The 144,179-nt window shown below is 32.3% G+C and overlaps 4 protein-coding genes and 1 pseudogene across 4 annotated transcripts in view; 2 read left to right on the top strand and 3 right to left on the bottom strand.

The window, feature by feature from the left end:
• The window catches only part of LOC106794569 (uncharacterized), a 3,487-nt gene extending 2,480 nt beyond the window's left edge, over nt 1-1,007 (top strand). The window contains exons 4-5 of the mRNA XM_014762084.3: nt 1-328; nt 397-1,007. The exon at nt 1-328 is cut by the window's left edge and continues 264 nt beyond it. Coding sequence (XP_014617570.2) covers nt 1-328; nt 397-1,007 — 939 coding nt within the window. The remainder of the gene's footprint in view (nt 329-396) is intronic.
• A 15,717-nt stretch (nt 1,008-16,724) lies between these two features.
• LOC100776113 (homeobox-leucine zipper protein HOX11) lies at nt 16,725-19,056 on the top strand. Its single transcript, XM_003533864.5, has 4 exons — nt 16,725-17,245; nt 17,645-17,949; nt 18,204-18,283; nt 18,511-19,056. Exons 1-4 carry the CDS (start codon nt 16,984-16,986, stop codon nt 18,845-18,847), a joined length of 984 nt encoding a protein of 327 aa, XP_003533912.1. The 5' UTR covers nt 16,725-16,983; the 3' UTR covers nt 18,848-19,056.
• Nucleotides 19,057-35,086: 16,030 nt separating this feature from the next.
• On the bottom strand, nt 35,087-38,657 carry LOC100782012 (protein trichome birefringence). The gene is made up of 5 exons (XM_003535067.5): nt 37,613-38,657; nt 36,960-37,152; nt 36,680-36,873; nt 36,382-36,540; nt 35,087-35,917 (listed from the first exon to the last, which is right to left on the bottom strand). The coding sequence occupies exons 1-5, from the start codon at nt 38,476-38,478 to the stop codon at nt 35,563-35,565; spliced, it is 1,767 nt and encodes a 588-aa protein (XP_003535115.1). The 5' UTR covers nt 38,479-38,657; the 3' UTR covers nt 35,087-35,562.
• Nucleotides 38,658-53,928: 15,271 nt separating this feature from the next.
• LOC100781462 (beta-amyrin synthase-like) lies at nt 53,929-97,312 on the bottom strand (annotated as a pseudogene).
• Nucleotides 97,313-134,521: 37,209 nt separating this feature from the next.
• LOC102659521 (endoplasmin homolog) lies at nt 134,522-136,269 on the bottom strand. The gene is made up of 5 exons (XM_041004842.1): nt 135,870-136,269; nt 135,665-135,745; nt 135,418-135,529; nt 135,203-135,315; nt 134,522-134,629 (listed from the first exon to the last, which is right to left on the bottom strand). Exons 1-4 carry the CDS (start codon nt 135,942-135,944, stop codon nt 135,224-135,226), a joined length of 360 nt encoding a protein of 119 aa, XP_040860776.1. The 5' UTR covers nt 135,945-136,269; the 3' UTR covers nt 134,522-134,629; nt 135,203-135,223.
• Nucleotides 136,270-144,179: the final 7,910 nt, after the last annotated feature.

Raw genomic sequence — 144,179 nt, 5'->3', positions numbered from 1 at the left:
GACAATATATGCAACAACACTTGTGAGGTATTCAATTCCAGAATTCTGCAGTATAGATGCAAGGCTATTATCACAATGCTTGAAGAAATTAGAAGTTATATCATGAGAACCATGGCTGCCCGCAAGGTTAAACTTTCTGGAAAACCTGGACCATTATGTCCAGTGCAGTATAAAAGACTAGAAAAAGAATTCCATTTTGCTAATCAATGGACTCCCATTTGGTGTGGTGATAACATGGGCCTGAGATATGAGGTCCACATGTGGGGGAATAAGGTTGAGGTCAATTTAGGTGAATGGACATGCACTTGTGGAGTATGGCAACTAACAGGTTGTGTTTTTTATAGTTTTTTTTCATTCCTAACCTACATGTGTGCTGATTTTACAACTTTGATGTAGGGATGCCATGCCGACATGCCATTGCAACAATAACTCACAAAGGAGGGAAGCCTGAGGACATGTGTCATGAGTGGCTGTCAATAGAAGCTTATAATAAGACATACCAGCATTTTATTGAACCAGTCCAAGGACCACAATATTGGGCCCAGACACAGTATACACACCCTGTTCCACCACATAAAAAGGTCCAAAGAGGAAGGCCAAAGAAAAATAGAAGGAGATCTGTAGATGAGGACAATGTCACAGGACATAAGCTAAAGAGGAAATTGGCTGAGTTTACATGTGGAAGGTGTGGCCAAACCAATCATAACATTAGAAGCTGTAAAAATATTGGAGTTCCTGTTAGGCCAAAGAAATATGTTGCACCATCAACTTCCAATGAGGATGACCACCTATTATCTCAAGATGAACAAGCTTTGAATGAGGCTGAAGAAGCTGCTGCTCATGTTCAACAAGATCCGGTGGAGATTAATTTATCTCAGCCTCATTTGTCACAAGATAGTGACATGGAGGTCCCTGCAACTATTGTTCCACCAATAGCAAGGAATAAGCTAGCCATAACAAGAGCCAAAAAAAGGAAGGTTGCTGATAAAGATGATGCAGAAAACTGAAGAACCATTTTTTGTTGCATTTTGAAGGTTGCTGAAGACCCATTTTTTGTTGCTGATGAAGAAAACTGAAGAAGCATTTTTTGTTGCATTTTGATATTAGGATGTGTAGTTGTATATTTTGAAAGCTTCACTGGCATGTGAAATGATGTCAAATATTAGGATGTGTAGTTGTATAGTTTGAAGGCCTACTGAACAATTGCTTCTAACTACCATGCTTTGGGATGTCAAATATTATGTGAAATTGATCTAAAGTCATGTTTCTTCTCTTTCTTTTATAAATTATACACTGTGTTGGATTTGGAGTTGGAGTAGTACAATCCATCCCAACATACATTATGAGTTGCTTCTTATTACCTAATTCTCTTTCTTTTATTAAATTATATTTAATAAACTGCAAATTTCAGCAACAAATTTCACCAACAAATTATATTTAATTGAAATGGATAATTGACAGTAGCAACAAAAGCTGCTATTACACTACAAAAGCTACTTCCTATTACAAATTCTTCAGCAAAACAACAATTGACAGTAGCAACAAAAGCTGCTATTACACTACAAAAGCTACTTCCTACTACAAATTCTTCAGCAAAACAACAATTACAATATCAAAAGCTGCTATTACACATTTTACCTAAAGTACATTCCCCCTAAAACTAACATTACAATTAAAAATGAAAAACCTAACAACACAATGTTTGTTAAATTTCTCATTTTCTTCTGCAAAGCTTCAATTTGTAGCCTCAAATCAGCCACTACCATTGTTTCTCTTGAGACAGAAGACGAATTAGAAAGTTGGTTTTCTTCTTCAACCCATTGAAAAAATTGACAGTTATCTGGATCTGTTTGGGGTAATGCACAAGTATAGAATAACCTTCCTGGGTTTCTCCTTGTTCTTGCAGTTCGAATAGCTGCACGTCTTCCATGGTGGCATTGCCGAATGAAACTACCAGAAAATGCACAACAACTGCCACTTGCAGACATGGACAAATCAAGTGAACAAGCAGCAAGGACTGAGCCTCAGAGTAGAAGAAGAAGAAGCAACTCAGCGTGGGAAGAAGAAGAAGAAGAAGAAGCAACCAGCAGCTTCGTAAACCCTAATTTTTTTGGGGAAGAAGAAGCAACCTTCCATGTGAGAGAGAATTTATAGATGCAGACCTCAGTGCCACGTTGGACAATCTACGTGGCACTGAATTGCCACCTATACACCTCACTAACGCCGTCACCTGAGAAATTAACGACAGGGACTATTTTGCAAAACTTATGTAAAGTTAGGGACTATTATGAATTAAAATTTAAGTCAGGGACTAATATGCAAAGTGGTTACAATCTCAGGGACTAAATTGCCTATTCACTCGATTTTAGTTTAAATTATCTAACTCTATTACAAAGATATTGATGTGATGACAAATGATAATGTCATCAAAATATGGCATTATCATGTGCTATGTCACTAAAGAGTTTCACTTCATCAATAATGTCACACCATTATTTTATTTTTAATTATTTTCTTGAATTTTAAATATTAAAGTAAGATAAAGCAATACAAAGATTATGAAAATTTTGTTGTTGCAAAAACTAAAAACAAAAAGAAAATACTCTATAAAGACTAAAAGAAAAAAATACACACCCAAGACCAATATTGCCTTGCCATGAGAATCACAAGGGAATGCAATGAGGGGCTGTTTGGAAATGAAAAAAAAATACAGATTTATTGGGTACTTTTACTGTATTTTGCCTCACTTTTTAGGTAAAATTGTAGTTAGTAGTCCCATATAATTTTTAAAACCATCAACTGTAATTCAACTCAACCAATCAACATGTAGTAATACTTTTATATGTTTTCAACCCTTTTTCACTCTAATCAGTCATCTTTCACCTAAAATGAACACAACATAAATCTTTAAATGATTAAAAAATATTACAAAAATTAAAAATACCTTAAAATAGGAATCAAAATGTTATTTATTTTATATAATAAAACACAATTTTTAAACTAAAAATACGTAAAAAAAACCAAACATTAGAATGTATTATAATTAGTTCTCAATGGAGTGTTAATTTTGGCAGCAGTAATAAGATAGATATATCGGGAATGCTTAACTAAATAACATTAGAATTGAAGTGATTTAAAAAAAACACGGGATGGCATAGCACAGTAGACCTAACGTACAACAAGTTACAAGTTACAGAGGATTGAATGAATTTAAATCAATCAAGTTCCAATAATTGTCCAATTCGGACAAAGCGCTGGATTGGGACCCTCTACTAGAAGTACCATTTCCATTTTTTCTTTTACTTTTTATTTTTTTATTTTAGGTAAATGGTTATTTTGATTTTTAAATATATAAATTAGTGACGATTTAATATAGGCAAAAATTTATTTTTTTCCTATAAATATTTGTAATTCGTTCCTGTCAAATTTTGATTATATTTTTCATCCTCACAAAATATAAATGTGTGATATTTTTATTCAAAATTAGATTTAAAAAATAAATGATCTTATGTGTTATTGTCATATTGATATACTGACATTGACATTTAAGATTATATTTTCTAAATTCAACTTTTAACCAAAATATTATACATTTATATTTTATAAGAATACAAAATATATTTGAAATTTTAGAGGAATAAATTTTAAATATTTTGATATTTATAAGAATTGACAAAATATTTTAATCTTTAATATATAAAATAACAAAAATTTTGATTTAATTTTTAGATGTATAAAAACTGTGACAATCATGGATTGTTGTTAAGTTTTGTGGAATTATTTTATAAAAATATAAGTTAATAATAAAATATTTTCACAAAACTTATGATAAAATATAATTATCATATTTTTTACATATTTAAAGAGTAAATTAAAATTTTCATTCTTTTAAATATTTACTAATTTAGTACATATTTGATTCTTTATTTAAAATTACGTTTGAAGTAAAAATTATTTTATCAACGAATCAAAATCATGAGTTTTACATTCATCTTACTTTTATCTTTAAAATTTACATTAAAACATATAAGATAATATTTTCAACTACAAAATAAACATGCACTTCCAAATTCAAAAAGCAGAATCATCATTTACTTTTTTTCATTTCATTCCTATATAAAATTGTCCGTTAACTAATTAAACAAATATGTTATGATTTATACTGTGTGTCTCAATATCATCACACCATTCATGATCACATGCACAGGCAGAGAAGAGAACCAAACATTGCAGGTAGAATAGAGTCATAGATTAGGGGAAGCCCATATAAGATCCGACGTACAAATGATTGCTGCTGCGTAGATTGTCTCCTTGAGACGTTGCACCACGTCCCCATCACACTATTCAGTGGACCCTTTTTCCACATCCCCTAATTCCAATTCAAGCTCGACTCAATTATGCCCTAATATTTTATGCATCAATCATAGCTTCAAAATTCAATCCATGATCTCACTCTCATCGCATGGCATCTGATTCTCTTCCCACTCTTTATCCTCATTCTTTCTTCAGTTTTTCCAATCCCCAATTTGCATAAAATTTTGCTTTAATTTTATAGCTTGTTTGGTCGTGTAATTTCAAATTATTTTGTTGCAACCTTCATAACATCTTTACTATATGACAAAATATATGAAAAGAATAAAAAGATATAGAAAATTAATACATTTGAATGAAAGTATTTATTTTTTTACTGTAGAAGTTTATTATTTGTTTGTTTAAATCACTTTTAGATAAAAAAAATATATTTAACATGACTTATTTTATTTTTAACTCACATTCGACTATACAAAAAAAAACTCACATTTGGTCAAATTAATTTTATAAAATCAAAGTTTAAAAACAATTACCTGGATACGTATGTATTATCTTTTATATCATTTTTTTGTACGAGGGTACGGATGTGTCTTTTGCCAAAAAAAAATTCAGTTTAAGTAAGATTAATATTTGTAATATTTTTTCTTTTGATATTTAACGTAATTATGTGTTTAGAACTCAAATTTAAAGCAACTTATTAGATTAAAATATATTATTTTAGTGCAATCGGAAGGTATCTAAAATTTCTATTTAACGCTTAATTATTTTTCTTTCTATTAGATTGATTCATTTTGAAGTAAATACCTTTTGTCATAATGAGCTCAAGTAAAAAATTAAACTTTAGATCCTGATTAAAGAATCTTATGATCCATTTGAAAGATATGAAAGTAGAAGAAAAGAAAATAAAGAGGAAAAAAAAATATCAACTATGATATACTTTTTGTTTTGATCGGAGAGAGTAAAAGAAAAATATGAATAATGGCTGACTTCTAAAAACAAAAAAAATTCCTTCGATTTAATTTAAATTTTAAACTTTTTTCTCATTCATCCCTTTCTTTTTCCTCTATCAAACATAGGGTTAGTGTTTTGTATAAATGAATTTTGATAGATTAAAATTATTAATGTTGTACCAGTTGAACAACTCCTGTCCCTAAATATATAAATTGATTATAATATAGTTATTAAAAATATAAAATTTTAATTTAATTTATGAATGTATAAATAATATGATAGTTATATTTTAAATATAATTTAATGATAAAATGATGTTTAAACTTTATAATTTAAAATTAAATTGATCATAAAAAATATAATTTAATATTAAATTAATTTTTCACCATTATAAATTAATAATAAAATAATATTATAATTTCATTTATACGATAAAATTATCTTATTTTTTATGCATTTAAAAATTAAATCATAATGTATAAAAAAAGCTAAATCAAAACTTTTATTTTTCAAATACTAGCTTATTAAGCCGTTTACATAGTTAAGAATGTAAATGATGATATTACATCACTAAAAAATATTTCCAATTAAATAGCACATATTTTATTTATATATTTTTTCTTACAGTCTTGATCCAAAGTTCTAAGCGTAAAACCAGTCAAAGGTGACATAAAAATGAAGGAGGAGATTAATTAGCTGCAGAAGAGAGAACAGTGGGTGAGAGAGAGAGAATAGAGTACAGGCTCGGCCGTAACCAGAAGCATGCAGTACCCTACGGGTGAAGAAACAGAACCATTATTGTTATTGTATTTCTTTCTATGACTTGTCCCTCCTCAATCACGTCATTCCTCTGATATTCTGACACCAAACCTCATCATTACTCACTCACCTCTTTCTCACGTGACCCATCACTACTTCCTCACCTCACACAATATAATATTCTTCTATTTTTATATATAAATTTCAATTATTTAATTCATTAAAATTAAAGAAAATTATTAATTTAATTAATTCTAATAAATTCATCTTAAATTTATAATTTTTTATAAAATTAATTTTAATTTAAAAATTATTAATATAAAAAATATTATAAATTAAATTTTATAAAAAAATATTATAGATTAAATTTTATAAAAAAATATTATTTTAAATTTAAATCTTATAAATAAAAAAGTCTCCTTTTCACGTGCCTCTCTTTATTTTTGACACCTATCCACAAAATCTTTTTACTCCTTCACACAATTTTATATTTATATATATATATATATATATATATATATATATATATATATATATATATATATATATATATATAATGGGTATTAGGTGTACCAAGAGCAATTACAAGATTTAATATCTATTTATTATTTTTCTTTTTTTCCAATAATTTAACACGATAATTATTTTAGGATCGATAAAATATAAAATTTAATTTTTTAAGTTTTAAATACTTTTTTCATCCCTACATTTTAGTGTTTTTTTTTGTAATTTTTTTATTTCTTATAAAATATGTTTGTTTTATTTTTTTATTTTAAAGTGCTTTCAATTTCAATATCACTTTTTTCTCATTTAAAATATTTTTTACCGTTTGAAATATTATCTAAAGTAGTTAAGGTATCATTCAATTGCATATTGGGAAAAATTGAATAGAATTGATTTTGTAAATTTTGAAAAAAATTACATTAAAACGTCTATTTTTATTAAAAAATATGAAAATTTTCTAACGTGAAAATAAAATGAACCTTCAATGCCCATATTAGAGTATGTTTGGAAAAAAGCTCTACGACTAACGAATCAAGTCCTTGAGATGAAAAACCTAAACACTAGCTAGAACTAATACCGATCAATGTGATGTAAATAATCACGTTTCTGATCTGTTTCTAATACGCGTTTAATGGTTTGGAGTACCGAGTTTTAAGGATGTGTTTGGTTTGATGTTTAATATATTAGACGTCCAAACTGAAGTTCACTTCTAATAAATGAAAAGTTGCACCTCCTTATTTGACAAATAGTTTTTTCGGTGGTGGTTGAGTTGAAGGTGATTTTCATCCAAACTGAATTATACTCCAAAGCGATTCTTCTCTTATTTTCCTGTTAAATGTAGAGAGTTCCAAATATAAACCAAATTACATTATTAAACTTACTTTTAATTAAACTTATATTTACAAAATTAAGTTCAATCAAACTTTATTTTCTTATCTATAATCCAAACACACCCTAAATATATAATAGAGGTACACTGATAAACATTACTGCCAGTCTACTACATACAACCATTTTTTTCCTGGATGATTGTGATTGTTTATATGGATAAACAATTAACGAACAAAAAATAGATCGAACTCTTGTTGAGGAAAAATAAGTAAATTAGGATAAAGTTTAGATGCAAGTATAGAGTGCATTATGGTCATTTTTAATTAAAATTGATTTTATTATATAATAATTGGTCATTTTAATGTTGACCTGCTTTTGAAGCATAATATATTGTCCAAACTTGGTGTTAGAGAAAAAGGCATTGCGAATGGTCGTTACCCTCTAGCATTGGACGGAATAAAAAGTCAACATTTAAGTTTGTTAAGGATAGGTAGTGGAACAAGCTGAATACTTGGAAGTGTAGAGTTTTCTCGGGTGCTGAATTTCTTTTGGTGGGGAGCAAAAAGAAGGGATCATAAAGGAATACATTAGAGGTCTTGGGACAAATTGTGCCTTCAAAAAGAACTTGGTGGTTCTAGGAGCATCAAATTAGTGGAGTCATTTTTGAAACATGGATAACAAACTAGTTGTAGATAAGATCTTTAGTCTGGCCAAGATTTTTCAGAGCTTGATGCTATTTGAACTAGTTTATCAAGAGACAAACAAAAGTTCTCTCATTCCCTTGCAGTGGTTGCAACTGACTATGCTAGCTTCACTAGTTTTGAAAGTATAGATCAATTATCTTTTTGTATTCAACAGTTGATTATGAATGAAAGCTGTTCAGTGTGCTTTTGTAAAAAAAAATGTTGTCATTTTAGTTATTAAGATAAAAAAATATTAATTACTAAAATGAAAAGTAATTTGGATTGAAAAATAAAATAAAAAAATGTATGTTAATCAGTTTCCTTGATTATTTAATATGCATTTGAGGTAGGTGTCCGTGATGTTCCATCCAATTTAAGAGAAGACGAGGTAATTTCTATACCGTCAGTATGAACATTAAATATTGGCCAAATAAAAAAAGCATGAACATTAAATATCCAAGACTTTTACGGAGTAAGAAGAATGACAAATGGTGTTCACACGTGAAGAATGGTGGTCGTCACATCAATTTTCTTTATCCCTCTTGCTGCCATTATATAAACATGTGAATGCCCATATGGCTTTAAATATCTCAGATATCCTTTTATGTCTTTCCTTTCTTTTTCACTTAGAATAATCTACTTAATTTTGTGTTGCTTCTAGTTTCGGTTATAATATTTTTGCGAGCTTCAATATATTAGACCATTGACATATTTGTACTGCGTTATACGGAATTATAAATTAATCCAGTAAAAGTCATGTGATATATTCACATTTAATTTATATTGTACGTAAGATGCAGATGATTATATATATTCACGAAATTAACAACCCACTTGAAGACCTAAGGATTGACTGGTATTATAAAAAATAATATACAAATTGGTCTTATACGACAGCATTTGTATATGCTGCAGCGTTATTTTGAATTATCTAGTGTCATTTCAAAGTCAATAAAGAAGAATACGGCCTATAAAATTAAATTTGGATTTTTTTTAAAAAATAAACACCGTAATTCAGTTCATAGTGGCTTCTATTTATTAATGTTGTGCTGGCATATTCACTTATCCTGTGACAACAAATAGCTTAATTTTATTTCATTTTATATATACCTAATAAAAGAACTTGGATTCAGTTAATTAACTCTATTATACTCATTCAACGTTTGTATATGATTAATATTAATATAGGTGTGTATGTTGAGAATTGGATAATCAAGCCACAAATCTCGATCCCCTCCATGCAGCGTGGTTTTGAAGTCAAAGGAAGAATAGTTTACCCCAAGATTGATTTGTTAGTATCTTGTAGCTAGCAATAAACTTGGCAATTTGAATTCTTGGGTGGTAGTAGTTGTTGTTGTTTCATTGTTTGACCAAGTCACTGCCAGTCACACTAAATAATTTTTTCATGAAATAATGATGATATTTTTGAAGTGAAGAATCTTATGCATGATTGAGAAATTAAGAACAGTGATCCTGGAATACGGACACCAGCGGAAGATGCTTTTTACAGGAAGATTAAAATTCTAAATAAAATGTTAGTGATACATTTCCATATATGTGTTGGAGATCCACAATGATTAATGATATAGTGAAAAGTGTTTGCAATGATTTTTTTTAACATATTTTATTATTAATTAAAATTTATTAAATGTACAAAATTAAAAAATTCATTTAATGAAACGTGAGATTTATTATAAATTATTTTTAATAAATTTGAATCAATAATAAAAATATATTTAAAAGAATATGATGAAACATAAGTGAAAACAAATCTGGCATGAAATAATTTTTATGATGGAATTTGTTAAAAAATAAAAATTATATTAATATTATATTAAAATTTATCCCAATGATTACTTATAGACTATTTTTAGTCTGTATCAAGTGGTGCAAATTTTGTTTTGAAATGTCTAGTGTACAATGTAAAAGGTGTGGGTTCATTAACTAAAAGGTTTCAAATTTGACTCTGAGTATAGTATGTAGTTGCATTCAATATTTGGAAGAATAGTAATTTTTAGAATATTGATTCGAATAAAAAATACTTGTTATCTAAAAAAAATAAGTGTGGGTTCTTCATATTAATTAGTAATATAATTAAAATTATGTATAAATGAAAAATAAATTTCACAATATGAGCTAGTAATTTTTAGAATGCTAAAATATGTTTTTTATCGTTATAAATATGGAAATATTCGTCCTTATAAATTCTTCATTATGTTTTTTGTCCTTGACGTAGGTTTTTGTTCTCATAAATATGTAAGGATAAATAGTCACTTTTGTTCCTGAATGTGTAATTTGTCGATAAATGTTTCACTGAAAGATGAAAATACAAAATTTAATCCTGAAATTTTAAAAAGTACAACAAATATATCCAATAGTTAACTTTCGTCTATTATCATTAATAAAATAGTGTACATTACACTGAGGGACAAATTTGTTATTGAAATGATCGTCAACGTGACCATCTCTAATTGGCAGCATAGAAACATATTTGTCATATAATATTTTTTTAACTTTTCGTCTTCCCGCTTCGCTGACAAATGCGTCTCTGAAAGATAAAAATATAAAATTTAGTCATCGAAAGTGTAAAAAGTACAAAAAATATATCTGGACGTTAATAATAGATTGTAACTAATTATTATAATTTGAAAAAATTTATAATGATTGTGACAAAATTTTGGGAGAACTATAGTAAAACATTATAGTTAAATTAGATCCATGAATAATTTTTAGGGAAAATTACAATTGTAATGACACTTTTAATTTGTAAAAAACACTCACCTCCTTTGAAATGATTTTTTTTATGATTATGATTTTTTAAAAGACCATTCAATAAAAAATAATTGTATATGATTTTAAAAAAATAATTTAAAAATTAACAAACTTTTATTATAATTTTAATTTTTAATTTGATGTTATTGCATATATTAATAGACATTCATATTTTATTATAAAAAATTTATTAAAAAATAATTAAATAAATAACGTTTTATTAGACAGCAACAACGATTTTTTTATCATTTTATAGCAATTTTTGTGTTGATAGCTTAAAAATTATACAATAAAACACAAACACGTACTAGTGTGATATAGCTCTCCTAAAATTTTGTCGCAATCATTATGAGTTTTTCCAGATTATAATAATTAGTCATAATCTACTATTAACGTTTGGATATATTTATTGTATTTTTTACACTTTCAGGGACTAAATTTTATATTTTCATCTTTCAGGGACGTATTTGTCAACGGAATAGGAAGACGAAAAGTCAAAAAAATATTATATGACAAATATGTCCTTATACTAACAATTAGAGATAACCATGTTGACAATTATTTCAGTGATAAATTTGTCCCTCTGTGTCATGTATGCTTTTTTATTAATGTTGACAGACAGAAGTTAAGTGCCAAATATATTTGTCGCACTTTTTATACTTTTGGGGATTAAATTTTGTATTTTTATCTTTCAAAAACGTATTTGTTAGATAATTACACATTCAGGGACAAAAGTGACTATTTATCAAATATGTAAATCTAAACTTACAATGATTACTTTTTACATCGATTATATATATAACTAAGACAAATATAACATTTTTTAACATCACTTATGCATATAATTAATATAAAATGTGACATTTTTTGCATTAATTATGCATATAACTAATGTAAAAAGTCATACAAGTAGGATTTGATATCCACATCTTACTCAAAGCAAAATATATATATATATATATATATATATATATATATATATATATTAATTTTGTGAGAATGAAAAATATATTGAAAATTAAAAAAAAAATTAAATATTTTGATAATTAAGAGGAAAAAACATATTTTTCCGTTTTTAAAACTATGATCTAAAATCCATTTCTAATAACATGCATACGTATATAAAAATAAAATTATATATATAATACTAATACTATATTTATTAAATAATAGAAGTGTGATTTCAATATTTGATAGACAGGTTCACGGTTGGCGGGGTGGGGTAGTGTGGCTTTTTTCACATTCCATTTCCATCTACAATAATTACATGAGGGTCACTTTATGGCATGGTTCGTTTTCTGAGATGAGGGGACCCACCCAATAATTCACGCATCTTTCTCTGCAGCTTATCATTAAAGCCTGCATGACTTCAATTATTGCAATGATCCCAAAAGCATGACATATCTGACCCCTCCTCATTTCCTCTGTGTGCCCTATTTTTAATTACGACTTCTTTCTAAAGCTATCCCACGCGCGCGGGACCACCACCCCTTTCTTCTTCTAACTTCTCTTCTTCTACGCTTCAACCACTCATCTTTCTATTTCACCAACAAAAGAATTCAATTCAACAAAGGCCAGAAAAGGAACAAAATATTAGGTTCATCATTCAACTTTTTTTGTTTCACATAGGGTATCTTTTATCCGATATTGCTATTATCGAATCAAATAAAATTATCATATAATTATTTATATAAATTTTAATTTGAGATTATTGAGTATGATGAAATAATTTACATAATAAAGAATTCAACAAAAGTCAAAAAAGAAAACAAAACATTAGGTCGATCATTCAACTTTTTTTTTTTTTAAGAAAAAGAACCCAAATATTTTTTTTACTAAAGACAATTGTGTTCCAGTAATAAAAATAATTTTATTTGAGTTAGATATATTATTATTAGTGACGACTTTTTGAATATTTAACCGATCTAGTATTTGAACTCAAAATTATAAGATTGAATGAAATAATAACATTTGTCAGATAATTCATGCACTCAATAGTGTTGGTGCATATTTAGATTAAAATTTACAAGTTAAATTTAAGTTTAAAATTGAGTTTAAAAATACTCCAAATCTTACTTCCCTAAAATTAAAATTTTAGATAACATTTTACTTCCAAACATAAAATAATATGATTCTGACATTCTTTTAGCCTATAGAAATCCAAACACACTCTTGATAATTCAACTTGATTGTAGACGCTCCACCCAACCCTCATTTTATGGACTCTTTGTCATTGGATACCAATCTTTAATTTATTTTTCTCTTTTTAACTTTTAAGTTTTAACCATCCATTTTTCCATGTCGATTTTGGAGATACTAATGCTTGAAAAGATACAAAAGAACCTTAGCTTCCCCTTTTCATGAACCATAAACTCATTTGCTTACTTAAACCAACGCAAAGCAAGATTGAAAGCAGCATACTTTTCTGGGAATAGTAAAATCCGGTCGGTTTGTCCCTCTAATGAATGCGTTATAATAATCAGACTAAGGTCAAATTGAAATCTCGTGCTAATCATCTCATCGACCTTTTTTTCCCAATGTTTTTATTCGCACACATCACGCTTATTTCTAAAAAGAAATGTGTTTTCATATAAAAATAATAATAATCTTTTTTATTTAATCAAACATGCTTTAGCGGCCAACTAGCTGGTGTTACGTACAGACAGCTTAAAGAACAAACAAGACCAAGATATTTACAAGATATAAGAGTTTTTCTTAAAGTGAAAAGTTTGCAAAATTAAAAAGCTAAAGTGACCCATCTTTATAATTTATTTTTTTTAATTTAATAATGAAGGGCTTACTCTTTTGGTATTACATAATATTCCAATATCATATTATTTAGAGTAATACTGTATTTTTTTCCCCAAAAATATCCTTATTATAAATTAATAAAATAAATTTACATGTTAATTGAGTGATTTATAATGTCTTTTATTACAATAATTAAATTATTTTAAACAACAATAATGATGATGCAAATTAACAAAATTTCATTATAGTTTTTCAGACTCTGCTAAGAATTTCATAAGATTTTTGTTATTATAAATAAAAAATAAAATGCATTGAAAATATTGTTAAAAAATATTCTAATTATATTTTATAATAAAAGTTTCCAGCATTTGCTCATTTTTATTGAAAAATAAAATAACTAAAAAAAGCATATTACGTTCTTATTAAAAAAAAAAAAATACAAATCAAGCCCTTCCTTTAAATATTTTATAAATCCTGATTCCTACAAACAATAGGATATATATTGTTTCGCAGCTGGAAGCTAGCTACCAGGGTCATTTCATTTCAATGGATCAGGCCACATGAATAATCTATATTCTATTCAATATTTTAGGTTTAACTCGGAAACTGCACAATTTTTTATTTGTTTGATTAATTAATTTCAAAGAGCAAGCAAAAAAAAAAAACCCTGAAACAGTACAGTTGTAGTAGTAACTGTTTATGCCTTAATAGACATAGCCCACATGATTCTGTATAGGGTACCAAAGACAAATAATCATTCTTATCATATTGTCATGCATAATTATGAGAATGAGAATAAGCATGATGGCGACGATAGATGAGAGACCAACATATATACTGGCTAATCAATAAGACAACAGGAGCAGGTTTATAATCCCAGACATGTCTCTCAGATGATATATCACTTTCTCCTTGTCATCATGACGCTATTTTTTGGAACCCCATGTTTGGTTTAATTTGTTTGGTGCACCCGTCTTCAATTTTTTGTGTCACCATTTTAATTTAATATTTGGGTGAGAGTGAAAAGAAGATAACGCAAACGCATTCAATTAGAGGCTAACCTGAGTTGAAAATTGACTACACTATTTTTTATACCTACCACTTTTCCTGCTTCAGTCACAATGTACGTACCACAACATTACACTAGAATAGAATGAATTTCTATCTCTCTCTTTTTCTTTATTATAGCACTTTTTGCTTAAGCGTTTTATATTATGTTATGGTATGTGTTACTAAATCTATAAGATTATAACTATTAACATAGATAATTATTATTTTTTGTTAATATATTTTTTATTTATAAATTATTTTTTAATATATATAAATATTTTTTTATTTTTTTCATAAACCTTTTGATATAATTGATGTCACTATTTTCTTCAATTACATAATTTTTTTAAAAAAAATACTGATGAACACACGAAGTACCTCTCTTTCAATTAGTTTAAGATAACAATAATTATTAAGTATGTAGATCACTATATTATTAAATTTTTTAAATTAATTATTTAACTGTGTTAAATATTTAAAGAAAAAATTTGTTATTTATAGTAATCTTTTAAAGCTCCAGATCATATAGAATAATGACAAGGGTATAATTCCTTTTTGTTTTGAATGTAGAAGATAGAAAGAAAAAATAAATAAATAAATAAAAAGTGGTGTAATAAAAAATAATAAAAATATAATAAAGACATATAATGGCCATTTTCTTAAAATTATTATACAAGTAAGGTTTACCAACCCATGAAATAAAAAAACTTAAAAATAGGGCTAATCGGATTGAATCCAAAACGGTATAAACTGGAAGATAACTAATAATAGAATCCCAGGCGGCTTTTCTGACCACTGATTATTTTTCTTCTTGTTCGAAAAAAAAAATAGTTTTCTTCATTCATTCTAGATTCTCCTAAGTTTATATTATCGATCATTTCTGAATTCCAAAGACAGCAAAATTAATAATGCTAAAATACAACATTATATAAACCATATGTTATAATAAAGCATAATTTTCAATCAGAAAATTGCATTTTCTTAATTATAAAACATTTTCTTTCTTCGGGTGTATGTTAGGTTAAAAATGTAATGGATATGGGCATACGGTAAACCTAATTTATTGAAATAATTGCAAAATTGGCACAATTGTTTATACCAAAAATAACAAAAAATGTTTGTAATGCCTTGTGACTTATTTAGTTTTAACTTTCTTTTTTTTCATCTTTACAATAATGATTAATTGTTAAATAATTTAACTTTTATGGAATAATTCATATTAAAAATAACATTACTGGATGTTAAATAAATATATATGGAGGAATTTTAGTAACATACTTTTTAATAAATTTTTTTATCATTGATTAATTTTTTTTTTAAAATATAAAATTATGCATCAGATTTATTAAATAAGAGTAAAATCTACCAAATTTTGTGATTTCAATAAATTAATTAATTATAAAGAATATGATCGAAGGAACATGTTAAAAAATGTGATATTAATAATTCTTAATACATAAATAATTTTAGTTTTTATTTTCATATTGTATCTACGGTCACCTCTATAACTAATAATAGGAAAAAAAGGGTGAGCTCCTCAATACTAAATGACACTTAGAGAAAAATAAAAAAAAAAGTAGAAAAAATATGTCAAAAACATATTAGTGTAGTTTTGTCATTCGAAATTGTCGGTATGAACTTTGTTTTTTCTCTCTATGTATTTTGGTGGTGTATACACTCTTGAGGAGTGTACACAAACATATATACAAACAGAAAAAAAATATCTTGGAATCCCATTATCTAATCAAATGAAAAATTCAATTTTAATTGTAAATGTATAAAAAATATAATAAATTAATCTCTAAATTTTACAATTTAATATTAAATTAATTAATAAAAATATAATTTATTATTAAATTAATCTTTAAATATTATAATTTAATAATAAAATATAATTAATTTATCTTATATTTTATATATCAAAAAACAATTTTATATTTTTTCAGTTTTTTCAAAAACTAAATTAGTCACACTTGAGAAACCAATTTCATTAATTAAAAAAAAAAAAGAATTGTGAGGGTATTGTGGAGGAATTTTTTATCCGAGTATGGTGGTGGGAGAAGGAAGGGAGGGCATGAAAACGGTTGAATATTTAAATGGATTCACGTGCCTTTGTCAACCTGCGTTTGTCGGTCAATCTTTATATTCCCACAAAGGAAAAAGAAGAAGAAGAAGAAGAAGCGAGAAGAGCCCAAATAAAAACCCCAGTGTCGTTCCTCTTCTAAGCACAAGAAGAAGAAAGAAGAGGGTATTTTTTTCTGCAGCAACAACAAGCGAGTGTGCTTTCTCCTTTCTCCTTTGAACAACAACAAGAACCACTCTCTCTTGTCGCCACATATTTAACGACAATTACTAAAACTGTTTTTCCGTGATGGAGCTGGCTTTGAGTTTAGGAGACACGTCCAAGTCCTTTACATTTCTCGACAAGGCGGTGACTTTACCCCCCAACAAGGACCCACCTGGGTTCTGCTTGGCGCCGAGTTTCGCCGAGAAAAGAAGCGATTCTGAGAGAGGAACCGCTTCTGGTTCTTCAGATCCACCGGTTCAGCTCGACCTTCTTCCTTTCTCTCCGGTTCTCAGACCCCAACAACATCCTCCCTCTCACCTTCGGATCCCTTGGCTCACCCAAGCATGTAAATAATCTCCTCTCTCCCTTTTTCACCCTTCTTCACACTTTCAAAATGGTTCACTCAATATTACTGCACGTTTAGTATTTAACTTTTTATTAAAAAAACATTTATTTGTAAAAGGTGTTTACTTGAATCCAAGGCCAACGTTCAAACTGCAGCATGCTTGTTTTGATGTTTTTGTTTTGAAAAATGTAATTTTTGGGTTTAATATCGTGGATACAATCCTTATCCAAACACACTCTTACTCTTAGTATCTGACAACGACAACGTAGTTTGAGTAAAATTATTTTTTTTATGAAGATAAATGGAGATGGGAAAGAATATTTGATTTTTTTTTATGAAAAGATTGTTATAAAAAAATGTGTTGTTAAATACTTTGTATTTTTTTGTTGGTTATGATAGGTGGTGGAGCGGCGAGGGTTCTGGACGTGAACCTATTTCCCGCGGCCACCGCGGAGGATGGCGACGACGGCACGTCGCTGTCGTCGTCGCCGAACAGCGCGGTGTCGCCGTTTCAGATGGATTTCTGCACCAGGAACGGTAATGCGGCGGAGTTCGGAAGCAGAAACAAGAGAGAGCAGCAAGAGGCTGAGGGTAGAGCGAGTGATGACGATGAAAATGGCTCCACGAGGAAGAAACTTAGACTCTCCAAAGAACAATCAGCTTTTCTCGAAGAAAGTTTCAAAGAACACACCACTCTCAATCCCGTAAGTCCACACAACATATACAATCTTGTGTGTTTTTTTTTCCTGTTTGGATAAATTTGATAAATAATTAAGATTAAATAAACTATATGCCCTTCAGCTTCTAGATAAGTTAGATAAGAGGATTTTTATTAGTTAAAATGTATGTTGATTTGAAATTCGACCCTTTTATTTTTCTATTACTGGGTCTTACATACTGTTTCTTTATTATTAATTAGTATTAATTTACTAATATTTAATTTTAATCTTACTTACAGAAGCAAAAACTTGCTTTGGCTAAACAGTTGAATCTCCGTCCTCGTCAAGTGGAGGTTTGGTTTCAGAACAGAAGGGCCAGGTAAGAACATTAATAACTACCTTAATTTACTTTTTTTTTTAGGAAAGCCATTAATATGGTTATGGACTTATGGTTAGAGAATATGTTCAAAGTAGTATATTAAAAAAATGTGTTCTTAATATTTTTCATTATTATTAAAGAAAATGTTAAATAAAATGTGTTAATTAAGAAATGTATTTTAAACATTTTTCTTGTTATTGTGTTTGATTTGGGAATGCGATTTTCAGGACAAAGTTGAAGCAAACAGAAGTGGATTGTGAGTATTTGAAGAGATGCTGTGAGACCCTAACAGAAGAGAATAGGAGGTTGCAAAAGGAACTTCAAGAACTCAGAGCCCTAAAATCTTCTCAACCTTTCTACATGCAGCTTCCAGCCACCACTCTCACCATGTGCCCCTCTTGTGAAAGGGTAGCCACAAATTCCACCACAACCAACCAAACTTCTATAGTTAACAACAATGCTTCTTCTCAAATCCCAGTGGAATTGTCTCTAAGCAAGCCCAGAATATTGCCCTTCCCTAATGGCCAGGTCCAAGCCCAAGCCCATCAAATAGCCTCTTCATGATTTGGCATCAGAAGACATTTTTTTTGGCGGGTTTTTTAATTACATATCATATATATAACATGATATTATGATATATCATAGAGGATAAAGACAAAGGATTCAGTTTCCCCTATTTATATATCGTTTGTATATAATTTAGGCTTTTCTTTTATCTTTCATTCAATCTGTTTTGTTTTCTTACTTTGGGTTGAAAGAATTATCATGAATGATCCTTTTTGTCGATCGGTTAGAATGCACCAAACTTCTTGGTGGTGAAATTGTGAAATGAAAGGCTTTTTCAGTCTTTTTTTTTTTTTTTTTTGTCTTCGTTTGTTTTATTTTCCTTTGCCATCATGACGAATAGCGAACTTTTTAATTAATGTTCGCTCGCAGAATTGAAATGACCTTCCTACCCTTGACGTACCCTACTCTTTCCTCTAATGAACTTGTAATTTTGCAGTAGGCCACGGGTTATTTGTACTGGTCCTTGGAGTTTTGCAAAAAGTACTTTCAGAGAATGAAAATTGAACTATCTAATATAAGGCCCTGTGTTCTATTTTGTGAAAGGGTTAAAATTCTTGCAAGACGTGTACTTTAAAAGCACAATAGCATTCAATCATAATTATGTGTGTTGGAGAAGGCAACGGTTGAAAGGGCTCACTTAATTAAATTAAATGTGGAGAATCACATAGGTGGCTATATCTAAGATATATACCTTCTCCATTGGCTAACTGGTTGGTAGGAGAAATTATAATACGGTTCGGGATCACTACCTTTTTATGATTATAGTTAATTTTCAAGTGATACCTAATCCCGATTATTTTTTATTTATGAAAGTTAAAAAATTTAGTTGCGTGTTACCAAAAGATTGATTAAAACTAGTATAAATGTTGCAATCTTGAATGATGTAATAATTTTTCGCTCAGCAGAATTGATTCATTAGATATACACACGATGCTAGAGTTATGAAGGGGAATAATTTCTAAAACTCTCGTGACATGTTTAGGTGGTTGATACTTTCAAGTTTTAAAACCTTTGAATATTAAAACAAGGTATGAAATTTCAATAGTTTCAAAAACCTCGTGATTTTTAGTTTTTAAATTTTAATTCTTACATTTGAAATTCAAACTCAAACCACACATTATTTCTTTATTCAAGTTCACTTGGTGAAAAAAGGGTGCATGGTACAGTGAAAATGTGGTAGTAAGAGCCATGGGTGCGTGTGACAATGGTTTTAGTATGTGTTGGCAGCAATGATGGTGGTATTATATTGATATAGTAGTAATAATAATAATGATGAGAGTACTAACAATTAATTACTAATGGAGGTTAACTAGTGTATCGCAGTAGCAATGGGGAGAGTAATTGCTTGGTGGTGGTAGTAATGACTGATGGGTAGTGTTGGTAATGATATTGATAGGTTTAGACAAATCTAGCCAAGTTTCTGTAGGATGAGAATTTTTTTAAAAAAGCACTCAAGTCATAAATGGTATGCTATGAAACCATTAAACAAATTTTGATAAGTACAAAAGGAATTCAGTTGGTTGAGCCGGATCCATGAATATTATAAATTTTTTTGATGTTGTTTTTTATTTTTACCGATTAAAAAAATAAATTTTGGCGACTACGTTATTCCACTGACTCAGGCTTGATTCTCGTTAATTCTCTCTCTCTCTCTCTCTCTCTCTCTCTCTCTCTCTCTCTCTATATATATATATATATATATATATATATATATATTCCGCATCGACTTCGTGATTATTCTTACAAAAGGTTTTGCACCATTGAGCAATGCTAGCTCATAATGTAGATATTGTTAATCAAAGTTGAAACCTAGGTGATCGTGGGGTGTCATAGTGAAGAAAAAAAACATAGCTAGCACAAACATAATCATCATGCCGTTAGATTTAAACTAGAACATAAAATAATAAGATATAAATGTAATTTTGATCATTGTAGTAGTGAGGTTGGTGCATACAATAATTTGTCATGATGGAAGGATTACATAAGTACCCGGCAGCAAAACTCATGGGGCAAGGGTTCAATTTGCAAGCCAATCAATACTCATGCTTCTTTGTCTCAATAGTTAAAGATGCGATTCCAACCTTCATGTTCATGCATTGAAGCAAGTTGGTATTGAATAACCAACCAATTAGCAAGATCATAAAGATCGCTTAAAAGCTCGAGTTTTGGATTGGCTTAAAATTAAATAGCAATAACTAATTCTTAATAAAATAATATGCTATTTTTTGTACTACACCAATAATAATAATAATAATAATAATAATAATAATAATAATAATAATAATAATAATAATAATATTTGACCTTAATATATTTTTATTATTGAATAAAAATTTTAATGTTTGTTTCGCTAATAAATAATATTATATATCACCGTCCCAAAATAATTTTCATTCTATATTGTATTACACAAATTAATAAAAAATAATAAATAGATAAAAAAATAATAGTTTTATAAAATTAATAATCTTTTTGCATCATCATTAATTCATTTATAGGTTTTAAAGTTCATTGTTAATATATAAGAGATATAAGTAAAAAAGTAAATAATGTTACATTAAAAAAACTAATATGACATTTAGGACATTTTTTCTTTCACAATAATTATAATGGAGCAGAAGCAATATATAATTCAATGGTTATGCATTATCAGTATAAAATATTTTTATTTATTTAATTATAAATTAAAGTTAGTATAATTTTTAAGATAATTATTTTAAAAGTCAATAAATTTATTATACATATATAGTAATTTGTGATTTAATAATGATTTATAAACTAAGAAGCATAGTTTTAGTTTGAATGACAATCTTATATTTAGGAAAAGAGGAAGAAATATAACTCAATTATTTAGTGGGGTCATTATAAATTTTATCGCATAATAATAATAAAAACATTAAAAAAAAGTTTAAGATCAGTGCATCATCATTGAGACATCCTTCTAAACCAATATATAAGAGAATAAGACGATGACTGTTCTAGTACATAGATACATTATCTTCTTCAGTAAGAATATCACCACAATTATTGGTATTAGCTGGACTTTCTTTGGAGAGGATCCATGAGTTCAATTTGACCAATGATAGTCCTTATTATATAATCTTCCACCATTCACCCATTTGCTTTCCTAACAGCTGCAGCGAAGAGTACAAGAAACGAAAATGATATATCAGAATAGCATGTAATTAATGAACCAACAAATTCAAATGCCACGCGTTAATCAATGAGGACTCTTGCTTCCATGATTATAGGATATCCATGACTCATTGGTTGTTGATAGTTCTTTTTTTTCAATTTTAAAGAATTTAAGTTTACTCCGAATCAAAATCAATTAGTACTTTGATTTCTTAGACACAAGACATGAATGGCCCTTGGAGATTGAGATTAATATGTTATGCAACACACGCATCTTCTATTGAGGAGTTATAAATTGAAGTTGGTTGTTGAAAAAAAGAAAAAGAAAAGAAAGATAATATAAGTTTAAATTTCTTTCAATAACAAAAATTAGTAATTATTATTGACCGATAAAAATAAAATTTATTCTACTAAAGATAATTCTCCTCAAATATGATAGAACAACATCAAGGACAAAGTTTTGATTTTCAATATTTATCACAATCTCATATTTAATACTCAAAATCAACATATTAATCATATACTTTACCTTTCTATTATAATTAATGTAAAAAAAATATCTCAATATATTATCATCTAAAATTTTTAAATATAATATGAATCATATTTCTTATATATTAATGATAAATTATAAAATTTAAAATGATCTAGTGATGATATAAGATTAATTTTATAAAATAATAATTATTTATTTATTATTATTTTTTATATAAATAAATTAAATGACTATTATTATAAGATGAAAAAAGTATAATTTTATCCCACTGAAAAGAATAGCTTTAAAATATTTCTATAATTGGTACCATATTTTAGTAATTTAAAACTGAGTAACATATTTACCATTACTAACATTAAATGATTGTTTTCTAGATTAGGACTGAAGAGCCTCAAATTCCAAAGACAAGTTTACTTTTGTGCATCTCTATCTACCATTAGTTGCGTGAGGTGAGAACTACTACTTTTTCTGTAAATCATAATAATGATTGAATTGACAAAGCAGCATTAAAGCCATTTTAGCTGTTGTATTTGCGAGTTTGAGGTCCAATCAAGGGATTACTTTGTTTAGAAACCAAATATTTAGGGGAGCAGATGACAATACTTACAAGATAATATTAATAGCCATAAATAAGTAGTACAGCAGATCCATTTTTATATTTATTTAACTTAAACCAATAAATAAAATAATACTAGTATTAAAAAATAAGAATCTTAAATATTCTCAAAATTATTTAAAATTTTGTAAAATTTGTGTTAGTTGCCAAGTAGCATGATTTTGATATCATTTTTGTCATGAATAGCGATGAACATGTATTATAAACTTTAGTACTGTATTAAACTTCAAGGTGAACTCAAATTACGTGTTTCTATTTCTTTTTATCTTATTTTTCACATCTTTAATTAAAATAATGTTTCAATTAAAACAAATCAATGGTTACAGGTAATTTCAATTCCATGAGCAAATGTTACATGCAGGCTAAATTGGGATGATGAAATATACTAATGAATTGATATTAATTTAGCTGATATAGTCTTTAATAACTAATAAAATTTAAATAATTAGTAAAACACTATTGGTACATGAAATGATAATATAACAGTATATTATAATAATTTTTTATGCATAGAGATATGATACACATACAATAAATTGTACAATAATTATATGACATCATATTTTTTATATATCTCTTTTCATTTCTATTATTTATTATAATTTTAATTTATTTATTTTTCTTTTATCTCTTAATTATATATTTTGTTTACAAATTATTGTACAAATCATTTCTCATTATTTAATTACTTTCTATCTCATTAATTATGCAAGTCCCATTATTATTTAGATGGTATAAAATTCTATTTCGATATTTTTTTTTCTTTTTTACTATTAATTCTCTTGAGATCCAAAAAGAAAAACTAGGGATCAGAAAACACAGGTACCTTTTTTCGCTTTGCATGTGAAATTGTGAATAGACTACAACTAAAAAATGGATATGCAGCTGTATATAAGTTAAACACAGCATCTCAAGTGGATCTTTCCGCAGGCCTATAACCACAAGGATCTCAGCTAAGATTCACCCTCTTCTATGCTGCACAACCTGCACTAGACGACGTTAATATACACAGCTATATATACTTTGCCTCAGTAGCTGTTCTTTTTAACTAGTATAAGTCAAACAATGTTTTTTTTTTTTCTTTTTCCTGATCAATCATCAAACTCTTAAAAGCTAGTTTTCATGATTGTCTAGATCTAATTAGAATTCTGTTCCTTTTATTTGAGAAAATTTATTAAAAAAAATTCATTTTTTTTTAATATTTTTTGGTTACTCTTTTAACTTGGCATGGAATAACATGCACCAGAACGCGATTTCAACCAAATGGGGTATTTCTATTTGAAATATACCAAATGAGGATATTTTTTAATTAATCCTCAAATAAGAGTAAGTGGTAGGAAGTTTTATGACATGTGGATATAAAATCGTAAAAAAAATTCATGATTTCGATTTTTTTTTATAGAGAAATTGTAAAAAAATTTAACTATTTTAATTATTTATATAAAATCAAAATTTTCATGACTTGATTATTTTTTTTAAATTGATTTGAATGACTTTAATTATAAATAAGGATTAAGAATAAAAAATAAAAGTTGTTAGATTATAAAAGAATTAGTCGTTTTAATTATAATTATTGTTTAAAAAACTTTAAGTCGTAAATTATAAAAAAATATTAATTATAATTATTTTTAATTTTAAAAGAATTAAATAATAAAATATAAATTATAATTAAAATGACTTTAAAGTCATTCAAAATTAAATTTTTTAAAAAATTAATCACGACAACTTTAAAGTTGTGAAAAATTGACAATTTTATATAAATAATTTTTTAAAAAAACTAAAGTCGTTAGATTTCTTAAGAGTTCATTATTAAAAAAAAAATAAAAATCAAAGGCATGAATTTTTTTACTACTTCATACCTAAAAGTCATAAAAAATCTTACTACTCCCTAGTTTAGGGATTAATTCAAAAAATATTTTGATTTCATAAATTTCAAATGGAATTACCTTTGGTGGAAACCTCCACGAGAATGTTTCTTCTACTGGATAGGTGCTGGCTTGATGAATGCATATTTGATTTAATTTATTTTAAAGAAAAATTTGCAAAAATTTATCGATTCAAAGAGCTTTAAAAAATCAAGCTATTATTTTTGTAAAAATAATTTGTTTCTAACATACATCAAGCCTTATTAATACTACCATGCCTTAAGAAAATTACTTTCACTATTATAATAATTATTATTATTATTATTATTGAAAGACAATAGGATTTGTTAGAACTTAAAATAAAGTAGAAAAGAATTTGAATTTGAAGATAATAACATACTTATAATAATAATTAATATATATTAAATTACTAATCATTGATATAACATAAAATACAATTTAATTGATATTTAAATTTGAATATAATCACATACTCGCAATAACAAAAAAAAAAAAAACCGGAAGAAAAATAAATCTGATACTTGTGTCATGTTATGTCTGAAGATCGATGTGTAACGAGAAGAGAATGAATACAAAAAGTGAGTTAATTGTGGCAAAGAGAGGGAGATCGGTGAGACTCTCCAAAATAAGTAATCAAATGTATAATATAGGAGTAAATTTGTCAACTATGAAAATAAATATTGAAAAAATTATTAATAAAATATTATTATTATTACTTTTTTCATAAAAAAATCAGCAATGATATTATATATAAATATGCACAATGTGTGCTATTATTTACAGAAGAAGTTCCTAATCCATGCAGGAAGCAAAACGAAAATATAACCAAGTATGTCTTCCCAGATACCCCTTGCCAACATCAAAAGACACTACCCAAATAGATATCGAATCTGGCGTTATACAATATTCCCTGCATAAAGAAAGATACGAAATCTATATCCCAGCTTAAAAAATGCGTTAACTACACAAACAAAATCAACCGCTACAGACTTATTTGAACCTAGCACAATATCATGGAGATGACAAGGATAAAGCTGGATTCACTTGCCATTGCATAAACGAGTATTGGAAATCTTTATGGTACTCCTTCATCCAAGACCAAACCGTGAATATGATTTTTTGCCATTGTTTGCTCTATCTCAAAATTCTTTCCTTCAAAGAGCACTACATTTCTTTGTTGCCAAATAACTCAAACAATTGCACTCCATCCTGTTTGCCAACAGCTGCCTTGTAAGCCATGAGAACATTGCCAAAAATGGAAGAGTTGAGCTAATACCAAAAAGATTAAACCACTTTTTCCATATTAGATGGGTAGTGCTGCACGTGAATAGCAAATGCGCTTCATTCTCCACCATCTCAAGACAAAAAATACATAACGGGTCTCCTCCATCAACAAGAACACCTCTTCTAACAAGATTAGATTTAGTGGGAATTGAATCCTATCATAAAAAAACCCTCCAAAGAAGGAAGGCTACTTTATTTGGGATTTTGAGATGCCACAAACCTTTAGAAATGTCAATCTCACTAGAATCAACTCTCAAATCATGCAAAGTCACATATGCAAACTTAACCGAATACATAATAGATGAATCCTCCAACCGAAGCCAAAAATCCTCCACATGATTAGCAATATTTACATTTGTCAACACATTAAGAAAATCTTCCACCACACTCATCTCCCAAACAAACCACTCCTCCAACTAAATTCCCACCGCCACCCATTAGGACTCCAACTACCCATATTTCTCACTAGTTTCCCTTTTTGTTTCGAATTAAGAAACAATCTTGGGAATTTAGTTTGAAAGCACTCACCTCTCACCCAACAATCTTGCCAAAATCGAGTATGTCCTTCATTCCTTATTTTCCATTCCAACATGTTGTCAAATCACCCATCACTACTTCCTCCACACACTAATTTTAAATCCCTCCACCAAATCATCACTCCCCAACTCAACCCAACACACCCCTTGTAGAAACAAATAACACAAGAAGGGGGATTGAATTGTAAAATTTTAACTTTTTTTAAGATTGTAAAACATGTTTATCGTCAAATGAATATAAAAAGATCAGACAACGAGAAAAGCAATTTTCTTTAGAAAGAAGATGTAAGATCTAAAAACAAATTCAAAATCCTTTGTTAATTAAATAAGAAAACACACAAAGAATTTATACTAGTTCGTCTCAGTCTCAAGACTACATCTAGTTCTTGGCAACCATCAAGTTTCCACTAACTTATCAAAGTTACAAGTATTGTTCATTGTCACTTCTGATTCTTACACTTGCATGTTCTACCCCAAACTTGACTTAAAACCAATATTTTTTGTCCTATCAAGCCACTGTTAGTTCTAAACAAATCAACAAGATTTGTTGGAAGATTGCTCACTAATTAAAGTAGGATCGTGTAACAAACAGATATATTACTTAACACTTTTAATTTTTTCTCTCAAGGTATATGAGGTGTTTTGAGAGCTTTGTATCTTTACAAGATTTTACAGAAAGCTTTACAAGAAAAAAAATGAAAGAATGATTTGCGTAGATGATTCGTATCTTGTTTCTTCAAAGCTTCTTCTATATATAGCATTCATCTCCAAGTATCTGTTGTCACTCAACGATTGAATTCTTCTTTCGGTTCTTTGTATAATGTTTTGAGTCTGTTTGAGTATTTAATGCTTGCATTAAATGCACGTCCCTTCTTCATGCAAGTTGCATGCTAATAGGATATTGTGTCTTGTACTTTAGCAGGAAAATCATTTCTTTCATCATAGCAGGTCTATAACAACAGAGCGCGCCTTTTGATGAGGATCAACGTCTTTCAAATTATGGGCTTCTTTTATTCCTCATAGGACTCTGACAGATCCTAGGATAATTTTTTCAGCAAAAAAGAATTTCAGACATAGAGTATTAAATGAATGTTTTAAATATACTACTTAAATGCTATATCAGATCCTCTTATGAGTGCATCATCTGAAAACTTCATATGTACAAAGATAGATCATGATCTGATAGCATATCAGACACAACTTTTATCATTTGTATTTATTTTCACCTAATCAAAATAATTAGGAGTCTTGATTCGTCTTTAAGACATAAATATCTTTTGACTTAAAACCTCTCATATTTGGATTCTAATATTCTCACAGATAAAGACTAGATCATGAAATAAATTTTACTTCCATTTTGTGAGAAGTGTCTCATTGAACATAGCAATATCTTTCACCCCCAAACCACCATGATTCTTTGGTATGCAAATTCTTTTCCACCTCACCCATGAAATGTTCTCTCTCCCATCCTCACACACCCACAAGAATTTTCTATGGAACCTACTCAAAATCCTAATAGGCATGTCAAATTGAGCCCAAACCAGGTGAGCCAACCCAACTCACCAAGGGTTCGAGTCGGGCCGAGCTAAAAAAAACAAGAGTTTCATAATAATGTTGAAAACTCAACCCATCTCACTTAACCCGTGGGTTAGATGGATTCGAGCCTGGTTAGCCCACCTAACCCATATAACCCACTAAAAATATAATATTATTATTTTCCTTTTTGTAGTATTATTATTATTTACTTAAGGATTAAGATAACTACAATTCCATTTTGGTATTTTGGAATTTGAATGATGGAATTTAGAATTAAATGTTCTACTTCTTTAGTAATTTGTAATTTCAATTATGTATGTTGGCCTGACAATTTGATATCTTTTAATTTTAAGACTTTAATGTTGTTGAACTATGACTAATCTTTGGATGATTGAATTTTATTTTAAGACTATGGTTTTTAAGACTTTTGAATGATATTTATGTATTTGAGACATTTGCATGACTACTTTAATGATAATATTATATATAGATGCTTGAATGATTATTTTATTTGAGACATTTTTCATTTTGCCTATTAGTTGTATTGTATAATTGTGTTTCAATCATTTGAATGTTTTTTATGAAAAAATTCCATTTATTTTTTTAAAAAAGAAGAATTTTTTTTTAAAGTTTTTTTTGCTACTTTATTTTTAACAATTTAGTGACACAACCCACCTAACCCACCAACCCAAGGTGGGTTGGCATTTTTGTGACTCACTTGAAGGTGAGCCGAATTGGCTCGACCCGTTTATCTGTCAACCCTGAGGGTTGGGCTGACCCGTTTTGACAAACCTAAATCCTCGTCACACCTAACAGAACCTTAAAGAAAGATAAGTAGAACAAAGGTAAGGAAGTAACTATCGAGTTGATTAAGCAAATACTCCCGGCAAAAGATAGGTGCTTGTGCTTCCATGATGCAAGCCTCTTTTTGAACTTTGCAATGATTGGATCCCACATTTCCTTCTTTCTTGGATTATCCCCAATAGGGGTACCCAAGTAAACAAACAGGAATGACAAAATTCTACAATTCAAATATGTGGCATATCTCTCCAACACCTTCCTCATCAACCCCAAACTTCCAAACCTACTCTTGTGGAAATCACAAAAAGTAAGAGAGAACTCACATAGTAAGATTTTATGGTATTTAGAATTATTATTGTTTTTGTTGTTGTTAAGTATTGTGATTAGTGCTCTGGTGTTAGGAATTAGTAGGAATAAGATGATAAACTTGTAAAAAAAAATAATTTAGGCCTAACATAGGACTAAATGCACCCAAACTAATCACCCACCTAAGTCTTAAGAGAAAGGAAGGGAAAGATAATGGTTATAGGTTTTAGCCGTCATAAGAAAGAGATGAGAAAAGGAATAAACAAAAGAGGAATAGCGAGAAAAGCGCAGAATCATCGTTGCTACTATACCTTGCTTAATAAAACATATCTTTCAAGGGAATGTGAGTGAGTTCTCTCTTAATTTTTGTGATTTCTTTTGATGAGTAATGGATTTGTTCTAAAACCTTTAGATGTTACATTTAATTCTGGGAAGAGTTGTGAATACCCCCAAAACATGGAGTGTTTTCTATCATTGAATGGATAATTATATGTTTAATTAGTTAAATTGTATGACATGATTAATTCACTGAGCTACTACACACTTTTTATGTTTCCCCCTTTTTTTAGTGATGAATAAGGGTTTTCTATGATTAGAACTGTACAATTGATGTTGGATTAATTATTTTGAAGTATTTGGGTGTTCAAAATAAACTAGGAACCATATAGAGGTGAACTTTAGAAACCTAGGAACTCATTTTGAGAGGTTGTGGATGTTTAGGGGTTGTTGGAGACCCTAAACTTGTGAAATCACACAACTACACAATTTTGTTGTGCCAGTGCCATGACCATGTAGCTTTTTGGCATGGTCAAGCAATCCCTCTTGGAACCCTAGCTCCTCTATTAAAAAGTGACATAAGTGTGTAACTCATTAAGGACCTCAAAATGCGTTTTTTGAGATCCTGATGTATTGTGGTTCCTTTTGGATTGATCCTTGAGTGTCCTGACTTGGCATATCTAGCATTTCTGTTAAGTAAAAAAACATTTGTATCTTAAGATGAATCATGAAGCTTAATTATTTTGATTAGAAGAAAATAAATACAAAGGTTAAAAGTTGTTTCTTATTCGATACCAAACTATGCTTCATGATCCTACGTCCGAATTTTCAGATGAAATGAGGCTTAAGTCATGATCTGATACAAATATTAAAGATAACATTTAAGACTTCATTTAATACTCTGTGTCTGAGATTCATTTTGTAAGGACATTGTTACAAGATATCTCGTTGGATCTGTCGTATCCCATGATGATTAAATGAAGTTCAAGTTCTATGAGTTACCAAACAACCTCAAAAGACACACTTTGTTGTGACAAGCCTGCTCTGACTCAAAGAAGGTGGTTTTCTAATGTAGTACTAAACATGAAAGCTAACTAGAGTGGTTTTCCAACATGAAAAAGAAGGAGCTCCAACTGCCACAAACTTCAGACGAGCTCAAGTGAAGACATCTTTTTGTTTAGAGACAATATACACTTGAAGATGAATGCCTATAAATACCAAAAGCTTTGAAGAAATAGGACACAAACCTATGCTTTATGTATATTTTCTTGTAAAGTTTATAGCTCTCAAAATACCTTGAATATCTTGAGAGAAATGACTAAGTTCTTAGCTTATATATTTGTCTGTTAGACGGTTAAGAACTAGTCAGTGAGCAAACCAACAACAAATATTTTGATTTGTATTAGAGCCAACAGTGACTTAGAAGGACAAATAATATTGGGTTGTTGAAGCTTGGTGATAAGCTTTGTTATAGAGCCAGAAGTGGTAGTCATTAATACTTGGAACTTTGTGAAGTTAGTAGAACTTGATAGTTAACCAAGAATTAGAAGTAATTTCAGTGGTAGAGATAGATCGATATAAACTTTGTGTCTTATATTTATTTTGTATACCTTGTACTTTAAATTCACCTAGGGTTTGAATTTGATTTTTTTTAAAACAAAAACTATTTTGAAAAATCTATTACCATCATTTGAACTTGTTATTTCAAAAATATGTTATTTGTTTTACAAAGTTATTTTTTCAGACGATAACTTTTTTTCACGAAAAAGGTTTAGAAAATTTATAAAATCACAATTCAATTCTTCTTCTTGTGATACTTTACAATTTCTTTAATCTAAATGACGTATGTGATCTACCCTTAGCATATCTCTTATGCGATTAATTCTAACTGTGAATGTAAAATTATAGTGCCATGTGATTGCATCGTGAATGAGGGAATGTGTTTATGATTAATATTGTGATTGAATGCATGATGCCTATGAATATATGTTAATCCAATATGTCATGGTATGCATGTGTGTTGCAAAATGGTAGGAGAAACCTATTCCCCATGGGATAGGAATCTCTAATATTGTCTGTGAACCATGCACATACTATTGTGCATATATGTTTTGAAGTATGTTTATGAACCCAACTACGAAAGTCATGAATAAGTTGACATATGACTCTGACCGTGGGGTGTAATGATTTGGAATCTCTTTTAAGCTCATGCTAATCCCATGAGCTGGTGTATTATTATGATGCCATAATAGCCTGATGTGTCACTGATGATGTTATCTTGGTGAGAGTGATACTGTTAGATTGCACATGATGTGACAATTCATCGACTATATGAACTCTCAAGCTACTTCACAAAGTATTTATGAAAATAGTATCACATGGATACGAGTCTATAAATTTAATGTGCATGTGTGCAAAATGTTTGAAGTAGATGTAGCGTGTTTATGTGACATAAATTGTTTATAAATATATGTTATCTCTTTATGTTTTCTTAATATTTTAAATGTATTGTGAAATGTATCTCACTCCTCATTCGTTTGTCCTTGGGTTGAATTTACCATTTTAGGTGAGTTTCTATAGGATCATAATGATGATGCTGGAGGAGAGACTTAGGCCTCAATTTATTAATAGCTTTATGATTATGTATGCTCTGAGACTGTGTAAAATTGGGGGATGGGTTTTTAATCCTTAGTCTATGTTTCAGTTTATAATTATTTTCTTTATGCTTGATTTAACATGATTTTTTATGGCCTTTGAAGTGGCAATAGTAGTTTATTTTTGGATGATGTTATATATTGATTTGTTTAACTTTAATGTTTATGAGATCCGACATGGGATATTCTTTTACTGCAAGAAAAACATTTAAAAATTATATATCCTTTTATTTAATTTTGTAACGAACGTATTTTAAGTATATCATAAATATTTGTGTCTCAAAGTAGAAGGGTGTTACAAAAGCTAGAGGAGGTTGCTCGAGAATAAGGGGTTGGAGTTGACATATAAGACGACAATGGTGAGTGGGTTGTGCATGGAAGTAGCAACAACTCCACAACATTGTAATAACAGAAAGCATAGTAATCCAATCTCTTCTTCGATTACACACATGTTGACAATGAAAAGGAACATTAGGGCACAATGGTGGTGTTGGCAATAAAGTGGTGCTCAACAATGGTGCATCACAGGAAAGGAGTTGTTGGAGATTGAGGTGTAGTGTGGGGTGATTCACTCGAAGAAGAGGTAAATCCTGATCTCAATAACAAAGTCAATCATGCAAAAGGGGTTAAGGACGAAGCTACACATGCAACATAGAGGTGTGTGGGGGAGGATTGACATCGAAGGAAAATGCCTTACTAGAGTGTAGAGGACAAACTCTGAGACAACAATGTATGTATAAGGAGTTTTGCTTCATGTCTCTCTTCATATACAACCCTTATTTTTGTTCTCTCTTCATATACAACCCTTATTTTTGTTTTCATAAAGTAAATTCTATAAAGCGTTGGCACTTCCAAAAAATAGTTTCTAGAAAGTGTTATTAACACTTCCGAAAAATAGATTAAAATTTAACACTTTCCAGAATTTAGTTCCTGGAAAAAGATAATTTTGAGTGTAAAAAAACTAAAAATATAGCAAAGATGTACATTTAGCAATTGCCCCGCATTTTTTTATCATAACCTAAGTCCAGCCCAAGTCACGTAATATTTGGTTCGTCAAATTTTGGATCCACCCAACTTTCAGTTGGTTATTTCAACTTTATCTTTGCTGCAAGTGGAACAGGTCTTCCGGTGTTTATTCATTAATTTATAAAGTGTTTTTGGATTTTCATTCATACAACTCAAATGTGAATTTTAAAAATAATTTTTAGTTACTTTTGATATATTTTAACGTAAAAATTTAATTAAATGTGGATCATAAATACTAATCCAAACATACAAATTATTATCGACAGTCTCTCCAAATCAACCTTGTTCAGTGAAAAAATTTCTTAATCCTAAAGGTGATTGATTTGATTCCATTTAAATTAATTATCATCACCGAAATAAATTCAATTGCATTACACACTTAAACACCAAATCAGCACCAAATATAGTACTAAACCCGGAATCATAAGACGGCATTGACCTAGTTCTTAATAAACTGTCATTTTAATTAATAAAAGAATGAGTTCACATTTTGTCACAAAAGACAGACGGCATCATTTTAGTTTCTTAAATAAAAAGATAAATCTACTCAAAGAGAAAAAAAAGTACAAAATAAGATATGTAACGAAGATATAGGCAAAAAAATATTGTAAAAAAGTATTATATATATATATATATATATATATATATATATATATATCATTACTCTTTAGAAAAATATATCAAACTAATTTCTCTATAATACCAATTTAATATTAATTTAAATCCTTAATAATAAATTATATTTAAATATATTTTTAAGTAGTAAACTAAAAAGAATATATTATATGAAAAAATATTTAAACTATAAAAATAACATTAACTAAATGCATGCAAATATAATCTTAAAGAACTCATTAATTTTTTATTATTCATAATATATAAAGTAATATAATCAAGAGATTTTCTAATTACTTTATGGCTTATACGTATTGGATTGGTTTAATGAAATTTTTGTCTTCTTTTGTACAATCTTAGAGAGTTTTTTTTCTTCTTTATAAAATCTTAAGAGTATGCCCTCTTACTAACCATTAGCATCTAGAAAATTTAATTGTCATGTTCAGATATATGGAATTGGAGAGAAAGAAAATAACTATACTTTTTTTACTGCCGTGCAAAAAAAAAAAAGTATACTTTTTTACTATTAGTAAGTATTTCTTCCATTTTAAAAAAAAAACGAATAAAATGAAGTAATAATATAACATTCCTCTCAATTTTTATTTATGAACATTTTATAATTATCACAATTTAACAATAAAAATTGACCAAACTATTCACTCTTGTTTTAAACTCCTCCATCCAAATAGTTTTAGGTGTTAACCCAAAATTTGATTCCAAATAATTAAATATAAAAATCATGGATCCAATCCCTTCGGCAGTCCAATATAATATAACAATATGTTATGAAAAAAAAAGTCCAAGCAAAGCACCGACAGAAACAGCACTGAATACATACATGACTTACAATAGTCAAAGGTTTCACGTGACAATGAAGAAGAAATTTCACATCCATTTGAATTATTTATAGACAAAGAAAAATCAAAGAATCATTTTTGGCCAAAACAAATCCTGACAAAACCAAGCTATTGTTTTCAATACAAAAACAATTACCACTGAACCAAAAAAAAAAAAAAAATACTCTAAAGAGAGAGGAGGAACATTACACTAGAACCAAACAAACATATAATTCCAAAGAATATAAACTAATAATTTTTCCTCTCCCCAAACTTTTAAATTGTACATACATGTCCCTGTATTTTTCAAATCCTATACACATTTCTATGACAAACTAGTTCATCTGAAGGAATTCGTTACATAATACGAAAATTCCAAAAGAACTCAGCCTTTAGAAACAAAATTTAGGGGGTGGTTACAAATTACAATAACAAACTAAACCACCCATTATTTTCTATCTTCTCCAAGTCCTATCTAGCTTGTATAATTCATATGAAAAAAATTATTGAGTAGTTTCAACTTCCAAGCAACTTATATCTTTTATTTCACTAAACATAAACTTTTGAACCTTTACATAACTAGAAAAAATTGCTCTGTATGGTTTGTTCCTTTCCCTCTCCTTTTGTGGAAGGAACAAATATAGTGTATATTGCATCTAGTTCTGCTTTCAGCTAAAAACTCATTCAATATAAGTGATTTGTGGTTTACCTATGTTTGCTTCTGTTGATGCTGATTCTGATACTCTTTCAACAGAAGCTCAGCATATAGAATCTCATTCCATGCATCAGGAACACCAGGGAGGCACCAGTGGCTGCAATCTTGGTACCTCAATGGTGATTTTCTCTCTTCTGGTGATAGGTTTTGCTTCCTATATATGGAGGGATGACCATCTTTTCTGAAATCTGTCATTTTAGTGACATTTAGGTAGGTGACATGGGTTTTCATGTTCTTCAAAACCTTTTCCAATACCCTCATCTTAGGGGGGTATTCTCTCAAGTACTTCTCATTCTTGATAGGCACAGTTTCACTGTCACATTGTCCACCAGAATTCCATTGCCCCCCACTGCAGTATGATACAATTAGAAACAAATGTTTATGTGTCAGTCTTCTAGTTCTATGGTAATAATGTGCTTAAGGGAAATTCAATGTCAAAATGAAGGGTACTGAAAATGAATCCTAAAGTAATGCTGAGACAAAGATTAGCACAATAGTCACCAATCCATTTATAGAGTGTTAGATCATCCAAAATCATGTTGAGATATCAGTTAACGTGATTTTAAGTAAATGATCATATGTTCCGTCCCACGTTAACTAGTTGATTCTCAGTCTAAAATTTTGATTTTTTGAACTGAAGCAAACTTATGTAGCTTTTGCACTAGATAGAAAATTTTACTGAGTTTTACTACTATCTTGCTTTTAGGATAAAAACATTCAAATATAAATTACTTTACTTCAAAATCAATTTTAAATAATCAATCTCATTTAAAATCAATTTTGTAAATGTTCACCCAAACACGTTTACTGCACCTGAAATGTGAAGCAGAATAGCCTCTGAAGAAGACCATAGACTTAGATGGATTTATGTTGGCATCGATCCATCTACTCCAAGTTGTTATAGCCCTTCGAAATGCCTCCAAAACATTCAGCTCATCATAGACATGGCTACCCTCTTGGTAATAGTCCTTCCTAGAATTTTACTTGGACTAGTTAGTTAACAAGGTCTTGACTTGTAATCATAGAAAACAAAATATAAATAAGAAGGTTGAGAATGAAAAGCCAGAACTACAATCACATCTAAGAATTTCTAATGCATTTTTCCATTTACCCTTTAGAAGTCTTATCATGAGTCCACCAGTGACCGGTGTTGAAGATGATTATATCTGCATTTTTATATTGAACTGAAGATTTACCAACTAAATCAAGACGAAGTGTTTCTTTCTTTGTTCCATTCTTGATTTGAACTTCCCATTCCTGAACTAAGAATGGAGATACGAAAAGCTCCACTGAGAAGTTATAATCCTAGCAAGTAATTAATACTATTATTAAGCAAACACCATGAAAACAAAAAAATTGAACACTACAACATAAAAGAACTTGATATTTACTTTGAATACGAATGAATAAGAGGCTTCCCCTCTGAAATGGACTCTTCCATTTGCTTCATAGACTTTGCTTTTGTCTTTCACAGCGTTTCTCAGGATGCAAATTAGAGATTCCCACATATTCCTATTGATGGAATCACCAACAAAAATTAGCCTCTTGCCTCTCAACATATCCAGCATTATATGTCCATCCAACCTGTTAGCAATTACACGAACAAATATTATAGCAAATCAACAAACTAGGATCCAAAAAACAAGAGAATGCAACAGCAATTAAAGCAAGGTACTAAAGAAACATTCCCAAAGCAACTTTGAACATCATCAAAGTAAAACACCAACATGAATCTTAAGGTGTTTTTTGTATTGTTATCTAATCGTAGTTGAACTTGGACACTAATATTGACCTTAAATGCCTAACTTCATTAAGCGTATAATTGAGGTGAAACTTTTCATTCAACCAAATTAAAATTGGACAAAACTTAATTAGTTGCAGTTTCTCAATCAAGATTAGAGTTTCACCTCAGTAATCTGCATCATAAAGATTTGCATTAAATGTCAACATAGATTCCTGTAATAAAACGCTATTCTAATTACAAAACAATACCAAAAGCACGAAACAAGTTCTAGAACAACAGAAATTCACCAAATTCTCATACCTAGGGAGGTTGCATCCCTTTGGCTTCCACTTATATTTCTGGAAGTCTTTATCAGGTCTTCCATTTTGGATACAATGGAACTGTTCATCGACAATATTGCAAGAACCAGGTTCATAGAGGGGATAGGAATCATCCTTAACCCATTCCCCATCAAAAAAATCACACTTGATCAAAGACTCCATCATCTCATCCTTCACTCTCGAAGCCGTGTAATTACTATGCACAACATCCTTCTCTGTGCCCCCTCCATTCACCAAAGAACTCAAATTCTTATTTGAACCTACCCCTGAAACCTTGGGTGCAGCAGCAGGAACAACACCATTAGAAGACTGATTTGTCTTCTTTACAGCTTTAGCCTCATCAGAAACTCGGGTATGATTGTTGTTAGCACTTGATGGTTCCTTAGTCACAACATGATCACTTGGTATCTTTCTTGTAAGTGGTGGAGGAGTAGTTCGAGTTTGGTTTTCAAAAGGGGTGATTTTGAATGTCTTTTTACTTGTTTGAGGGGATTGAGAAGTGCTATTGCTAGATCTAGTGGTGTTGGTGTTAAAGGTAGAACTTGAGGAATTTGAAGATGGAGTGGTGGAGTTGTGGAAGAAGAAAGAGAAAATGGAAGAGAGTTGGGACTTGTATGAACTAGCAGAGGAAGTGGTGGTGGCAGTGGAGGAGAATATGTTGGTGAAGAAGGGAGAGGAGGTGTTTGGAGAGGGGCAAAAGGCAAGGAAAACAGTGAAAGCAACAAAGGTGAAGGAAAAAGCATATGCAAAAGTCAGTGTTTTTCTGGTTTTGAAAATGGGGAAGAGGGTCTTGAGGTTTGATTTGAGGGTGCCACCTATGGGAATGTACTTAGTGGAATCAGCCATGACATGAGGGTGAAACTGAAAGGGTAGGTTCTGTTGAGTTTTTTGAGTCCTTATTTTGGAGAAGGGTTGAAGGAATGGGGAAGAGAGAGAGAGAGAGAGAGAGAGTCAGAGACAGAGAAAGAACATATAGACTTATACGATGTTGGAAACATGGGTGTTTCAACTTACAAAGTGTGAAATGAAGAATGAGGTAGTGGTGTTGTAACTGTTTGGGTTTGGCCAGTTGTGACTCGAAAAGACAACAGAGGAAATAAAGATATTTTGGTGGTTCCTGAAATAGTGGATGCCGACGAATTTGGCTGCCATCATGATTATATGATCTAGTCAATGTATCAACAAGTCAACAAGGTTACGAATGGAACTATGGTGGAAGTGTTTCATAGATATATATGATTGAGAGTAAAATTAGTTTAAGGCTTTATGTTTGGTTATTTTTATGATTGAGATTTGAGAGTAAAATTAGTTTAAGGCTTTATGTTTGGTTATTTTTATGATTGAGATTTTAGTTTTTTTTCTTTTCAAAATAATATGATTTTGGACATTTTTTTTAAATTTAAATATAAATATGCATTCATTTTAGTATTGGATATGGATTTAAAAAAATTGATATAAAAAGTTTTGTAATTTTTAAAAATATGAAGGTTTAAATATGTTTCTAGTGTTTGTAATATATTACTTTTTTTTCCTTATAAAATTAGTTTTTCAAAATAATCCTTGTATTCTTTTTTTATTATTTTGGTCTATGTTGTTTTTGGTTGTCTTTGTAATATTTTTTTTTATCATTAATTAGTTCATTCACTTTTAACTTTTTCCTTTATAAATTTAAAAAATTTAAAATGATACCATGGATTTTAACAAACATTAAAAGTTATATGATTTTTTAGTGTGCGTGGATACGGTATTTAAAAAACTGAACCAATTCAAACGAAACCAATTTAACCAGTTGGGATTTTAATCCAGATAGACCATCAACTCTACCAAACCGATTCCAAACTCAATTGGTTATACAATCTGGTTTTGCATCGTTTTTTTTAAATTAAAATAGTTTTAATCTAGTTTAATTGTCGAATTGGTTTTGAAGTAATTTTAAAATCTAAACAGGTTTGATAAACCATTTTTTAAACCGATTATAAAACCAATTTTAAAAAATTGAAAACTAAGTTATATTTTTACTTAAATATATATTTTTAAGTTTTTTATTTAATTATTTAACTATTAAGTTAATTGATTTATATTTAAAAAATTATAACAATAAAATCTTTAATAATATATAAATATATTTTGTGACAAAAAATTATAAAAAAATATAATGGTGGCAATGCATATAATTTGATACACATTTCCATCTCATTCATACTAATTAAAAAGTTCAAATAATACATTACATGTAATCATATATCATATTTGATCAAAGCCAGTATTTTTCGCTAAAGTCAGAAACTATTCTGAGCGATACTTCCTAGAAAAGATTATTTGCCAGGCCTAAATATTAGAGTCAAAATCATAATATTTCTCGTTATATATCAATAAAGGTGTTAATAGATCAACAATTGCATAGTATTAAGATTATAGGGAAAGAAAGCATGCTACGCACTCTTCATTAGCAACATAATGTCAACACCCAATTTAGGGTTTAGCATTTTAATTTTATATCATTTTTATTAAATTTACTTTAACTTTTGTTTACAGATAATGAAACTGAAAAAAAAAGGATTGCGATACAAAAAAACGGAAAAAAAGAAAAAGGAGCAAACAAGAGAAAAGCAAAACCATAGAAGGACAAACAAATAGAGTAAAATAAAAATCATGGAGAAATTTTACCATGTATGTATTGCATATTTATATTTTCATTCCATATCAAAATCATTAACGAGTATCTTATAAAATATGTATACTAATCTATGATTTTCACCCATCTCACAAAATCATAGATTTTGTTTTTACTAGGTATCCTGAAGTGCATATTACCCTTGTATATGAAGTATTAATTTGGTAAAACTTTTTCCATAATGTACACAAAAATGTTTTCATAAAAATGGTTTGAAAAGGAACGGAAATGGCAATAAAAATGAAAAATGGTGACTTAATCAATGCAACTGTGTTTAAAAAAAGACACTACATTCAGGAGAAGAAGAAAAACACAATAAGGAAAATATTCTTACGCTAGAATCAATTTACAATACAATTCTTGTAAAGTAGATCAATATTATCGTTAAGTGTTTTGATCAGTCCAGAAAAAATGTTAAGTATTCAAAAGTTTTTATATGTTTTTGGATGATGTCTAAGATGGACTAGTATCTTAAGTGGTCCAACATATATCATTTTTAAAATTTAGACTAATTTAAAACTCACATTCTTATCATACATCTTTCATATCATAATTTTACTCTGTGTATTTATTTTGCCTTCCTCTTCGACGACTCTTCCATTGTTACTAACAACCAATGATCTTCCACCACCATCATTCCCCTCCAATCACCACCACCATCGCCACAAATGTCATTGTCACCCACCAAACCGCCTCCACTCCCTCCCTTCTCCATTTTAGTAAATAAGAAATTTGAACATAACAAGAAATCCAAATTTGTATTAATACACAACAAATTAAAAACTCAGATCTAAAACACAAGCTCAATACAACAAAAATTCAAATAATGAAATCAATTATGAAAGAAATGACGCACAACATAACAAAAACCCATATATTGAATTAATGCACAACAAACAAACACCCATTGAACCATAAACACTTCAAATGTTTAGATCTAAATCACACACTTCTTAAAAATTGAAATACTCTAGGTGAGGGGGGTAGGCAAAGTGGATTTACAGTCGTGAGCAAGTTGAAGCGTGGTTACAACAACCTTGTAGGTGACATGCGTGGTGTCATCGACTTTGGTTGCAGATCTCACAAATCGCCATGCACTTGTGTGATCTTGTTGACATGTAGCTGCTGCATTCCTCCTTTAGGGAAGTGGATGCGTACACCAATGAGTGGTGTCCACAGTGGGTGCTTCGATTGTGTGGCAAAGGCTTCGAGATTCCAAAACTCAAATTCTAGAGGAGGAAAGTGGATTTAGGGAAGAAGAGAGAGAGGGGAGTGGAGGAGGATTAGTGTGTGACAACGACATTTGTGATGGTGATGGGTGGTGACTGACGGCTGATGATAGTGGAGGAGACACCAGAGAGGGAGGGATACTTTTTTTTTATGGATAGAAAAGGAGACTAAAGAGAATAAAGTTATGGTGTAAAATGTGTATGATAAGAATGTGCACCTTATATTAATCTAAGGGCTCTTAAAAATGATGCATGTTGGACCACTTAAGATATTGGTTCACCCTAGATTCCGTTTATGTTTTTGATATTTTTTTGGGTGATACACCCAAGGAATTCATGTAAATAAGTTGATTAAAGAAAAAAAAAGAAAAGGTTTTTTTTACCTTATTGTGAATAATGTAAGGAGAATTGGAAGACACATAGGACCAAATATCTTACCAACATGTTAATTGCTTTATAAAAAGAGAAAAAAGATTATGTGTGATAGGTGAATGTAAGTAGAATTGAAACACACATATGACCAATATCTTACCAACATCTTAACAACATCATAAAATTTATTTATATTATTAAAAGTTTTCTTAGAATTTTTAAATTTCAATCCAATACCCCCTTAGAGTTGTGATATTTATGTTAGACAAGTGGTTTCAATAACTTAAGAGGGGGAGTGAATTAAGTTTCAAAATTCTCACTAACAAACTTTTAACCCCCTTCTAAATGATAGGCTCAGAATGCAGAAGAAGAAGCAACAATCAATTTAATAATGTTCTTTAAACATGCAAGACAAAATTGATTGCAATAACATAAATGAGATAAGGGAAGAGAGAAATGCAAACTCGATTTATACTAGTTCGACCACTTCCTGTGCCTACGTCCAGTCCTCAAGTAACTCACTTGAGATTTTCACTAACTTTGTAAAAACCCTTTTTACAACTTTTGAACACTCGAGGGATCCCTTTCCCTTGTGTTCAAGAAACTCACAATTCAAGAGACAATCAGTCTCTTGATTACAACTGACTTTCTGAGATGAACAAAAAGATTTCTCTCATTTAGAGTGGATGATACAAATTGAAGTTCCTAGAGGAATTTCTCTCTTTTAGATATGATGATACAATTTGAAGTTCCTAGATAAATTCTCAATAGATTTGCAAGTGTTTGCCCAAGAATTGTTGAGAGAACATTTGGCAATGAAGTTCTCTTAGAATATTTCTCTCTTACTTTTCGAAGTCAGACACACATATATATAGGTCCTTCGTGCCTTTTCAAAACGGTTTGAAGAGATGTGTCTTTTCAAAAAGCTTTTTCTTAAATTCTTCATTGGTAATCGATTACAGGTTTCTGGTAATCGATTACACAGTTATATTTTGAAGGGTCATGACTTTTCAAATTGAATTTGAAGAGTTCCGTTGCTGGTAATCGATTACACATCAATGGTAATCGATTATAGCTTTTAAATTCAAATTTCAAAACCATTCTAAAAGGTGATTTTTCAAAATTGTCTTCTGGTAATCGATTACATTGTCTGGTAATTGATTACTAGAGCCTTGATCTCTTGGAAACATTTTGTTTTGAGGCAAAAACTTGATCTTGAATTAATCTGTCTTCTGGTGATCGATTACACTGCCTGATAATCGATTATCAGAGCCTTGATATCTTGGAAACACTTTGTTTTGAGGCAAAATTTTGATCTTGAAGCAATGCTTGTTTGTTGAATCAACCTTGTATTAATCTTGAAGCAATTCTTAACCTTTGAATGTTTGTTGAAGTAATCTTGAAAGCAACCTTGTTTGATTATTGTTTGGCAGCATCAAAATCATGTATTCATACATTGATATTCTCCCCCTTTTTGATGATGACAATCATTATCAAGTGAATTCTTTTCGGCATCATCAAAACTTGCATGATTAACAATCTCTCCCTTTTTGATGATGACAACCATTTGTATGTTAGGAGTAAAAATAAAAAATAATATCTATTTGTATAGTTTTCTCCCCCTTGATTTTGCAATGATTGCTTATATGAAACAGTTGAAGATTGATTGCATAGATTTCATATATAAAAAGTTATCTCATAAACCCTTACTATCTTATCTTTTATCTATCTCTCCCCCTTTGTCAACATAAAAAAAAATCATGAGCAGAGAGGAGAAAAACATTTAGCAATTTATAATGAATTAAAAGAGTAGAGAATGTGTTCAAGTATCATTTCATGGCCTAAAAGAAAATGTTACCACTTGTTGGAATATATGAGAATGAAATGATATCAAAAGGCCTTTATCACATGATTTGATGAATACTTAATAAACTATGCTTAAGATCATCAATAAGTAAATCATTTTCTATGGAGGTAGAGGGATTTGTACCTATTTTTCCAACTCCAACAATTTTACCTTTGTTTGTTGTCTCCATAGATCACATATTCACTATCTTTGGGAGAAATATGAATAAACTTTGATGCATCTCCTACCATGTGTTTGGAGCAGCCGCTATCAATGTATCAACTTTGCTTCAAGGAGTCTATCATTTATATAATTATATTTTGATTTTGGTACCCAAATTTTCTTGGGTCCTCGTATGGTAGTTTTGACTAAGGATCCTTTTGGAACCCATACCATTTTTCCAATGGTACTACCATTCTTTCTAATATAACATGTTGATGCATTATGATCATTCTTACCACAGTAAAAACATGTTAACGAGGGAGAACTAGCCTTTTGAGTGGAGACAAAGAAATTTTTATGCATCTTTTGTTGATTTTTAGGATTATATCCTAATTCAGCTTCATCAAAAACACATCTTTGTTTGCCAAATATAATATCTAAATTATTTTTACCAAGAGCAAATTTGGCAAGAACAATTTTTAAATCTTCAATTTCTTCTTTGAATTTATCACAACATTCACATGAATGTGATGCTTTATTGTTTTCTTGTATTAAGCATTTTGTAGAAAATTGATTTTTATCTACTGATTTTAAAATTTTAACTTCAGATTTAAGATTTTCTAACTCTAAATTTAATTTCAAATTTTCCTTTTCTAAACTTGAAATAGTTTTCTTAAAATATAAAACTAATTTAGCAAGTTTGAAAGATTCTTTATGCAAATCATTGAATACATCTTGAAGTTCATAAAAAAATAGATAAGTCATAGTTAGAAGACATTACCTCTTCTCCGCTTCCATAGTCTTTCGCCATGAGACCCAGATTTATGATTTCATTTTCTGAATCACTTGAAGAATTCATGTCATTATCTTCCGAAGTGATGTATGCTTTCTTTTCTTTGAAATTTCTCTTGTCGGATTTTTCCATTTTTCTTTTAAAGACAGGACAATCGAATCTCATGTGCCCAAGTTGATCGCATTCATAACATTTTGGGGCTAAGGAGGAATCTTTTCCTTTCTTCTTTGGATTGATATTTGATTTCCTTTGATTTCTTTTGTTTCTTAGAAACTTATTGAATCTCTTCACAAAAAAAATATGAAATCATCATCTTCTTCTATTTCATTCAAGTCCTCTTTGTCAGTTTCTTCTTAAATAGAAGATGATCAAGCTCTGAGTGCTATTCTTTTCCTCTTTTTATCATTCTCTTCATGTTGATGGAGTCTCATAAGTTCCATTTCATGTTCTTGAAGTTTTCCAAAGAGAGTGGCAAGAGACATATTAGTGAGATCTCTTGATTCTACAATTGCTGTTACTTTTGGTTGCCATTGCCTGCTTAAACATCTCAGCACTTTGTTAATGAGATCTTCATTAGGAAATATTTTTCCCAATGACGCAAGTTGATTAATTATATGAGTAAATCTCTTTTACATATCTTGTATGGTCTCATATTGATTCATTCTAAACAGTTCATATTCATGTGTGAGAGTGTTTATTCTTGATCTCTTGACATCAGTTGTGCCTTCATGGGTTACTTGTAATGTATCCCACATTTCTTTTGCATTTTTACAATTTGAGACTCTAAAATATTCATCCATGCCTAATGCAGAAGTGATTATATTTTTTGCCTTTAAATTGTATTGAACCCTTCTTCTTTCATCATCATCCCATTCTTCTTTAGGTTTTTCTATAGTTGCATTTCCCACTACCATTGTAGGAATGAAGGGACCAATTTCAATAGCTTCCCATATATTTAAATCTATGGCTTCAATAAAGATCTACATTCGAGTTTTCCAATAGTGATAACCCTCACAATTAAATATAGGAGGCCTATTAATGAAGTTTCCGTCGGGAAATAGAAAGTTAGATGAGACCATAATTATTCTTGAAGTTTTTAAACTTTAGACAAGAATCCTGCTTTGATACCACTTGTTGGACAAGTGACCTCAATAACTTAAGGGGGGGGGGGGGAGGGGTGAATTAAGTTTCAAAATTCTCACTAACAAACTTTTAACCCCCTTCTAAATGATAGGCTTAGAATGCAGAAGAAGAAGCAACAATCAATTTAATAATGTTTTTTAAACATGAAAGACAAAATTGATTGCAATAACATAAATGAGATAAGGGAAGAGAGAAATGCAAACTCGATTTATACTAGTTCGACCACTTCCTGTGCCTACGTCCAGTCCTCAAGTAACTCACTTGAGATTTTCACTAACTTTGTAAAAACCCTTTTTACAACTTTTGAACACTCGAGGGATCCCTTACCCTTGTGTTCAAGAAACTCACAATTCAAGAGACAATCAGTCTCTTGATTACAACTGACTTTCTAAGATGAACAAAAAGATTTCTCTCATTTAGAGTGGATGATACAAATTGAAGTTCCTAGAAGAATTTCTCTCTTTTAGAGATGATAATACAATTTGAAGTTCCTGAATGAATTCTAAATATATTTGCAAGTGTTTGCCCAAGAATTGTTCAGAGAACATTTGGCAATGAAGTTCTCTTAGAATATCTCTCTCTTGCTTTTCGAAGTCAGACACACATATATATAGGCCCTTCGTGCCTTTTCAAAATGGTTTGAAGAGATGTGTCTTTTCAAGAAGCTTTTTCTTAAATTCTTCACTGGTAATCGATTACAGGTTTCTGGTAATCGATTACACAAATATATTTTGAAGGGTCATGACTTTTCAAATTGAATTTGAAGAGTTCCGTTGTTGGTAATCGATTACACATCAATGGTAATCGATTACAACTTTTAAATTCAAATTTCAAAACCCTTCTAAAAGGTGATTTTTCAAAATTGTCTTTTGGTAATCAATTACACTGCTTGGTAATCGATTATCAGAGCCTTAATCTCTTGGAAACACTTTGTTTTGAGACAAAAACTTGATCTTGAATTAATCTATCTTCTGGTAATCGATTACACTGCCTGCTGGTAATCGATTACCAGAGCCTTGATCTCTTGGAAACACTTTGTTTTGAAGCAAAAACTTGATCTTGAATTAATCTTGAAGCAATACTTGTTTGTTGAAGCAACCTTGTATTAATCTTGAAGCAATGCTTAACCTTTAAATGTTTGTTGAAGTAATCTTGAAAGTAACCTTGTTTGATTATTCTTTGACATCATCAAAATCATGTATTCATACATTCACAATTTATAAAGACTATATTTAACAAATATTTTCATCTAGTTTTTAACTTTCTTAAAGAGTTTGTTCAACTTTATGTCTCACTTATTGTAGAGTTAAATATATTTTTAATGCTTATTCAAATTAAAATGGTCTTGTTTTAATCTTCATATATGAAAATAAATAGGGTGGTCTATGTTCCTATAATTGAGGAGTAAAAAAAGATATTTTTTTTTCAAGAACAAAAATCACACCTAAATACATTTCAATGAAAAAATAATTTATTTATAATCTACCGAAGAGTGTAAAGATTTTTTTTATTTTATACAATAGCCTTCAATGACATTGACATATCAAGAAATTATTAATACTAGTGAAACTTACCTCAATTTCCTAAAGTAAAATCTAGGATGAAAAAAATATAATGTTTTTAAAAAAAATTGTAATTATGAGTAAAAATTTCACTAAAACGATCGATCTCCTTTGCAACAAATTCCGTGCCCACACCGATTTAAGTTCAACTCAACGGTGATAAGTTTAAGGAGATTGAAATACGCATGCGTCACTTTGTCTCCCACTGTTGGATATTTTTATTTAGTTTTACAAATTATAATATAAATTATAAGGTCTTGCTAACTAGCATTAAATTGGTTTGAAAACTAAAAGAATAATATATTATATAAGAGCATAAAAAAGTTATATGCAATACAATTTTATGTATCCAATAAAAATATTTTTTTAATTTCTTAACCAATATCCTAACAGCACTGGTTAAAATTTTTCAAATTATAAAGCCTCTTATCTATTTGAAAATTAATTTAAAATAAAAACCAAAAGCAGGGTAATATTGTAAAAAAATAAAAATTAAAACGGGGTCATAAAAAATAAATGCCTGGCTTTGTGGAGATTGCGGTCCGTGACGCGTTGAAGTAGATTGGTAGGGTCACAAATAACACGCTTTAACTGAAGATGATGTACATTTTTTTTATTATAAATTAAAAATACAAAAACTGTGAAAGGTTCGGAGAAGGTGGTGTTTGGAATCTGAAAACGTGCTATATGCCATTTTTTCTTTTATCCTCTAAGATGAGTAAGTGAGTAGTATATTATTCTTGTTCAGTTATTTTCCTAACAATATGTCTTAATGCATAGATTGAATTTGGATACCTTGCCCACCCCATAAACTAAAAAATAATAAAATTGAATTTCGATATACCAACAATGATTGGTCCAATTGATAAGGAGGGTCCTGTCTAGAGAATTTTTGGCCTAAGGTAAAAAATTAAATAGACTTAAAATAATAATAGTTTTAAAATTTATATTAATTTTCTAACTTAATTCAGAGGGATGACAAAGTAGATTAGAAAATAAAATAAAAACACTTAAAGTCGTAGAAGCCGACACTAAATGGAAAAAAAGTTTTATATATTGAGATAGCGTGGGATTTCTCATTTTTGAGGGTGTCTGTATGATAAGCTGCCTGTAATAAGTTTCCATATGCTAAACCGACCCTAATTAATTAAGGGCGTGTTTAATTTGTATTTTTATTTTCTGTTTTCATTTTTTGAAAACTGTTTTTATTTTTAAAAGATTTGAATTCTGAAAACATGGTTGATTTGACTTCTTGTTTTCTGTTTTAATCAAATAAAAATATTGAAAATTTATGATATATTGACTTCTTGTTTTTTTGTATTTTTAGATTTGCTTAAAATTATATTCATTGTAATCGTAATTTTATTTTAATCGAAATGAGATTTCTGTTCTCAACTGAAAATACTAATAACGAAAATTTATTGTTTTCATTTTCTAGTTGTTTCCTGTTTTCATTTTCACTGAAAATGTTTTCAGAAATTCAACCAAACACATTTTCATCACCGTTTGAAAATAACCAAACCAAACACCCTTAAAATAGCCACGAGAATTTTAGGGGCTAGATTGGGTTCGCATGCAAGACTGACGCTAGTCCCTAGTTAGCAGCAATTTTTATTAGTCAGACTCTGCTTTGGGCTGACGTTAAATCGCTATTTTCTTGTAGTAAGAACAACACTAAGGGTATCTATATATGCAATTAAATCTAAGTTTTATTCTTGAGTATATGTTGATTTATGAAAAATTAACTCTATAACGATTACTGTTAAGTATATAAAACTAAAAAGCATTTATAGGGATGTTAAGATGATGCTAAGCTCCCTAATTTTTATTACATAACAAAATTTCCCTAATGGGTTTGACTGAAAAGATTGTAGTGTGGTCGTGAGAAATCCAGTTTCGTTCACATTGTTAAGATTGGTTTCTGGAGTGCGTGCGCAAGGGACTGAATTGAAATGAATTATGGTTGCCACTAGAGGTATTGATGGGGTCGGAAAGGTTCTGGTTTGAGGGAAAATGAAATCTGAACTCACTTACTCATTTTAATTGATTTGATTTGAATTTTATATATATATTTTTTAACCTGAATCAAACTAAACTGATATTTAATGAGTTAGTTCGATTCGAATAATTAAATATTTGATTAAAAAAGATTAAAAAATATATAAAATAACAGAGTCATTCCAAAATTAATAAATAATGATTTGTGTTTAAAAATTCTTAATCTAATATCCGAACCAATTGTATCAGTTCTAAATAATTTGGTCTAAATAATTTGGTTTGATGAATTAAAAAAAATTTAAATCAATTTAATTAATTTGATTTGAATGTTAGACTTGTTAGATTAATTCGAATCAATAAACACTTTTAGTGACTAGAAGTTTAGACTATTGATACTTGCTATTTAGTAATAAAGAAGAAATGATTAATTATATTTGTAAACCTAGTCAAAGAATGTGACTGGTAAATAATTAATTTATTTGTTAAGAAAGATTATTTTATATTTTTTTATTGGTAAACATTAATTATTAATTTTTTAATTTTTATTAATAAAAGAGATATATTCGAATTTATAACTTTATTTTTTCTCGTTCCCTCTTTAAGAATCAAACTAACCTTATAACTCATAAAATTATAAGACATAATACAATCTATCAAGTGGCTATGTGTATAATTCCAGTTACCTATTTTGATTAACTTTAAACTTTATTAAGACTACCCAAATTTCCTCTACTATGTTTTTTTTCTTCTAAATGACGACAACGAGGATCAAACTAAAATTTTCACGCATATACTCTAAACTTTCCACCACCACAGCGATTCTAGTGGGTTATTTCTCCTAATGAGTTTGAATAATTCCTATTATCTAGCTAATAATAAAATCGTTTAAGAGCCACGTTTCGAATTATTACATCATTTTTCCTTATAGTCATTTATGCAGTTTTTTTTATAAATAAAACTAGAACATTTAACTTTTCTTTTAGGTTTAATTATTTTTTAGTCTTTGTAAGTTTATATATTTTTAATTTTGGTCCTTATAAGTTTTTTCTGTTCATTTTTAGTTTTTATAACTTTCTGTTTTTTTAACTTTAATTCCTGTAAATACAAACTTATGAGGTTAAAAATTAAAAAAATAAAATCTTAAATAAAATAATTGAAAAAGGCACAAATTACAGGAACTAGAAATGAAAAAACAATCTTACAATAATCAAAACTAAAAAAAAATACAAATTTATAAACACTGTAAATGAATAAAAAACTTACCGTAATCAAAATTGAAAAAAGCCAACTTAAATGAACTAAAAATATATTTCACTTTATTTCATATTATTACAATCTCTTTATTTTGTTTTTTGCATTATTATATTAGTAGAGTCATTGACTCACCCCAAATTGAATATCATCAAGTTGGTTTGATTTGGTTTATAAAATAATTGAAAAACTTGAACAAAATCAAATCGATTAACATTTTTCAATTTGAGTTTAAAAACTAGTATCTTCTATACCTGATATAACTTGGTCCTTGTCTACCTCTAATAAACAGAAATTAAAACATCACTATTAAAATATTATTTTTTATACTCACCGTGGTGGGCTCGATCTGAACAGCGACAGTGCTGATGACGGACATCGTTCTTTCTAAACTATGACCAACTCTTTTTGGGTCATATTCGTTGGTCATTTGAATGCGGCAGATCGTGTATTACTACAAGTCATTTGGAAATTTACTTACTTGGTCACAGTAAGAACGCATCGGAAATTCCTACTGTCCAAACTATCAACAGGCATCAATATCTTTTTCATTTTTTTAGTAAGGGTACTGTAGAAATTTTCTCTTTGCAAAATATAAAAATAAATTAATATTTTAATGAACAATATTCATTTTTATACTTCCTCGCGTGGACCACTTGGGCAACATCTTCACGGTAGAACTGGCCTTAGTAAAGGACAAAAGTGAAATAAATATTTGAACATCTTCACGGTAGAACTGGCCTTAGTAAAGGACAAAAGTGAAATAAATATTTGAATATTTTATTAAAAAGTGAAATAAATAAATATTTTATCAAAAAGTGAGAGCATTAATTAATTTAAATTTTTTAAAGACTAAAAATGCAGTCATTCTATAATAGAGGAAGTAAGAAAAAATATATTTTTCTTGGTGTTAAATATAAGAAAATTTTAATTAATTTTATCTTATTTAGTATTATTATTTTTAAAATATTTTTCATTTAATTGATGTGTTAGTTTCAATGATTTATTTTTATTATTCTTAATAATAAGTTTCAATAAAAAATAAATTAGAAAAAATATTTTTTCTTATTGAAATTGATATAATTAAATATAATAAATTGATTTTTTAATTAATATAAATTTGTTTTTTTCTTATATTAAGACCAGAGTAACATGTCTCTTAACTATAGTTGATTCTGTTCTTGGGAAGATAATTTCTTGGGAGTGGGATATTTATGATGGTATCAAATGTAGTCAAAGGCATGGACTGATTATATGGTTATGATGGGAGTCGTATTAGCATTTTTTTGTTGGAGATTTTCTTCCTACTTACCCATGTTAGTTTCTTTTTCCTTTCTTTCATTATTTTCTTCATACACCATCCATTTCATTTTTGTTCCCTTTTGGCCCAAGCTCCTTGTGGCTGGTTTGGTGGAAGTGCATTGTTGCAGTTATTCGTTGGCAGCTCGTGGTTGTCATCGTGATTGGTGTTCTGATGTAACGACAGAGGTATGTTTTTTCTGCAACTTCAATTCATTTGTGCTAATAAACATACAGATTTGTAATTCGTAAGAATCATGCAAATTGACAATCCGTATGATTCATACGGATTGGAGATTCGTATAAATCATACAATCTGTATGAATTATATGGATTACCAATCCGTATAATCTAAAATTTTTAATTGTTTTAAAAAATTTAATGTTTTTCTAATAAATTTAGTTATAGTTTTTTTATAATATTTGTGTAAATATTATTACATTAAGTAGATTTCTGTTTTTGGCCTTATTTCACCCATCATATCACATTTTTTTTTCATGGTGTTGCAACATGAAATATAAGGTAAACTAGGATTTGGGTTGTGTGGAAAGTTATTTAGATGCTACATTGATATTTATATGTTTATATATAGACAAAGATGGATCCAAAAGAATATTAAAGGGGAGTTAATTTTTTTTTATACACAATTATCTAATAAATTGTGAATTTGATGCAAATATTTACTATTAATTATGTGTAAAACTAGACATAAATTATGTTAACACTAACTTAATTAACACTCTATTTTGATATATCGACATACTTATGTAGTGTAGAAGATTTTAAAATAAATTTCAACATGAAAGTTGTTTAAAATAAATAGATTTATTTAATGTTTTGTTAAGATGGACAAAAATCAGTAGATATATGAAAACATAATGTTTGAAGAAGTTAATATGAATAAACACAATGGAGAGGAACCTGGTGTGTTTAAAAATATTGATTGTTTTGATGCCTTTAATACTTATCTGGTATTAATATGATTTTGTATTTTGTTAAAGTAAGTAAATAAATGTCTCTTGAAGACTAAACATGTATTATCTCTTTTATAGGTGTTTGTTACCCGTGATGATGTTTTGCATTGGGCTCACTCTATTGCGTATGATACTATTTTTGTGGCGGTGATAATGAGGTCTGACACAGATATTGAAAATAGAGGAAGAACCTCATATGTTTTAATTGGTTGTGAGAGGAGTGCAAAATATATGACATACAAGAAAGATTTAGTACGAACAGTTACTAGCATTAGAAAATGTGGGTGTCTCTTTAAGCTACGAGTGTAATCAGTGTTGAAAGGTGAATGATGGATGATGAAGTTAATATGTGAGAGTCATAACCATGCATTGGCTAAGTCATTAGTTGGGCATCCATATACTGACCGACTGACTAAGAATGAGAAGACTATTATTGGTGATATGACAAAGTCAATGATCAAACCAAAGAATATTCTTTTGACATCAAAGGAGCACAATGCCACCAGTTGTAAAATAATGAAACAACTATATAATGCAAGATATGCATACTATTCTTCTATAAGAGGCAGTAATAGTGAAATGCAACAACTAATAAAGCTTTTTGAATGCGATCAGTACATTGAAGGAGCAAGTTTATAATGTTGTTTGGGCTCTGAAACAATTTCGAGGTATTTTTTTGAGACGTGATGCAATCCCTCAAGTTATTGTTACCGATAGAGATTCAACATTGATGAATGTAGTGAAAATTGTTTCCCCTAAGTCAATCAACTTGTTGTGTCGGTTTCACATTGATAAGAATGTGAAGACAAAATGTAAAACCCTTATTGATCCAAAAAATGAATGAGATTATGTTTTGGAAGCATGAGGGAGTCTGGTTGATTGTTCTTTTGAGCAAGAGTTCGATGGTTGCCTTATGAAGTTTGAAATTGCTTGCTCACCATGGTGGATTGTCCAGTGTCTTGCGTCACATTTGCTACGATAAATGTCTCGTAGTCAGGCTAGGCGAACATACGCCTCTTTGCATTGCTCAATCTCATCTTTTGCTTCTTGTGTACTAATTTCAAGCAACTCAACTAACAAGTCCACAACATGGTCTTCATCAAGAGCATCGAAGGTATGAAAGACACCTGTAATAGGCAGATGTAACAAAGATGCCACATCATCGAGGGTTATAGTAACCTCTCCTATAGGTAGATGGAAACTACTACTTTTCTTGTGTCATGTTTCCACAAAAGAAGATAAAAGTCCCCTATCACCAGTGTCCAACAAACATGCAATTAGAGAACTTAATCTTGTAATAGTCACTATGCCTTCAATCTCAGGTGCAGGCCTTCCAAATTTCTCTACCTTCCTTCCATGAAAGGCCAACTTTAACTTAGTACCTTCATGAAAAAAAATTAAAATTAATTAGTTTAAGTAAAATGATAAATAGTTATTCAAATATTATATAATTGAACAAATAACTACCTCTCCTGCCCAAACTTTGTGTGCCACATGATAACCATATGACATCAACACTGTTATATCATAGGGTCCGCCTGGAAAACCCTCTGTATCAACATTGACATGATTTGTAATTGGCTCCTGAGGCTGCTCATGAACCTCGTCAGCAACATGATCCACATGGCCAACATCCTTAGCAAAAACTGCAACTACCCATTGTCTACGTGCAGATGTTGTTCGCCTTCAATGCTAAATCTTTTCTCCTTGCAGTTAGTAGCGTCGACATTTAGGGTTCGCGGTGGCAAAGACCAGAGGCACGCACGAAGCTATTGTTCAGATATACAGTAAGTTCAAATCTTCTTCCGTTTAGTGTTGATTTTGGGAGAGATCTTTTTTTTTTAAAATTTCATCCTCCCCCCTTCTTTTCCCCAAAATCTTTTAAACGTTCCTTCGGTCACCAGTATTGATGTTTGGGGTTTGTGGCGGCGGAGATCAAAGGCACTCACAAAGCTACTGTTCAAATACAATAACTTTAAATCTTCTTTCGTTTTAGTGTGTATTTTTGCAAATGATATTGAGTTCCTTTCTCAAGGGTCAAGTGTATTCTGAGTTCTGATAAGTTTTTTCCTTTCTTGATTAATTTCTTTCTATTTCTGTTTGTAAAAGCTTTTTTCTTTTACTTTTCTCTCTTGTTTTATTTCTGGGTAAACTAGAGAGATTGTTTTTAAAGTAATATGTGTTTCTTTGTTCATGTATGGTGTGTTGTTACATATGAAGGTTTTCTCAAGAAGCTGCCACGACCAGAAAAAATATTGATTAATGATGAATCTAAATTTGTCAGAAAGTCAACATTACCGATAAATTTCTCCAATGGATATAATTTTGTTGGAAATGTTAGAAAATGTCAATATTTCCAATGGAAATTTGCGATGGATTAAGTTTGTAAAAATTATGGACTTTTTTGGACGGATATTTCTGAAGAATTTTGAATATATTTTTTAATTATTTTTTGCAACAAATATTTACTGACATATATATTCGAAAATGTTTAGCATTACTGACAGATTTTTGTTGGTAACATTTTCTATCGGCAAAAAAAAATTTGTCGATAACTATAGGAACAACAAAATAGGCTCATTAAATATTGTTAAACACATAAGCTTATAAAAAATGACCTATTAAATTGTTAAACACATATGAATGATGTTTATATTTTTTCGTATCAAAACATCCTTCATTTTTTTAATTTGGAATTGTTGAAAGTAAATTCTTTATACAGTTATATATTTTATTTATGGTGCTCTAGTCTATCTTTATAAACATTTGACTCATGGGCAACCATACTAGGACACATCCCTTGGGAGGATTATTTTTTATATATAATCATTGGTTTTTTTATAGTAATAGATTTTTAGATATTTATATTTAAATTTAATGTATACAACTTTTATATGAATAGTGTTTAAATTTCTTTTTAAGTCAAAACATTTTATTTTTTCTAATTTAAAAGTATTAAAAATTATATTCGTAAACTATTGTTTATTCTACTTGCATTGCGTTAATCCATATTTATATCATTCCATAGCGCAAGTAATCTTACAAGAAAAAATCCGTTTGGGTGATTTTTTTTTTTATATATAATAATCATTGATTATTTTATGTCAAGAGATTCTTAGATATCAATATTTAAATGGTTAAAATATATTTTTTGTCTTCACAAATATGAAAATGTTTGAAATTTATCGTTGCAAAATTTTCAATACATTTTTTGACCTTACAAAATTGAAATGCATCATTTTTTGGCCTAGATGTAGGTTCGAGTAAATTCAAACCTACGATGATAACTTTTTACATTGGTTGTCCATTTAACCAATGCAAAAAACTATATAGTAGGTTCGGATGTTCACATCTTACGCTGAGCCAATAAAACAATAGATTTCAATTTTGTGAAGACGAAAAAAGTATTAAAATTTTTACAGGGATGAATTTCAAACATTTCCATATTTATGAGAACGAAAAATATGTTTTACCTTATTTAAATTTAATATATACAACTTTTAAATGAATGATGTTTATATTTTTTTCATATGAAAACACCCTTCATTTTTTTTTAATTTAGAAGTTTTAAAACTTATATTTTTTTGTACAATTGTGTATTCTATTTATGTTGTCACAATCCATTTTATATTCATCTCTTATATGGTAACCATACTAGGGAAAATCTGTTGGGATGATTAACTATTTTTTTTTATAAATGACTCTTAAATAATTTATATTTAAATTTAATTTATAAAAATTTTATATAAATGATATTTATACTTCTTTTTCTTTTGTCAAAACATCCTTCAATTTTTTTAATATATGAAAGTATACGAAATTATATTTTAAAACAAATATATATTCTATTTATGTTGCGCTTATCCATATTTATATTCATTCGTTGCACATGTAATCATACTACGATAAATCCATTTGGATGATTATATTAGATCTGTATAAATAGCATGAATTAAATAATTCATATTTTTAGGTATTTATGTATTTTGATGATTATATTAGGCCCATATAAATTTGTAACATCATTTATACAATTTTTATATGAATGATTTTAAATTTCTTTTTATATCCAAATTCACACCCTTCATATTTTTAATTTGAAAATATAATTGTTCTATTTATGTTTCATTAATTCATCTTTACATCTATTTGTCATATGGGCAACATAATAATACAATTTTATTGGAATGAGTTTTTATTTATTTATTATAATCATAGGTTTTTTGATGTAAAGTGTTTCTTAGATATTTATATTTAATTTTAATTTATACATCTTTTATATAAATGATGTTTATATTTTTTTAATTTGAATGTTTAAAAGATTATATTATTGAAAAATTATATATTCTATTTATTTTGCGCTCATTGGTTTTTATATTCATCCGTCGTGTTAAAACTGGACAATCCATTCATCTCTAAGTTTTGATGAAAACAACTATATAAATTTGTGATGACTTAAAAGTGTAAGTGTATATGACTTGTTAGAGGAAGCAAACATGGTAAGAAGTATCTTATCCTCAGTATTCATCCAACATAACTCATTGAAATTTTTCTTATTTACACTAGTCGTTCAATTGAATCCAAATGCTTAATCAAGTATTTGATTCAATAAGTACAATTCATTTGTCCCATGTTATAAAAATCCATTTAAAAGGAACATATCTGATAAGCGATCTTATCTTTTCTTTTATATATGTCTAAAAGTTGTATTGAGATATGAATGATAGATTTAGAAAGTATTGATCTAGGATCAATCCCGATGCACATTATTTGTCATTAGCTGGAATTAGAGAATCAAAGCTTGACAATAGTCAAATTTTGAATGCTCAAGATATTACATTGATATGTTTATCTCTGAGTATAAATAATGCATCAAGGCTTCACAAAAGAATAATGAATGATTGATCAAAAAGACCATACTCAAGTTCAAAGATAGATGATCAATATGCTCTATGCAACCCTTTATTTTTTATTTTCGTAGTACAAAGTATGTTGATGCAAAAAATTTAAGTAATAATTAAGAAAAAATACCATTGATTAGTTAAAATCAATTAAAAGCATATCACCATAAATTTAACAATACTCACCTGAAGTGATAATCTGACATTGATTGTATCATATAATTTTACTGGTTCTAATTTTTTTCCCACAATTTCTTGTGGCAACATTGATAAAAATAAATAATACTGAAATATAGGATAGTTAATTAGTTAGGCAAACATAAATATGATATTGTTCATGAAGTTTATTGACAAATTAAGATATTTGTCACCAAAGTAATTAGTTACCTTCAAAGCTTCACAAGTAGAATCAGAAACTTGTCATCCATGGTCTTTATCAGAAAAGGTTCACGACCCTTTAGAAATGTGGCGGTACATAATCTAAAAATCTCCAGAAGGATTGTCTGTGATCTATGAAATTAGAATATCAATTCAGTTTTGCTTGATAAGGCTAGAACACATATTGCTATTAACCTATTAAATATTAAATAATTTTTTTCCTAATTTTATTGTTATAATTTTAATGGTTACAATTAATATGTAACTTGATTACGTAATTAGTAACTTGGAATTCATTTAGTTGGTTAAGTCATTATATAAACAATAAGAACTATTGGTCCAAAATAATTTATTAGATGAATTGTGTATAATTTAGATGTAGTTCAAATAACGTTCATTTTTGGCTCTTGACTTGGGAAGGAAATTGAGATTTTATTGTATAGTTATCATGAGTGTAGGACCAAATTCCTCAATTAGGTTAGTAGCAAGCAAATGTCCCATGTTTGACTACCAAAACTCTACATTATATAGGCGAGTTAATTAATATATTTATATAAAAAGTTATCATTATTTTTTATAGTTACTAGTTATTATTATTGATTATAATAATATGATATTAATTAATTTGTACTCAAATACGACAATGTTTGTATTGAAAAAAAAAGACAATCCAATATATATACCTGCATGGTCATTCCATCTTCTGAAACCCATAAGTAATCAAGGATCCTTGCAAGATACTTTTTAAAAGCATCCCCTTTTGAATCTTCCCCCCAACAAGCAAGCACACATAAAACCTGAAATTTATAAACATGTTAATGACATATTTGAATGCATTTCTTTTGTAGAGAAAATTAAAAAGTTATATTTATTTCAATCAATGCATACTATATATGTGTGTGCGTGCTTTAGTATTTATATGATATGCCTGCCTTTTCTACGCACCCAATATCTATATATGGACTATTTTCATCTTCATAATGAATATGCTTTATTGTTAATTGAAGTGCCTTTTTTGTAACTCGCTTGTTCAAAGGTCAACATGTAAGAAATAGTTCAACGAATACATATAAACTATCTCATATTAGATCTTGTATCAAAGGATCATGATAATAAAGATCTTCCTGTGATGCATAAGTGCAATCAATTATCCTTTGGTCATTAAGACTTTATATATATATATATATATATATATATATATATATATATATATATACATTGTAATTAAATTAGATTCCATTGCATTTAGTAAGGTCTTTTAAAATGGTTTTTTTATATTAAAATTAATTATGTTTATATATGTTCTTTTGAATATTAAATTACTTTTTTCTCTTCGAATCTTTTTTTTTTAAAAATATTTGACTTGAATTAATTATGTAAATTTTTTCCATAATTTTAATAGATAATTTTTAAAATTTTAATTTTAATTCTGTACATTTGTGACGTGCTTTCTTCCAACTATTTCGGTCATATGGATGAATAAAGAGTTCTTCCCTCACGTTTAGGATTAATGGCGTGATTGGACTTGCAAATTTCTTCCCATATGAGTAAGACATAGACATGTACATCTTAGCTGCAATTTGCTGTGAAAAAGAGATACAATAACTACACAATTTAAGAATTGAATATTGTATATTACATTTGGTTCTTTTTATAAGAAATAACTGATTGTTTATTTTATACTATAACTTGTTTCTTATAAAAGATCAAATGTAGTATTTATTAATTTAATCACGTATTGTTTCATACAAAGGAACAAGTCAAAATTAATTAATTCAACCTAGATGAAGAGGGACAAAAGTAGGAAGGATCCACAATTCAAGAGGCATTGGGTTGCTTCCTCTCCAATCAACTACACCAAGTATTTGTTAGTATAAGATTATTTGAATTAGCACTCTATACACATATTTATGTTTGTGTTTTTAAATTTTATATATAAATACATACGAAAAACCAAAAATTTCCCCCCTAAGGCATAAGTGTTACACCATCGTGATCATGAATCCACTTTCTTGCTTTAGCAGTATTGTTATGACTGCCATTAGGTCCTTCTCCAAGAAATTGCATACATGTGTAATTAAGTGTAGTACAAAATATAGCGCACAACTACAAAAAGAAGCTTCTACATCGGTTGAAAACATGTATCTACGACGGGCCCCACACCGTCTTTGTTCCAGATGTCGTTGTATGTCGACAACAACGACATCGATCATAATAGGACCCGTCTTTGTAATGTCAGAATACAACGTCAGTGCCTATATAACAACAGACGTTATAAAAAATGATTCGACGACGCACATGTTGAACAACCCGTCGTTGTTGGGGTCCATTTCAACGTCGGGTACGCGAAGACCCGTCGTTGTTGTGGTCCATTTCAACGTCAGGTACGCCGAACACCCGTATTTGTTGGGTTTCCTTTCAACATCGGTGGCGGGCTCACCACCAACGTTGTTTGACAGTATGTCAACGTCGGTGGTGAGCACACCGTCGTTGTTCTTTGAAGTTTCAACGACGGTGACCCGTGCACCCATCGTTGTTGGTAAATAAACCTATAAAGACGGGTTTTGATAAGGACCGTCGTTGAAGTAGTTTCCCTGCTCACAAAATTTGGGTTATACCATTCAAATTTCAAAACACAAAGATACATTTATATACAACAAACATATATAAATAGATAGATAGATAAATAACACAATCATGCATCAACCAAAACAAAAGGGATATCGATGGTGACACTCACAGTGAGAATGTTATAGGTGCTTCAAAGTTCATCAAACCCTTTCATGCATGCATTGTTTATATATATGAAATAAAACAAAACCAAAAAAGGTATATACATATATATATAATTACCACTCGAGCCAATAAGCAAAGGGAGCAATGGACACAATAGCAAAGAGTTGTCGATAAGCAACAAGGACAAGAGGGCTCATTCCAGATTCTATTGCAAGAATTGAAGTAATGTTCATCACTGCATAGACCAATTGCACAAGAACCATTAAGAGGAACACAACTAGACAAGCACCCATATTAATTCTCTCTTTCTCACCCCTCAGTCTTAATTTGAACTTTGGAGAGAGTGTTGTATGTGATGAATGAAATGCATGAGAGATAGTATGTGTACATATAAAGAGGAGCCGTGAACAACTTGTGTGAAGTAAGAGACAAATTAAAGAAACGGTGACAACAATAGCTGCAATTGATCTTTTTTTAATTTTATTTTTACACAAAAGAAACGGTTTCCATGTATTTCTTGCGGGGTTTGGTAGCTTTCAATATTCATTAGAGTGATGAAGTAACTTATAACTAGTTGATTCCAGTCATGTGTATGTCAACAAAATTTAATGATGCTTCTGATAGAAAACAAGGCAGCAAGTAGGGTTCACCGCAAATATTGAGAAGATAGATAGAACATACCTGTATACAGCTGCGTTGAACCATTGCTATTCATAGAAATTGTTACTAGTCTTCTGTCTTGGCCTAAAGATCAAATTTGCATCCTTTCAGGCCAATCAGAATTTAACCTTCGTGCAAAATCTTCCACTTCCCTACAAGAAAAGAAACAAAGTCATCAAATGCAACATAAAAGACAAAACAATAAAATAAACCACTCAACAATTAGCTGACAAGATTATCCTCTTTCATAGGTTATATTTTGATATGACCATTCCACAAGTTGTCAACTAAAATTAAATAAATGAATGAACTACTACATAAGACAAATGCAGCACGCTCAACACTGAATTCAATTAAGCAAGAATCCTCTTGATTAATAATAATTTTAATGGAATGCAATCAATGAAACATGCACTAAACCAGTCAGGAAGATTCTGCATTTCATCAAATGATGATATTAATTGCATGCAGCATTCAAAATTTGAGAATTTCACCCAACTGCTTTAGCACTAATTACCTGAGCATCTGACAAACTCCTCAAGAACTCTCTTTAATCATAATTTTCATCCCCTGGTCGCCTTCCCTTGGCATCCCTGCAATCTCTGTACCAATACCATATAAAACAGATAGCTTCATAAAAATGATAATATAAACCAAAATATAATTAGACTGAAAAAGTGACACTAATAGTTGATATAATGTATGCGTAGCTGATCAATTCAACAATTCATGTAAGCCTAGCTGATCAAATTTTAGAAGTAGAACATTTGAGTATAATGTATTAACTTCAATCCTCAAACAAGGAGGAAACACACCTCTTCAATGCTTGTGCTGCTAGTCATTTTGCTGCTAGTGAACTTTAGGAGCGGAATCAAAGCAAAAGCAAGGTCAAATGATAATATCATATGCTCAAATGATAAAATCACTTATTAGAACAATCTTGTGGTAGATAATCCACATGTTGAATAACTAGTCTTGAACCCAAATTTAGGTATATAATAAACAAACAAGAACAAAAGATTATCTCAATTACCTTCGAAATAACTTGTGAGGCAGATTCAACCAAAATCTCCAGCCCCAAGGTAGCCATCACTCATGCGAAAACAATGATACCCTGCACAGGAAATCTTATTAGTTATTAGCATGTACCTCTACCAAGCAACCATCCAATGACTGTGGACACTTCATTCGTTCACTTAACTGCTGCAGTGGCAAGCTTGGTGGTACAACATCTGCACTAAATTGTTGCTGTGGTAATCAAATGCAGATGCAATTGCAGTAGAAGGGGGTAATGACAATATATTACTACTATTATATCAAATTCAGTAGGTAATACTAACAACAGAAAAACACGACGTTTGGCCGCATCACCATTATAGGAATTGTGAATGGCCACTGTATTAGTAGCATGACTGAAAATAAGATAGATGCTGTGTAAAATAACAAAACAATTGTCTCAAATACAGGAAAAAAGAATACTCCTAAGCCATCATTAGCCGTTTTTACTTATTGTTGTCTTTAAAAAAAATGTTGCCCATTTCTTTCGAATTGTGGTGATGTTGTCGATGTCTAACGGTGTCTCATCAGCAAACCACTGCAAGTATTCATATTTTAAAGTTAGTACTGCAAATATAAAAATTCAGTTCCAATTGCATTGAAGTTTATGCATACCATTGACCAGTCACTCTTTATGTCGCTGGTTATGATGTTCCACATCCAATGCATTATGTAATATCCACATTCATAACATCCGGTTTGAATGTGACTCTACATATGGAAAAAATTTGAATATCGTATACATTACATAATTACATGACTTAACTAGACAACAATAACGCATGGTACATAGCTGACTTACCTTAACTTCAATCCACTTAGGTACAACTGCCTTAGTTTCAGGAGACAAGGTCGTCTTCAATTTCGTCATTACACTGGTTTTAAAAAAGCACATCAACGCATATAGAACAACATGTCAACCAATAATGACCATTAAAGAAGGCTTGTAAAAAGTTATATGGTATGAGATAACCTATTAATTGTAGCTTTGATATGCATATCGGGTTTCCTACGCAATGAACACAACCAAACAACAACATGTTGCCTAGGACACAAAAGTACGAGCTGCCAATGTGCCCTGCATGTCATGCACATTAGATACGTATACACCCAAACATCATTTGAAGTATGTTTGTTAAATAGCACTTACTGATGGAAGTAAGGTCCAATGTACACCTCTCGGTCAGATTCCTTAAGCCATCTTTCAAGATATTGTTGGCATTCGCTGCGTGTATCCTTTGAACAAACCAACGACTGTGGCTCAAGGAATGCATACATGGAACCTTGATTGAATATCTGACTCCACTCATGCATATACCTATTCACATGATTTGAAAGTATTGTACTGGATCATGATATAGAATGAATGAGGAACAAATAAATGAAGGATTTCACTTACATTAACCATAATTGTAAGACAGATATGTTAAGACTTTTGTCTCCTGCTATTATTTCACTAACATCTGAATATGTTATGAATATCGATGTAGGTGCATCTACAATTCCAAAGCAACTCCCATCAAAGTTGATTTCAACTGGCTTGTCGTAAATATCGAAATTGTACTTTATCAATCCATGCAACGGATCATCTGCGTCCACATTAGCCGGCTTTGGCACATGTGCATCCTTGTTGTGCGGAATACTTTCTGGATCCTACATGGTTAATGAAAGTGGGTGAGTATTAGTAGTGTAATCTATGAATGTTTTACTTTAGGTATGTCAAATCAAACATTTTACCTCATCTAATACAGCTTTCACAAGGTGTGTGGGCCAAGCTACAAATGTATCGACGACCTGCTTCACATATTGTATTTCTGAGGTGGCATAGGGGACCTCAGCCTCAGGATCGATAACTGTTTCTACACTTACCCTGACCACATCATCTGCATATGCCACTATGTGTATGATTGAATCCCCCTCCATTATTTTCCCCATGGCCACCAACCTTAGTGTACCATCCTTACGCTGCACATAGAGTCCCATCAATGGTATGACATCAACATGATGTTCCTATGAAGCCTGGACATTGATAACAACATTACTTCCCTTAGTGCTGACACGCGCACCTAATTGTTGTATGTCCGGCTGAATTTGGAGTGACTCTGGGGATCCTTTATTTGACAACTCTTTTTTAATAGCCTCTTTCAATGCATTGGTCATTATTTCCAAGCTCCTTTTATTTTCCTCTTCTAGCTGAGTCCTCAATTCTTCCCTAATCTGACCAGTCATGTCTTCCCTAAGCCTTGCAACAATTTCATCTAGTTGTTGTTGGCTGATGGATGTGGACGAGCTGCTGCATGTCCTTGATGCCCTTCCGTAGTACTTAGTAATAGTCACACCTGAGCCTGTTGCCCGAATGCGACCCCCATGGTCAGGTCGCCCAATGGAAGTGTTCAGTATGTCTTGCCGACCATGGGGTACAAACGAACCCTACGTTACCTGCTCTTCTAAGGAGTCCTACACAAAACAAGTGACACAAAAATACACAACGTGCAGTCATTGTCATTACAAAATACTTAAACATATGAACATTGCAACATATTGGTGAACTTACTATTTTATCTGCAATTTCCTGTGCGGACTCAGATGTCATATTGCCAACAGCCCTGGTCCGAGCAACCTTCCACTTAACATGTCTTTTTATTGGAGATGGGGGTTCATCAAGACTTGCTGAATTTTCACTCAACAATGCTTCCTCTTGTATCCTTTTTCGTTTCTCGTCTAACAATTTCTTCTCAAGCAAATCATATCCCCCACGTGAAAGTACGTGAGGGCAGTCGTTGTGTTTATGAATTGATTGTGCTCGTTTCCTAATACCCTGTAATGTGACATACATAATTGTGGAAACTTTTTTCAAATTAAAATAATCAAATTGGTAAAAAAATATTCATTTGAAGTTACGATAGACAGATTCAACTAACCTCCCAGTTAGGTGTGAGCCGGGTTTCTTCAAATTGTTTCCACGCTTCAGGATCTAGTCCATATTTTGTCACAACATCCTGCGTTTGTTGACCTTCACTCTTAGCAAACACAAATTTGCTAGTCAATGTGGACTTAAATTGCCGCCATCTCGTCGCTACTGTTGACATAACCTTCGTCTTCACCTTCGTAGCTTCTGCGATATCAAACTTTGCCTACATAAATACATTAGTCAAAATAAAGGGTTAAAAGCAGCCAAATGTATATCATTATATAATACTAGCAATCAACAAGTAGTCAATGACAATGTTCTGCCACAATACCCCCAGTAAAGCAAAAGCATGCAATCAGCATATAATGTAAGTTTAGCATGCAATCACAGCCTTCAAATTTAACATCGAAATTGAAGAAATAATAAATGAAAAAAAACTTTATGTCAAACTGAAAACAGTTATTGCCTTAAAGTATGAGTTCCTAGAAAAACTTGTTTTCATGGTTTGTTAAGAACATGCTTCAGCCTTGGCAGAAATTGTCAAAACTTTAGCCAATAGTCTGTATGATCCCAACGATAGATAATAGTTAAATAAACCCACTGCTTAATCTTCAACACCGTTCAAATGACAAATGACAAAAATTATCTTTTTTAATGTCTGATTTAGAAGCTATTAGCACGGCAAGACCGACGAAGATAAAGGGATCTTATACCAAAATTCATATCTAACTTTCCCATTTGAAGATCGTGCTTTTTAAAACAAGTCCACTTATTAGGCAGGGAAACAAGAAGATCGTGCAAGTCATACACCATATACTCAAATAGCAAGTAAATAGATGATTCAACAACATATTGTCCAACACTTTAACTCTATATGATATAAATCTATCAAGGTGTAATAATTTCAAATATCATTTGCAAGGGATGAAAGACTGTTGACAAGAGTAAGAGCCAAAAGAAATAAGAAATTTTTTCAAAGCTTAATCGTAAAAGTAAAAGCTAAAGAAGATTCAACTAATTTAGAGTCCAATTAAAAAATTGTCTTATTTCTATAATTTGAACATAAATTCAACAAGTAATGATATATTTAAACTGAAATTCTCATAACAGAATTTGTCTTTTGTGATTTCAGAATATCAGCAATTCGTTATTCTTGTTCCTTAATTACTAGCACCGAATCCTTGCAGCATTTCCATATCATTCTTCACACGAGTGCAGGGCTTCAGACCTTCAGACGAAGTCTTTTAGGTACGTGGGCCTCACAATCCTCCTTTTAGTTTTACTCACTAATTGCACCTTTTTGTTTGGTTGGTGTACCCCTGTTGTTGCTACTGTAGCATCTTCCTCTTGACTTGCTATGTTATCCCCTGTATTTGATGAGCTGTCACTTGCCATATTATGTAGTTAGTTTTAATCATTGACTGCATTATAAAAAAACTAGAAAGCAATTGTGTCTCTTTGAAAAGGAGATGAATTAATGAATAGATTGTGATCTTGTTTCAATTCTTTTATGGACATATTGCAGTAGAGGTCTTCAATAGTCTACGAATATTGCACAAAGTGGTTTAAGTCAGGATGCGTTAATTTGCCCTGGGGTTTGTATGTGGTGTGGAGGATCGGCTGGTTTTATGTATTCACTTGGTGGGTCTTAGGCTTATTTGCTTACGCTGAGTTTCATTTACCAAATTAGTGCATTGCAGATAGTTTGATACATATGTAGCTTTTCTAAAGTGGCTAAATAAATCTAATTTTATGTTTGATTCTATTGTAAGTGTGTGTAAATTTGGTATGTCCAGATGATGTTGGCATAATATTCTTTCAGCATACTAAATAATTGTAGAGAGAAATTATTCAAAGATATGAATGAATTGGGATATGTTGCCCTTGGGGCAAATGATTTCAAAAGGAAACTTTACAAACTACTATACTAATGGAAATTTTGTAAGAAATGACTAATTTTAACCATTCATATAACATTAAAATGTGTACCAAAAAATAATACATTAAAATACATGCTTCTTTTACTTATTTTGACAGTCTCATGCTATCATATATAAACATATTATGTAGAAATTTTATAATTTTAGTTTTCATTACCAATCAAGCTAATAACTTTCTTTCCTTTGCATGTAATCCTTTCATGGTTCCTATATCTCTATAACGATGTGTCAATCACATGCAGATCCAAACGGTAAGCAAGAACTTTATAATTCTATTATATTTTACTTTAAATTTTTCAATGACAACCATCCATATATTTGTGTACACCATCTCACACTTTTAATTGTCAACAATGCAGGGCCAATGTACTACAATGGAGTGTACTATTTGAAAAGCCAGTGTTTTTATCAGTTTCAATAGATGCAGCTACAGGCCAGGGTACAGTAATTTCTCTTAAATTGTTCAATCTAATCAGGAGACAATATATTTTATATTGTTAAAAACTCTAACATAAAATTATTCAGTTTAAATGTAAAATAAAAAAATTTGTTTGTAAGAAATTAAATTTTGCCTCCATCTTGCTCTTGTCTTTCTTTTTTTTATACCCTAACTATTCTCTTCACCGCCCAATCTTACATATGTTTTCAATATTTTTTTTCCTGGATTGAGAGAGATAATTCTAGATTTATTCAATCTTTGCTCGATTCTGAATCTCTAACTCCCTTTCATGTTTTTTCTTTGGCATTCAGCTATAAGTGTTTTATTTTTGTATCCTTATACAAATTAAAGGAATTGTAATATGCATGTATGTGTCTGGTAAAATAATTAGGCGATTCCACGAACTGTGTGGCTCGATTTTACTGGGAGACAATTGGTGCAATGGCCTGTTGAAGAGTTAAACAGTCTCAGAGGCAAAGAAGTTAACACAGACAATCAAAGGCTTGAGAAGGGAGATTATAGTGAAGTAAAAGGAATCACTGCAGCCCAGGTCTAATTCTTAATTATGCATTAATGAGTGTATGTTCATACAAATAAATACATATAATAGTATTATATAACTGCAGGCAGATGTTGAAGTAACGTTCGCCTTTTCAAGCTTGGACAAGGCAGAAGCATATGATCCTAAGTGGGTAAAGGCGCAGGATCTATGTGCCGAAAAGGGTTTAAAACTACAGGGTGGGTTAGGTTATTTTAATTATATGCTATTTTGTTATTTTGAATTTCCTTCGAATTGGTTATTTTTGTTTTTGATATTTGTAAATAGTTCATCTTTGAAGAGTGATATGTACAAACCCCAATTTGCTGGGTTTGTAGATGTGGATTTGGCCGCAGATAAGAACATTTTTCTTAGGAGTTTGGTATGTGAAAATTCAATTCCATTTGGTGCTTATATATAGCATTTATGAGCTCGAAAATACTAATGTATAATTATTTAATATTCTTTGTTTTTTCAAATGAATGGAAGATTGATCACTCAGTTGTGGAGAGTTTTGGAGCAGGAGGGAAGACAAACATTTTGTCCCGGGTCCATCCTGAGCTAGCAGTGATGAACCAAGCGTACTTGTTCGTGTTCAACAATGGTATTGAACCAATCGTAGTGGAAAACCTGAAAGCTTGGAGCATGATATCTGCTGATATAAAATGATCAGCCAGTAGCAATTGAAGTCCAAGTTAGTTAGGTTGTTACTGGTAGTTATGCTAGGGTGAGTGGAACTAAGACATATCATTAATTAGTTTTTAATTCCTGTCTTATTTCTATAATTTAGAGTCCAATTAAAAAATTGTCTTATTATAAATTTATTAATATTTATAAAATGAAGTTAAAATTAAAAATGATAGGTATCGTAATTTGTGATTAGCAAGTAATTTATATTATTAGTATATCACCTTTAAATTCATATTTTTATTAAAAAAATGACCTAAGTAGATTAAAAAAATAGATATTGAAGTAAAATTGTAATTAAAAAAATACCAAAAAATTAAAAAGTTACATTTTAAATGACTTGTTTAGATGTTATTCCTTATGGTTCGAGTAATAATAACGATAACAATTCAGCTTGAATTGTTTCATATTGATTTTCTTTTTTGCAGAAAACAAAGAGGGGAACGAGCAACAATTTGAAGGTTGTACATTCAGGAACTAAAGAATTCAAAATAACTAGTAATAAGAGGGATTTGTTTTTGGGATTTTCTGAGCACCAAGAGCGGCTACGCCATAAGCTTGCACTTGACCACGGAAGGATATTTGTAGCTAATGAACAACTTTCTTAACTATTTGTTGTTCAGATTTGACTGGTTCTTTTGCTAATATGTAAATATAAATAGTATAAGGCTATGGCTTATGGACATGGTCTTTTTGACCCCTAACAATCTTAGAAGTAAATATAGACCATGTTTTTACGCCATAGCCTTATACTATTGTGATTTACATATTAACAAAAAGAAATAGGAAAGTCTGAAGGACAAATAGTTAAGAAAGTTGTTCATTAGCTGCAAATATTCTTCCCTCCTCAAGTGCAAGCTTCTTGCGTAGCCGCTCCTGGTGCTCAGAAAATCCCAAAAACAAATCCCTCTTATTACTAACTATTTTGAATTCTTTAGTTCCTGAATGTACAACCTTCAAATTGTTGCTCGTTCCCCTCTTTGTTTTATGCAAAAAATCAAATAAATATCAAACAAAACATGGATAGAATTGTCATCGTTATTATTACTTGAACCATAAGGAATAACATCTAAACAAGTAATTTAAAATGTAATTTATTTATTTTTTGGTATTTTTTTTAATTACAATTTTACTTCAATATCTAATTTTTTAATCTACTTAGGTGGAGGATGTTGACGAAGAGAAGGAGAAGGAAGAAAAAAAGAAAAAGAAGATTAAGGAAGTGTCACATGAATGCTCCTTGGTGAACAAGCACAAGCCCATTTGGATGAGAAAGCCTGAGGAGATCACAAAGGAGGAGTATTATGCTTTCTACAAGAGTCTCACCAATGACTGGGAAGAGCATTTGGCTGTCAAGCACTTCTCAGGTGAGGGACAGTTGGAGTTTAAGTCTATCCTCTTTGTTCCTAAGAGGGCACCTTTTGACAAGTTGACACAAGGAAGAAGCCTAACAATATTAAGCTTGGTGTGATTTAAAAGTAGGGATGAGTTAAGAGTTAATTGAGAAGAATACATCATCAATTGGAGAGGAGTAGATTGGCTCGAAGCTTTGTTCTGTTCCTTCCCCTCACTTGCAACTGTAACTTTTTTTTGGATGTTGCAGGTTTCGAACTGAAGACTTGAGGCTTGTGAGATTTAATTAAACAAGGAAATAACTAAAGACTTGCAACTGTAACTTACCTCTTCATCTCTTTTATGTTAAAGTTGTTCACAATGTGCATGCCACAATAAACAAGGAAATGACTTTTGCCTGCTGGTACAAACCTTAATAATATTTTGCTTTTTTATTTCCTATTTTCCTAAATAATTATCATCTTGTGTACATTTTATTTCTTACCTTCAAAGATTTGTATAAAAAACGGTGAAAACAACCAAGTTCATGTGACATTTTTATATTTCTTTGTGAAAACAAAGAGTGAAAGCAGGAAACATGTTAGGAAATATTTATTTTATCATTACTCCTAATTCTACAACTAAACAGATAAAGATAACATTTCTTATTGTTCATTGATACTTTTGACTGAGGAATACAATATATTTATGCCAAACACACTCAAACAAATATAACAAACTATATTGTAGAACCTACCTAAATGATATGTATCTATTATTATTATAAGACAAATACAGAAATATCAACACTAACAATGGGCCTAACAAGAGGGCCAAAGATGGTTCGTAACAAAATGTTTTTCAGTTTTCATTCAACAATTAAATAATTCATTCATTGACCCTTGAGTTCATAATGATACTAGCATGCAGTATTTTAATTGCAGCCTTATCCTAATCTTTGCCGCTCTATAGTCTATAAGCAATGAGGAGTCACTATATCTAGAGTCATGGATCAAGGCACGTGCTTATACTCTTGCAATATTTTTCTTTTATTGAATGTAATTTGACTTGGTTTGTGAGATAACTATTCTAATTTCTAACTCAGTGGCTGAAAGATGGAAGTGAGGAGAGAGTGCCAAGTGATTAGTATATCTTGCATTGCATATTTATGGTAGATCTAATCGGGAAACCTTCTGATTGGGCTTTGCATTCGATTCTTGTCAATACTTAACAAATTTCTTTGACATTTCATACATGTTACCATTAGTTTTTCTCTTTTTCCTATTTCTCATAAAACATTATACTTCTGCTCTTTCTCGCTCAGGGTGAATGGAATAATTTGCTTTAAGCTAAAGATATATGATTTTAAGTTAATTTATGAAATTTAGAGAAATGATGATCATGGATCATAAATTCATAATAAAGGGGGTCAAATAATCTTTGAGCTGAAGAATAGCTTAAATATAGGCAACTGAAAAGCCTGGAACTTTCTGATATCTGACGATGGACGAATAGGTGAATAATGCACTTCATCAGAAAATTGTGATGCCGAAGTGGTAAATAACAAAATAGTCAATAATGCTATTTTCTGACCTGTATATACTTTCTGAGCTCCAATAACAGTTACACATAGAAAAGCATAGAATGATCTCACAACATACGGTGGCCAATTGATTTCCCCTCTTATTTCATTTATTTGCATGTTGCTACTGTAGCTATGCACCATTTTCTGCTTCTTTCTAGGGGGAACTTTTATTTTACTAAAAAGCTATTGCCTTTTGAGCACTATCTATAACATACTTTTAAGCCATGATTTGCACTGTGTAAAGTAATATTATCTATAACCAATTATGCAAAACATATGAAACCAATTTTCCTCTCTCTCTTGCTAGTGGCTTTTCGCTACCTACCTAATGCTTTTAGTTGCTATTTTTTCTTTTGGCAAAACGCCAAATATGAAGTCAATAAATAGGGATCGTTCGTTTGGGATAATGATGATGAAGTACCCAACAAATAGCCAACATCTAAAATCTTTAAAGAAGACAGATGAAATGCATCTTATGGCTATCATGTTTTAAGCATACAAAGCCTCTTGCTCACTATCTCATTGATAAAACTTGTTGGTTAAGACTTAAGAGTTTAGTTCTAGTGAAGGAGCACGTTGTAGTAATCAATAATGTTCCCCACCCCTCTCTCCTATTATTCTTATTCCAAAAGTGCTACTTGAATCATCACTGTTAAAAAATTCAGAGCTATATAAATTGTAACAACTGTCAAACTCGTGTTTACTTTCCCATCTTGAACCAATTAACCCTCCAATAATAACAGTAATAAAAATCCTACCCCTACTCCCTAACACAAAACCCATCTCAATTTTCATTTTTTTAAGTTATCATTTTAAATTTGTGAAGTTATTATACACATGATTTGTTCTGTTCTCTATTCTCGATGGGCACTGGTTATTGGCTATGAATTGCGATTTGAGGTTTACAAAAATAACACTTAATACTAATTGTTTTCTCTGGACCTGTATTCCTGGAGGAAGAAGTAAAAGGTGCAGTTGTTGTCATTAATTCTTTGATCTGCCAATATTTAGACGTGTTTCTTAGCTTGTTGGTGTTGCTGATCTTCAGTTTCATTGTGTTTGTTAGCTTCTTTTGTTGACTAATTAATATTTATTTACCTTGCTAACCTCATCTAACTAACTAATATTCATGTTTAAAATAAAAACTTCCCTTGTGCCGTTCTTTACAAATATAGGAGTCTAGAATAGTGATTAACTATTCAAATAAAGGACAAGTCATTTAAAATAAAGGGCAACAAACACATGTAGAGATTATAAAGGACAAGTATTTGTTATCCTCAATTATGTTTTTAACAGAAAAATTGATTCTTAATTCAAATATACTAATTGGTATGAATGACTTACTAGAATGTCATTCCACACTATCTCCTTTAGTGTTTCAGGTACGTCTTTCCAATTATTGTGGATAATGGGAACCTTTTCTTGCGCCACTACGCCTAGGTAGCTGTGGAACTTTTCACGCATCGGTCCCGATGCTCTCCCAGTAGCGGGATCCACATAAACTGCCGGTCTGGGCTAATCCACGGTTCTTAATGTCAATGTTCTCAGCCGTGTCGTTGTTCTACTCCTCTTGGAAGTGACCTCTGATTGACCATCGGACTGCGGAGGAGACGTCAGATCTGTGGCCATGATCCTGTAAATAAAATACACAATTAATATTAATGATAAGATTTACACATTAAACAAAGCAAAGGCGTAATAGTAAAATAATCATTATATTTACACATTAAACAAAGCATTACTTTCGCACTCAGCCTGTAGGAATGTTTTCCCATAGACCTTCATCATGATCTACACGATTTGCATGTCCATCATCCACTTCATCAGCTTCATTCATTGAAGGCAATTGTTTTGAAAAACCAGACATTTGACCAATGTCAAGGGTTGACTCATCATTATGGTAATTCATTCCACTTGGTCTTCCTTGCAGAACCACACACAAACTTGAATTACATGGATCTTGTACATAGAAAACTTGTCTGGCTTGTTCTGCCATAATGAAAGGTTCCTCCATATATGCCACCTTACTAAGGTCTACCAAAGTAAATCCCAATGGATCTTGAAACACACCCGTTGTCCCGTTGACCCACTGACACTTAAAAATAGGCACTCTAAATGCTGTATAATCAACCTCCCAAATTTCTTGAATGACACCAAAGTAAGACATGGATGCTCGAATGGGGTTGTTGTTCGATGTACTGCAAAAGTGATCCGAATCAGCATCAACACAGACCCCACTGTTTTGTACGGAACTTTTATCATCTTGGGACTTTGTGTAGAATGAATAATTGTTAATGTCATACCCTTCCATGTAGGGACATTCAGATTTGGGCCAATGGCTAACAATGTCAGTCTTCTGGAAACACTTTTATCAGCAAATATTGTTTGTCTAAACCAATTTGTGAAAGTTTTGTTGAGCTCTTGCAATACCCTCATCATGTTCATTTTGGGGTGAGTATCTCTAACATGTTTTTTGTGAGCCTCTATGTACGGTAACACCTCTGTTGTGTTGTTTAATATATACAAATGTGCTTGTGACACGTCATGTCTAGTCATTGTCACAACATTGTATCCATGAGTACCCTTGCCTGCTTTTGGCTGGTCATGCCGGGATGTAGGAACACCGACATGTTTCAATGAGTCAATGTACTGTGAGGCAAACTCAATGCATTCTTCAGCAACGTATCTTTCCACTATTGAGGCCTCTGGTCGATGTCGATTCTTCGTATAACCCTTTAAGACCTTCATGTACCGCTCAACTGGATACATCCATCTAAAAAACACAGGACCACAAGACCTTATTTCCCTTACCAGATGAACAACTAGGTGTACCGTAATGTCAAAAAATGAAGGAGGGAAAAACATCTCCATTTGACAAAGGACAACGACAACCTCATCTTCCAAAGCATCCAACTGTTTAGGGTCAATCACCTTCGCACATATAGCATTAAAAATGAAACACAAGTGACTGATTGCAACACTGACCTTCTCAGGCAATGTTCCGCGGATTGCAACAGGCAAAAGTTGTTGCATTAACAAATGACAATCATGCGATTTCAAGCCAACCAACTTAAGCTCATTCACAGACACAAGACTCTTGATGTTTGAAGAGTAGCCTTGTGGGACATTCATAGTACGCAAGCATTCACAAAAACTTCTCTTTTCAGCTGTTGACATTGTGTAACAGGCTGGGGGCAGATATGTCCTGGTACCTTTTGAGATAGGATGCAACACCTGATGTATACCCATGTCAACCAAGTCTTGACGACACTTGAAACCATCCTTTGTCTTGCCTTTAATGTTTAGGAGGGTCCCAATTAAAGAATCACAAACATTTTTCTCCACATGCATGATGTCTATACAATGCCTAACATGATGATCGGACCAGTACGGAAGATCAAAGAAAATAGACTTTTTTTTCCACATGTTTGAAGTGGATGATGGTTTTTTTGGGACTTGCCGAACATATTTACGACATCCTTGAACCGCTGATATACTTCATCGCCAATTAATGGATTTGGCGCGGTTTCATGTTCTTGACTTCCATCGAATGCCTTCTTCAATCGTCGATACGGATGATATTGTTTGAGAAATCTTTGATGCCTAGTATAGACAGTCTTCTTTCCATGTTTAAGTTGGCGGAAACTTGTATTCTGCTCACATATAGGACATGCGTGATGTCCTTTGACACTATATCCACTTAAATTTTCGTAGGCTGGAAAGTCATTTATGGTACAAAAAACTATTGCACGCAACTTGAAAGCATGCTGCAAATTTGCGTCCCATACATCAACCCCTTCATCCCACAATTTCCGCAAATCGTTAATTAAAGGTCTTAGATATACGTCAATATCATTACCTGGTTGTCTTGGACCAGCTATCATCATACTCAACATAACATACTTTCGCTTCATGCACAACCACGGAGGGAGATTATAAATGAACAGCAAAACGGGCCACGAGCTATGGTTAGTACTTAAGGTTCCAAATGGGTTCATTCCGTCTGTTGCAAGACCAAGCCTTCAATTTCTAGGCTCGGCCCCAAAGTCAGGATACAGACGATCAATTGCCTTCCATTGCGGGCTATCTGCTGGATGTCGCAACAATCCATCTGATTTTCTGGTATTTGCATGCCATATAAGGTTTTTTGCATCTTCCCCATTAGCAAACAACTGCTTAAACCTTGGTATTATTGGGAGATACCAACACACCTTTGCTGGACGGCGGTTGGCGGCAGATACTAGTACAGTAGAATCTCCGTTGGTCGGTCTGTACCTTGAAACCCTACACATAGGGCAGTAATCTAGTTCAGCAAATTCATCTCTGTACAAAATGCAGTCATTACAACATGCATGAATTTTTTCGTATTGCATCCCAACTGGACATAAAATCTTCTTTGCTTCGTAGTGATTCTTTGGCAAGACGTTATCAGCAGGAAGAATGTTTTTCAACAACATCAGCAACTCACTAAAACTCTTGTCACTCCACCCAAATCGAGCCTTCAAGTTAACCAGAGCTAACACAGCAGACAACTTTGTGAAAGATGTGTAGCCGGAATACAAAGGCATTTTTGAATCAACTTCTATGTTGTCATACAACGCTGCATGTGCCTCTTCAAACCCCTCTTGCCCAAGATCGAGAATCATTTCTTCTATAGGATTTCCACTGTCTGCAGTAACATCGTCAGGCTATGACATGTCAGCTGTATCGAGGGATTCCCCATGCCATATCCACTTTGTGTAGCTACGAATTATTCCCTCACAAATAAGATGAGTTCTTATGTCATCAATTGTTTGGCACCTCCCATTTCCACACTTCACACATGGACAAAAATTTTTTCCCCACATAGGTTGCGCTTTACTTTGAGCAAACTGCAAAAACTCTTCAACACCATTCTCGTACTCTTCAGTTATACGAGATGCGTTCATCCAACTTCGATCCATGTTGCACCTTCTATGTGAAACGTTAGTGGCTTAGGGGTTACTTGACATGCATGACAAGCATAGAGCACCAATTGCAGTAGAAAACACAGCAGCACTGCACCTTTTGTACAAAACACTGCAGTGGAAAACACAGTAGCAATTGTAGTTAGTTGGACCAACAATGCTAACAAGTTAAATGGTGCATGGCTATTTCAAGGGATTTGGCATTTTTCAGTTTGTTGGCCTCTATTCTACAGCTAAGGTCAACGTTGGTCAAATTTGGAGGTTGTCAAACTCATGAAAAACAACATAAAGGGTTCTTTTAGCAATGCTTATAAGAAAAAGTCAACAGAAACTGCACAAACGACAACATTGAAATTTAATGACGAAAGTGGTGCAATTCAAATTCACCTTCATTTTTCAAACATTTATAAAATATAAAATTAGCTGAAATTGGGAAAAATAATCTATCTCAAACACAATTTTCGTAGTTGCATAATTTTGTGGTCTTTTATGACTTGCTTATCATTAAACCATTTGTCTGTACAGTCATTGTGTTGCAGAGAAGACTTGGTAAATAACAGGAAAGTTAGAGTGACCAAGGTCTCCATGATGTCGAAGACGATTCTGAGGACGAACATGAAAATGACTTGGAGGTTCCAGTAGATGCTAAAGTTGTTGTTGAGAAGCCTGCTCAACCCTCAACCCTCATTTACCCTGTCCATATGCAACTAACCAAGAATAATTTGTGATTGCCAAAATGACTGATTATTTGTTCAGGAAATTCTTTACTATAGAATTTTATATTCGTCTGACCTTTAATTGCAGGTCTGGACAAGAAAGAAGATGATCAAAGTGGTGCAGTGGTAAAGGAGAATGTTCATTGGAAAAGCAAAAGTGCAATAAAACAGAAAAAGAAGGATAACTCTTCAAAGGACCAGAAAGAATCACAAGACCAGTCTGATAGCATCAATGTTGGAAGTAGGACTTTTGAAACTACTGACATAGAGAAGGCAGAGGATGTGTCTGCCATTGATGTTAAAGAGAAGCTTAAGAAAGTCACTTCTATGAAGAAGAAAGGAGATGGATGCTGCTGCACGAGCAACTGTGAATGAGGTTGCAGCCAAGAAAAAAGAGAAGACATAATCAGCTGCGACAGTATCGTGGATAATTCAATAGAATTAGTTCTTAAGTTTAGTTGGACTAGATAGTAGATGTTGTTGAAATTTTGGAATGTCTACTTTCCCTTTCTGCTAGAGGAATTGATTTTATTGGTTTATATTTGTTCTTTGTTACAGTCAAACCTAAAGGAGTCACAATATCAATTGACACCTTGGCGTTCAGATACGAACCACGCTAATGTTGCCACACAATCACAACCTCACTCGATTGGTGCACCTTTGGAAACTTCAGTATGTTCATATCGTGATTTTGTCCCTTTTCGTTGATATGGTTAAATAAAATTCTAAATAGTTGCATTTTTTATCTGAATAAAAATGGCCTTCAACTGGTACCTCAGCATATGTACTCTCAAGTAAAGCCTCAGGTCTTTGTTGATGCTCAGGCAGACACTGATTGGGGTCTATTTGGTCGCAACCAGAATGGCTTGAGTGGTGGTGTAGCAACAAGTGTTGATACTGATGATTTGGGTAGATTTTCACCTCTTCCATAATATGGCATACATTTTTAATGGCTCCATCGTTATCTAAACCAATTTTATTATCAGTGAATATAAAGGTTGACTAGATTTCCTATTGTTAACCTTGAAATATCTGTCTTAGAAAAGGAAACTTGTGGTATGCAGATTGGTGAGATCTCACATCAACTGTATATATGGTAAAAGTAGAGCTTACATAGGCTTGGACAATCCTCATCTCATGAGCTAGTTTTTGGGATTAAGTCAGGGCTAACTCAAATTCAAGATGGTATTAGAGCTTAGGTGTTGTAATATAAAATTCTACTTGACCTCACAGTTTTCCTAGTGCAATATAAAAAAAACAGTTCTACAATCTCTACACTCTAGATGTCCAATCCTAGGCGTGACCTGTTTGTGTTGAGATATTGCTATGAAGGCTTAAACAATTCTCACTTCATGAGCCAATTTTTAGGGCTTATTAGGCCCAGACCAAATTCTGGACAGGTATTATTGGTGTACTTGAATGAAGCTTTCTGCATGACATGTAGCTGTCCTTGGGACGGTGGTTGATATGTGCATTTAGCTGTCCTCAGTCATAGACTATAAAGTAGCAAATTTTATCTTGTCTTCTGCAATGTTGCCAATTGCTAGCATATAATGGTTCATAATGCTGCTCTAACATTAGTAGATAATTGTAGTTTATAATTGGCTCTAGGTTTCTAATTGGCTTAGGTAGAATTTTTTATGAAGTCTTACATGCAGGCTTAGATAATTTTTTCCCCTTAAGTCTTACATGTAGGGTTTGTTAGCTCACTTCCTATTATTGATAATTTTTGTTGGCTGTTGGAGCAATCCATTTGATCTGTTCGAATCATTGTTTGAGGGCAATTATCGTGGCACAGGTTCCAGAGGTTCTTGGAATGGAGCAAATGATGCTGAACATGAGTATTATAGTCTTGTTTTCAACTTTAAAGAAGCAGTTTTTCGCATAGAAAAATAGATAGAGATAAGCCGATTAGATAGCTGTGGAACTTGCAATGGTTCAGGGGCTAAACCAGGGACTACACCATCCAGATGTAGCACTTGTGGAGGTCAAGGCCGGGTTGTCTCATCAATGAGAACTCCATTAGCCATCTTCCAGCGGTCAATGACATGCTCTGCATGCAATGGGACTGGAGAAATTTGAACACCTTGCAATACATGTTCTGGGGATGGTCGGGTAAGGAAATAAAAAGGCGGAGATGAAGAGATTTATTGTTGAATATTTCAGTACACCTAGTACTGAATTTTATATATAATATATTTGATTTTTTCCGTGCAAAAAAAAACAACAAAGGAAGGGTAAATGCTGAGACCTCTTCCAAGAGGTGCATCATACATGTACTTAAGTTATGGGGTTTAGCTGGTCCATAATACCATCCTCTAATTTCATCTTTTGAACCACAATTGTGTTTAAACTATACTTGTACCTATAGTACCTCTGGTACTCTGGTAATTGTATGATATTGGCACAAAAAGACATAATAAACATCATATTAGACAGCTCAAAAGAACAATTACACGACATGAATATGAAGGCATTAAACGCATACATGTTTTCAGGCATCATACATGTTTGTCATTTGTGGAATTTGAAAAACATATTTTAAACTATTACTAGAAACAATAAACACACCTGCAAATAATTAAAAGAGTTCTTCCCAATGTGATTCTTTGGTGCCTGATTCAGCCTGAAAAATAATAACACTTTCGTCAATCAACCGCATCTATGACAAACATTTGTCTAATATGTATAAAATAATTTGTGGCAATCAACTTCATATTATAAAGAATTAAATTGCAAGGCATTTACTAAAGAAAGCAGTGAAGACAGAGTTCCAACAGTATTCAACCCCAGCTTAAGAAAAGTGACCAGAGGCCTATCAACTTTAGCTTTAACCAAGGTTCGATCTCTGAGTTTGAAAGCATGGAAGAAGGTCTTCACTACATCATATTCTTTCTAGCTATATAAAGCTCAAATCATCATTGCAAGACAGGAATATATAATTAAGAAATGGCTCCAAAAAAAAAAGTGTAAATTTTGAAATGGAAATGTTCCAATATGATCTCATTTGTATTGTAGAAATTATTGTCCTAGCATTTGGATGGAATCTCTATGTCCTTACCCTATTTCATTTTACATGTACTGAGATTTTGCTTTCTTTTATTGAATCTGATATCACAACGTCATATCTTGGCATCTACAAATTACAGCTAGCTAGTCTTTGCTAAAATAACACTCACTCATTATGCTACATTTGGATTCTTCCTGTTTGAGGCAAGCTAGGTTTTGTTGAAGGTACATTTTGTTACACTACTTTAGCTAATAGCATTATACTACCATTGTCCTATAGAGATCTATGAATCTGTGTTATACTATTCATCCCTGTGAGATTAAAAGTGCAATTAAACTTAAATTGTAATAATATATGTTTTTCTCATCTAACAAAATATCAAATTTTATCTGAAGATAAATTAAAACAAAAAAAATACTAGAAACTATTGAATGAAGATAAGAATGAGGGTTGCATGGTTAGCATGGTGGGGTGTAATGCTGGTGTGACGTACAAACTTCTGAGGTGCTTTGCAGAGGCCTCTGGCCTCAAGATAAACTATTCTAAAAGTCACTTTGATTGTTTGGGTAAATCTGTAAGTTGGTGCAGGGATGCAGCCCAATTCCTCAACTGCAGTACTATGGATTTTCCATTTGTTTACCTAGGAATTCCAGTTGGGGTGTCCTCTAAGAGCTGGATCGTGTGGCAGCCTATTATAAGGAAGTTTGAAGTCAAACTTGCAAAATGGAAGCAAAGAAGCTTATTTATGGGGGGCAGAATCACTCTCATCAATTCAGTCCTATCAGCCTTACCTATCTACCTTCTATCCTTCTTTAGGATCCCTAAAAAAGTGGTGCACAAAATTGTTTCCATCCAGAGAAATTTCCTTTGGGGAGGTCACCAAGAGGCCAGCAAGATTCCTTGGGTGAAGTGGGACACAATTTGTCTTCCTAAGAACAAAGGGGGTCTAGGGATTAAAGACTTATCTAAATTTAATGAGGCTTTACTTGGCAAATGGGGGTGGCAGCTGGCTAATAACCATAATCAACCTTGGTCTAGAATTTTACTTTCTAAGTATGGTGGGTGGAAGAAGCTGATTTCTGGTGGAAGGAGGAATTTCACTTCCCAATGGTGGCAGGATTTGAAGATCATCTTTCAGCAGCAACACAATAACTGCTTTATTGATAACCTAAAATGGAGGGTGGGAAGGGGGTCCAACATCAGTTTCTGGAAGGATAAATGGCTGGGGGACAACTGTAACCTCCAAGGAAAATATCCCCATCTATATTTAATAAGTAAATAGCAGAATTCTTCAATCAATCCTATGGGAGACTTTGTGGAGGACAGATGGGAATGGAAGTTATCATGGAGAAGGGATTTTTTTTATCACAGAATTGAAATGGCAGCTGATTTCCTAGCTGAGATTGATTCTGGTCACATACACCAATCCAGCAGGGATTTCCTTTGGTGGAAGCCTGACCCCAATGGTCTATTCTCAACAAAATCTGCCTACAAAGTGCTGCAGGAGGCTCATAATACTGATAGTGAAGACAATGCTCTCAACATTATGTGGAAATTGAAAATTCCCCCAAGAGTGAGTGCTTTTTCTTGGAGACTTCTTAAGAATAGACTCCCTACTAGGGACAATCTCAGAAAGAGACAGGTCACAATGCCTTCTTATAGTTGTCCTCTATGTGATCATGAAGAAGAATCAATCTATCATCTTATGTTCAACTGTGCAAAGACTAGGAGTCTTTGGTGGGAGCCATTGAGATGGGTTAATAGAGTGGGTCCTTTTTCCACAGACCCAAAGAATCACTTTTTACAATTCTCTCAGTGGAATAGCCAAGCTAATACAAACAAAAGATGGGAATTTCTGTGGATAGCCCTGTCCTTGTTCATTTGGCACCATAGAAATGACATGATATTCAAGAACCAACCTTTTATTCCTGAAAAGGTCATGGATGATGCCTTGTTCCACACCTGGTCCTGGCTAAAATGTGTGGAGAAGGATTTCCAACTGCACTTTAATTTCTGGTCAACCAATTTAAAGGATGCTTTTTCCTAGAGGGGATGGGTTTGTATTATTTTGTGGGCTGTCTTTTGGCTCCTCCTAGTGGGGTTCAGACTGTAATTGTCTTGTTTTTATCTTTGTATTTTCAGTACACCTAGTACTGAATTTCATATATAATATATTGATATTTGCTGTGCAAAAAAAAAAAAAAAACTACAATGGCATAGTGGACAACCTACTCAAACATCACAGAGAGGGCTTGAGACAATGGCAATAAAAGAGAGACAAAGAAAGGACATGAGACAAGATGCAGTGGTGGCAAGACAAGATGCAACAAAAACAAAGGTGTGGTATAGGGTGCACAAATAGAAACTTGAAGGGCAAAAGTGAAAAAGGGAGAGACAAGTGGCTCACTAATGTTTATAGCAGGGTGATGGAATGGAGGGTCATAAAAAATAGAAAAATGTTACATGAACACCGATATTATTATTGACACTTAATGAAAGACAAAAAAGAAAAAAAATATAAATATAATATAGTTTATGATATGATAAGAAGAGATTGATAGAGATAAAGAAGTGTTGGAGATATATATGTTTAGAATAATGAAATGTTTATTGATGTATCATTACTTTAAAGAAAAAATGGTGGTGTCATGATGGGGTATTTCTTATATGTTTACATCTTGAGAGAGATGAAAAAAAAAGTAATTGATTTAATTAGTGTGATATAATTTGATAGGAAGAAATCCAGATAAAAAAATTAAAAATACTAATAACATGTTTCAAATTTTTGAGTGTCCAAATAGAAGCATCCTTCTTAAAAGTGGTTATCGTTTCACTTATAAAATTCTAAATCTGTCACATAGGGTTGATTATAATTGACTTTGCATGAAATGCAACGTGACAGTTTTGAATGAGAGTATTTTGGTAATATTTTAAAAATTGCTGCTGCTGCTGCACAATCTGCTAATTCGTGGTGTTAATTAGCTAGTGGACCCAAAAATTGCTTAAATGTGCACGTTTCCTAAATACACTGAAAACTAAAATTCTTAGGTTTCACGTATCGTGTTGAGGTATATTAAAATGAATGACTGAGATTTATTAATCATCAAATGTCACCATTTAATTAAACTGACCGAATCCTCAATTCTAATTTCGTTTCTCTTTTTTGTTCTCAAATCAATGCCGGCGAGTTCCTCACCCTCTAGACCTTCATTTCCGATGACTCTTCCGGCTGGGTCTAAGCAAACAAAATCTCATTTTCCTTATTCTGGGCTTTTTCTTTTCCTCATTTTGTCAACAAACAAAATTTTCAGAAGCTCCCAAATCATTCCCTATATTCCATTTGAAAACAACAGTTTTCTTGAGATCTTCAATTCATTGCAAACATATTAGAGAACAATGTAGACAGTCTTAACTTACTGGAATTTTCTCCACAAATGGTTATCAGAAATTGATTGAGATTTTTAAGATAATTAGTTATTTGGTGTATGATTTTTTAAATATTCTTTCTCCTAACCCTTTTTCTTTATCTTGACTGTTGAAATATTGATTCCTGGTTGGTGTGTTTTTAATATTTTCTAAGGTCACTGCGGACATGGACAATCTTTCTCAATTTTCCGGCCACCGCACTACAAAGAGAGAAAGAGACAGGAGTATTATACACTTTTTAACGACGTGAAGTACGAAGAGAGAGAAGAGACAATTGAATCCAATTGATTTTTTTTAATATTTATTGAAGGACAAGTGGCAAGATCTGAGATTTCACCTCCAGTTCCCGCCATTACGGGAGAGGATTCAGGTCAACTATTGAAAAAGTAACTATTTTTTTAATAAATTACAAAAACGCAAAGAAAGAAGATGTAAAATGAAAAAAAAAATGGTTTTCACAATTTTTGGACAGCTTTTATACGACAATAGATTAACACGAATCACATAGGAATGAGTTAGGGATGTTGTTATAGAGTGTTTGGAGTCTATTGAGTATGAAGACATCATGTTTGACATGTGAAAGTTTTATACTTATACCTATAAGTTTCTTAAAATTACATTTAAGATGTCAAACTCAACATACTATTAAATTAATTATGCAAATCGTCTAAAATTATGGTTTTAATTTGACTCCTCAACTAATATATATTGTATATTCTTCGATCTTTCTAAACAGGTTTTAAAAAATTAAGGGTGCTGGAGTCTTTAGAGAATATTAAAGTTTTGAAAATCTTTACTAGTGTCATATATGGATGCATGTACAAGATTAATGTAGGCCACATAATTTTCTCAAATGATAAAAAAGAGTTGTTTAGTTATTATAAGGATGATACTTTTGAGACAATTGAAGAAGAAATGAGTCAAAATAGAGTCAAGAATGAGAAACTTCTAAATCTTCTTTTCCCTAAGATCTGCATTCCATACGAAAAAATTAAGTGTGTTTGTAAAAAAATTAAAAGCAGACATTGATCATGAAATTTGTGGGGAAAAGACTTAGCATGAACTTCTAAAAGCTGATCATCTCAAGAACTAATGTAACCCCAAGGTGAAAGGATTTTATAAACATGAGGAATGATTACTTCATTGTTCAATTCTCTGAGGATAAAGATATCATGAGGGTGCACCCTCCCTCCCTCTTGGCTATCAATAAAATCTGAGTTTTTTATTTTTAATAATTTCTAAACGTACAATCAAAATTGACATGCATGCATTTAATACCAACTTACCAATCAACAAGTGAAACTAAGATACACCAACTTACCAACCAATAACAACCCATAAGAAAATTTTTTATTTTTAATAATTTCTAAATGCACAATCAAATTTAATAAACAAAAAGTACCTTGTGCCAGCAATAGATTCAGAAGGTGGTTTAGTCCTTATGGTTTTCAATTTAACCTTCTTGAGTAACTCTTCCAATTGATATAAGTTCCTCTGAAAAATGTAACAAAATTAATTCAAACCCACAGATAACTTTGTTCACTGTAGTTTCAAATTTCTGATTTATTACTCTTCTAATCATATCCCAATCATATAACAATATTTAATTGTTTGTTGTTAAGCACATTACTATTTATTTTCTTTAAATTTATGAAGCTACAAAGTATAAGATTTTTATGATGATATGTTAAAAATAAATTCTGAGTCACTATATGAAAACAAAAAGAATGGTATCAATTGAATAATAACTACAAATAATGACTCTAATTTGTTAGGACTAAGCTCAGACATATTTCTTTCTTCATGTAGGTGTTCAAGCTGGAACTAGATATTATTACAAATGTGGGGATAGTTCTATTCCAACCATGAGCTAAGAGCATTTCTTTTAGACTTTTCCAAAACCTAGTCCAAATAATTATCCAACTCGAATAGCAGTTCTTGGACTCTTAGTTTCAGTTGAAGCTTAACCATAACTCTCATACTATTCATCAAAACAAAAAACTACACGACGCAAATAAAAAAATACATTATTCAACAGTGTCATTCATGTATCAAAAAATAGTTCAGATGGGGCAAGACGAAAATTGTATCCAACCACTTGTGCATTTTTATAATTATAATAATAACCCTTAATCAGTGTGAAGAAGAAAACTAGTACAGTAGCATAGATTCCTTTTGTCATTTGAATCCAACAGGTTATGCATATCTAATAATGGAGGAAAATAATCCCAACCACAAATGCATATGTAATAAATCCAACAAGCTATGCTCGAAGTGCACCAATCCAGATATGAAAAACGTGAAACCAAAACCACCAAGAACATAAACTTCCTTAGTACTCTAACTTAAGTAAACCCTTTTGGCATATTTAACGATGACATTGTTAGGGCAACTCAACAAGTCGATAATCACATTTTAAAAGTCTTACTTAAGTAAACCCTTAATACTATAACACATTTATATTACCAAACAAGAACTCAAAAACTTTGACATCCTTACCTTCACACTAGCAAGGTGGCGACGCCACTCCAAAGGGCACGACTTTGGCTACGTGGCGGTGGTGGGAACAATAGCTAGGGTTCCTTTTGCGGAGGTCAGGGAAACGCAATGTGAGGGTGGGCACGACGGAGTCGTCGGTGGGATGAGTTCAGGCAACAACGCGCTATAGGTTATTGCAATAGGTTTTTGGAGGACACGAGAGTGTTCAATAATCACGAAACAAGAGTATATAAAGTACAAAATTAAAGACGGTGTATGCGTAACACCGTCTTTGTATCTGACTATTTCTACGACAGTGTCTATAAACGCACCGTCTTAGATAAGTTCCACCAAAGGTACAAAGGCAGGGTTAAAATGAAACATTGTCGTATACAAAATGCACCGTATATAAAACTTATATATTTACGTAAATGCCACCGTGTGCACTACTACGTCAGATTATATAAGACCGACGTAGAATGTGCGTCGTAAAATAGGATATTTTTAGTAGTGGCGTTATGACCCTCTATATGTAGTCCCCAGCCTCCATCTTCATTCTTCAAATGAAAGTATTGGTTAGCATAAATTGTTTACTGTTGAAAAAATTTCAAATTTTGTAGTGAAGCATAATGACAAGAAAGTTAAGTATAATGATCCAATAGTTTTGTCAAATGAAAAATAAATGGTAAAAATTAACATTATATAATTTTTCCTTCATCATCGCAATCATTTTGATATCACATTTTGAAATTTAATGTATATACCTGATGACAATATATATGTAATGAAGAATCTCTCTGCAATAATGCTCTTCTGACAATATAGAATCAAGATACCCCTCTAATGTACAAACAAATGACCTGCAAGTTTTAAGCAAGTAGAAAAATAATGTTAAATGGTATTTCGACACTACATAAATTTTGTAAAGTACAATTATAAATCACACACATATAGAGAGTACATTAAATGAGAATACTATTTATTGTAAAAAGTGACAACTATAAATATAGACCATTAGGTTTTATTTGGATGCTATTAAAAGAATACACATGACTTCTTAAAGAGATAATGTGACCACAAACTAACTTATACTTATTATTTGGATATATTACTAATTTGATCTGTTTATTTATTTTATTCAATTTGGTTATTTGTTTAGTAAAAGTTTAATTTAGTTTCTTATTTTTTAAATGATTCAATGCATCGGCTCAAAGCTAAATAGGTCACATTGAAGCACTTTCGAAAAATAAGGGATTAAATTTGAATATTTATTAAAACAAAAATAAATTGAATAAAATAAATAAAAAGATCAAAATAATAATTTAGCGTTCTTATTTCTCACAATAAAGAAAAAAAGTTTTCAGAGAGAGAGATTAGTTCAACTGATGAATTTATTAGAGATGGCAATATATTATTGGAGATCTTACTTTCATGATTATTTAAGAAATTAAGTATTTTTGGTAATATAATATTGACAAAATGATTTTTTTCACTTAATTAACAGTATTTAGTATTTTTTTAATTCCACAAACAATCAATTAAATTATGGTCTAATATTATTCGATAAGATGAATGGAATTAAGTTTAATGATTGTAGCTATATTATTATTTTGTTCGTTCTAACAATTTTAATATTGATTTAATTCCCCATCATAAATAATATGTAGACCTGATCATCCAAAAAATTGACAGTGAATTTGAAAATCAAAATTAATTTAATCCATCAATCTACGAAACTATTGATAGTTTAATTCCTGTACTATAGAGGTAAAAAGAAAATTTACTCATTCAAAATTATGGTTTTTTAAAGTTATTTTTAGTGACCGAAAGATTTAATTAATAATAATATTTAAAAAATACTTATATTTTTAGAAAACCAAATATAAATTTTACTCTTAATTGAAATCCTACACAATATTATGTGGTTGTAAAAGAAGTTTTGTTTGTACTGTCCAATTTTTTATTTTCATCACAAAATTTGTAGAAAGACAGTTTTACCCATATGCCATACTCCAAACAAGCAAGAATGATTGCTAATTAAAGGTAGAATTAGAATTGTATGTTTCGTTATGCATCTTTAACTCCTTAATTATCTCCTATATATATTGTACGTTAATTAGCTAAGTAGCCAAGTGAGAGTATTCAATCCAATTGGAATTATATTTCCTTTTTTAATTTTCATCTATTGGATTTATAAACAACACATCAATTACGTACCTATAAGTGACTTTAATTTAGCATGAAAAAATAAATTTTGAGGAAGTTTTATCCTTTTAAATGACTGTAACTAATTCGTCTAGCTTAAAACCCGTCAAAACATGATGCGTGAAGCAGTTCCAAATCAACATAGTTATTGAGCAATTCTTAGAGCATCTTACATGACTTATTTAACTTTAAGCATAATTGTTTAACCTTTTTTTTATTGGAGTAAATGACATGATATTGTTTAATAAACTTATATCATAAATAAAATATTTTTAAATATTGTAAGACGAGTAAAATTAAATTAATCATTCACTCTAACAACATTAGCATTGAAGTGAATTTCATGTAGAGTGTTTAAATCTATATAAAATTATAAGGTCCTAAAAAATTATTATAAACAATTCACCTAAACAATTATCTATTATAGATTTTCTTAATTGAACTACTTTTTTTAAAATACATTAATTTTATGATTCTTTTTTTTTTCACATATCTATGATTCTATTTTTATTTAATAACGATTTGAAATACAAAGTTACTACAAAAATGTATCTAATATATTTTGAATAGGTTGAACTTACCAATGGATGAGTAAAAAAGAGGGGACCTGCAATTTGAGCAGGCCAATGACCATCACTAGTCTGTAGTGCTGATAAATAATAGGCAGCCCTCTTCAATGTGATAGTATTTTTCTTCACATGTAATTTTTTCATCATCTTGTATCTTCACACTAGTTATTATTTGTTTGAAATTATTTTGTTTTAGAATCTGTAGAAATTGGGAAACAAAAATGGCAAAAGAAAAGAGTTATACTTTTTTAAAGGTAAAGAAGGAGTTATACTTAACATTTATAAATTAAGAGAACAAAAACATGTAACAATACTAATTAATTTTTCTCAGGAATCCAAAAACAAAGAGGCATGGACAAGGATATCTCCAACGGTATAACAACTAAAGTCTAAGTTTTAGGTCCATCAAAAAAAATATTATTATTAATTTTTATAAAGTAAAAAAATCACATAGAAAAGGTCCAATATAATTTAAAAAAATTTCTTAAAAATTATTTTACGTCTGACACTTATGGTTGAATCATCCACTGAGCTATATATACAATACTATCCCCCTTCCTCCGCATACATGTATATATACTTAAACTTTTTATAATTAGCATTATAACCCTAAACAAAAAATAGCATTATAATTCCCACAAATATAAGGATAAATATTTTTTATATTAAATTATTTAATTGTGTAAATTATAATCATTTTATTATATTTTTTAATGAATCAATTATTTTATTTTATAATGTTTTAATATAAAATATTTTTATAATATATTTAATTATTATTATTCAACCTTTTTTCAGCCGAAAAAAATTGTATAATATATTTAATTATTAATCTATCAAATTTTCAAGAATAATATGTTTACAATTAAAGTCAAATTTTTATGGACTGTACTGTTAATAATTCTTTTTCTCTGAAATGTCAATGTATTAGAAATCATGTTAAGGTGCTTATTATAAAAGAAATCATGTTAAACATGACTTTTAACTTTTAAGGTAATTAATATTAAAATCACACTAGAAATAAATTTTAAGGTAATACAGTAAAATTTTTTTTAAGGTAATTAATAAAAAAATAATAAACTTTTTTGTACTGAGAAAAAATTTTATTATACATAATATTTTATGATTAAATGATAATATATATTTTTTATATTTTCAATATATTCAAATTAAATTATTATAATTAATCATCATATGAACTTTATAAAAAAAAATTATCATATATAGTTCATCAATTTTATCAAGAAATTTTTATTCTCACTCGTATACAAATTAACATTTGAAAGAATCTTTTATGTTGAAAAAAATATTTTATTAAACATAATAAATTTTATGCATTTTCTTAAAAATGTTAAAACATATGTTTTGAACACTCATTAAATATATGGAAGAAAACTTGTGTTTGATTTATGCAGAATACATCCTTAAGGAAAAGCGTGAAATGTAAATGTGACTAAGTTTTAGACTAAAAATTAGTCTCACAATTAATCTAAACAACTGAAGTTTGTAGAAATACATTAGAATCTCATTGATGAGCAAAAAGTTCCAATTATAATAGTTAATAAAATGTATGTTTTGCTAAGTGCCACTTGAATGATTAACAAATTAAAATTCAAGGAATGATTAAAAATATTTAATAGAATATATTGTATTTTTTAATTAATTAGTATCATAATAACAGTACTTATTTTTTGAAAATTAGGGGTATGTTTGACTTTGCAGTGGAACTTAATTGGAATTTTTTAAGCTTGGACATGCTTATAGAAAATATAAATTAAATAGAATACAATCAACAAATAAAATCTCTTTCTCGATCATGTGAAATTTGAAACATCTCCGATTTAGGACCTTAAAAATAATAAAAATACATTTTTTATGGAATAATGCTATAATTAACGGTTAAAGGATAATCCTAGTCACTATAAATAATATATTAAATTATAATTTTGATTTCCTTATAATTTTAAATTCGCAATTTTGGTTTTCATATTTTTAAATCAAGATATCTAATCTTTCTATTTTTCAGACAAAGTAATTTTGATCTTTCCGTCATTTGACCTTCCAAAGTCAAGTCAAATGTTGACTTTGATCTGACATATTAATGATCACATAAAACTTATATTGACAGTTGACATGAAGTTTATGTGAAAAAAGATTAAATGAAGTAAAAAAAAATATCTTAATAGAAATTAAACTTATGATCATTTATTCATAAATAAGATAATAAACCACTAACATACTTGTTTTGTTTAGTTAACTATGTTAACATTATTTTCTAGGTGTCAATAGTCGAGAGTTATTATTTTTTTCTTCAAATTATCAAAATTTATAATTAAGAACATTTAATATATAAATATATTTAATTTTATTTTATATGTTTTTATTTTGAATAGTTTACATATTTTTATTTTACCAATTTATAATTAAATTTCATAAATTAATATGTAAATTATTTACATAATATTTTAATTGATTTTAATATACATATTATTTTCACTCTAATTATTTTCATAAAATTAAAAATATTTATATATTAAATATTTTTTAATTTATAAATTTTGATAATTTGAAAAAAAAATTAATAATTTTTTACTGATGATACATAGAAAATAATGTTAATATAGTTAATTAAACAAAGCAAGTGTCTTAGTGATTTATTGTTTTGTCTATTAATAAAGGATTATGAGTTCAATTCTTATTAAGACACTTCTTGTTTTTTCACTTCATTTAATTTTTTCCATATAAATGTCATGTCAACAGCCTATATAAGTTCTACGTCAGCATCAATGTACCACATCCAAGTCAATGTTTGACTTTGGATGGTCAACTAACAGTCAATCGATGAAAGGACTAAAATTGCTTATTTTTTAAAATATGAGGACTAAATGTCATGATTTAAAAATAGGGGGACTAAAATTATGGATTTGAAATTATAAGAAGACCAAAATTATAATTTAGCCTAAATAATAGTCAATTTATATTAGGAATTGATGAAAATAGGATAACATGACCTAGATGGGGAGCCAAGGCCCCAGGTGGGTTAAGGCCTACTAAGCCACACACACACCACAATGTTAATAGAAAAGAGAAGGGTGAGTTAGAGAGAAAAGGACAAAATAAAGAAAGGAAATTAGAGAGAATGAGAAGAAGGAAAAAGAGTTAAAGGAGAGAAATGGAGCAAAGATCAGAGACCTAGTGCCTAGAGCTCAAATTCGAGACTTTGAGTGTGAGTGCTTTTCCTCCAGCCTTCTTTGTTCCCCTTATTTGAATCTTCGATCAACGCCCTGTTCTTTTCTTCTTTTTGAGCCCTAAGTTAGGGATTTAATGTTTAGGACAAGATTTGAGCCTGCTTGAGAGGTATTTATGCATGTTTGAGAGTTAGGTTTTGGTGTAGATGTGTTATAAGTTTGATCTTACTTGTATGGAAGAGGTTGGAAGGTCATGGAGAGAAAAATCGTGAACGCTCATGATTATAAGAGTTGCAATCTCGCTTAAATGAAGACCTTTTCCCACTTAATCAATAGTTGTTCGAGGGAGGTTTTGTTCACCATAGCTTAAGCAAGAATCACCCATGCCTTAAGCGAGGAATTTCACTTAAGCGAGGTTAGAGTCTCACTTAAGTGAGAGTGGCACTAGGGAGCAATAAGAGAGTTTAGCTTAAGCGAGGGTCATTCATAGCTTAAGCAAGGAATATTGCTTAAGTGAGGAAAGAGTCTCGGTTAAGTGAGAGTGTGTCGAGATCTGAGGGATTTTTAGCTTAAGCGATAAGTATTTCTAGCTTAAGTGAGAATCCCCTCTAGCTTAAGCAAGAAAATCTCTAGAGAGCATCTTTGGGACCCTTTCTAAAGGGACTTTTGGAGAGTATAAGGGCTATAAATATTTAGTTTCTTTCTATGCTTCTACCCTTGTATTTCTATGATTGCTTGATACTATGTGGTGTTATTTGTTGATGATAATGGTAGCCTTAATTGTTGTTGCACTCATGTCATTGTCACATATGCTTAGGTTTAATTGTATGTAATGATAAATCCTTTTTAATAAAAGACATATAAAACACCTAATACTATACCTGTGCCTATTAGTAAAAAGGTGGGGAGTTTCCCCTAAGTTTCAATAGAGGTTTTTAAGTGAAGGTTATAGTTTCAAGAAAGTTTTTTTTATATTTTTTTTATATAAAGGTATCCCCTTAGTGACATAGGGTGGAACCTTCCCCGATACTAGTCATGTTCGAGAGTCAGACGCTCGACATACAATGATGTGCAAAAGGGCTAAAGAACCCTTAGGTCACTAAGGAGTGATGATGAGTTTTCAAAAAGTTTAAGGAAATGATTATTTTATGAAAATGTTTTTATAAAAGAGTTTCAAAGAGAAAGTTAATTATGACTCCAAGAAATATGAGAAGTTATGCAACTCTAGAGGAGTTGTAAGAGTTAAGGCTAAATGACCCCTTAGAGTGAGTGAATGGATCATCATCAGCCCAGACACCTTTAGGGGAAAAACAACCTTCTTCACAAGGAAGAAAGGGTTCTTCATAGGGAAGGACAAACTTATTCTTTGTTATATAAATAATGATTTTAAAGGAACATCCTTCAATAATGGAAGGTAGATCAACCACTTTTGACTAGTGGTAGTAAGAGGTCATAGTGAGAGGAACCTCTCCTGACTAAAGCTCAACCAACAAAAATGACAGGAGGCTGGATTGTAAGTTAAATAGAAAGATGACACAGACCATACAGTTGTAGAAACCAGCTAGGAATTGTTATGTGTGATGTATATGTGTTTCACGTGTTGGTGTGTGATAGGTGTCATGTGCCTAGTTGCTAGGTGAGCAACGTGAAGTAGACCTATACAAGAAGGGGTGAGTATGTGTGTATGATGGGAGCTACCCCTAGGGTTATGCAATAGGACGTACCTCACATAGAGGCTTTGTAGGCCCTAGGTTAGCTAAAAGGAAAGATAAAGGTTAAACATTTTCTTATCTAACTAGTGTGAAAGGAAAGCGGGACCTTAGTGAGAGATTAAGGAGCAATAATGATTTCTAGGTGCCTTAATGCACTAGTGACCTTAGATTTGGCATATAAGGACAAATCTAAGTGTCCAAGGAAAGGTTAAGGTATGATCTTAGTATGTAGAAATGATGTGATGGGATAACAGTTGTGAATAAGAGTACCAAGAAAAGAAAAGAGAAGTCATGAGAGTTAGGATAAGAATCCCTAAAATGGAGAGTTGACATAAAGTCTTTAGAGCACTCATTTAGACATTATGTCTCATCCTTTTTAAATTCGTATTTTTATAGGCTAAACAAATGGACATCTTCATGGAAGAAGCTTGGAGCATGAAGTTGCTTGCTTGGAGGAAAATTAGTATAGTTTTGTGTCTCCCAATGCTTGACATTTTGTTTTATGTTTTATGTACCTTGGTGATACTTTTGTAAGACATCTAAGTATCAAAAGCTTTGTATACGTTTTATTTATGTTATGCATCTCAAAGGTTTATTTTCTGCATTGTTAGTTCTAATATTCTTATATTCTAAGTTTTAAAAATTTAGTAATGTAAGAAGACAAAATGTAATATCTCCTAGAGTGTTACAAAAACACTTTCATTTTTTATCGGTATTTTTAGTTTTCTTTTCTCTATCTTTAATTTCAGTTTCTTTTAAAAATAATTTTATATTATAATATAAATGGTTTGTTATACATTTAAAATATAATTTTAGTATTTAAAGCTATTTATTTGTTATGAATTTTAATTATAACTTATATATCTTTTATATATATATATATATATATATATATATATATATATATATAGTATATTATGTTAGACAAATGATCTCAGTTATCTTAAGAAGGGGGTTGAATTAAGATACAAAGACTATTTCCCAATTAAAATTTCGCTCTCTCTTTTTAGATTAACAATGCACCCTTAACATGAATTACTCAAAAGACAATTCAGAATAAACTTCTTTAAAGCAAAAGATAAATGACAATAAATAAAAGAAGTTTAAGGGAAGAGAGAAATGCAAACTGATTTATACTGGTTCGGCCACTTCCCGTGTCTACGTCCAGTCCTCAAGCAACTCACTTGAGATTTTTCACTCTCTTTGTAAAACTCCTTTTACAAAGTCTGAACCACACAGGGACAACCCTTCCCTTGTGTTCAGGAATCCTTTACAACAAGAGACCCTCGGTCTCTTAATCCCTTTTCAGAAGTAAGAAGAAAAGAAGAAGAAATCTCTCTTGAAAGAGATAGATTGTACAATGAAGATCAATCAAAACTCCTTATTGAATATGCAAGTGTTTGACCAGAAATCCTTTTTGAGAGAATGAGACATTTCAGTTCAGAAAAACTCTCTTAATCTTTTGAGAGGATAAAACTTTTTGAACAATTAAAACTCTCTATCAATTCATGTTTCTAAGTCACATATAAATAGACTTTTGATGGCCATTCGTAAAACATTTGAATAGATGTGACTCTTGGAAGTTATTTTCTGAAAATCTCCTCTGGTAATCGATTACAAGATTTGTGTAATCGATTACAGGCTTTAAAATTTGAATTAAAATGTTTATTAATTGCTGGTAATCGATTACCAATATTGTGTAATCGATTACACAGTGTAAAATTTGAATTCAAATTTCTAATAGCTGTTATAAACCATTTTGGCCATTGGTAATTGATTACATCCTGTGGTAATCGATTACCAGAGAGTAAATCTCTTGAAAAAGACTTTTTAACTTAAATTTCTTGGCCAAAACTTTTGTTATTTCAATTAGGAATTCCTTTCCTAAAATACTAGAGATCTTCTTGATGTTGTATCTTGTATTCTTGAATCATTGTCTTGAATTAAACTTGAGAAGCGCATTTTCATCAAATCATCACGATCATCATCAAAACATCAAAGACAAAGGCTTTGCTTCTACATATCATAATTAAATTTTGCAATAACTAAATATTTTAAATATATAAATTATATTTTAGATTTATTATAAATAATTTATATTTGGATATAATGTTATTTTTAACTATTGATAATTTCTTCTAAAAAATAATGAAAATAAATTTAAAAATAAAGATAGAATGATAGGTTATTAAAATGGATAAGAGGTTAAGAAAAATAACTAGAAACCTTCTTGGAAGAAAAATGCGAAGAATAAAACTCTCGTTAAATATAAATCTAAAACAATGGCTTATAATTGTGTTCAACAAAAGGAACCGCAAAATAGTTGGTAGTTGAAAGTTGAAAAATTAGCATATTAAATTATAAGAATTTAATAAAATTAGATGTTAAAGTAGTTGAAAAGTGTAAAATGATAAAAAATAATAAAATCATAATTTATTTGAAAAAAATAATAAAATCATAATTTATTTAAAAAAAATAATAAAGAAAATGAATAAATATATTAGAATAAAAGTGATTTTTTTTTAAAAAAAAAACTAGAAGTTAAAAGCTTATAATTTGAAGCAATTAAAAGTTAGCGTTTTAAAAAAAAAAACTATTTTAAGTAATATTTCAAAAAATATTATTTACTAAAAAAATTATTTAATAAATAATTAAACAATTTTTTTAATTAGTAAAAAAAATTAATTAACATGTCTGATCGAATAACCAAGAAGATGGACTAATAAATAGCTTATAGCTTCATGTAGAATCATCTTTGGATACCTGAAATTGCCAAAGTCGATCACCACTAGTTTTAATTTTGAATCGATTTCTAAAGAAATCTTCACGTGCTGCTTCAACTTGGGCTCGTTCCTCATGTGTTACTGTCTTAGTATCAAATTCCCATACTTGTCTTCCCAAGAAATTGTTTGTGCCGAATATGTGTGCATCTTTCCCTCCATCTGCTATCTTTATCCTCCACATTTTGTTTCTATATGGATGCACAATCTGAAAACCCTTCTTTAGTTTAGTAAGTTAAGTACGTTTCAATTAATAAATTTTGTCTTTAACCTTCAAATTTTAATTTATAGTCCAATGTTAGCACTGTACACGAGCCCGACACTGCTAGCACCATTCACGAACCTAAGAGTCCCAGACCCAGGAGAGAAACTAGCAAGCCCCACTACTTACGTGATTACGTAACCACGTAAAGAAGCTTCTCGAACAAACACTAATTGTAAATACCGTTAAGCTTTACTGTTATGATGGTTAAGCGGTTATAACCGTTGACAAGCTTGTAACTAACACGTGTATAAAAGTCTACTCAAAGGAAATAAAGTCAGGCAGAAAGTTAACCCTAGTTCTTAAGGAGGAAGCCTTGTCCTCGAAATTAAGGCCCATACTCTCTTTTCTCTCTCCCTCCCTCACTCGTCTTCTTCTCTATCTCCTTCCCCACCACCAGCGTCTCTAACATTGGTCCGACCTGCCGCCGCCATTGCCATGGCTGACCACACCACCAGTAAAACCACCACTGATAGATTAGAAGATGCAGTTACTCGCCTCACCCACAACCAAGCTTCTCTTAATGAGAAATACACAAAGCTATCAGGTAAGGTCGACTCCATTCTTGACCACTTGCGTCTCCACGAGGCAACCCCGAGCCATTCCAGTCCTCGAGTCTCCTTCTCACAGCGAAACAATGTCAAGCTAGATATCCCGAGGTTCGACGGCCGCGACCCGATGGGGTGGATCTTCAAAATCACCCAGCTGTTTGACTATCAGAACACGTCGGAGGAAGAACGAATTACGGTGGCCTCATTTTATCTTGATGGCACAGCTCTAAGCTGGTATCAATGGATGTTCCGCAATGGATTCATCACATCGTGGCCAGGATTCTTGCAGGCCCTCGAATCAAGATTCGCACCAACCTTTTATGAAGACCCAAAAGGAGCTCTCTTCAAGCTATCCCAACGAGGTACGGTCAACGACTATCTCACTGAATTTGAAAGACTAGCTAATCGTGTAATTGGGCTACCCCCACCGTTCATGTTAAGCTGTTTCATCTCTGGGTTATCACCTGAGATACGTAGAGAAGTCCTGGCTCTCCAGCCAATCTCTCTTCCTCAAGCAACTGCATTGGCCAAGTTACAAGAAGACAAGCTAAGGGATAGACGCCGTTTCTCTCCTCGACCTGGCGACCTTCCTTCATCGTCAACTAACAACCCCAACCCCAAACAGAAGTCACAATTTGTTCAAAGAACCCTAGAAGAAATAGCCTTTCGAAGAGAAAAGGGGTTATGTTATAACTGCGATGAAAAATGGAGTTCGAATCATCGTTGCAAGAGCAGGATCCTCATGCTCATCGCAGATAACCCCACGCCGGAAACGGACGAGCCCAACCACGAAAACTCCACTTCTCCGGTGGCCAACGTCAACAAAGCACCAGACTCACTCTCGGAGGATCCATACCCTCATATAAGCCTACATGCTCTGTCAGGTTTGCCGTCATCAGACACCTTTCAACTCTACGGCGAGCTTAACCACGCACGAATCACCGTCCTCATCGATAGTGGAAGCACACACAATTTTCTTCAGCCATGAATAGCCCAATTCCTCCACATTCCGGTAAAGCCCACCCAACCACTACGGGTTCTTGTCGGAAACGGTTCCATTCTCGACTGTGACTAGTTATGTCCAGACACAAACTTGTCACTCCAAGGCCACCAATTCAGCGTTTCGTTCCACATACTTCCGATCAGTGGGGCTGACGCCGTTTTGGGCATCGAATGGCTTAAACAGCTTGGGTCGGTAGTCACTGACTACACCTCCCTTATTATGAAGTTCCATCATTTGGGCCAGGCAATCGAACTTCAGGCAGATGTTACTAATGGGCCAGAACCCGTTTCCGCAACCCAGGTAAAACGTTTTATACGAATCGGGTCAACATCCGCCCTGTTTCACTTAAGTATCTTACCCACGACCCAACCCGGCCCAACTCCACATCATCTTTCTCAGAATCATCTTCCTCACCCCGTTTCCGCCATTGAAGCCTTACTGCACCAATACGAACACCTATTTCAAACACCAACCACCCTTCCTCCCCCACGATCAGTCACCCATCACATAAACCTCCTTCCATCATCTTCCCCAATCAATGTACGACCATATCGCTATCCACATTTTCAGAAAACAGAAATTGAAAAGCAAATTTCCGACCTCTTATCAGCGGGTTTGATACGTCCCAGCACTAGTCTTTACTCATCCCCAGTTCTCTTGGTTAAAAAGAAAGACGGTACCTGGCACATGTGTGTGGACTATCGGGCTCTTAACGCAGTAACCATACGGGACCGATTTCCGATACCCACCATTGATGAAATGTTAGATGAACTGGGTCAAGCAGCATGGTTCTCTAAGCTCGATCTCCGGCAAGGGTTTCATCAAATACTCATGCATGAGCCTGACATTGAGAAAACAACATTTAGAACACATCATGGGCACTACGAATACCGTGTCATGCCTTTCGGGTTGAGTAATGCCCCTTCCACTTTCCAGGCCGCCATGAACACCCTACTAGCACCGTTCTTACGCCGATTTGCCACAGTATTCTTTGACGATATTCTTGTTTATAGCAAGACTTTGTCCTCTCATATTCACCATCTCGAAGCAATCTTCAAAGCACTATTGCAGGGCCAATTCTACCTTAAACGTGCTAAGTGTGTCTTCACACAAGATCAAGTAGAGTATCTAGGGCACGTCGTGTCTGGACGAGGAGTCGAACCAGACCCAACCAAAATTCAAGCTATGACCCAATGTCCAACTCCGTCATCCGCTAAAGAACTCAGAGGATTCTTAGGCCTCACGGGTTTCTACCGCAAGTTCATAAGAAACTATGCTTCCCTAGCCAAACCTCTTACGACACTCCTATGCAAATATGCTTTCGAATGGAAGGAAGACTCACAAGCCTCCTTCGATAAACTTAAAACAACCATGACTCAAGCACCAGTTCTCGCGCTCCCTGACTTCTCCGAGCCATTTGTCGTTGAAACAGATGCATCCCAAACAGCCATGGGAGCAGTGTTGATATAGAAGGGTCACCCAGTAGCTATTTTTAGTAAGAATTTCGGACCTCGAATGACCCACTCCTCTGCATACATTAGAGAGCTTCATACCATCGTAACCGCAATTCGAAAATGGCGGCAATATCTTCTAAGAAGTTCATTCACCATCCTAACGGATCATAAAAGCATTCAGGAGCTCATGACACAGGTAATCCAAACTCCCGAATAACATTACTATCTTTCAAAACTATTGGGGTTCGACTATACGATTCACTACAAGGCAGGCGCATCCAATATAGTTGCAGATGCACTATCACGAGCTCCTTCCTCTCCAGGCCAACTGCTGTTACTTTCAGTACCTCACCTGGAATTCATTGAAGATCTCCGACGCACGTTACATGATGACCCTCAGTTCCAAGCACTATTATCCAAGGTGCAGGAGGACCCTTCAGCACACATGGACTGTCGTGTCCACAACGAACTCATCTTCTTCCAAGGACGTATCTGGTTACCTCGCTCGAATCCTTACATTCCCACCATCCTGCTTGAGTACCATGCAACGCCGTTAAGGGGCCACGTGGGTGTTGCAAAAACCTCACATCGCCTTGCATCCAGTTTCTTCTGGGCCGGACTCAAAGAAGATGTCAAGCACTTTATATGGGAATGTACAGTTTGTCAACAAACCAAGGCGAGCACTCGCCGGCTGTCTGGATTACTGCAACCTCTCCCAGCCCTAACGGGAATTTGGGAGGATATTTCAATGGACTTCATCACACACTTACCAGCATCTTAAGGCTTCACAGTTATTCTCGTCATCATGGATCGCTACTCCAAGGGAGTTCACTTGGGAGCACTGCCAACTCAGTTCTCGGCCTTCAAGGTCGCGACTCTCTTCTTAGACCTCGTCTGCAAGCATCACGACTTTCCCCGGAGCATCGTGTCCGACAGAGACCCTATGTTTCTCAGCTCCTTCTGGCGCGAGCTCTTTCGCTTGCATGGAACCCTCCTCCGCATGAGTACGGCCTACCACCCCCAGACCGACGGCCAAACGGAGGTCATGAATAGAATCCTCGAACAATATCTGCCTTCTTTCGTCCATGGTCAACCTGCAACATGGTTCAAATACCTCGCCCTCACAGAGTGGTCATACAACACGTCCATTCATACAAGCTCAGGTTTCACTCCTTTCGAAGTCATCTACGGCAAGGCTCCACCGGCGCTACCACATTACATTCCAGGACTCACCAACAACGAAGCTGTTGACGATTTGGTTCACACTCGCCAAGAAATCCACAAGAAACTGCAACAACGGCTACTTAAGGCACAAGCTGCCATGAAGCACCACGCAGACGCCAAGCGCGAGGACATTTCCTTCACTGTGGGTCAGTGGGTTTACGTTAAACTCCGCCCATACCGCCAACGTTCAGTCACCGGAGCCCCCCATTCCAAGCTTTCGAAGAGATACTTCGGGCCTTTTCAAATCACAACACTTATCGGTCAAGTTGCATATCGTCTCCAACTTCCCGAAATAGCTCGAATCCACCCCGTCTTCCACTCATCGCTTCTCCGTGCCCACCATGGACCACCTCCATTAACGCCGGACACTTGGTCCTTAGAAGTCCTCGACCACAAGCCTGTTCCGCGACCCTTATGTTTCCTGGACTCCAAGCTAGATGACTCTACCTCCCCACCAACACGCATGGTCCTTGTTCAATGGGACGGACAACCTCCCAAGGACACCACCTGGGAGTCATGGCCCGAGCTGCGCACGACCTACCACCTTGAGGACAAGGTGGTATTCGGCGAAGGGAGTATTGTTAGCACCGTACACGAGCCCGACACTGCTAGCACCATTCACGAACTTAAGAGTCCCAGACCCAGGAGAGAAACTAGCAAGCCCCACTACTTACGTGATTACGTAACCACGTAAAGAAGCTTCTCGAACAAACACTAACTGTAAATACCGTTAAGCTTTTCTGTTATGATGGTTAAGCGGTTATAACCGTTGACAAGCTTGTAACTAACACGTGTATAAAAGTCTACTCAAAGGAAATAAAGTCAGGCAGAAAGTTAACCCTAGTTCTTAAGGAGGAAGCCTTGCCCTCGAAATTAAGGCCCATACTCTCTTTTCTCTCTCCCTCCCTCACTCGTCTTCTTCTCTCTCTCCTTCCCCACCATCAGCGTCTGTCTCTAACATCCAATGTAAATTGCTAGCTAATTGCTCTTGCATAATAAATACATATAATCAATCCAAGGGTTCATTCATTTTAAAATTGAGTAAAATTAATTTAATTAATCATTAAATGTAGTTTGAAACCAATAAATGCATATATTTTTAGGAGAATTATAAAATTTCTTACAGCAAATTTTATAATATTTTCTTGTTGCAGTACATTATTCATGTTATTTTAAAATTAACAAACCAACATTATCGTTAAAAAAAAAACTCCAGATTGATCTCATTTTCTCATAATAATGCCTCCTGCTTTATATAATCTTATTATTCCAATTAAACCAATCATTCAATTAAGATAAATCATTCAATTAAGATATCTTAATTGAATGATTGGTTTAACTGAAATGGATTAAGTATGGTTTTGTCTAGAATATATGCTGATCCTACTGTCAAACAATTATATCTATAAATTCCTTCGTATAAGTAAAATTTGCTATAGATTAAAAATAAATAATTAAATAAATACTCATTTATTAACGGGACAAAAATAGATAATAAAGTTTCCATACATGTGAGTCATTTTAGAATTCTTTAATTATATATAAAATAAATATTTTAATTTATACTATTTATAAATATATTTTAATTTTTTTATTTTATTTTAAAATTTTATATTTAAGAAATATCTAAAAAATAACTTATATATACTTTGTAGATATATAAAAAAATGATAGATACTTTATTAACATTTTTGTTTTATCCGTAGTAATTAATTTATTAACATATAAGTATGTACATAAGAACGGATGAACATGATAAGATTGATTATTACCCATATTACTACAAAAAGATGATTCTATATTAGTTCTAAGACACTTTTAAAGATGGTTTTGAGTCATCTTTGTAGTCAACGTCGTAGAAAAGTTAAAACTTTCTACGATGATTCTTGAAAAAACATCTAAGAAAAGTTGAACATTCTAAGACGATTATTTTCTTGAGAACTGTCTTAAAATATGCAGCTTTTCTAAGACGATTTTCAATAACCATTTTAGAATATAATTTTTTTTTAAAAAAATTAAGATTCTAAGACATTTCTATAAGAAAACCCTCTTAAAATGTAAACGATTTCCTTATAGAACCGTCTTAGAATGTATTTTTTTTAAAAAAATATTAAAAAGATTGAACTTCCTCCATTGGCCACACACAAGCACATCAACCCCACTCTTACTATATACCCTTGAAATTTCAAAAGATATTTTTTATATAAATACCATTCAATAGAATCATTGTGCGAAAATAAAGTTGGTACATAAACTTGGGTCAAGATGTTGACTACAAGAAACCATACTAAAATCTAGTGTTGCTGTCTCACACTCAACAGTATATGAAGAAAATCTAGTCATGATTCATAGTCATGCAAAGCTACAGTAAATACATACTTACAATAGTTCTACTATAACTCATTTAATATAGTTTACTTGAGAAAATGTCTTTCCACTAACCTAATCAAATTGCTAGAGCATTTCAGAAGTTAAAGCAAATTTACTTTCACAAGTGTTTCATTAATAGAGATATGCAGAGGGATTGGACAGTTTTGCTCCATTCATCTTTTCACATTTCCTTTTGTTGCTTTATTTTCCTCTTTTACCTCACAAAAGATCCCATGTCCTCCAATGTTCTTGTAATATTATTCTCTTTCTCAATGAATATATTATTGTAGCAAAAAGCAAAAGCAAAAACAAAAACAAAAACAAAAACAAAACTATGGCATAGAAATGAACCTGGAAGGAAGCAATACGAAGAACTTTATCAAGTAAAAACTGAAAAACATTATTTGAGAAAATGGCTTCCAAGCATTAACTAAGATAACCCAGTTCATTTGATGAACCACTTGAAATAGTCTCTCTAGCTGGAACACCATCTTGTATTAACATACCACCCAAGCAAGCCTTATGCCACCAATAAATCCCTCAACATTTGGATCATTCCCGGTAGTCATTACCTTCAGCATGAAAGAACATCAACATCATCCCAAATTGATACTAAATATTTATAAACAATAGTACAAAAAAAGCAATTATCTTTCATCTTACAAGTTCACGAAATTCGAGTCTGAAGGAAGTATTAGAAGAAAGGACAGATGCTTTATCAGGCATTGTACTCAAACCATCAGAAACAAATGCAATCACAAGAGCAAAGAGAAGACAAAAGGTAATCTGCAATAACATGGTGAAAATTATAAGCAAACACCACATTTTAAGAGCATAGACACCGAAGTAAAAAAAAAAGCAAGTGCAGCTTTCAAGTTTAACTTCTTCAGATATTAAACTTATCATTCTCATAAAAAATAAAAATAAAATCAACCGAAAAATAGAATACAAAGAATTATTCACTTTTCACCACGCCAATCTAACTGTTAATTTTGAACAAAATATAAAATATTTGAATGATGAATTAGACAGGTAGTCAAGGGTATATTGTTGGTTTGCTCTTTTCTTTTTGCAAATATATATATATATATATATATATATATTATATGCCCTGCTAAGGAATCTGCTTTGCTCAGATTAATATACTTTCCTGTTTCCCTGATCAATGTTGTCAAGTCAAGATTTTAAACGGGATTGGAAAGGGGATGAAAGATCGCAAATCAAACAATCATAACACGGATTATAAGATCCCACTAAAAGATGCAAAATTAAATATAAAGATATACATGAGATAAAAAAAATGACATAGACAAGGAAAATATTTTGTGAATGATAGCACTGAACTAAACTTAAACTAAAAATTAATATCATAGATTTAGATGGGCAACTTTCCTTATACTCATGTTAACCTATATAATGTATATGTTACTTACACAGGATAATTTGACAAATACGGATTTTGTTAAGGGTGATCTATAGATACCTTGTTATTATGTGTTAAAATACTGGACAGGATATACGATAACTAAATTTTTAGGGATCGCTGATAACTATATATTAATTGCATAAACATGAATATATGATATTAAAATACATAGTCCAAGTATTTTAATATACAAGTCAAATTAGTGTGTAAGTAACATAGTCTCTAGGAAAGTTAACTTATATTCTATAAATGAGGCTTGTATTTGATAACTAGCCCATATATAAGCTAAAACTTGACAAATCAAAGTCAGAACCACAATAAACAAAATTAAAAAGGAGTTTCATATTACAGCACAAAACCCAGAAGAGGAAGATGAATAAAAAGAGATATAAAAAAAAGGATATAAATAAAAGAGATCATACGGCACAAATCTATATAATCCTCAACCATAGACCAAACAATAATTACGTGATTTGGAAACAAAGGATATAAAAAAAAGAGATCATACAGCACAAATCTATACTCCTCAACCATAGACCAAACAATAATTACGTGATTTGGAAACAAAGGATATAAAAAAAAGAGATCATATAAACATTCCCTACACACCTTTTCCTTAACAATATATAATTCTTGTAAAACTCCCAATTAAAGTTTCCTTAAATATTAAATATAATAATATATACAATTAAAAATGAACCCACATAGTAAGAATCAACTTTCTTATTATAAAGAATCTGGGCACGTTTTCAACTCAAGCACAGTGGTAACAATCTACAATGGGACAACAATATACAGATCTGTTACAGCCCACATGATAGAATTTTACTCGGTCCAATCATATATAACATTAAGTTGAAAACTTAAAGTAATTGAGTAACAAATGTGATCTTCAACAGGTTCAAGGATCAAACATTACTGTATTTTTTTAATGAATGATTTGCAAAAATATAAAAAGTAGATAGTTCTATATCTAGTATCTAAAGTTGTAGCAATAAAAATACATAAGATGCCATTGACAGAATTTGCTAACAAGGGACAAGAACATAAAGATATGAATTTGACCATGAAAGTTTAAATTTATGAGCAAGTAAAAATAATTTCAAGATTTACAGTCAACCTACTCACTCAGCATTTCCACATCCGGTGCCAAAGCTTTAGTTTCTGATATGAAATCACCCCTTGACAAGTCATCCACTTCTGGGACAGCCCCATAGGAGGAGGAGCCTATTGAAAAGCCACTCTGCAGATATTTGCAGCAAAAACAAAAGAAAAAACATAACCGGAAAGCGAAGAACTAGGATTCTCACCATCAAATCTATCTCAAACTTGCCTACTCGTTAGGCGTTGGCCTCTGAAAAAGCAGGCATCCTAATAAATTGAATCACAACAAAATGGGGGCATTGATCATATATCAAAATAAGTTTATTAAAGAACAAAGCAAAAAAGCTATTATTCATTGGTGCTCACACTCTGTTTGATTGAAGATGAATATGGTTTCTCAGCATCCAACTTGGAGCATGATGGCGATTCCTTAGTAGGGGAAACCGATCCTCCATATGCTGAAGCATCCTCAAACCCAGCACTTGAATTCATTCTGTCTTCCCCATTTGGTGCTGGAAGAAGAATGTGCCCTGGTGCTATGGTTCGAATTGGGGTAGTAGGGGATCCTTGTATTCGAGAACAAGGAAGAACTCCTAAGATAATAAAATGGACTGAAATTTTCCTCTGCTTTATTCATATATTCTCCTTCATATATATAGGTTATCTGATACAATGTCATAACATAATTGGATAACCAATTTACACTATGCAATTAGCAAAATAGAAATATCTCATAACAAACTTTGTCCTATTGTGCAGAGGGGAAATTATCGCACGTGTGGAGTTCCTGAAGCTTCTATGCATAGTCAGCCAAGTAAGTGGGTCTGCTCTTTATCCTGATGGGCCTACTGTTGACTTTACTACAATTCTCCTGGGCTTCTGAGTTGTTGGTGGTATCAGCAATACTCGTATTTCTAACAATACCTCCAGCTGGCAAAGGCACCTTGTCCTCAAGGTGTAGCTTGTCCGAGATAGCTGACAATGGTTCCCAGGATGTCTCTTCTGGAGGCAAACCTTTCCACTGCACCAGGACCAAGGGAGTTGGTGGAGAGGTGGTGTTGTCATCCTTATGTGCCAAAATCGCGAGTGGTTCGAGGATGGGCTGATTGCCTTGAGCTGTAGGGGGAAGGTTATGAGTGGTCGGGGGAATGGGTCCATAGTATCGTCGAAGTAACGAACAATGAAAGACAGGGTGTATCTTTGAGGCCGTGGGTAAATTCAGACGATAAGCCACTGGACCAATTCGCTCCGTGATTTCGAATGGTCTGAAGAAGCGCTTGGTAAGTCTGGACTGCGAGCCGCCAGAAAGGGAAATCTGGCGATGTGGGCAAAGTTTCACATAGACCTAATGGCCAACATCGAAGGATTCTGGCAGGCCCTTCATGTCAGCAAAGTGTTTCATAGTGCTTTGTGCCTTGAGTAAACAATGTTGGAGCTTTTGGTGCACTGAAGTACAGTCACGGAGAAGGGACTCTGCAGCTTCATTGTTGGAAGAGGGTAGCAGGGAGGTGGGTATAGATGGTGGTGGTTTGTAGTATATAATTTCAAATGGAGTGACCCCGGTGCTGGAGTGCAGAGAGGTGTTGTATGACCATTCCGCTAGAGGAAGGTACTTGACCCATTCAACAGGCTTAGCGTGGATGAATGGGCGAAGATACTGCTCGAGGACTCTGTTGACGACTTCTGTTTGACCATCCTATTGAGGATGATATGCTGTACTGAGACGCAGAGTGGTGCCACTTAAGCGAAATAATTCACGCTAGAATTGGCTGACGAAGATGGGATCACGATCTGAAACAATACTTTTGGGGAACCCATGAAGTTTGCATATGATATCGTGGAAGAGATTGGCTACCCTGTAAGCCGTAAAGTTAGAGTGTAAAGCGCCAAAATGGACTCCCTTAGAGAAACGGTCTACGACCACCATGAGTGTGGTGTGATTCTGGGAGTTGGGTAGATGGGTGATGAAATCCATCAAAAGGTCCTCCCAAACGCCATAAGGAAGTGGTAATGGTTGTAATAAGCCGGCCGGTTTGCCAGGGACGGGCTTGGTTTGTTGACAAATCTGGCAGTGCTTGATGTAGTTACGAACATCACGGCGGAGGTTGGGCAAAGTGAAATTGGCCTGTAAACGGTGCGTGGTTTTCAGAACCCCGAAATGACCACCCAATGGGGTGGAGTGGAATTCATTGAGCAGAGAGGGGATAAAGGGGTTGTCATCAGGAATCCAAATGCTCCCTTTGTAGAAGATTAAGTAATCATGGATAAGAAAATCAGGGTAGTTAGTGAGGCTAGTTTGTATGGCACAAAGCTTCTCCTGAAATTCGATGCTGGCCCTCAAGGATTGATGCAATTGGTGCATAAAATCGAGCTGAGGGACGTGGAGGATCAAACACGTGGCCTCCAAGGGGTGGTTGGATGCGGGAAAGCGCATCAGCTACAACATTTGAATGTCCACGCTTGAATTTGATCTGGTAATCTTACCCCAAGAGCTTTGCCAAGTAATAATGTTGTTCTGGGGTCTGAATTACTTTTGTAAGCCTGGATGACCATCTTGCAAGAGTCCTCAGGATTCGCCAGTTTCACCTAGCGTTGTAGTGCAGCGACACTCGCTCTAGAGGTTAGGGAGGATTTATACTTCAGAACACCATCCTTCACCCACTTATAGCAAGCAATAGTAGGTGGGGATGATGGCAACCCATAGTTATGACTATGTTGCACATGGAGAGATGCCCTCACGTCCCCACCACTTTCTCTTTGCTCCCCTAGAAGCCGAAAGATGGAGAATCACTATGACAGGGATAGGCTCCCTGGCCGGGGAAGCAGTGGAAGGTCGTGCCCTCCCGTGAAGGCGAGAGGTGCCTCCACCAGTACGACATGAAGTCCTCACCTTCTTTTAGGAGGAGGATTAGTTTTTGGAGGCACTACAGCAAGTATCCTCCAAGGAGGAACCGCCAATGGAAATGACTTCCCGATCTATTAGGGGTTGCTAAATTGAACCCCCCTAATCACTGCCACCCATGCTGATGGCGGAATTAGACAAAAATGAAGACATTTCCATAGAAGAAATACCTTGAAGATTGAAGAGGACAAATGAAGAAGAAAAATATCACAAGAAGCAAGCACGAAAGCAAAGAAATTTTGAGCGAAGGAAAGCAGAAGTTTGAAGTGATGGTGACCCGAAATCAAATGTCCATTGCAATTAAAGAGGAGATAGACTCTTTGGTAACTGGCAGCAGCTAAAGTGGTGCCCTAAAATTTCACACCACGACATAGCCCCACTCACCCACGCATCACAACTCCAATATGTGTCCACTCCACGAATGACACATTCGCAAGAGTATTGCGCGTGCATCGCACAGACCTGTAGCAATAGACAAAATGTAACATCTATCTTCAATGCACTCTCCAACTGTCAGAAAAGGGCTGAGTTGTAAAAAAAAAAGACTTCCTTCACCTGACACGTTATACCTCATTTTCAAAACCAAAAGCTTGTTTTCCCTGGACAACTTGACAGAAACAGCCTGGACAACACTTGTCCAAGCTCGTGGGTTTGACAATTTTAAAAGACTTGTAACTCTCACACTTGTTGAGGCTACCACTTTTGACACCGGACAACACTTGTCCATGCTTGGGGGCTCGACAAACTTGTCACCCTCTTACTTGTCAAGGCTACAACCCTGAACATCAGACAATTTTCAATACTGGACAAGCTCTTTCACTCGCAAGCCGGCTTAAAGCTTGGGGGGTTTATGTACTGTCTAGGGTCTACAAAATACATGTGGCATCCTACATGGCACTTCGAGACAATTGTAAACCCTCCATGTCATCCTTGGCATAGGAGGATGAACACCCAACCCTCAACAGTTGGGCTCCCCAACAAACAAGTTATCTCTGACCTCTAATTATTTCAATATATTGTCATCGTTTATCTCTTGGTAGGTACTCAATTATCTACAAAGCCACACATTATCTGTAAGGTACAATTAGCAATTATCTCTAAGCAATACATCATCTCTAACTTTATCTATAAGCTACCGGCTATTATCTACAAGTCGATAATTATCTACAGAGGCTACAAACAAGGACCTGCAGGTCCATTCCACTCCTATAAATACTAGGTTCCATCAAACCCTCAACACATCCCGAACACACATGCACACCTGCTTGTATACTTGTGTATTCATACTCTCTCTTATTCTCTTAACTCATATACTTACATGAGCATTAGGGTTCTTTGTTTTGTAGGTCCCCCCTTTGATCCTCCTAACAAAGGTTACTCTCAGCCGATGTGCAAAGTCCAAGAGCCCACCTTTGCCACGTCCACCCTGATGTGTGCCAGCTTCGAATTTTGGTAAGTACACTATGCAAGCTTCTCCTTCTTGATGAATGAGAGATAATATGCAGAGATGAGAAAGCAAAAGACGGGTGAGAAAAATAATATGCATTTTTTTCTTTATTACATATGCATTTGTTTGTGCGTGTTTATATTAAGATTGGGCCAGACAATTACCTTGGTGGCATCAATGATAAATTGTACAGTTAGTTGGGTAGGGTAGAATAATTAAAGAGTGGGGATGGGAAACCACTTAACCACTCATTGTACAATTTTAGATTATAGTTGGGAGAAGTTAAAAATATTATTATTTTCTTTCTTTTATTCATAGTTTCAAAAATCTAATTGTTGATCATCCCGACCAGTTAAAATATTGAGTTACCATAGGTTAATGATCAAACTAGTAGGTTATTAATGAACCACATGGTCTGATCTTTATTTTAAATTTTTTTATACACTATCTTAAAAAAATCCAAAAAATCAGTTAATATATTCCCACAAGCTCACTCTTCAAGTTCAAAGGAAGAATATGAAAAAGATAAATAGAGTTAACTAAGGTTTTTGAAGATCCAATTAAGTATTTAATAATTCAATAATTGAATTAGTAATCCTTAACCTACTATAAAAAATAGAATATATAATATAATAAGAATATAATTAAATAAATATTTTATAAATATATTTTGTTACATGTAAATATATAATAAATTTATGTATTAATAAGAATTTTATTTTAGTATACTTTATTCTATTATAATTTTACAATCACATAGGTAGAAACTTAATAGGGATTTATGGGAACTAATTTTTTTATTTAGTAAAGCTAAAAAAATTAATTTGTATTGATATACTATAATAAATTACAATTGAGGTGTATGACTCAACCGAGATCAGTGGGTCACCAATTTAACCAAGAACCCGACCGATTAGCACTAGGTTAGGTTGGGTTAGATGCATGACTGATTCGATAGGAAACCGAACCCAGTCATTAGGTATAAAAGTAGGTTGAACTGCCAATCGGGGCATTTGACCCAACCCATTTAAGGTCCGACTCGATCAGACTCATTTAGGAAAAAAGTTAGACTCAAGTTTTTTAGTTAAAAATGTCAGGCCATGGACCTTAAGAAAAACTTATTAGGTCCAACGGGATGACCCATTTAAGAACAATATTTGTAATTTAAATATTATTATTAATGTGAATATAATATAATTATTTTATTTAAATTAAAAAAATTATTTTATTAGTTTGAGAATTTGAATAATTTGAATTAATGTTTGAAATAGGTTAATTCATACAAGCATAGATGGGTAGCAGAAATATGAATTCTTTTCTTTTGGTAAGACTGAAAAGACTTTGGAAGCATGTGACATGTAATGTTTGTAGACAAGTTTTGTTCATATCTTGTGATTTAAAATTGTCTTATTGTTTTTAATGAAAATATTTGGTTTTGTTAAAAATAATATTTTTTATACTTCTTAATTAATATGAAATAGGTATTCAAATGGGATAACACGTCAGACAAGTTTTTACAAAGGCCAAACTCAGGCCTAAAAAATGGACTTGTGACGGGTAACATGGTTAGACTTGAGCTATAAAAATGTAAAACAAGTCAAGCCAAACTTAAATAGGATCCAACCCAACATAATCCATTTCCACCCCTACGAGTTGTACCTTCGATTAAATATAATTTTTTTTTCAAAAACCAAAAGTCAAGAAAAAATTTATTTGGATCACAAAATCTAAAAATTTTCAATGCCCAAAAACATTTTTATCTCTTTCAAATTTTATTTGAAAGTTCATTTTCATTTTGCAAGCCATACTAATACGATTACTACAATAGGGGTGGGTAAGCAGGTAGGCCCGCCCGCATAAGCCCGCATTGATAGTGGACCGGGCCAGTCCGCCCCGCATTGATGCGGACCTAATAAATTGGTCCGCTCCTGCCTCGCGGATCCCACGGGTCAAACGAGCTGGTCCACGGGCCTAGTTTTAAAAGAATTTTAATTTCAATAAAAATGCAACACAATCAAATTAAGTTCAACACAAATATAAATAAAATATCAACAATTAGTCAATTACATAAATAAAATAAATAATGTCTTAACAAAAGAAAATCCAAACAATAAATCTAAAATATGAAACTTAAACATCTCCAACAACAAATGATTCCATATTTGAAGTAGCTTGAGCCTTCTCCATCTCCACATCTTCATATTCTTTTCTTAAAACTCAAAACGATAATAAATATTAAAATCAACTCAATTTAAGTGATTAAAAGACAACAATTATTACACATTATTTACCTTGCTTATCAAATCCTATTAACCAATTTTTAGTACATATCAAGGCTTGCACATTATCACCATTCACCAAGAAGCCTAGTTCAATATTTCTTAAGCACCCGTGACCCAATACTAAATGCCGATTTGGAAGCCATAGTTGTAATTTAGATGCTCAAAATATCACAAGCCAACAATGAAAGATTTGAATTAAGTGAGATTCTTAAGGTGCTGTAGTTGCTCAAACCATGAATTAAGCGGGCTTACGGGCAACCCGCGGACCTCGCGGGCCAAACCCACACAATCCGCGGGTTAAGCGGAGCGGGTCCAAAAATATTGCATAACCATGGACTATTTAAAAAAATCGGTCCGCTACCCGCGCGGACCGTGGGCTAGTCCATGGACCTAGGTCTGTTTACCCACCCCTATGTCCCTTCCCTTTTCTCTTGAATTTTTCTTAAATTACTTTTCTCTCTCTAACTCTATTTAAAATATTTTAATACATGGACTCTCTATTTTTAAAATATTCAATTTAGTTTTTTATTTTTAAAATAAACTAACGTTGTCATGATGTCTGATTTTACTAACGTTAGTAGTGTCAATTTTAAAAATATGCATTGAAATTTTCAAAAACATTTTTCAACTTATATCTAAACATAGGTTGTTCCGTAAAGAAAGTATATTAATTGATTTAATTTCACTTTCATTTTATAAATTCAGTTATTTCGTAAAGAAAGCATGATACAGTAGTGGAAAAGAAAGACACCTCATGTGCGAGAGATGTTAACCTTATAGGGGTGTCCCTTTCTTATCTTTCCTTTTTCTCTTTAGTTTTGGTTAAATTATTTCTTTCCTCTCTCTTTTATTTAAATTATTTAATTTGGTCTCTTATTTTTAAAATATTGATCAATTTATTTTTATTTTTAAAAAAATCAATGTTTTCATTCCATCTAAATTTAAAAAATATGCATTAAAATTTTCAAAAATATTTTTCAACTTTTATTTAAACATTTCATAAAGAAAGTATACTAATTCCTTTTGAGTTTGCTTTCATTTTGTAAATTCAATTAATACATTACTGCATGATGAACCCAATTCAAAATATGAGCACGATACAGCAGTGGAAGAGAAAGGTGACGCATGTACGAGAAATGTTAACCTTAGAGCATCTTTAGTGTCAGATCTTGAGTTCAAGATCTGGTCTTCACTAGATCTCCCAATAAAGAAATTTGACAGATATTTAACATGGAGAATGAGTTCTTGTACAAGAACCTTGAAGATCTGTACATTGTTTTAAAAAAAAATTACTCTCTCTTGCTAACATCAAAACAAGGGCCCAAAAAAAGGAGAACAGACCAAAAAAATAAACAAAAATCAAAGGAGAAGAAGAATAATAAAGCAAAATAAATAGACAAAAAAAAAAACAACAAATAAAAAATAGGCATACTGATGGAAAGGCGAGTCGCGGCAGAGTTTTGGAAGGAGCAAGGGGGGTCACGATGGAGGGGAAGAGGGTGGGTCGCGGTAGAGGGGAAGGGGGAAGGGGGGCTTGCGGCGGAAGGGAAGGGGGAAGGAGGCCGCTGTGGAGGAAGAAGAAGAAAAAAGAAAGAAAGAAGAAGCAGCATATGAGATGAGGAGAGAGGGAGGAGAAAAAAAAAATCAACTAAGAAAGAAAGAAAAACACCCTCTGAGATGAGGAGAGAGGGAGGAAGAAAAAGCCAATGAGTGAAAGGAAAGGGAGAGGAGAAGAAGAAAATGAAAAGCCAACAATGAAGAGGCAGGCAACATGTGAGATAAGGATGCAGTGTGTGTGAGGCAGGCAACATGTGTACTGTGAATGTGATTGTGTACACAGTGACCTTTGTCACTTAAAAAATGCGTGCACGATAACAGGTTGATGCAATCCTACCCCCCAAGGGCATTGGATAGAAGACACCAAGAATATTGGACCAAAGATGCAAGAGAAGGCCCTAGGGTTCTCATGAGCCTTAGGGTAGATTTCGGGCCCATGGGCTAAGTATGAGTCCACTTATCTTTGTACATATTAGATTAAGGTTTCATTAATTTTGGGTCTTGTATTTAGGGCTCCATAATATAGGTAGGGTACCCTAGAAATATAGGATTTTTCAACCCTTGTATTTTAGGGCACCTAGACTAGTTTTTGTATTAGGGGTAGTTTTGTAATTTCACATGCACTAAGTGGATATTTGATGTGTGTGGTTGAAAATAAATTTAATTGAATTGGTAGAAGCCCAATCCAATTAAATTTTAGAGGGGGAGGCAAACATTTGCTTACTATACCCCATTGCCACATCATATAGTCACACTTTGTGCATGTCCTTCATGCTTTACATGCCTCATGACACCTAAGCACACTTAGTGGAGAATCTTGGAATTGATCTTGGATTAGTGGGCTGAACCATAACTAAAATTCACTAATCATAATTAGTGAAATTTTGGCTCCTAAGTTTGGCTCCACAAATTCAATTTCAAATTCAAGTGAAATTTGAATTGAAATTCAAATTTCCCTCCAAATTTGTGTGACACTTAGGCTATAAATAGAGGTCATGTGTGTGCATTTTTTTGGAACTTTGATCATTTGAATATTAAACTTCAGATTTCAAAGCTCATTTGGAGCACAAAATTTCGTGCTCTTATCTCCCTCTCCCTTCATTCATCTCCTTCTTCCTCCAAGCTCTTATCCATGGCCTCCTATGGTGGTGAGCTTCTTCTAGACTCATCTTCTCCTTGAAGTGGCGTCTCCTCTCTCTCTTCCTTCTCCATTCCGCTGCCATTCATTTTCCAAGAAGCAAAGGAATCCATTAATGAAGAAGATCCTAGGCCTACAAGCTCCAATGGAGCTTACATCATTCAATTAAATTTATTTTCAACCACACACATCAAATATCCACTTAGTGCATGTGAAATTACAAAACTACCCCTAATACAAAAACTAGTCTAGGTGCCCTAAAATACAAGGGCTGAAAAATCCTATATTTCTAGGGTACCGTACCTACATTATGGAGCCCTAAATACAAGACCCAAAATTAATGAAACCTTAATCTAATATGTACAAAGATAAGTGGGCTCATACTTAGCCCATGGGCCCGAAATCTACCCTAAGGCTCATGAGAACCCTAGGTTGCATCTTTGGTCCAATCTTCTTGGAGTCTTCTATCCAATGCCCTTGGGGGGTAGGATTGCATCATTCCCTCCCCCTCGAAAAGGATTTGACCTCAAATCCAGAGGTTCTTGAAACTCATTAATTCTTTCCTCAACACCTGTAAAAAGAATAAAAACATATGTATTAGTGATGTTGGGTATGTTAGATTACGGTAAGGACTGAAAACCCCTTTCCCGGCCATCTTCCCATAAGAGAATATAGTTCCTCACCAACTCAATGAGTGGTGCTACAAGTATAGAAAAATATGGGACAAACCTTCTGTAAAAGTTTATTAAGATATTGAAGCCCCAAATTTCCCTTATACTTGGTGGAGTAGGCCACTCAGGAATGACCTTTATTCTTTTAGGGTCCATGGGAAGCCCTTGATCACTATTTAAAAAGTTAAGGAAAGTAATGGAATAAAACATACATTTTTTCTTTATTTTCATGTTGATTATTCCTACAAAAAATTACGACAAACCTAAGGTGTCCCACATGAGCACCTAGGTTTGCATTGAAACAAAAAATAAGAACAAACCTACCTAATGAGTCCCTATGTACACAAATCATGAAGATGTTGGGTGCATGAGTGATTTTACAAAAGAGTGTTGCACCACTCAACACATTCATCATACCACCTATCATAGGGATTTGGTGCCTAATAATACCTATTTTAGGCACCAACAAAGCACAAGGATTTATGCTCTTGCGAACCAAACCCTCATCCAACAACTTCTTTACTTGAGGAATAAACTCAAGCCCAAGAGGTGTGGCAATGCTAGCAAGTGTCTTTTTACAAAAGAGAAAATGTGGAGGTTGTCTAAGAGGGAAAGTTTCGTTAATGTTTGTCTTTATTGTAAAATGAGTTTCCTTCTTAGCTAACCTCTTGGAGGAGACACTTACCTCCGTACACTTCTCTTTAACCACTAATGGTTGTCCTTCCTCTTGGGGGTAGATTTCTTCACTAGATTTTTCCCCTTTTGCTTCTTCACTTTCACTAGAGGAAGGTGAAGTAGTAGCCTCATCTTGGCTACTATAAATGTCTTGGCCCCTCATAATCATGATTTTTGTGGTGGGGCATTGAGAAGTAATGTGTCCTCTTCCAAGACATTTAAAGCAATTTACAGAGCTAGTTTTCTCTTGCATACTAGCCTTAGGGGCTTGCTTTTCTATTGTCTTCCCCTTATCATCTTTGGGCTTAGAAGGTGTCACCCCTAAGATGCCTTGACCTTGGTCTTTCTTTGGATAAGAGTGAGAGCCATAAGATTTTGAAGTAGACTTCTTTTTAAGTTGCCCTTATTTCCCAATCTAAGTTAGCCTCTACATTGTCCTTCCCATGGAAGTATGGGAGGTTAATGTTAGCCTCTTGAGGTTTTCTTTCCTTTTCTCTTCTATGGGAGTGAGGTCTAAGATGTGACCTATGCCTTTCTTCGTAATAGTCACGAAGTTCTTCACTTAGGCTCTTGCAAGAGTTATGACTACTATAAGAGGCATGTTTTTTCTCTTCTCATTTCTTTCATTATTTTTCTTCTTTCTTCCTCTCTTATTTTCTTCTTTCATCTTGACTTATTTCTTCCAGTCTTTTTTTACCTTTTTCTTTTCTCTCTTGTTTTTCTTTCCACAACTTAAGGGATCTCAACTCATCTAATATCCTATACAAGGGGTCCTTAGGAGTAGAACCCTCACCATTAACACTAGATGAAGAATGAAGACTCATGTTGGTTCCTAAGTTATGGTTCTTTCTTGTTAGGGGTTTGAAAACAAAAGGTAAAAGAAACTATGGTTGAAACTAGCCAAAATAAACACTAAAAGAGGTGTGAAAGATAAGGTAAAAACTAATTGGTAAAAGACAATATATCTAGGCGGTTTGACAATGGAGGGTAAAGGAAATAAGCTATGAAAGTAAGCAAGAAATTAAAGTGCAAGAAATGCAAACTAGGCGGATCCTAAGAGTGTTTGGATGACCTCATTTAAGGTTCCCAACAAAGCACTCACTATCCTAAGGGAAAATTGCCTAAAATTATTACACACAAATGGAAGTAGGGTGACCTAGCGAAGGCTCCCAACTTACTTCCAATGAAAGGCCTTTTTGTTACAAAATTTGAAAGCAAAGCAAATTGCCAATTACAAAATTACAAAGAAAAAAAGTCCTCAATTGTGGTGGCTATTCTCTCTTTAGTGTTTCACTCAATTTGGAGTGCTTCCTATTCCAATAGCTCTTAAGATGGTTGGCCCCTTGCTTCTTGACTCAAATTCTTCAAGATATGGCACCAATCCTCCTTCCCAATTCCCTATATGGCAACTCACAAGCAAGGAAACAAAGAGACAAGCAATAACCAAAGACAAAAAAAAATGAAATGAAAGCTAAACCAATAGAGTTTTAACAAGACAAATTTTCAAGGATTATTCAACAATTAAAGCAATGAAAAGCACAAAAAAGCAAGATAGGACTCAAAGAGAAACCTAGAATGGCTCTAGAGTAGAGTAGAAAAACTCTAAAAAAAAAAGACTCAAGAAACCTCTAGTTTTGGCACTTGTTTTCACAATAATTTTCAATTGAAATTTCAGAACTAGGATTGGTATAAAATAGGCACCAATTATAGAACAAATTTTAAGCCAAAACAACAAGCACACTTTCCTTTCACTTTTTTTTCCTGGACACTGATTTTTTTGCCAACTTGTGCGATTTTTCTTATTTTTTCCTTTAATCCAAATCGCTTGGTTCTTTTTTTTTATAATTTTGGTCCAGATGTCTACAAAATTTAGTAAAACAAAAAAAAAGTTCAAGAACAAGACTACTTCTAGGAATTGATTTAGAGCATGTTATGAACTAAATAACATGCATGAATTAGACTCAAAATTCAAAAGATAGGCTAAGAATGACAAGAATACATGAACAAATGTATCTAGAATTCAATCAACAAAATAAAATTCAACACAAACTTAGAACATAATGTGATAATTACTATGACTAAACATGGCTCTAAGACAACATGGATTAAGTGATTTACACTTAGATTTTTGTGTTTGTTTTAATCAATATTTTGGAAGAACATTTAGATCTAAGGTTCAGCACAAGAATATTATGAATGAAAAATGATAGAACCTAAAATCAACACAAAAACAAGATTCAAGAGTAGATCTACAAAATTTGAACCATAGAAATGCAAGAACAAGTGTAGATCTAAGATTTAATCGGTTTATTTTTTTTGAATCTACTCTAAACAGCACCAAACCACAAGACAATGGAGGATATACATGGAGAATAAGATGAAGAACAAGGAATTAAAGAGAATTCACCGAACAAAAAGATAGAGGAAGCAAAAGAACATCACCTAGATGAAGATGCTCTTGATACCACATGATATAAGCTCCATTGGAGCTTGTAGGCCTTGGATCTTCTTCATCAATGGATTCCTTTGCTTCTTGGAAGATGAATGGCAGCAGAATGGAGAAGGAAGAGAGAGAGGAGACACCACTTCAAGGAGAAGATGAGTCTAGAAGAAGCTCACCACCATAGGAGGTCATAGATAAGAGCTTGGAGGAAGAAGAAGATGAATGAAGGGAGAGGGAGAGAAGAGCACGAAATTTTGTGCTCCAAATGAGCTTTGAAATCTGAAGTTTAATATTCAAATGATCAAAGTGCCAAAAAAATGCACACACATGACCTCTATTTATAGCCTAAGTGTCACACAAATTTGGAGGGAAATTTGAATTTCAATTCAAATTTCTCTTGAATTTGAAATTGAATTTGTGGAGCCAAACTTTGGAGCCAAAATTTCACTAATTATGATTTGTGAATTTTAGTTATGGTTCAGCCCACTAATCCAAGATCAATTCCAAGATTCTCCACTAAGTGTGCTTAGGTGTCATGAGGCATGTAAAGCATGAAGGACATGCACAAAGTGTGACTATATGATGTGGCAATGAGGTGTAGTAAGCAAATGCTCACCTCCCACTCTAAAATTTAATTGGATTGGGCTTCTACCAATTCAATTAAATTTATTTTCAACCACACACATCAAATATTCACTTAGTGCATGTGAAACTACAAAACTACCCCTAATACAAAAACTAGTCTAGGTGCCCTAAAATACAAAGGCTGAAAAATCCTATATTTCTAGGGTACCCTACCTACATTATGGAGCCCTAAATACAAGACCCAAAATTAATGAAACCTTAATCTAATATGTACAAAGATAAGTGGGCTCATACTCAGCCCATGGGCCCAAAATCTACCCTAAGGCTCATGAGAACCCTAGGGCCTTCTCTTGCATCTTTGGTCAAATCTTCTTGGAGTCTTCTATCCAATGCCCTTGGGGGGGGGGGGGGGGGGTAGGATTGCATCACAGGTGAAATGCACAGTAACGTTGTTGCTGATGGTGCAAAAAAATTTGTTGTTACACACATAAACATCCTATAAATTGGTTCAATACAGACATAATTTGTACATACAATTTTCATTCTCATTTTTCATTTGTCAATCTCAATTCTCCAATCTCAATCTGAGTTAAATTTTATTTGTGCAAAATGGATCCAAATCAATTTGATTGGCAAACTTATATAATTGTTTTTACAAAATTACCACATGTCTCCTTCGACCCAAAATTCACAAAATCGTCCTCCCTCCCCCCCTCCTTTTTTACCACCACCACCACCAAATTATTTTATGTCAAACACTCAAACCCCTTCCACCATAAATTTTCAAAGTTCTCAAACATTTCCTTTAATCTCACCAAACAATCCTACCATGGTTTCACATGATGAATTGGTTCACAATTTCCACAATTTTCTGTCCAAATTGGGCTAGAAGAGATCTTCGTTGAGGAAATATGAGGGTCTTCTACAAAAAGGAAGCCTTAAGTCGCCTTTGCAATAGAAGAAGATACACAAGGGGAAAGGAGTAGGAACATATACCAATCCTATGGACTTGATTGGTGTGGAGGAAGCAATGAGGGAAAGAAATGTTCTCAATGCCAGACTAGCAGCCTTAAGGGAGAAAGAATTGGAAAATGAGTATTATGACATTCTAATGAAGGACACATCTACAATGTCTAAAACTCAACTTGAAGACCATTAAGTCTTTTGTAAAATAATTAGGCGTAAACTAGGAATCTAGTATTAATTTGTTAGGTAGTTTTAATTTGTAGTAATCGTCTTTTAATTTGTATTTTTAGGAATCGTGTTTGACTTGTCTTTTTTTTAAAAAAAATAATAATTTGTAACCCTATTTTAATTTGTTCAATTTTTTTATTTTTGAAACTTGACTATTATAAAACTAGCCATTATAAAACTAACGATTATGAAACTAGTTGTTATAAAACTAGCCGTTGCAAAACTAGCCGTCATATAATTTGCTATTTAATTGTTCAATTCTAATTCATTGTTGTACATCTCCTTCAAACAATATTCTTCTTTCACTTGTTTATGCAATCAATCATTCATACAATGGATCAAACTAATGACTTCAACAGAGTTTTGAAACAAATTGTTTATGAAACACTTGACGATGATAGTGATGAACAAATCATGAGCTACTTACGTGCGATGCAACAACAAGGTGGCAATAATAGTCAACAAATAAGGCCTAGAAGAGTCATTAATTGCGAAGATGGACATCTACGATTCATGAATGACTACTTCTAAGAAAATTCGACATACACAGAGACTCAATTCCAACGTAGGTTCCAAATGCGACGAAAATTGTTCATTCGAATTGTCAATGCTTTGAGTAATCACGATGAGTATTTCCAAATGAGACCTAATGTTATTGGTAGAATGGGTCTATCGTCATTGTAGAATTGCGCTGCTGCTATTTGTATACTGGCATGCAGATCACCTGCTGATTGTGTGGATGAGTATGTTAGAATTGGCGAATGCACTGTAACTCAATGCTTACAAAAATTTGTAAGGGGTGTCGGTAAGATATTTGGACAAGAGTACTTGAGAAGACCCAACAAAAATGACATCAATTGCCTACTACAAATTGGAGATGTACGAGGGTTTCTAGGTATGTTAGGTTCTATTAATTGCATGCATTAGGAGTGGAAAAATTGTCTAGTTGCATGGTAGGGCTAATATTGATGCAAGCTCCATTGGAGCTTGTAGGCCTAGGATCTTCTTCATCAATGGATTCCCTTTGCTTCTTGGAAGATAAATGGCAGCGGAATGGAGAAGGAAGAGAGAGAGGAGACGCCACTTCAAGGAGAAGATGAGTCTAGAAGAAGCTCACCACCATAGGAGGCCATGGATAAGAGCTTGGAGGAAGAAGGAGATGAATGAAGGGAGAGGGAGAGAAGAGCACGAAATTTTGTGCTCAAAAGGAGCTCTGAAATCTGAAGTTAATATTCAAATGATCAAAGTTGAAAAAAATACACACACATGACCTCTATTTATAACCTAAGTGTCACACAAAATTGGAGGGAAATTCAAATTTCACTTGAATTTGAAATTGAATTTGTGGAGCCAAACTTTGGAGCCAAAATTTCACTAATTATGATTAGTGAATTTTAGTTATGGTTCAGCCCACTAATCCAAGATCAATTACAAGATTCTCCACTAAGTGTGCTTAGGTGTCATGAGGCATGAAAAGCATGAAGGACATGCACAAAGTGTGACTATATGATGTGGCAATGGGGTGTAGTAAGCAAATGCTCACCTCCCCCTCTAAAATTTAATTGGATTGGGCTTCTACCAATTCAATTAAATTTATTTCCAACCACACACATCAAATATCCACTTAGTGCATGTGAAATTACAAAACTACCCCTAATACAAAAACTAGTCTAGGTGCCCAAAAATACAAGGGCTGAAAAATCCTATATTTCTAGGGTACCCTACCTACAATATGGAGCCCTATATACAAGGACCAAATATAATGACATCCTAGTCTAATATGTACAAAGATAATTGGACCCAACCTTGGCCCATGGGCTCAGAAATCTACCCTAAGTTTCATGAGAACCCTAGGGCCTTCTTCAGCAGCTCTAGCCCAATCTTCTTGGAGCCTCTTGCTCATGGTTCTAGTGATTGGTCCCTTCCTAGGGAGGATTGCATCAAATATCGTAGAGGTGATCATCGTAAACCCACAATAATACTTGAGGGCGTTGCTTCATAAGACTTGCGGATTTGGCATGCATATTTTGGAGTTGTAGGTTCAAACACTGAAATTAATGTGTTAAACCAATTTCTTGTGTTTGATGACGTTTTGCAAGGTCGAGCTCCTCCAGTACAATTTACAATTAATGGAACTCCCTATAATATGGGGTATTATCTTGCAAATGGTATTTATCCTGATTGGGCAACATTTGTGAAGACCGTACCAATGTCACAAGGTCCAAGGAGAAAATTATTTACAAAATGTCAAGAAGCAACAAGAAAGGATGTGGAACAAGTATTTGGTGTGCTCAAATCTCGATTTGCAATTATATGTGGTCCCTCGCGTGCCTGGTAAATGGATACAATGAAAGATAAAATGTTGACATGCATTATATTACATAACATGATTATTGAAAACGAACGAGATACATTCAGTGGTAATGTAGATGTTGATTATGATAATGTAGATAATGACATATAAAATGTTGAAGTATCTCATGGTGCTCCTCCTGACTTTACTACATGCAAACAAGAGCGTTGTACATACAAGAGGAATTCATCAACAACTTCAAACATACTTGGTTGAGCATATTTGAGAATGTTACAACAATAATGAAATTTGATTTTTCTTTGGAATTAATGTGTTTCATTTTTTTACTATCAAATTTATGTATTTTTCATTTGTTTAACATATAGTCATAAATAAAAATTAAATTTATGCTCATTTTCCTATTTCTTAATATTTATAAATTTTTCCCTCCATGTTTTATTAAATTTAATTACTTAATTATATTTAATTTATTAAAAATTTAAAAGTGGGGCCCATGTAGAACCTACTAAAATTTATCTAAGATCCCAAAATGAAATCTACCACTAAAAGAAAAAATCATAGAAATCTTGAGAGATCTTCAATTCTACATGGCATTATGGGGTCCACTAAAAAATGGTCTAAGATCCCAATTTGGGATCTACTACTAAAGTTGTACTTAAGTTTTAGTTAAATTAATTTTTTGTCACACCTTTTTATTTCAATTACTTAATATAGTATTTTCTACTTTTAAAATGTTGCATTTGATGACGTCTTGGATGGACTATAAAGGTAAATTGTCTTTGGTTGACCATAGTATTAAACTATCCGGGTAAAATTTTCCATAACATATATTTTCTTTCCTTCAGACCTGTATAAACTACTCACATCTCTAGATCTCCACCATTGTGGCTTTGTCATCATCACTGCTCTGCCATTGTCACTCCTTTGACTCAATTTTGCCTCTATCATTGTTGCACCTTTGCAGTTTGTTCTCTTTTTCACTTTTTCTTTGGTAGCCACGACACCTACATTGTAGTAGATCTAGAGATATCTTCACGCTACCACCGCCAATCTATGTTAGATGATGATTTCCAAAAATCCAAAGTTGCTCGACACATGTTGTTATGTGCCACCAACCACCTTTCTCTTACTACTTCATCGCCCTAGATCTATAAATCTCTTCGTGCTACCATCGTCGATCTATCAGTCGATGATTTTTGAAAATCAAAAGTCATTCAACACATGTTGTTATGCATTGCCAATTGCCTCCTTTCCTCCTACTGCTTCAAGCCCACATACTAGTTTAGAGATTTGGTTAGGTGCACCACCAATAAGAGGAACAAAATCTATGTTTCAGATATGATTTTTTTTAAATCCCTATTTTTTTCTAGATATGTGATCATTTCATCATTGAATCCATATTTTCATTCCAACTTCTTGATTTTTATGACAATTTGGTTATAGTGAAGTTGATTGGAAAAGCTTGGTATGCATTTTGTGTTGATTGGTGAATTTGATTATGGTGTTTATTTGTATTATGTTATGGAACAATTACATTATCATCGCCTGAGAGATCACCAACGACAGCAGCATGTGTCAAAGAGTGGTAGAGGTGTCATGGGAGACTGTAGAAGGGAGTTCAGAGAAGACGGAAGGAAACATTTTGATGTGGGAATGTGCACAGTAAAATTATGTACCTAGATTAATCTGAAGGATGGTGGCACTGGTCCACCCTAGACTCATCATTTAATTTAGTTCTTTAATTTTCAAAAGGATTAGTATATGTTTTTGGTACTTGTAATTGTATTGATTTTTGCTTTTCGTCCCTATATTTTTTGTTTGGTTTTCAGTTTGAGATGTTTTTCTTTTAGTTCCTTCTATCACTCCTTGTTACCTGTTAGAACTTTTGGCAAATGTACCAATGGTTGTTGTAGGTTTCACATTTATAAAAGAGTTCGTCTCCACAGGGACTTGAGTTTACTTAATTCATTCAGATAAAGGTTATCAGTTTAATAGTGATGTACGAATTTAATCGAATGTCATTAGTTTTGGTTTGATTAACTAAAGACACCTTAAAGTAAAAGAAAAGTAAAAATAACAGATTTACGAAAATAATGGAAATATGAAAAATACGGAAATAGCAGAATTTAGTGCGTCGGAAATACGTAAATTACGAAAATAATAATAACAACTTGAATTAATTTAAGAAAACATAGAATTGGATTTCATCGTTTATACCCTTAGTATCCTAATAAGATTAACATATATAATCATTTTCTAACATTACTGATGCACACATAGTTATCCCAAGTTAATTCCTCGCACTTGGAACCTAAGAATATTTACTAAATATCGATCCCTCGCATATGCAGTAGATATCCCAACATTACAATTATATTTTCGTGTTTTTTGCAATCAAAACGTTATGCTCTATTCCTAGCAACATAACGTAAAGAGTAAAATTATTTAGTTCAAATTCTAAGATTATTTTTGAGTCTCACTTAAAATCTAATTTCATGACACTAGTGATCAAATAGAATCAAGCATTATGAGTAGAATGAAATTACCAATAATAAGTAGAAAAGATTCATACATATATAATATCAAAAGGGATACATAAGGGTACAAAGATTACATCTAATCCTTAAGAAAAACTAATTGATCATTGCATAGTGTACAAGACTAACAAGATAAATGACGAAGGAAGTGAACCACGGTCACTACTCTATAGCGCCTCGGCTCCACTTTTCCTCTTCTCCTTCTTCTTCTGCATTTTCTCTTATGTTTTAAGGTTGTTGGATTCCTTTTCACTTCAACCACGCATGGCTATTTATAGAAAATAACCAACGAGTGCAGGGGAGTTCGCCCAGGCGAGTTGCAGCTCGCCTAGGCAAATTGTGGCTTAATGGTGAAAGCATTCACTGGCCCAAGCGAGCCGTAGCTCGCCCAGGCGAGTTTCTTGCTTAGGACTGAAATTATATCTTTAGCCCAAATGAGTTGGATGTTAGCCTGGGCGAATTTAGGGTAAGAAGTCTTCATTAAAACACCGTTTTGTCCTTCCTTTTGGCTTAGTTTCTGAACCTAACAAACAACCATCAAAACCTTCAAAATCATGGATGGATCTTTCATATTTAAACAACAATATTAGTAAATGTACAATATATATATAAAAAACTAGATTTAAGGATAGTTTATAAGAAAACTAGTACAATCAAAGGATAAGTGCTAACAATTTAATCCAAAAACTAACTAAAATTTGATACTTGTTATTACCAAAATATTGACATAGATGATGAGGATGATGTCACAATGTCATCATGATGACATCATTATGTGTCACATATACAAATGACAATATCACCAAGTGTCACATTAGTAAAAGATTATGTCATCAAATGCTTCATGTCATCATGATATCATCCAAAAGTGTCACGTCATTAGATTATATGATGTCATCATGAACTAGGAGCAAAAGTGACTTTTTCAAAAACAAAATTTAAGCGTGCAACTACTGAAATAAACGAGAAGTAGTGAAAAAGGAAACAACACACCAAAGATTTATATTGGTTCACCCTAACCTGAACTACATCTAGTACTTACACTTGTAGGTTTTCTCCACTAAAATCAAGCACCCAATTATGGTATTCTTTTTTTCCTAAAGCCTCCACAACCTCCTACACTCAATATTCTAAACCTCTGTTGTTAGTGTTGATTCCTAAGAGTACCACAATCCCACAAAGAGGGAGAGCATTTTCTCCACATTTTTTTTATAATCAAACAAGCTTTGATCAAAGTGTTCGAGGGGGAGCAAGCAAAGATAGAGGATAACTTTCTTCTTGGGAAGTTTGAGCTTTTTGGGTTCACTACATCGCCAAGAGGAGTTCCACAAATCAATGTTTTATTTGATGTTGACGTTGATGGCATCGTAGAATTCATTGCTAGAGATAAAATCATGAGGATGAAAAAAAGGATCATGATCGACAACAAGTACTGGAGGTTGAGTCCCTAAGAGATGAGGAGAATAGTGAGATATGCAAAGAGGTATAAGGCATAGGATGTGGAGGTAAGGGCAAACGGAAGGCCAGAACTTGCTTGAGAATTGTGCTTTTGAAATGATGGACAAAGTGAAGAATCTTAAGAAATTAGTACCCATAGCAACAATGTTATTTTTTTTAGTTTCATTAACAATTCAGTAAAAAAAAATACCGTGCGCTAACTTGAAATGCCCCCTGCACACATGGATATGCCACGTTAGCAACAATGTGCTACATATTCACTCAATATTAACTAATATGACAGTTAATAGTTAAACTAATTTGTTGCAACATTTACACATTCGTACACTAAAAATTATGATTTAAAAAATATAAGAACTAAATTGATAAAAAAATACATAGTTTAGTGACAAAATAAGCTATTTACCCGTCAAATATCCTTATATGAAATTAGTGATGAACTGTGTTAACGGAAAGAGAGGCAGTCACCCCGTACTATACAATAAGTGTTCAATATATACATTAATATTATTATTTTCCACTCATTTCCCCCCCTTTTTTTCCTTATCTTTTCATATAAACTTCCATGTAGTCTGTTTAGGCTTTAACTATGAATGCTATCATTTTTTTTATGTAAAATGTGGTCAAGTCAAAAATTAAAAAAGTAATTTTTATACACTAAAACATAAACATATTTAGGCATCTATTGGAAACTAAGTACTCATTGTACTGTTATTATTATTTTTTTTTATGTGAATGAAAGGGAAAAAGCCCCAACGAAACAAATTAGAACCCCTGTGGGAACACAGTTGAGTTCACATAAGCTAAAACAACGAGAGAAATAAAAGATGGAACAAACTTGAAAACTTTGAGATGCTCCTGAAGTTGTAACATGTAGGTAGCAAGCAAGTCAGCAAGTTGGTTTCCCTCCCTCAAGGTATGAGACCAAGTATACACACCTCCATTCAGACCAAACTCTTAAATATCATGCACCAAGCTGGAACAAGGGCAAAAGGCTAGGCAATCCTTGGCTAACAAGTCAATAGCAGATTGAGAATCAGATTTTACTATAAGAAACTTAAAGCCACGACTCCAAGAAATCTTTACTCCAATGAGGATCGCCCATAATTTAGCATTGATTACAGAACAATTCCCAATATTAACTGAGAATGAGAAAATTACATTTCCCATATGATTGTGAAGTAAGCCACCAACAAAAACTATAAAAATCACTTTTGGATCCATCACAATTAAGCTTAAAATGGTCACAAGGCGGTTGCTCCCAAAAAATATTGTTCTAATTATTATCCTGATCACTACCATTCCCTCAAGGCAAAAGCTTGTTATGCTGCATAATACTGTCGGAGATAGCATCTGCCTGCTGAAAAATAAGACACATAAGCATAGTAGGATGTTGTCTTACATTCTCAAAAATCCCTTTGTTTCTATTTCTCCATAAGTTGTCCAAAACAACCGCAAACAAATGTCTCCAATCTCTACCACCAACTTCAAAGTCTTTATATAAATTATTCAACAACCAATCCTGAAAATCCAATTGAAAGAAATCTGAATGCATATTTGTCAGCAATGCACGATACCAAACAACTCTTGCAATTGGGCAATGCCTAAAAATATGATCTAGACTCTCAATGTCAGCTCCACATTCTTGGCAAATTCTATAGTCATGTGCTCAAGTTCCTAACCTTATTAGACAATAACATATTTTCCATAATCTTCCATACGAATACACGAACCCTCTTAAGACCACCAAATACCTACATAACGACTTTCAAATTGAGATGAATTATTCCCAATCAAACCCGCATAGGCATATGTCAACTTGAGATTTCCATCTACAGAACCTTTCCAAATTAGCTCATTAGCTCCTTTAGAATTCTTTGGGATAGGAACAACCCTTATTAGATTCAAGGACTGCTCATCAAGGAAGGGGGACATCAAAATCCAATTTCATGAACCATCATCTGTCGTAAATTCACAAACTTTTTTGTTTATGCTATGATCAGGAATATTAACAGCAGATTTGCTCAAAAGCTTACCTTCACAAGGCACCCAATCCTACTTCTAAAAGTCCACTGTTATACCGTGGCCAATGTTCCAAGACAAGTTACTCTACATTTGGTCCTAATATTTGCAGATTCCCCTCCAAAAATTTGATCCAACTCTCTTGATATCAATCAAAGGAAGATTCTCATCTCCGCATTTGTATTAGGATCTCATGATTCGAACCCAGAGATCATCCCTTTTCAAACACAGGGACCAACCAACTTTCATCATGAATGATGCATTGAAATTCCTAGACATCCTTAATCCTAACCTGCCAACATTTTTAGGGTTGCAGATATCCTTCCACGCTTTAGTATGAAATTTTCGCTAGCTATCTACCCCCACAAAAAACCCCTACACTTTTTATTCACCTCATCATAGATTGACCTTGGAAGATTGGAAGACTGCATTGCATAACTAGAAAAAGGCTTGAAGAACAAATTTCATAAGAGTAAGCCTACCTGCAAAAGATAAATGATGGGCTTTCCAGGAGGACAACCTTTGATTTACTTTATTTAGAATGAATTGGAAAAATCTCTTAGGCACCTTTTTATGAAGAATAGGAATGCCAAGATACTTCCCAAGATCATTAGTAAAATTATAACCAAACAGCTGGCTCAAATGATGTTTTCTCTGCCATCCAACACTGTTAGAGAAATAAATTCGAGTCTTTCCATGACTTACTTTTTGATCCGAACTACCACAAAACAGATTCATAATGCACTTTATCACCTCAATTTGATCCTTAGATGCTTCAGCAAAAAGTAGGAGGTCATCAGCAAAGGCCAAATGGGACAATTTTGGTGCTCCCCGGGCAATTTTAATGGGGTTCCAGAAACTGTTTTCCACTACAATATTAATGGGTTGAAATAAATGCTCAATGCACAAGACAAATAGATAAGGAGAAATAGGGTCTCCTTGTCTAATACCACGCATAGGCTGAAACTCATCCAAGGCTTCTCCATTCCAGAGAACTTTCATAGTGGAGGAGGATATGCAATACCAAATAATATTGATAAAATTATATGAGCAACCAATATCCAGCAGGATATCTTTTACAAACTTCCAACTAAGCCTATCATAGGCTTTCTCCAAATCTATTTTAATGGCCATCCAACCTTTAAACCCTTTTCTACTCCTCATTCTATGGAAAACCTCTTGTGCAATCACAATACTATTCCTACTTTGACAATTAGGAAAAAAACTGCATTGGCACAGACTAACTAAGGTTTCCATCATGGGTCTCATCCTGTGGGCAAGAATCTTAGTGATTACCTTATAAGAGACGTTGCAAAGGCTTATAGGACGAACCTCAGTCATCTTTTCCACATGATCCATCTTCGGAATAAGAGAAAGAAAAATATCATTGATCCCACCAATCAAATAAGGATTGAGAAACATGTTCTTAATCATATCATAAAGGGTCTTTCCCACCACTTCCCATTGACTCTAATAGAATACAGCTTGAAATACGTCAAGGCCTGGGGCTTTGAATGCTCTCATACTCCAAATTGTTCTAAAACCTTCTTTGAACGGAACTGTATCACCCAAGGAGCTCAAAAGATCTTGCCAAGAGTAGGAAACATACCTGAAAGGATAAACTATTCATCTTCATTATCATCTTCAAAAAGCTTCTTGTAAAAGTTAGTAACAAGCTCTTGCATTTGATCCTCATCAGACACCCATTCCTCACTGTCATTCTGAAGCATGTCCATTTTATTCTTCCTTCTTCTGATAACAGTTGTGCAATGAAAAAAGTTGGAATTGTGATCCCCAAAGGCCAACAACCACTTGGGTCTTGACTTTTGGAACCGCAAAATCTCCTCTTGCACCAACACCTCCTCATATTCTTTCCAAACGGATTGAATCCGGTCATCGACATAATTATTATTACCTACACCAACCCTTCTACTCAACCTATCCAGCTTTCTCATGAGATACTTCTTTTGGGTAAAAATGTTACCAAAAACTTCCTTATTCCATCTCTAAAGATTGGTTCTAAACTCTTGAAGCATAGAACTCCAAGAGGAAGAAGGTTTCTAGTGAGAACGTCACTACTGCAAAAAAGGTCTTTTACGACGGTAAAAAGATCCATTCAATGACGGTTTGAAAACCGTCTTTATATCCAACGTTGTAGAAAAGTTTAACTTTTTATGACGATTATAATGCAACCGTCGTAGAAAAGTTTAACTTTCTAAGACAGTCATTAACTAACGACCGTCTTAGAAAATAGACATTCTAAGACGGTCATTAGCAAACAACCGTCTTAGAATGTCCATTTTCTAAGACGGTCGTCTAATAACCGTCTTAGCAATTTCACTTTCTAAGACAGTCATTAACTCACAATCGTCTTCGAAAGTGAACATTCTAAGACGGTCATTAGCTAACAACTGTCTTAGAATCACTTATTTTTCAAAAAATATCTACAAAGCCAGTAAAAATATGTAGTTATTTCTCCAAAATAAGTTGAGCCAAGCACACTAAATTATAGGAACTTCTGTGATTAAAATTTAATGCTTGGTTATGGTTTTCTCGTCCAGCTTTGAATTCAAACTCTACCCAGGCAAAAGACAATACCAATTCATAATTGAATATATGATAAGAGTAACTTCAAACATATCAAAGTAAAAATAACAAATTCACGAACAACATAGTTTAAAATATACTGATGGTAACTATTTGAGCTTTATTTTTTAAAATTAATTAATTCAAATAAAATATAATGATTAAAAATTATGTATCTCACTCTTTCACGATGGTACGTGAAATTAATATTTTTTTTCTAGATCTGATTAATTTTAAGGTACAAGTAAAAGTGATAAATACATATAAGCAAAATAAATAAAAAGCTCAATTTGCATAAAGCAGATTATGCAGCAATGTGGTCATTGTGGACCAAGATTGATTGAGGAGAGCATTTAAATTATTGTAAAATTGTGGTAGTTGTTTTTTTTTAAAAAAAATCTAGTAATTTTCTTTAATTCCTAATTGCATAGCCTATATTTTTTTCCTTAAAAAAAGACTTTTTTTTTCAATAAAAAAGTTAATAATGCCACCAACGTGTCAATTAGTATGACAATCACGACTAACCAGTGTACCAACGAAGACAAATTAAACAAATTGTATTATCAACTTGTATTTATTTGATAATTTTTAATTAAGTTTTTCAACTAGTATTTATTTTTCATTATATATATTTTTTTATATTCTTCTATTTTTTATATGAATTAAATTAATAGTATAAATATGTTTTATATTATCATCTAATTATAAATGATTTTAATATATACTAAAATTCTGATTTTTATAATAATTATATATATATATATATATATGTATATATATAAAGTAATTTCTAATAAACTATACTTTACCAATCTAGTTGTATTCTCTTGTGGGTGGCTCTTGAATCGGAGCAAGCAGTTGTGTTCTTTTTCTTTTCCTTTCATCTCTAGTTAGGCTAATAATACAAAACACAAACTCACTTTCGAGAACTATGTTGGCGGCGATTCGAAGAATGACCACAATGCCAATAGTATAGGTTTTTAAGTCTTGGTCCACAATGACCACTAACAGCCTTGTGCATTGGAAAAGAATTAAAAACTAAGATTATGAATTATAGACAAAATTTGTTAATTGTCAAAACATTAAAAATAAATCAGAAATGCCAAATATATATTTGCCAAATAGTTGTAGTAATCATCAATGCGAGAGAAAATTCAAGGCAAGCAAAGCATGGAAGTTTCAAAGCAATAATATAGGAGACCCAAATTATTTAAATTGAAGGTGAGACCAATGCATATTGGACAAAGTCATCAAGACTAGTGCACATGGGGCATAGACTAGTGCACACTGAGGCATATAAATTAAATATTTTTTAAAAGGTTGAATTAAATTGAGAATCAAAGAAATAGCTATAAAGTTATAAATTTAAGGCCGGATAGTAAAAATTCATAAAGTAATACAATTAAATGCATGGAATAAGTGAATGAATAGTTAGACAAATGACTAGATGTAGTTAGTAAGACAAAAAAAGATAGCACTGTATTAAATGGCTTAAATAGATTTAAAAAATCATTAGTAGACATATTGTTTGTGTTAAGGGGAAAATTACCTCTTTATTCATCTCTAAAAGAATGATCCTAATCTTAGATTTTGAGGTAAAAAAACAAAAGTATGTTATTGGGAGAAGCTGGCAATCAATCCATGTTAGGAAAATCAAGACTAGCTAGATATCAGTTCAATATTTTCTAATAGATAAAAGGACCATCGATCTAGCTAACAAGCTAAGCATATAGAAATTAGGAGAATATATATAAAGTAATTAACATGATGATTGAAAACAAGAGTATCACCTCTTTACAAGGCAAAGACTACCTTCTTTCTTTCTTTCTTTTTCTGGTACCACTTCATTTGATGTTACTACATAAAAGATGAAATCTAGAAGAAGAAAGGCGTTATTGGCTCTATGAAAAAGATGAAATAAAAACACATATTATTAGTTCACATGCATGTAAGTAGCATATTATTAGGTCAATATTTTTGTTCTTCTATAGCCTTGAAACAAACAAATCTAGGTAAGTAGCACTTACTTGGATTTCTTGATTTTCTTGATTTTGTAAGACCTTATCTTCATCTTGGGCTAATACTTGTATCTGCAAAACCCAATATAGGAGCTTATCAACATAAGGCACAAAAAGGAAAAAAAGTTAATACTTACGAAAGGAACTTATTTAACTTAGTAATGGAATACCATGAAACTCCCATGGAAGGACTCGTCTCTATATATCAGGAATTTCTGCCAACCAAATCAAGTAGTTCCTTCTCATAATTTAATCATCAATGCTCAGCCAAATCATATCTACAGAGTTTAAAAGTTGATCAAAGATTGGTAACTGTAAATTTCTTTTTAACACTATTAATAAATAAGCAAGTGCCACATTTGTATAATAACTAATTTTTTCACTTGCATTGAAAAGATTCTAATAGCTTTTTTAAATAATTGGCACCATAATTATTCATTGATTGTATAAAGTATGAATAGTTTTCCTTGCAGTGTATCAAAATGAAATCCATCCACATCTTGGATGTAGACCATACAGTAAAGAAAACTTTCTCGAGGATTGATTTAAGAGATAATTAAGAGAGAAAAAAACATTTAAGAAAATAATAAATAACTACATAAGAATTTCAAATAACTTGAAAACTACTACCAAACTCTTCAACAGGGTGGGGTCATATAGAACAAACTATAAAGAAAAAGTAAATTTTAACAAACATAGTTCTATAAGTTAAGTTTAAAATTAAAATCTTTATCTATTTATAATGATAGGCAAATTAAATGCTTATAATTTTCCAAAATTAAGAAAATTTATAATAGAAGCTTATGTAAATATGAAACAGATAAAATAGAAATAGAGTGTTTGCATCTTACTGCCTATCAACATTATTCTTGCTAATAACTTCGACATAGTCGGCCACAAGATAAACAGAGTAGAAGCCGACTCCAAACTGCCCAATCAGATTGAGATCTCCACTTGTTTGCATCTTCTCAACAAATGTTGAAATAACACACATCTCCAATTAACATATTCCCAATCACATCACAAACAAAAATTACTTCAGCAATAATGTCCGCAACATACATACCAGAAGTTCCAAATTTTGCTATCGTCCCCAAATTCTTTATCAAATCCTCCTTCGTCATACCGATACCTCTCTCTCGAATTGAGAGACTTTTCTTTTCCTTGTCCAACTTAATCTGTAGCACAAACATGTTTAAGTTTAGTTCCAAAACAATAAAACACCAGCATTGCTTAGACTGTCTTCATAAAAATAATATAGCCAAAAACAACCTTAAAAAAATGCATAATAATCAGAATATAGCAATACTAACCTGAATATCAAGCTTGGTGTTATCACCTTCTCCCACCACCTCCTTATCCGTGAGGGAGAGGAACCTAATTTTGTCCAAAGCCTAGAATGTGCACATTATTCGCCATTAACAAATCGTTCAACAATTAAAAAAAAATTTAAATGCAAGGATTTTCCAAATGTAAACAAAAATACTTTTTTTTAAAAAAAAAAAAAAAAGCGCTTACATCAGAAGCATTGGAAATCAACTCTCTGAGGAAGATATCCTTGTTACTGTAGAGAGAATTGATGATGATATCCATAAGCCGCGACACTTCCGCTTGGAACTCAAATTTCTCCACGTTGCTCTGAAGAGATTTCTTCGAGATCGACTACACCTCCCTTTCAATCGCAACAACACGCACACGTTTATACACACAAAAACAAGAGAACAAGAGAAAAAGGGAAATAAAACAACGAACACCTCTTGATGACATTTGAATCGGTTAAAAGGCCATGAGGCACATCACTGATCTTGTCCTTTACCTTCGGTGGATCTACAAGCTCGTCAGAATCCCCCTCGGCATTCGCCTGAAACTTTCGACCTAGAAAACCAAACGCAGGTGAGTAAAGGAGAAATGAGAGTTCTTGGCCCGAGAGAGAGAGAAGCTAGAATAAGAAAAGAAATGAAAGGTCACAAAAATAAAATGTCTCTACAATTGCCAACAATAAGATAAGAGAGAGAGAGAGAGAGAGAGAGAGAGAGAATAATAAAAATATAACCATTCATAAAGAAGCACTACGACGGTCTTTTTAATGACTATCGTTAAATTTTTAATTTAATTATGAGCGTGCCATTCCATTATTTTCAAAGACGGTGGTATACCAAATGATGTTGTTACCGCGTCGTAATAAACAGATTTTGTAGTAGTGTAAAATTATTAAAATTCCTGTGAGTAATCCACAATGCCTCAAATCTAAAAGGATGTATGTGATTATTTCTAGTCACATGAACTCTAATTTTAACAACAAAGGCCGATGATCAGATTTGTAAGGAGGTAAGTGAATAATCACAACATCCTGGTAAGGCATCCTCCATTGCAAATTCATCACCATTTTGTCTAATTGTTGCTCTAAATCACCAGTCTTCCATTTGAATGGATACCCCTGAAAGCCTGCATCGATAAGTTCACAATCATCTAACATTGACTTAAACCCTATAGTACCACTGAAAGATGGCAAATCAGCTCCACCCCTCGTTCGTGATCATGGAGAATAGAACTAAAATCACCTATCATAGTCTAAGGTGAATCAATATTCAACGCAAGTTCTCTGAAATCATCCCAAACTTGTTGACGCTGGTTAAAATTGGGATTGTTATAAACAACAATCAAAAGCCACTCGACGCCCTTTTCCACCTAACCTTCATATGGATAAAAAAAAAGTTGGAGAGTTTAATCACCTGAATAGTCCACAAATTGGTATCCTAGAGAAACCAAATACCTCCTGCATGCCCATTAGCTTCCTCCACAAATCGCTTTCTGGCCACTTGAATGAGTTTCCATCAAATAGATAAACGAACTAGAGTACTCCTTTCTGATATCACTAACAAGAGACACAAAACCCATACTAGAGGTGCCCCTACAATTCCATGAAACTATATTCATAAGGAAGGATTATAGTTTTAAACCTCTACTGGTTCAGGAATTATCGATTGATAAGTATTGTCACTTTTTGTTTCCATATCCATGCTTATAGTTTGACCACCAACATTCTCCTCAGGACCTTCAACTTCTCTAGGCAGAACTGAAGACGAACCTCCCTGTAAATTGGAACGTTGATGGTTGGCAAAATCTATAGTCTCCTTGTTTGGCATGACCATCTGCCCTTTCTCCATCATAGGCGCACTTTGATCCAAAAATGAACCTTTCTCCAATTTTCTTCAAGGCTTTTTATTAATTCCAGATAGCCTTTAGCATCTCTTCTTTTTGTGATCTCCATTGGAGTACTGGTCCCCCGTATAAGTTTTCTGGGTTAATATTTTCCCTTGCTAGTAGCACCTATTGAAATTTTCTAATAATTAATGTGAGCTAATATTATAAGTGGATTTTATTTTATGTGATCAAATTAAGTGAGTTAGACAACTAAATCAGATGATATACACTTAAATGAGCATATGCCAAAGTTAGTCCATTAGAGGATAATGAGAACCCTAGTAGGTTAACACACACTATAAGAAGGTTTAGTTCTCAATATACTGAGCCGTCACACATAGTTTCTCTTCACCCCATCTGAAGAGTTATGAAGGTCCTATTGAGGATTAAAGAGGCTTCGGTTGAGAAAGAACCATGAAGTCACTGGTTACGCTGTTAGCCGATTATCCGTTGTCTCTACAACATTCCGTAACAAATACTCAGAAGAGTACATAGATCAGAAATCACTTACGGGTTCAGATTCTACTATGTTTGTTTGATCAATCATTACCAGGTATTCATAAAACTCTTCTTGATAATCTAACGTAATGTGTTACTGGTGATTTTTTGTATTTTATAAGGATCCCCTAAAATTCCAACAGCATCACCCCTTTTTACTTTTATTAATCGTGTTTTGACTATTTTTCGCACTCATGTTTTTATCTTTCAGCCTGTCAACCCCCTTATCCACCCGATCTTTCTTTGTAGTAGGTCCATTAAAAACTTTCACAAGGCTTTTGGGCCACATTTTAGGATCAACCCCCTTAATAACATTGGAATCCACATGTTCAACTTATTTGCCTTTACCATTTGTGCCCTACTTTGCCACCTCAACAAGCTATTCTTTATTATTATCCTCTAACATAGTGTAACAAGATCTCTCTTCCCTTTCTTCACATTCCCATAAGTTGTTTGAAAGTGTGAAACCCATAAGTTGTAGATAAATATCTATAGTCAAAAGGGATTCAATGAGTAATATTGAAATATATAAAGTTTTTCTTGTCACCAAAAATTTTACAAGAAGGAAGACATTGATCACAAAGAAACTTTCTCTCTGATTTCTTAGAAAGACTTTGTTAGGACTATAATGACACTGTAGATCATTTTGATAATTTTTTTGCATAGATGGGTGTAAAGATTACGTTTCTAAATGGAAACATTGATGAAACAATTTATACAGTGCAACCAGAAAACCTTGTTTAAGATTATCTAAAGTCTATGGTATGCAAACTAAAGAAATCAATTTATGCTTTTAAACAAGTATGTCGTCTATGATATTATAAAATTCATCAAGATCATCTCTCATGGTGTTGAGGTAAATTTGGTTGATGATTGTGTGTGCTAAAAGTTCAGTGGGAGTAAATTTATTATTTTGGTATTATATGTTGATGACATCCTACTATCATCATACAATTTGTTGTTGCAAAATAGTTATATTGCTATTTATCATGTATTCTTAAGTTTATTTTTTATTGTCCTAAAATAATTTATTGTGGGAATCCTAATGTGATATATGAGTAATCTTAGTATGCAACACTAGAAAGTAGTAAAGTGCATTATGCGTTAATTGAAAAGAACAAAAAACTACATGTTTTCATATCGAAAGTCTAGAAGTTTAGAGATTATTGGGTATTCTAACTACGATTTTTTCGGAATGTCTTAATAGCAATCACTCCATATAAGGATTCACATTTAACCATGTTGGTGGAGTTAATATTTTGCTATGAGACATCATCCTAGAATTTATGATTGCTAAATTATTGTAATTGGCTTGCCTATTGTCGCCAAAATTAAGTAGCCATCGACAATATCTTAGCGGTCTTATTAAGGATTCAACCAAGTAAAAGTTTGTTGACATAAAATATTCAGTAGTTAAATAAAAAATTTAGAAAATAAAAATTTGTATAGAACATATAGGGACTCATTCCATGCTAGTTGATTCACTTACTAAAGGTATAACACTTAAAGTTTTTCATGAGCGCACTGCTCATATGGGTGTAATTCCTGATAGTACCTTAGTTTAGTGGGAGTCTTACTTATGTTCTATATCTTACAGTTTACACACATTTTATTGTTTGGATTTTTTGCAGAAATAAAGTTGAAGTTTATCATTTCATTATAAGCTTGTTTTGTTTGCAATATTTATGTTGTGTTTGGATTGATCTCTATAAAGAATAAAGTTTGGACCAATTGGAAATAAGCATGACTGAGATCACATTGCATGTAATTTCCATGCTGCCTATCCATATTGACCTATGTCATTGAGTGTATTTATGTGGTGGTCATTGGGGTCTAGTTACATTTGTTGTAGTGACGAAAGACACAATGATTCCATTATTGATACATGAGATAGACCGGGTTATTAAGGTGGAAGTCTAAAGGTAAATAGCATACAAATGCGCACTTAAGGGATTTTGATATAATTGTTACAATATGTGACCTAAGTGGGAGATTGCTAGAATTTTCTATTCCAATAATTAATGTGGGCTAATATTATAAGACAATTATATTATCTATTTATCATTAGTGAGTTTTATTTTATGTGATCAAATTAAGTGAGTCCGTTAGACAACTAAATCAAATAATATAGACTTAAATGAGCAAATGTTAGTGTTTGCCTATTAGGAGATAATAGGAACCCTATTTGGTTAACACACTATAAGAAGGCTATTGTCCTCAATATACCAAGTCATCACACATAGTTTCTCTTCTCCTCATCTGAAGAGTTACGAAGGTCCTATTGAGGATTATAGAGTCTTCGGTTGAGGAAGAACCATGAAGCCACCGGTTACGGTATTAGCCGGTTATCCGTTGTCTCTACAACATTCCATAACAGATACTAAGAAAAGTACATAGATCAGAAATCACCTACAGATTCAGATTCCGCTGCATTTGTTTGATCAATCATTATGGATCCAGGTATTCCTAAAACTCTTCTTGCTAATCAAACGTAATGTGTTCCTTGTGGTTATTGGTATTTTATAAGGATCCCTTAAAATTCCAACAACACCACCCCTTTTACTTTTAATAATCGTGTTTTGACTATTTTTCATGCTCCTATTTTTATCTTTCAGCTTGTCAACCCCCTTATCCACCAGATCTTTCTTTGTAGTAGGTCCATTAAAAACTTTCACATGGCTTTTGGGCCACATTTTAAGACCAGCCCACTTAATAACATTGGAATCAACATGTTCAACTTCTTTGCCTTAACCATTTGTGCCCTACTTTGCCACCTCAACAAGCTTTTCTTTATTATTATCTTCCAACATAGTGTAACGAGATATCTTCCCTTTCTTCACATTCCCACCATCATTTGATTTTGAGATTCTCAAAATCCCACGAGATTTTCCCCTTTTATTATTCCCTTTCAATGGTATCTTCCTTGTATTCTTTTTTACGAGTAACCACAACCCATAAATTCATGGATTCTCATTTTGGCAAACATTACTTTTAATACTAACTAACGCCCTTGATTCTTGAGTTACAATATTCTCATTAATTGTCATCTTCCCCATACTTATTTCTGGTGTCGACACCACCTCATTCATCATTTTTTGAACCTTCATAGCTTCCACCACTTCAACATGTCTCTCCTTGATCACTTCTACATTAGTAGCCTTTTTCTCTAGACAGGCATTGTCCCTATGCCCATAACGACCACAATTGAAACAAATATGGTGCAAACTTCCATACTATAAATTTAACAGAATAACAATGAGCAATATAATCTTGGGCTGAAGTGGCTTATCCAAATCGATTTCAATGCATATTCTTGCAAAACGACCACTAACTTGGACAGAAGTAACTTTATCTATTTTGAGCATTTGACCCAAAGTAGATCCCAATCTATAGAGTAAATTATCATTAAACAATTCTAGAATACAAATCCACACAGCGACTCAACGTCCACCAGTAATATTTGCCAAGAAAAATGGACACCACCTATGGACCAGGATGCAGTGATCTACTGCCATCAAAGACCCCCCACCAAAGCATGATTATAATCTTCATCCGACTTGAACAATACTTGATAGTAGTCTCTAGGGACATCAATAATCTTGATATCACCCTTTTTTGCCCATCCCATGCTTAAGTTTAGCTTCTAAAATACGATATCCAACTCTCTTCCCCAACACTGTGACCATCAACAATGACTTCCATGGTTTGCACCAGTCACTAAACTCTTCATCTCAAATGGGCACCTCTGAAAATCTCTCCATATCCTTTTCCGAGATAGGTGGAGGAGGAATTTTTGAATCAAGCTTACCAAAAAACCTCCCATGAAAAGGAGAAGAAGGCACAAAACCACCCTTTGACAAAAGTTTATCCATATAGGACTCACCTTTTCCTTCTGTCTACTTACCTTGATCATCACTTTTGTCAACATCTCCCTAATCATCCACAGATTTCCATTTAACTTTTTGTGTACTCCTATGGAGAAGATCATCTTCCTCCTTAGAGTGTGCTTGGATGAGAATTCCAAATTCTAAAAATTTCAAATACTTCAATTGAAATTCTTTTATTTTCAAAATTTTATATTTGGATAAAAAAATTAAAATTGTGAAGGTGAAAGAAAATGAATGCAAAGAGAACAGAAGATATGGTTGGTGTGCTTCCAAAGAGAATAATACGAATGCAGCATGGAGAGTCGTAGGGGAACCAGGACACGACAACATACACCACCACAACCGACCACAACATTCAGTCAACGATGTAAGGCATGGCCCAAGCCCTTCGCACCGGTGAACACCTCTGCCATATGATGGGCAGCGATGGCTACTCCCCTGACTCGTGAGTGCAGTTCTACGTGTCCCCCTATGTCCGCACCCGATTAACGCTCCATGAGCTTGGATGGTGGTTCTCGAAGAAGAGGATCATCGGTGTGAGGGAAGAGTCACGAGTTCGAGAACAGGATTTCAAGAACTTTCAGGTGGTAGAGAGGATGATGGTGATAAAGGGAACACACAAATGTTTTGGAAGGTTCTTCTATCAAGAAGAGAATTTTAATTTCTCACTTTTAGAAAGAAATTAAAATTTCACATTTTTAGTTGTTTAAAGTTCTCTATGTCAAGAGAGTGTGTTTAGATGAGGGAATTTAAAATTATGAGGAATTTTAAATTTTAAGAATTTCAATTACTTCAATTGAAATTCTTTTATTTTCAAAATTTTATGTTTGGATAAAAAAAATTAAAATTGTGTGGGTGAAAGAAAATGAGTCGCGAGTTCAAGAACGAGATTTCGGAAACTTTTAGGTGGAAGAGAGGATGAAGGTTATAATGGAAATAAGGGGAACGTTTTGAAGAGTTCTTCTGTCAAGAGAATTTCAATTTCTCACGTTTTAGAAGGAAATTAAAATTCCATAATTTTAGTTATTTAAAATTTTGTTTTAAAATTCCAAAAATTTAAATTCTTCATAAAAAACATCCAAATAATGAATTTTAGATCAAAAAGTTTAAATTCTCTGATAAATTACTTTTCTCAGTTAAAATTTTCTATCCAAACGCACTCTCAGGGTTTTTTTAGACAAAACCCTAGCAAACCTCTCATTCTCATTAATTACTATCTTTCTTTGCTTAATGTTCTTTCAACGCAGAAAATATTACAAAAATATCATTATTTTAGGCAGTGTTTCTCTATTTAGGATTTAAAATTTTAGATTTATAACAATAGTTATTAATATTCTTTTTTTTATATAATTCTGAATTGCTTTCACTTAGTTTTATAAGTATTTTGTTTTACGTTAAGATTTTTAATTAGACAATGTTAAGATTTCTTTACATTATTTATGTTTAAAATAAGATATACATTATATTAATTATGTATTTTATACTTAAATATATTTTTAGTTCTTGTACAATGAATAAATTTTTATTTTAGTCGTTCTTGAATAAAAATTTCTTTAATTTCAACTACCAAAAATTTAAATCATTATTTTTAATTTGCCCCTATTAATATTATTATGTGGTATTCGTTAACTGTCAATATATATTAAAAGATCATATGACATCTTAGGTAATACTTACTAGTAATTGATACCATCATGTGACATTTTCTAAAATTTTTCTAGACCCCTAAAATAAAATAAATCTTACTTTTCTACCTTAAAATAAATGTTAGAGGATAAAAAATGGTTATTTCAAATTTTGGAGGAATACAAAATACATTTTACAATGATCAAAATCAAAATTTGCTAATTACATGTAAAAAAATAATGATCTCAAATTATTGATATAATTAAGCATTATTCTCATTTAAATTCCTTTTAATTTGTTTTATGGATAATTTATTTATTATTTAATGTTAAGAGTTAATTTCTTTTTTGGATGATGTTAAATTTTTTTTATAGGCTTAGATGATGTTAAGTGTTAACTAAGGATTTAAATATTTGAAACATGGTAGATCATTTTAATTTTAATAATTAATTCTTTTAATGCAGTTGAAGTATATACAACTAAGAAATGTCTTTCTTCTTTCTTTAAGAAAAAAAAGATAATAATTATAGTTGAATCGTTCATATATTACCAGAGATTTCGATCCAATTGCCGGAAACAATTCTTCATCGTACTTTACATATCTTTCGGCCAA

This window comes from Glycine max, chromosome 9, assembly GCF_000004515.6.
Source record: "Glycine max cultivar Williams 82 chromosome 9, Glycine_max_v4.0, whole genome shotgun sequence".
In the NCBI taxonomy this organism is placed as follows: Eukaryota; Viridiplantae; Streptophyta; class Magnoliopsida; order Fabales; family Fabaceae; genus Glycine; species Glycine max.
Note: the sequence above shows the minus strand (reverse complement) of the source record. Positions and strands in the feature narration are given on the sequence as shown.

Coding starts and splice junctions, on each gene's coding strand:
- LOC100776113 (XM_003533864.5), top strand. CDS start 16,984: ATGGAGCTGGCTTTGAGTTTAGGAGACACGTCCAAGTCCTTTACATTT. Junction 17,246..17,644: donor CCCTTGGCTCACCCAAGCAT/GTAAATAATCTC, acceptor TGGTTATGATAG/GTGGTGGAGCGGCGAGGGTT. Junction 17,950..18,203: donor AACACACCACTCTCAATCCC/GTAAGTCCACAC, acceptor TCTTACTTACAG/AAGCAAAAACTTGCTTTGGC.
- LOC100782012 (XM_003535067.5), bottom strand. CDS start 38,478: ATGGCTGATTCCACTAAGTACATTCCCATAGGTGGCACCCTCAAATCA. Junction 37,153..37,612: donor AAGGGATGCAACCTCCCTAG/GTATGAGAATTT, acceptor AATTGCTAACAG/GTTGGATGGACATATAATGC. Junction 36,874..36,959: donor CTTATTCATTCGTATTCAAA/GTAAATATCAAG, acceptor ATTACTTGCTAG/GATTATAACTTCTCAGTGGA.
- LOC102659521 (XM_041004842.1), bottom strand. CDS start 135,944: ATGGATATCATCATCAATTCTCTCTACAGTAACAAGGATATCTTCCTC. Junction 135,746..135,869: donor TGATTTCCAATGCTTCTGAT/GTAAGCGCTTTT, acceptor TGCACATTCTAG/GCTTTGGACAAAATTAGGTT. Junction 135,316..135,417: donor AGCAAAATTTGGAACTTCTG/GTATGTATGTTG, acceptor TTTGTTGAGAAG/ATGCAAACAAGTGGAGATCT.